We start from the raw sequence: 144,179 nt of genomic DNA, 5'->3' as shown, positions 1-144,179 counted from the left end.
GGCTTGCTCCACCTCTCCCCTCCATCCTCCACATCTTCCTCAAACTTCAGCCACCTGCGAGGTAAAGACAGGCGAGACATTTGCAAGTGGGAGTAAATGTGAAGTGTTTTCACCTTTGTCTTTCATTTAAATTGTATCTTTCAAATGTCTTACAATTGTAATGCTTTTAAATCTAGGACAGCTCAAGAGTGTTGGGGGAATACTTTCCTAGGCCCATAACTTTGACCCAGTTTATCAGTTTGAACGACCTCACTGAGCACAGGCCTGCAACCTTGGGCTGCTGTGCTCTCAGTGTCTCCCTGTTCCTGCCTGCTGGCGTCAGCTGATAGAGGTGTTATAGTGCTCTGCCTGTTTTATCTTGGTATGCAGCATGTTGATTATTCTCTCAAAACTAGCCAAATACATGGGTCTGGGGTAGAGATCTTCAGAATTGGTTTGGCAACCGCTGTGACACCTTGTGGCACAGCACATGTCTTGTGAATTCTACGGCCGATATTTATTTAATCAGCAAGGTTGTTTATCTTTTTTTGATCGTCTATATTAGGACATGTTAAAGGCTAGTGAAGATATCACAAATTGAATTTTGAAAAATTTAAATAAAAAATGAACACATTGCTAAGAATAAACAAAAAAAGAATAACCAATATCTAAGATGTATCACAAATCCCTCTGATTGGCTATTTCTACATGATTGTGTATTTTATTTTTTTAAATGTTATTCCTACACTTGATGTTGGCCTTTAGTTTTACATCTTTTACCCTGACTACATACTTTCGTCACAGGAAAGGTGTTTTCATGTACCGTAAATATCAACCACAGAATATTAGGGACAGGTTTGACATTATTGACTTGATTAGCATGAATGTTTTGTGCCCCCTCTTCTCTTTTACCTCGAGCTAACTGACTTAACTCCACTGAGCTTTACATTTACTACCACTTGTACAAGCCTCTCTTGGTCACAGTACAGCTGCTGGGCTGTCAGAAATGTTATTGCTAAGCTTTTTTGCCAACAGCTCCCGGAGGAGACCCTGACCTGGCAGTTTCCTTCCACTCAGCATCCTTGCCGTCCTTCACACAGATTTCATCCAGCTCAGTGAAGAGCTCGTGGGCCACATGTTCAGCATCCTCCTCTGTGCCCAGAATGAACTGGACCCGCTGGGAGGGCGTGTCTGAGGAAGGGAGAGGATTTGAGGATGGAACAAATGGTTAACTGAGGTTCTCAAAAACACTTTCACAAGCACAAACAACACTGTTTGCATTGTCATAGTGTGTCACCTAAATGACCACTGGGTCTATAGAATCACACACTAGTCTACCCAAGCACATGCACACACACATGCAACTTGATGACTAGTTCCTGCTCTTTGGTTTCTAATTAGTGGGCTTGTCAATTTCAGCCAGAGGCTGTGTGTGCAAATGGGTGAAGTCCCCATAGTATTGACAGGCGTTGTTTAGCAACAGTTACCTCCTCTCTGGGAGGTGGAAGTATGCACACACTGAACCATGGCAAAAAGTCTATTTTTGTTTCTCTCTATGTTTAATGATTGAATGAGTCAAAAAATGACTGTATTTGAAAGGGAAATTAGTTGCCTTAGAAGAGGTTGTATACAGTATGTGTATTACCATGACTGGCGGAGGCCGTCTCACTTTCCTCACTCTGATTGGTTGCGATACTTCCTGCCCTTTTGTCTCTCTTGCGGTGGCGGGAGCCGTGGGTCTTGTGGTGGCGGTGGCTCTGTCTGGGCATCCGAACCCCCACAAACAGAGCCCTGTGACCTGACAAAGAGGCAAGGGAAGAGATCTGAGTTGTATCACTGTGTAATACTTTTATACACATTCATGATGTCATCATTTACTGTAAAATAATAATTTGCAACTAAAGTTTACCATAAAATATTATGTTCAATAGATAATTGTAAAAAAACATGAAACATCATTGTAGTGATGTTTATGAACATAAAGGTCCTGAAGGGTTCAGTAACAAAGAAATTATAGAAAAAAAACACAGTCTTTTACTTTGACTTCTCAGCAACAATAAAACCCTGGTACAAACATTCCTAATTTGTTCACATTCGAATTTGCCTGCACTATATCCTTGCTTAGACATCTTCTGTTAATTTGGCTTTTTTTTACAACGTATGACGGCAGTTAGTCCCATATAATGTCAAATATGTTTTTCTGGTGTTCTGATGAGATTATACTTGTTTTTATAAGGATAATTTACCTATCCAGATTGACCAGCTGCTAATGGTGGGAAGCAGATTTGATTAAGGTGTACTTTTTGTCTCCGCTCAGATGGTTAAAATGAATCAAAGTGAAAGTCATTAAACTGTGGGTTAGGTGTTATCTCAAAGCAGAGAACAAATGCTGTGCCTCAATGTTGGTACTTACACTTGCAAATCTGCCCGCTATGGCATCCTGATTATTAATTACTACAGCCAAAAAGTCTGAAACGATGGACCAGAAAAGTCCATCCTCAATGATCGCCAACTGCAGGTTGCTCCATTAAACACAGCAATAAAAGTTGTACTAAATGCCTTTTTAATAATGTATTTATGCTTTATTTGTTCCTTTTTCTTTTAATCCGTAAAGCACTTTGAATCGCCACGTGCTGAAAAGTGCTATATAAATAAAATTGCCTTGCCTTACATGTGTTTTTTCTTCACTATATTTAATACGCGTATCATTGCACTGATATCGAAAATGGAAGCCATGATCAATCTGTGAATTGATTATTCTTTAATGACAGTGACTTAGTACTGCAAACAAAAACTTAGCTAGCTAAGCGCTGTGATCGTCCCTTCCGGCTGGTGCACGGCAGCAGCTTCAGATTTTAGTCAACGTTAGACGTCAAAAGTATAAAATGTGTTCACTGTATTATAGGTTACTACATGGCCGTTCAAGGGAAGTGTCTGAATTGAGAAACATACTTCGCTACCTGTTCCTTATTACTCCTAACCTCTGCCATCTGTAAATAACTCCAGTGCACACTGTGCTACTCACCTTCTAGTTCCTCCTTCTCATAGTGGATGTTCAGTACTGAGCTGGTTCCTCCCTGGTCTACCACCACCTCCTCATCGGGCCTCTGATGGACACACACATACACATGTAAGTAGAATAGGACTGTTCCTTTCTTTAATGATGTTCACAGCAGATGACACGTTTCTTTACAACACCCTTTGTCTCCATCATACATAATTTTCCTTTTGGAAAATGTAAAACATATTCGGCCTTTCAAGATCAGTCCGTGAAAAGAAAACTGATAAGGTCATTAAGTCCTGCCAATAATTGGCCAAGCTGGCAATTGTTTTTTTAACAATGCGTTTCAACACACAAACACACACACACACACACACACACACGCACGCACGCACGCACGCACGCACGCACGCACGCACACACACACACACACACACATTCATTTAAACACACACTGAGTAGTTGGAGAAGGTGCTAGACTCTAATATCGAGGGGAAAATCAAATCAAATTAGCGGAGAGTCACATCCATCAGACCTGCTGCTGTGGGCAGACTGCTGCAGGATGTTGTGTGTTTCAGTATCCCAGTGATGAAGCGTTGTCAGAAGAGTTATTTTTGCCAGAAGTGTTAGTTGCATAGTCATGTATTGGCCCTATGATAATGAGGGCAATGGGCTGCAGGCACCTCCTCAGTCACTTCGGAGCTCTACACTGCTGCAGTGTCTCTGTTTTTAGGATAGCAATTCATCTGTCAAGTGCATGCAACATTTAATGTTTCATTTTTAATCTCTGTGAACCTCCCACATGCTGTTAAAGATGCTATACCACTACATGAGAAGGACTAGGTCCAATCGTTTTCTGGTAGAAATCTAGCACTTGATACGGGTAGGATGATTGACATACATCTGCATGTTGCATTAGTTTGTAAAAGTTGGCTACAGTTATTATACTCAAAAGACCACTTTAAGTTTTAAAAATAAACACTCTAAATGTTTTTCTTGTGATGTCCTGTTGCAATGTGCATGACCTCAGTTGATAGGAAGTAAAAATGGACACAAGCTGTAACCTAGCAATAAAATCTCGTTGAAACAGTATATGGCTATAATCTATAAATACAGGCAAATGGTTAAAGGAGAAACACCAGTCAAATGTATTTATTTATGAATGCATCTCTTTACATATTAGATGCTTCCATCCGCTTCCTTTTCAACACATGATCTTTATGGACTAGATGTGTTAATAGTGTGTGAGGGTGGCTAATAGAAGTTGCTGTTACAGAAGATTGACATATCTGCCATTTGGCAAAACTACCAGCCACTCTTAACACATGATTAACAGAGTGTTGTACTCCTTGGAAAAATGGGAATCAATTTGGAAATTACATTTTTCTTCATCACTAAATGGATACAGTAAAACATTGTAAAGAAAACAAGATAGGTCAACAATGTAACTCACAGTTTGCTCACAGCTGTGCATGTAACGTGTACATGTGTGAGTGTTCATCAAAAGATGGATGTGTGATTGACGACAGCCCAATAAATAAGTCTCCATTTGAGAGAGAACACTGAGGGGCAAATGTTGAAGATCTACAGTCTCTGTCATGCAGTCTTTTACTTTAATTGGTCAGTCCAATATTCAGCAAGCAGCTAACGCAGCACACACTGCGGCTGCTGCATAACGGCCACAGGAGCAAAAATAACTGCAATTTGTCTTCCAGAAGCGCTATTGGCAAGAGCTAAGGGTTTCTATTTGAGGAGTGCAAAGAAAAATGTCTCGGTCTGTCAGAGTAGCATCGTAATATTTTCGGATGAAAGAAAACATTATATGTGTATGTTTGGCGCTTGAGAAATATAAAACCATATGTCCTTATAAGGAGAGTGATTGGTTCCTTTTTAAAGATAAATGTTAAGGTCATACAGTATAACAACATTTGCACTAAAGTGACCTGTAAATGTGTGACTGTGTGTAATACTGTAAGTGTGAATATGGAGCAAGAATGAGCAGTGATTTGTCTTAGTTCTCCTGGGGTTCGGCTGATAAAACACCACGCACAGTTTATTGACAGAATCATCATGCTGGTTTCCGCCTGCAGTTATATAATGTTATAAATGAGGTTGGTGCTTTGTGTGTGTGTGCGTGTGAGTGTGTGTGTATCTATGATATGTAGTTCAGATTTAATTCAAGCACAAACTGAAGTCCCTAAGCTGTTTTTCTATCTTCTGTCTGATTCCCTTAGCCTCTCCATGCTTCAAAAAACAGCTAAGCATATTAACACAAGATTGTGATAGGAGAAAAACAAATTAACATGCAGTACAGACTGATTCATGTCTTGCCTGATTAGAGGCAACAATGTATATCCAAAAAGTTTTCTGTAATTAAACCAACTGCTCTATTGTCAGCTCACACGGCCAATTACAATTCACAGTTTAAAACAGTTTTGGGATCCCAAGACATCCACTTATTTCACAGGTGTGGGTGGCCTTGCTTGGCCTTCCTGCCTTTCTTTCACACCCTCTCCACCATATCAGTGCTTGGGGATTTCTTTCTGTTTCCATGACTGGGCCCATCTCTATCCCAAGACAATTATGTCCTTGTAAAGAATAATGTCATTTAATTAAAAAGTCATGCTTGGGCCAAAACATGGTTTTATAATTATGTTTAAGGGACAAAGTACAGTGACAGAAAAAAGCTTCTGAATGTGTTTTGCATGTAACATCAGTTAACTGTTATTTTCAAAATGACCCTATGCAAGGCACTAAACCAGCGCAGGAGATGCTGCTTCTCTAACAACAGCTACACTGTACGCACACCCACACACCTTCCTTACACACCTTGACACACACAAATTAAAAAGGAAAGAATTATGTGATAATGATATACGTACATGTAAATCTCCATTGCACACACACCCAAATACACACTACACACAAATCATATGTTCTTTTCTTTATATAAAAAAAATACAGTAACACTTCAAAATCCTTAAAACAGACTCGTTCAAATGGACACAGACACATATAACTCATATAAATGGATGTTTATTTCTTTAAATATCAGATTATAAATTCACTTAAATTTCGTAATAAAAACTTTAAAATGCATGTTGAAACCTGTACTGTATATGAACATGTACACACACACACACGCACACACACACACACACACACGCACGCACGCACGCACGCACGCACACACACACACACACACACACACACACACACACACACACTCACATCATGATGTTAATATGACAATATGGTTGGGGTCATCCATATTACCATAATATAACCATAACAGGACAAGAGAAGCTAGGCGTTTGTCAACCAGGTAAAACAGTTAGCAATTCAGATACCAAGACAGTGAAGTTAGGATAATCAATATCATTAAGGGCTGGAAAAAATGCATTTCTCACTGAGCGGGTAGGGTACATTGTTTATTTTGCAAAACCGTCTTGCTTCCTGCTGCAGCCGTTAACTTTGAGAGCATTGAGGGTGAACGAAACCAGAAAAGTAGTTAAGCAAGGTGAAACATGCTATTAAGCTAAGGAACGTCAAGGGGAGCTGCAGATACATGGAATGATTACCTACAGGTTATCCACTACCAATGGTACCACTACCAACCTTTAAACAGTTGATACAAGCCTGCCTCTTAATGGAACCACAATGTTCATAAGAACCTTGACTGGGAATTCAGAAGAAGAATCCCACCGATGCTCTCAAATGTACTGTACAAATGCACCACACACACACACACACACACACACACACACACACACACACACACACACACACACACACACACACACACACACACACACACACACACACACACACACACACACACACACACACACACACACACACACACACACACACACACACACACACACACACACACACACACAGTGTTATCAGGCAGTGCAGCTGTGCTGGTGAATTAGGGCTGCTATCCAGTGTGTGGGCTTGGGCTCAGGCTGGAGGCAGTCGGGTCCATTAGAACTGGAGCTCTACCAAACACGTAGACACACATCTAGAGAGAATCAATGGGAGAGAGGGAAACTAAAAACTCTTTGTCCAAGTAAGGACGATAGACCATCAGTTCATCAATTTGTTTGAATCCATTTGGTGCATACACACACAGAAAACTGAGGAAAATCACTTTCTGAGGCTTATTCAATCATTAGAACTACAGAGAGAACCACATGACAGAAATAATGTTCTATTGTTTGAGATGAAACGGCTGTATATCCATGCCAGGACTGTGATATTCCCTTCTCTTCACAACAGAATATGACTCACAGCCCATAATCCCAGTTCAATAAGAGTACCTTTTTAATGGCAAATTCATGCTGGTATGTATTTTTTTAACCGGTTAATGGTTCCTTGTCCTTCACAACTCACCACATCTTGTGTCACATTATGTGCTTCAGCTAATTAAACACTCACATGGCACATTAGGTTTTCTTTGATCTCTGCAGGTGAACGCATCTGTGACTCTTAGGCATGCACGTGTTTGTGACTTTCCACCAACAGGACATGCCACTGATGCTGTGCTGCCTGCTTGTATCTCCTAGCAACCCCTGCTTTTTTCTCCACTCTTGTCCCCTAGCTTTGGATCAGTCACAGTGCTCAGGAGGGTTTATGACTCAAAAATAATTTTCCACACTCTCACTGCACCATAGACTAGGTCCACAGGCCCAAAGATGGCTGCCTGTCCTTGAGTTTCATGCTTTACAAGCATATCAGTGGTTACCAAGAATGAGACCACATCACCTCCATCGTTGCATCTTTACATTGGTTCATTTCATCCTTAAATTAATCTATAAAGCATAAATACTGTATTACACCCCTTACTGCACTGTAAACACCTCTAACCTCTAATGTCAAGAGGAAAATATTCTTTGGGGTTTAGGTGTAGCCAGTCGATATTCGGGCTAAGACTTCCTCTTACTGTACATGCGCTGCTCACTGTTTTTGTCCAAATAACAACTTTTGTATGCAAGAATTGCTAAATCACTGTGAGACGATAACTGATTTGTGTCTCAGATTGCACTTCAGCCTCTTCTGCTTTCCACATGGTCTTTTTGCCTGCATTCAACCAAAGCCTGCTCAAATGTAAACTAATCAGATTAGAAACTGAAACCAGAATGCTGACATTATGTCAAAATGTTGTTTTTCTGTCGCCTAAGGATTCTGCCTTCATTTGCAGACATCTGTTTAAAGAGATGTAACACAAACTATTCCTTGTTTTCATTGCTTGAGGACTTGCATAAGCCAAAAATAGAGAATTATATCACTCGCCTACGTTTGATAACTTAACAAATACAACATGAATTTTGTAGAAGGGTAGTTCGTCCCAGAAAAAAGGTTTTGATACCCAGAGCAGATAGGATACAGCTTTCGCACACAGTGTCCTGTTACAATTCTGATTTATGCACAAAGTGACTGGGAACATGTATGTAAACAGTTTAAAATGACCTCTTTAGTATCCTATAAGGAAGGTAAATCATCATACATCCTCAGACTATTGCAGTATGAACACAAACCCCTTCTTTAGTTTTGGATTAAATACATTTTTCCTGATAGTTCATGTGTTTGTTGCCCGGGAAACCCATTAAGGCTGTGTTGTCAGCCGGCAAAGCTCTGTTTTAATTCTTGCAATTCAACATCTACTAGATATAAAAGAAGTTATTTTTGGCATCAACTTAAACCGGAAATCGGAAAGTATTTTCAAAGCGCATTAGTGAAACACCATGAACTGGTGCTCGCCTGAACAAATAGAGCACTAACGATTTGTATCCCGTTCTCTGGATTGAGAGGGGCAATCGATGAAATCTGCAAAATGGCATTTGACCCCATCAGGACAGTTAGGCAGCTGTGAGAGGAGCTTGAGAGAAAAAAGAGGCCTGAGGGTTACGACTAAGAGGCAAGACATTACGAGAGATGAATGACAAGAAATATATCTTCCCTTTTAAGATAAAATAACCATCTCAACCTCAACCAAATTATATATTCAGTTTCTTTATCCAATTAAGATTTTTTTTTTTTATGTGGTAATTTGTATTTGTCAAGAACCTTTAGACGGCTCCCACTTTGTCAGAGAGTTGATTTAAAAAAAGGTATAATCCCTGTTAAGGCTCGTAGGGGTTAAGTTCCAGAAAACACAGCTGACCTCCTACGAGTCTGAATTCAACCTGACATCCTCTGGCAGGTCACTCGTGTTCATTCCTCGGTCTAACTTTAAATTAAAGGGGACCAGGCCTTCTCAGCCCTCTCAGTTGTTGAATGAATTCCCACAGCAGACAAAGGAAGCTTACACATTGTGGTTTTAAAGGTATTTCAGACTTTTTAGAAGAACATTAAAAAAGAAAGTATTTATCAAAATATTTGATTAACCATTTGTTGTCTTTTTAGTTCGATGTAAAATAAAACAAAGTGATATTGTTTGTAGCAGTTGTATTATATAAAACTCAGACACAGCTTTCTGTGTCTGTTTCTCAAGAAAGAAGCAGAAATATTATCTTGAGCACACATTATTGTTGAAAGAGCCAGTTTATGCGGTGAGATGTTCACTCAGTATGAACATAACTTAATCAGTAGTGAGCGATACAAGACAGTGAGTGGAAGATATATTGAAGTGCATCCATGATTCAGCAGCAGTGTGGGCTTTCCAGTCATTAAAGATGTCTGTCACTGCTGACTCAACTCAACTGTTACTAGGATCTCTTTCCCTCTTACAAAACACGTCAATTACTTTTTTCTGCCCACGCCAACACCCCATCCTCCCTTCTTTGGAAGATGACCCTTCTGTCTTCCCTCCCCAGAAGCACCCTGAACTGACAGCAGCAGGGACACAGATCCTGACTCAGACAACTGGGCCTGTCACTTCCAGACTAAGCTGTGTGTCTGATGGCTGGGCTTGGCACTCTGTGCAAAAGCTGCAGGCTACCAAAGACTCTGCATGACATTGCCTTGGTTGAGACAGAGCTTCAGGGGTTAACATGAATGGACACAAGGAAGAAGTAATGGTTAGTGAGACAGGAGAAGAGAGAGCTGCAGGAGATGGAAAGAAAAGGGTGCTTGTTTTGACTGCTTCAGCCCACAGGTAGCATGAGTCTTTCACACCTTTTTCAATGACACACGTTTTGGCTTTAGCCATATGCTGCATTACTTTAATGGTTTTAAAGCATCACCTAGTGTATTTTGTAATTAAGAAACATTAAATAGAGTAAGACACTTCATAGATGGACTTTTTCTTAAGACATATGTACTACAGTGCAACTCTATAAAATACTGAATCATTTATCAGATAGGCACCTATGGATCAGGCTCACTCTAATTTGATTCAAATTAAAGCTTTGGAGGGATGCCAAATAGCTAAAAGGAAAACATCTAACTGTGTTGTAGGTCAGATTTAAGACATGGAGTTGTTCAAGTTACAGTACATGGGTTGTCTCAGATACTATTATAATCAAATCTGTAATTATCTCATGGGTTTAATTTAATTGTGTCAGTCATAGTGCAGTATACTATTGTCACTGTGTGAATTTGCCTGCTTGGTGAGGCAGGGATGTTTGGAAATCCATGCTAAAAAAGAATCAGTGGAGTAACTGAACCCGTCTTCTACAGTGCTCCTCTGTGGCACTGGTGTACAGAACGCATCAATGGCACTAAAATGTTTTTACTACGAACTGAAGATGAAAAGGCTGTTCAGCAAGTGTGTACCTGCACTAGTGAGAAAACAGTGTTACTCAGATGAATACAGTATGGCAGTATGGAATTAGATGTATTTGTATTAACATAACGTCTTTTGAGACTGAACTTAATTGCTTCTAATATTTCATTCACTTTTATGTGATTATTTTTAAGCCTTATAGGCAAGCTGAGTTTTTTACATGTTCATATTGCTGTTTTTACTCTAGCAAAAGCCCTTTGAGATGTCAGAAGTATTTGGTACTTGGGACATCTCAAAAGCACAATAATTTGAAACATGTTTACTTGAATCTCAACTGGTTTAAGGTGGTCAGACATGCAAAGACTACTGTCAGTACTTACTGACCAGGCAGTCAAGAAAAACGTGGAGAGACAAACTTCAATATGTTCTTTATTGACAGTAAACTGACATATAGACTGAGGTAGTTTCCTCTCCTGTCAGTCAGCTGTCAACCATAAGAGACTTTCCAGCTCACCTCTGGTCCTCCACCTGTTTCCTGCCCTCACACCGGGTGTTATTTTTAATCACCATGATGACATGACTGTTGCTACGTTTGGTTTACACTGATACTGCGTGCCATGGTTATTATAATCAAGCTATACAAACATAGCTGCATATAATCTTAAAAAAACATGATGTGATCAATGGTCCACTTATCCTTACTGGGTCCTGCTTTACCTCCATCAGCGGACCCAGGATGTGATAATGGATCACACATCAAAAGACCTCAAGCATGATGCCATTTTCCCCTTCAAACCTCACTTGACAGATCCTCCTCCCCAATTGGGCCATCATTCTCTTATAAGGCATAATATGAAAGTAGACGCTCAGCACAGTATGTGGTGAACGGTGTAAGGATGGCGTCAAGGTCATTTGAGGGTAACTGGGAAAATAAAACACCGTCTGGGCAAAGAGCCATCTGAAAACCCAGCACACTGCCCCGTGTCTCTTAATCCGTGACTTGAGGATGCAGTTTACATTTTGATGTCTTAAATTGCATCGGTATCTTATCAGTAGTCCACTGCAGTCTCAAAATGATGTGGCCAGAACACACGTGTGTGCTTGAGGAACAGTGAAGAATAACTCGCATCGCTATTTGATACTCTCCCCGTCGTTACTGCACGTGTTAGCACCTCAGAATAACAATATCAACAACACCCTGCATACAGCATTGTCCTGCAGGTTAAAACACCTCACACATTTAGCATCATGGGAGAACATTAAATGCGTAAACGTATTCGCGAAAAAAAAGATAAATTTAAGAATATTTGATCAATCTAAGACATGCAAAGAAACCATGGCAAAGAAAGCAGGTGTGATCATGTATGGCATTAAATAGTTCATGAAATACAACATAGTCCATTAGTTAAACTGCAAATTATGAATTGCTATGAAAGGATTTAAACTGAAGGCTATAGTTGTTGGAGCTTATGTACAGACTCATGTGTGCCATACCTAGTGTCAAAGCAACGCGCCATGCAATGGACAGTTAAAGGGCACTTTACCTGGTAGCTCAGCATGCTCTCGGGGTCGTTGATGGGCATGCTGGTGGCCTTTGGGTTAACCTGCTCAGTGTTCCCGGAGGGTACAGGTGAGACTTTCTCAGGAGCGGATCAGCCTCTCAGCGCTGGCTTAGGACGTTTCCAAAAGCATTCACGAGTTGGTGACAGCAGCTGCTTCTGTTTGCGCGGACATGGTGAGTGTAAACACCTCTTTCAGATTAGCTGAACGGTGAAAATTATAATTGGTGCCCCCCGTGTGTTATGATGATTTCCCGGTCGCGCTTCCAGCTCGTCTCCCTCCTGTGCTGGCTGTGGGAGCAGGATGCAGAGAGCATCACTGCAGCTCAGCCAATCAGAACGCAGAGGCACACAACGGGCTGCGACGCACTGCTGCTACCCAACACAATAAAGCCAAGACTATTAGAAGCTTATAGAGCTACGTCACTCTACATCATGTCCAGTTTGGCATCTTCTCACATTTCAACATGTTAAGATGTTCTGGACTATTGCACAGCAAATTTTAAGATGCTTGTTCTTTTTTTTCTTTTGTCATATTGCACTCTGCATCTATGAAGCTATAGAATATATTCCTTCAACACTTTTTGTTTATTCTCTTAACTTATTTGTTTTCTTTGTTTCAAAGAAGAAGTGCTGGGGGAAATTGTTTAGATCCTTTGTATAAGTATCAATAACACGACATAAAAACAACAACTCAATTAACTGTAAGATCATCCAAACGTTTATTGAAATTAGTATAGAGTAAAAGCCAAATTCACTTAAACTGATATAGGCTACATTAAATTGTAATATAAATACTTTTAGAGAGTTATGCTATTGTCCCATTCAATTGTATTGTATTCAATTGTTTGTGTAGGCTATTATATTATACTTGTTTTAATAATAGGATCAAATGGGAATACACATTAAGAACAACTAATTATTCTAAATCAACTAACATTTTCCTTAAGAAAAGTATGTCTATATGTAGACAAGGCGATATATTCTTCAATCATTAGTAAAGTAATGACAAACATGATTGCAAAAGTGAATAGTGAGCACATAAAATGAAAGAGAGAACAGCCACATCATTGATAAAGTTACACACACTATAACTGGATAGAAAATACTAGCAAGCCTTGGATGCCACCGTGTGGGACGGCAGAGTATTACGCAGAGCAGGATATCTGCCTTTTCTATACTCAATGTAATCTAAATGGTATGCAGCTCAAATGTCTTACAGATTGACGGTGATACAGGCGTGCTATTAAAGATGCAGGACACGTAATTATTATTTGTTCAACCTCTACTGAGGTCGCAAGGAAAGCACTTCAAACCGAGCAGTAGCCTCCACATTGGCCTCAGCATGAATTTTCTCGATCAAAACACATGAGACTGTCCACCTGCCACATTGTCCCACCCGATTGGACGCCCGCACGTGTAAGCCACACTGCAACTGATAGCGTGAGATCAGATAAGTGATCCACTTTGTTCAGCGCGTGGCTAAAAGATGACATATTTTTCACTGCCATGCGCAGCGTCCTGTTTCTCATGGGTACTGTTGTTGTGGCAACTGTAAACATTAAAGTGTGCACGGTTGCCATGGGAAGGGTCAGCGGGTAGGAAGCAGGACTGTGCGAAACAGTGGGCAGAGTGGTCGTCGGGAGTGGGACAGTGGCGATGTGACAGGTTTGAATAGGCTATCATTATTCATAGCTAGATGTTATTGTTGTCATAGATGACACGTTGAGCATGTGTTTCCTTCTATACCTGCTTTTGTGCATGCCTAAGTAGACCAATACATGTCTACATGTGTGTGTGTGTGTGTGTGTGTGTGTGTGTGTGTGTGTGTGTGTGTGTGTGTGTGTGTGTGTGTGTGTGTGTGTGTGTGTGTGTGTGTGTGTGTGTGTGTGTGTGTGTGTGTGTGTGTGTGTGTGTGTGTGTGTGTGTGTGTGTGTGTTTGAGCATGGGTTTCTTACTGAGTGCTGTGACAGCCTCAATCAGCTCTGTTCAGATTTAGATGCCTGCTTGACCCAATTTACATCCTTCAGCTAGGTTCCACACATATTCCAGTTTACGAAATGGTAGCTACATGGTCTTGGCCTTAGAGTAAACAAGTTTTTGTATCTGTCTTTCTGTTCTATGAATTATAATATCCTATAATATGATGATCAGAAAATTATGCTTTTGTAAACATATTTATGTCCCCATAGAACTGACCACTCCATTTTGATCTGCTGAAGAGATTACTACTTATCAGGAAAATGCAACAAGTGCCAGGTAAGTGGATGGATCTGCATACAAATGCCTGCACACAGTTGCCTTATACAGACATTTCACCAAGCAGTTTGTCTCAGTGTTACAATCCACAGTGGCTCCAGTTGAAGGGAGGCTACGTCGTAATGTGCCAAGCCTTCCAGCGATCAAGCCTGACAGGCTGAAAACAGCCAAAACACTGGTAGAGAAGGCAGTGAAGGTGATTATATGTGAAACACAGACGTCACTGTACACCTCTGCATTTACACCCACTATATTTGTATGTTCTTTGTGTTGTATTTGACTCTTATTTATATGACTCCTCCACTCATTCTCAGCTGAGGAAGGTGTTTTCAGTGCAGGGGCCCTACCCAGTGATCCGTGCTGCCCTATGGGCCAGAGGGTGGGTTGAACGCCGTTTTCCTAATCCTACCCAGAGAGCACCTCATTGCCGTGGCAATGAAGAGGAAGATGGCGGCGATGGTGATGTCAGTGTTCATGTTACTGGTAAGACAATGGAGGACAAAGTCCTTTGAGAAAACAACATGCAGTGTAGGTGTAAACAACACCCAAAAAAGTAGCTGTGCCTGAGCGACTGATATATGGGGACGGAATAGATGTGCATTATAACCTCACAGTATTACTAACAAATAACTATTATATCTTATAATCACTAATAAGGTATCATACTTTTACATAATTGCTGGTCATTAACTGACATTTTAATTGCAAGTAAGATATCCTGTCATAATTCCCATTGTTGTAAACAATTATCTTATAATCTTATGTCTTATCATCACGTTTATAAAGCATTATGAATATTATCATTGGCGTCATAGAAAGTTTTAACAATATTTTTTTTATTTCTTTTTTTTATTTAATCGATTATTTGGCAGGGACAACGCACAGTAATGAACACTTAAAACATTAAAATGTATCAAGCGTAACAATGCCAGATTTAGTTTTGAGCTCATTTCCATCCGCAGTCCCTCACATAAAACACTTAAAAAGTTTACATTTTACAAACATAAAACAAAATACATGATATGCAAAAGAGCAAGAGCAGCACACAAGCATTTATCACATGGTAATACAATATAGCAACAACGACATATAAAGTGCAAAAGAAGATACAAGAGATACATAAAGTGCAAGAGAAGATACCCCTGTGTTAAAGTGCATTTAGTGGTGATTGCACGGATGTTTGTTTCTCAACCATTCTTTGAGGTGACCTTTGTAGCTATTGAGACTGGGACAATCCCGTAACTCAGTTGGGAGGTTATTCCACAATGAGCTGCCTTTAATGGAAAGTACATTTTGTCCTAAAGTGGTCCGTCTACGGTGGACTTCACAGTCTCCTCTGGTTTCAGACCTAGTGCAGCATCCAGTGTGTTTTTGTGGATGAATTCCCCTAAGGGAGGGGGGGGGGGGGGGGGGCAGTCCATGTAAACATTTATAAATAAAGCACATACTTTTAAAAGACTTAAAATTGTCAAAACTCAAGAAACTGCGTTTTTCAAGGATGGTACAGTCGTGGTATGAATATGGCTTTCTGTCAAATACCTTGATAGCTCTCTTGTACAGCTGTTCTATGCGTTTCAGGTTTGTGGCACAAGCAAACGACCAGTTTGTAAAACAGTATTCAATGTGGGATAGAATCATACAGTGGAGGTATGACTTTGCAGCATTGACAGTTAAGAAAGGTCTGATTTGTTTAAAATGTTGCAAGTTGAATTTAATGATATTGGATACTTTCTTGATAGGTTTCTTAAAAGTCAAGTTCGAGTCCAGTATGACTCCAAGATACTTGAACTGGGAGACTAGTTCTAATTCTGCTCCGTTTAAAAACACGTTGGATCCTTCGATTTTGACTGGTCGTTTACTGAACATCATGCATACTTTTTTTATTACGTTAAACTGTAAGCAAATGTTGTTCAGCCAGTGTTGAACTTTGTCCAATGCATTTGAGAGACGGATGAGATCATTTCAGTGTTTTTCCCGTGTATAAAGATGACCGCATCATCGGCATACATTTGCACATTCAACTCAGGACATACATTAGGCAAATCATTAATGTACAGTGAAAAAAGTAACGGTCCAAGAATGGAACCTTGTGGAACCCCAATAGGGTTGACAAGGTAGGGGGATTTGGCACCATTGACCAAAACACACTGTTTTCTGTTCGATAAGTAAGACTTAAACCAATTTATCGAAACTGCCGAGAAATTGAAATGAGTCAGCTTTTTAAGGAGCACTTGGTGGTCAACTTTGTCAAATGCCTTTCCTGAGATCAAGGAAGACAGCACCTACATATGGGCTCGTGTCCAACATACATTTAACCTTTTCCACAAAGTCATCCATATTAAATCTATTAGTTCATTTGGTGATTTAAATTTGGTATAATAAAAAGATCAGTTATATTTTTCTTAACTCTCAGAGCTAAAAGTGCAGGAGAGGTTAGCATATATGGAATTTGAGCACTAGATTAGATGGATACAAGGATACCCCTCACCTGATAAATGATAAATTGGGTCCCACGTTACAGACAGCAACCTATAACAAAGACCCCTACCCTTTTACCCCCGGTCCTAGTCTACATGCACCCTCACACAAACACACTCTTTACTTATTGCTCTACAGAGAGAGTGGATGAAGGCGAGAAAGACGAGACCCTCGATGACATGTACGACCTCATGGTAAGATAACGTTCTAGTGAACCAACAATATGCTGACATCTTGTGCAGTGTGAGAGCAATCAAATGTGCTATTACTGCATTCTCCGAAAACTTAATCTCCATGTGTCTTTTTTAATTGCCGTTCATTCTAACAGCATATTTAAAATGTTCACACTTTTGCCCAACCTTTTCCAGTCTCGCATGGTCAGAAATGAAACAACTTATTTCCACTGGACAACACGCCGGGATTACATCGACTGTCGATCCCTACGGAATGACCAAATTATCAACCACTATGCAAATTCTGGGACATTTACTACCAAGGTATCATCCCATAAGAGTTTCCAATGATTATGTACCAAAATCACCCTAGGTTAACCAGTATTCTCTAACTCCTATATTTATATGTCTGTTAATTCCAGGTGGGGCTCTGTGTGAACCTGCGTAACCTTCAGTGGTTTGATACAGCTGATCCCGACACCTTCTTCCCAAGGTGCTACAGGCTTGGGGCAGAGGACGAACAGCACGCATTCATAGGTCTGCTGTGTGGTTCTATTTACTCATTTAGTGGGAATGCTGACACAGCATTCCCACTATCTGTTATGCTACGCACGAAATTCTTTATTATTCCGCCGGGTTATTTTGCGCTGCTTCTTCTCCCACATTGAACATCGCAGAAACTCCGTTCAAACATCAAAACGTTCAGCTCGGTCGGGAATCAATGGCTATTACTTTTATCATTCATAACTTTCATTATTCCAGAGATACATCCCATAATACATCCCATTTATAACATGGAAGTCAATGGAGAACTCTTCAGACTTCAACAATCTTCATGCAACTTCAACTGCTAACTGCTCCTTCATACTTTCACTCAGAAACCTCATTCTAACTTTAAAATGTCACACATCTGTCTGACATTATTCGTGTAACACAACTTTTAAATCTGATTCTTACTTTTACAGATATTAAACATTGTTCAGACCTGGGTAAAGAGGCCTTCTTCAGATTTTAGAGTGCCTGATGCCACAGCTAGAGTGGAGGACAGATTTAATTTTCAGACATAATTTGTAATGACAAATGTAGGAAAACATCTCATTTCAAATACAAGGTTGCTTGTTTGATTCAAGCTCTTGTAGTCAATTTGTCAAGGTATTTATCTCATCTCACATTTGATCAGCTAACTAATGACACACACTCAGAGGATCTTTATAAACGTTTTAAGTGTTGCACATCTTTAAATATGACTCTTATAAATCCCTTTTAAAACCAGCGATGCACTAGTGTCAGCTTTTCTAAAATAGACATTTCAATGTTCAGATCTTTCTAAATGATTCTACTTTTCAATGACCTACACATAATCCTAATAATAATCCCATTTTCAATCTTCCAACTGTTCATATTTTTTGGTCAATTAACAAACCTGTTACAAATGTGTTGTTCAACAAATTTGAGCCTTTGCCACATTTATTTGATCACCATGGAAACCTTTGATCTCTGGGCACGTCGTTAGCTCAAATATAAACACCTGTGTCATGGAACACGATGATGTCATAACTCCAACTGACATGCTCAGAGCAGCAGACTTCAGATAATGGTTAATGGTCCTGCCCTCAACAGCTCTACGTCAATTATGGGGTGTCATCATATGCCGTTTCCATGGAAACGCATCCCTCGCCATAAAACATGATGCCGCTGTAGCTCCAATGGACACGGTCCGGTCGTCCCACAATCTTCACCTGTATATCACCTCTCCATGCCTCAAGAGCTCTACGTCGAATCTGACATCTCACCATATGCCGTTTCCATGGAAACGCATCCCTCGCCATAAAACACAATGTTGTCGTAACGCCTATGAAAAGGGTCAAAATAGCACCACACTTTTGATAATGGTTAACGGTCCAGCCCTCAACAGCTCTACGTAAATTATGGGGTTTCATCATATGCCGTTTCCATGGAAACGCATCCCTCGCCATAAAAGACGATGTCGCTATAACTCCTATGAAAATGTTCAAAAAGTGCTCAAACTTCACATGTGTGCCAACAGTCCAGCCGTGAAGACATCTACGGGACAGTTTTGAGATTTCTTCAAATGCCGTTGCAATGGCAACACAATGCTCGCCATGAAACATGGTTTTCTCATAACTTCAGTGAAAATGCTGCAAATGGGCCAACACTTCACAAGTTTGGTAACGATGCAGCCATCAACGCATCTAAGCGTATTATGGGATGTCATCAAATGCCGTTGGCATGGCGACAGATCATTCACCATCAAGTTAGTTCAAAAGTTTGCAGTTAAAATATTCTGCTCCTTTTCCAGGCATTTTTACTTTACAGTATTTTCTTCTCTCATCAAATATTCAAGCCCCCAGTGTTCATGTATCATTTCAATCTAAATTCTTCACTTTCTTCTTACACATTACATTTCAGCATAGCAGTTTAGCGTTAGCTTTTCCGAATAAAGCATTCCCACTAGCAATTTCTTCAGGAATTGCATTCTCTAGTTTGTCAATATAATGCTGAATCAAATATGCAAAGACAGGTGTAAAGGGTACATGGAAAAATAGATGCACATTCCCTTTTTGTGATGATATTATCTTAAACAGATGCTCTTTCTCTCTCTGTGTGCTCTTTTCTTCTCGTTCTGTTGTCTATGAAGAGGATTTCAGGAGAACAGCATGCACCAGTCTACTGCAGAATGTAGTTGAGACAAGTAGAAGGACGAGAGACCAAGCAGAGGGTGAGGAACAAAAAGCCAAAACAGTGTTCTTGGTAAATGACCACACAATGTTTATTGAGACCAAGCATTGTTTCTCTCTACAGAGTTGGATAATGTGGAGCATCAAGTTGTTGGTCCAGGAATGGTTGACATGGCTTTGCACGTGTGTCAAGAGTTTCTCAGTGTTTTGGAGCACGGCGACATTGATTCAACAGCAGAAATACCACAATCAGTGAAGGAACAGCATTGGGTTGAGTTTCTGCAAGACTACTACATGGTTGTGCAGTGAGTATGTTTTCATGGAGCTTCCTGGAATGCTCAAATTATCCTGCTGAGGTCACACTTAGTGCATGCAGTACAGCCCAAGTAGTCAGTGGAAATATACAGCATGTCCCAGTCCCACACTGTTGTTTATTCTGTACAAATACTATAAAGTAAACAATATACTGCATGCTAATTTTTATAGGGTACTATGATTGGCAGTTGGTATAAAAAGATAAATAGTGCCCTGCTGTATAAACAGGCATGCAAACAGCCATCATTGAGCTGCATAATCAGAACAATACTTCCTATTTCAATCTTAAATCAACTCTGAACTGTGAGTAGCTCTTTCACTTAATTTCTTGTGTGCATTGTATTGGACATTAATGTCTTATTATTAACACCACACAGTAACTTGTTTTATTCTTCATTGGTACTTTTAATGTTGGATTATATAATTTCCCCCTCTTTGAATAACGAGTATGCCTACTTACATAACTCTTCAGTATGGAAGCACAATGGCTGTCTGAAGGACAGCATTATAATCTTGATCTTAAAATAATACACTCTTCATGTTTGTAGTGAAGGTGCATCAATCAGGGGTAGCGGTGTGTTTGTGGAGCGCTGCCAGGCCATGTTAATCAGACTGCAGGAAGTTTGCCCTCAGCTTGATACTGATGGACTAAACAACATATGGATCATCAAACCAGGTGCCAAGTCAAGAGGGCGAGGTGAGGTTTAAAGAAATACAAATAACATTAATAATTATATAAATATGGGGGTCTTTTTTATGAATCTTTTACTTCTTTTACTGAAAAAAACATTGAAAAACAAACTTGCCATGGTGACTTGTATTATTGCAAAGTACATTTGGACATAAGGATGTAACTATTGCTTTATGTTTCTATTCTTTCTTCTCAGCTTAAGTATGATAAACTAATTCAAGCCTGCTTTTTTGATCCTCAGAAACTTCATATCCTCTTAGTTTAATGTAATCATGTTGAAACCACCCCTCTAGGTATAATGTGCATGAATCGCATGGAAGAGATTTTGGCACTCGTGGACAGTGACAGAGCCCTGAGTAAGGAGAGCAAGTGGGTTATTCAGAAATACCTGGAGCGTCCTCTGTTGGTCCATGGCACCAAGTTTGACCTCCGCCAGTGGTTCCTGGTCACGGACTGGAACCCCCTGACTATCTGGTTCTACAGAGAGTGCTACCTGCGGTTCTCCACTCAGCCCTACTCAACAAAAACTCTGGACAAGTACATTTTTCATTTGTTCTTGACCTTTGCTCTATATTGTATCTGCTTTGTGGAGGATATGATTTAACAATGCAAGGAGGATCGAGTTTCATTTAAAGCATGATTTACACTAACCTTCATGGCCTTATCTCTTTTATATTTCCTCAGCTCAGTCCACCTGTGCAACAACTCCATCCAGAAGTACTTCCAGCCGTCCTGTGAGCGCCATCCAGGGGTTCCTGAGGATAACATGTGGTCCTGCTCTCAGTTTAAGGCTTTTCTACAGTTACAGGGCCTTGGGGCAGAGTGGGAGTCAATTGTGATCCCGGGCATGAAGCAAGCGGTGGTCCGTGCCCTGCAGACATCCCAGGACCTCGTAGAGCCCCGCAAAGCGAGCTTCGAGCTCTATGGAGCCGACTTTATGCTGGGCAGAGATCTGAGGCCTTGGCTTCTGGAGATCAACGCCAGTCCGACCATGTCCTGCTCCACCGCTGTGACTGCCCGCCTCTGCCCTGCTGTGCAGCTGGACACACTGAGGGTGGTGCTCGACAGACGCACTGATCCTAGTGCTTACACAGGAGGATTTCAGCTAATATTCAAACAGGTAAGAATATATTCAAATATCAATGCGTTATAATTTCCTTGTGAAGTACACTGAATTATAGAGGCCACACCAAGTGCATATATTTGTGTCTTTATCCCTCTACCAGGCTGCAGTAGAAGTTCCCCAGTATGTAGGAGTAAACCTGATGGTGGAAGGAGCCCCCATAAGGCGATCCAGATCTCTACTTCATAGACAAACTGTTATTTCTAAGCCACCGCTCAACATGCAGCTCCCTCCACATCAGTCCTCAGAAGAGGTTGAAACGACACATATACCGGTATCAGGTCAGAGGTCCTGTGCAGTCTCCGCTTTCTGTCTTTCAGGCAAAGAGAACCGAGCTGCTGGAGAGAAAAAGAGGCAGCTGAAATCAACATCTCCTAAAAGGGAATGCGAAGGGAGGAAAGATGTTCAGAATACCTCCTGTGTTCGCACGTTGGGTCGCAGTCTGGCAAGTCAAATGCCCCTGGTGGTACACACTGAACCTCAGAGGAAAGCGCGACGGTTGGGTTTGAGTCTTGGTGCCAACGGGGAAACTCTGGTCCCACGAAGCTTCTCCTTTTCCCTCAGCCCCAATCACAACATGTCAGATTGCAAATCTTGGGCCAACCAAGGCCATGGATCACACATGACTAGATCTTTTCTTCCACAGACAGCTTTTGATCCTCAACACAGGACTCCTACCCGGGTGTTTCCTTCCCTCCGCAGTCCCCTTCCTACCCTGGAGGTCTTAAGCTTGCGACCTAACATAGTGGCTGGAAACACAGCCTGTCGTATTCCAAACTTGTCCTCTCATCTCAACGTCCACAGGCCTCAGTTATTCCTCTGCTCTCGAAGGCAAAGCTTGGCTACATTTAAAGGGCAGTGCACAGGGGAACATAAACATTGAAATTGAGTGTTTAACAAACAGTTGAAAGTGCTAAAGAAATGTTGTTAGCAATAACAGTTATCATGCCTAACAAACAACAAATAAGATGTATATATATCACAACATACTACTGTATGTGATCATTTAAATTGTTCTTGTGGCTTTAGATTTGATTTGTTAAAAGAAACAAGACAATCATGTTTCAAGTGAGACATTTTCCAATCATTCTCAGGCTTTCAATTTACAACAGTAAGGTTCATATGAATAATTCTACATTCTTATATTAAGAGAAAAGTGTTACACACTCCATATGCTTAAGTGGTATATCTGAATTATGTTGTGGTTTGCCTCAAGGAAATGTGTATGATTTATGATTATGTTGTGTATCGCTTATGTAAGAGCGATACTGGGTGGAAGTTAGTTATGTATTAAAACAAACGAACCAAACAAGTTAACTGAAGTGTCTCCAGTGTAGCAGATATTTAATAATAATAATAATAATAATAATAATAATAATAATGGATTTAATTGATAACGCACTTCATATCTGAGTTCAGATCCCGAAGTGCTACAAGCATTTAGCATGGAACAAACATAAAAACAGTACACAACACGGTAAAATGAATGAAAAGCAGTACAAAAAATTATACATTTCAAGCTGAATGGGCAGAAAATAATATAATAAAAGGATCACTGGTTCTATGTTCTGCAGAGAAGTGGTCATTTTCATAATAACAGGATGTAGGTATATGTAATACCCAGTAGGGGGCAATAAAGGCTAAACTATCAGACTGCATGTTAATGGTGAAGCCTGTTCAGGGGAAGTAAAAAGGAAATAATTGGCCGTTCTAATCCAGATGATATTACATATTTAGCAACACCTGGGGAACATGGTCTTTAAGCCTGTTCGGAAAGTCCGTGAATGATTTAAACATCAATAAACATTCTTACACATTATTGAACATATTTTTAAAATGGACCGTTAACCGTTGTCTTAAAAAAAATAGCTCTGGGTTTCATTCCCTTAATAGGACAGGTTGACAGAAATAGAAGCAGACAGGAAACAATGAGGGAGGGAGAGATAGGTATGACGTTGATGTTGTGGTTATATTTCACACAGGCTCCGCCCTCTACTGGACTCTATGGGTACTAATCTCTATCATGCTGTGCTTGCTTTCACCTACTGAGTTTACGTAAACGTAGCCGGCCAATCGGGGCGAGCCTACCTGAATGCGCGCGCAGGCCCACAGTATATAAGGCGGCTACACCCGCCGCCCACTATCCTTTTTCTCCTCAGACGAGCTGACACGAAGAGTTAATACGAAAACGAAGATTGAGAATAAAGAAATGGACTCACCATTGCTAGAAGCTCGGCCATGCCCCACCTGCCCGGGTTTGATCGCGGGCGCGGATCCACACCAGTTCTGCTTCGAGTGTCTGGGGGCCGACCATGCCATGGAAGGTGGTGGACATTCCCCGACCTGCAGTGCCTGTCGGGCGCTCCCTTGGCTCCGACGGCAGCATCGCCTGGACCATTTCCGGCAGGCGGAATATGTCGTTCCTGAGGACGATCTGGACCGAGGCGATGTGGAGGTGGTGGAGATGGACGAGGAGGACGGAGAGGTGCCTTTCGTCTTCGCGCTTCCGGCCAGCCATGCTGCCCCGCTTGTCGAGGAGGAAGAAGATGAGGAGGACTTCTCGCTGTCAGGCGGTTCTGGCAGCGTGGGGCCACCACACCGATCCGTTCGTCAGGATTTCCCGCTGGTGATGGCCATGGCAGCGGAGCGTGCAGGCTTGACGGTTCCTCCTCCGCTACCACCCAGACCGGTGAGCCGACTCCGTCAGGGGTTTTATGGCCCGGTCCAGCCGGCCCAGCCGGCTTTTGTCTCGTCCCTGCTGCCGGACGTATGGCAGTGTGTGGAGGCGACGTGGCGGCAATCTCTCAGGGCGAGAGCTTCGGTTGCCGGCATGACGGGGTTGCTAAGGCTAGAGGGCCAACCGGACTCAATGTGTCCCGGTATACCCCCCTTAGATGAGAGCCTGGCGGCCCATCTACTTCCCCAGGCAGCTGGTTGGGCAGAGGGGAGAAGGCCCCTGCCCCCGCTGCCTCGTGACCGTGAAGCGTTGGAATATTTAGATAGGATATTCCTATCACAGATGGCCGCGGCGGCCAACAACCTGGGCGTGTTGGGGGTATCACTGATTACCCCTCAACCAGAAACCTCCGCCCCCTCGTCTCAGGGCGACTCGGGCGATTATGCGGACCGCTGCATCGGACAGATTAATAATCTGGTGAACGGTGTGGCGGCTTCAGCTGGCCGTGTGATGTCCCTAGCCACAGTGGGGTCACGTCATGTGTGGTTGGGACTCACAGTATTGTCTAGGTCGGACCTTGACGATCTCCTGGGAGCCCCCATATCCACGGCAGGGCTCTTCGGGTCCGTTACCGCGGTAACACGGTTATGGCTAGAAAGGATCCGTCTAGTGTAAAACTCTCGCGATAGTTTGCAAGTCACATGGCTGAATGTTTACGTTTGGCAGGCAGCCTTTCAGTTACGATCGTTAACATCAGTGGGCCACAGCAAATGATGGTGAGAAGCTAAAACATCTATTAATTAAGTCAATGACAGGGAGTGTGATTGTTGAAATAGGGTGTTAGCGGTCTGTTCAAAGAAGAATGACAACACTGTAGATCACCAACAACATGGTTTATTTTTTATTCACAGGCAAGTCAACGTTGTCGCAGTAAAAGTCCCAAGATAGCTCCTGGTGCAATAAAATGTTCCCTTTCAGTGTTTTACTATTATGTCTGATGTTTCTCTATTAATATTGCTGCTGCATTAATGTGTATGTTGCATGTTACTGCTGTAGGTGTGTTTCCGAGCCGCTCCAACGAGAGTTACAACGAGAACGTGAAGTCATATTTACACAAGACGGATCCTTTCTAGCCATAACCCAGTAACACAGCGCTTCCGCCGCTTGGAGGAGGAAAGAGAGCTGCTGAGCCGGATGCTGCCACCGGCTCTCCCTCAGCGGGGCGAGCGTGGGCTGACAGTGAGAAGGAGAGACAGGCGCAGGGCCTCGGCTCCCATAGCTTCCGTTTCCTCTCCTGCTCACCCGCCCAGCTCTGCACGGCGATTCCAGAGGGCTCCACGGAACCAAGCTGGGCGATCCCGGAGAAATCCTGCCCAGGCCCCGCGTCAGCAGAGGGCCGCGGGTTGAGGTGCGCCGCCCGCTCGGAGTTGACGGGCGGCGGGAGGTAGAGTCCCGGCGGAGAGGGCTCTCTCCACCCAGGACGCGAGGATGAATCCTGCCTCCGATATTTATGATCCTACTGTGTGCATAAATAAAAATGATTGCATTTATTCCGGTGTGAGAATCATTCCCTTCCACAATCCCGCATGTTGACAGAGTCACATGTATACAATAAACTGGTCATGACGACGAGGTATTCTTTAGCCTTAACTGGCGTGGTTTATTTTCATATGTGCATTGCACCACTTGACCTGCTCTCCAGGCATTTTACGCTGACATACGGAGCTACATCTGCAAGGAATTTCTCTGTGGCCTGAAGTGCGTCACTCTTTGCTTTGAGAAAGTAAACAAACACTGCCCCTGTACACACATCTGTGAAAGACTGCATATATTTAAAGTCACCTATGGACTCATTATTTACTGGACCGGCTAGATCTTTGTTAACTAGCTCAAGTGGTGTCTTTACTTTTTCTGTGGGACCTCTGTTCCTTGTTTGAGTGAACTTTCCCTTTATACACACATCACATTCTTTGTTAGGTCTATGCTTTTCACCGTTAATGTGCATGCCTACTGTTACCGCCTGCAGCTTCTGTATATCCTCGTAATTACAATGACCCATGATCTCATGCCATGTCTGAATATCATGACTGACATTACACACATCATTTTCATTACATTCTGTTTGTAGATAATACATTCTCTTGTACACCTCAATGTTAAATCTCGCACCGTCAGGCTCAACAAGAACATCGTTACCTTCATTGATGAACACCTTGGCACCATTTGCAGTAGCAGATTTGACAGAAAATAGTTCTTGGGGGAACGAGGGTATGTAGTGGGCGTTCTTCAACGTCACTGTACACCGGCGCCCCTCACTGTCTATGAGGCATACCTGTGCGTCTCCTCTCCCGTGCGCCAACCCGAAAGTGCGCTTCCCGTCTGCCAGCTCCATGCTGTGTCTCTCCGGCTCGAAGGTGCTGTCAAATTGACTCTACACGGACCGTGTGTGAGTGTGGGGGACGTGGTGCACTTATGGTTTCCCATGCTCCTGAGGGACCTGGGGAACATGGTGCGCGGTAGGCTCCAGACGGAGTCTCCGAACAGGTCTTTTCCATGCACACTCGGGGATGGGAGGAAGTGGGGATGCAATGGTTTTTAGCCAAAGCCGGCCAGGGATGGTGTGGTGGGTCGATGTTGTTGGATGACAGGGCGTGTATACATCGGGGCTCCGCCCACTGTACCCATAGAGTCCAGTAGAGGGCGGAGCCTGTGTGAAATATAACAGGGGGTTACGTATTGTAACCCTAGTTATATAAGCACAGGCGGAGCCCTCTACCTGGGGGCCCTGTCTTTCCTATTCCGCTCGCTGAAAAGTGTATAGGATAGTGGGCGGCGGGTGTAGCCGCCTTATATACTGTGGGACTGCGCGTGCATTCAGGTAGGCTCGCCCCGATTGGCCGGCTAGGTTTACGTAAACTCAGTAGGTGAAAGCACGCACAGCATGATAGAGAGTAGTACCCATAGAGTCCAGTAGAGGGCTCCGTCTGTGCTTATATAACTAGGGTTACAATACGTAACCCCCTGTTACATGGTATGCCTCGTAACCAACTACTGAGATGAATGTTAAAATAATTATTTGACTGTATAAATGTGTTTAACTAGCTGGAATAATGGGGTTTCTAGAGAATCAGTTTAGAAGGAACTAATGACATTTAAAATGCATGTCATGGCCTTCAGTTTATGTGAACAGGATAGACAACACTCCAACAGCGCAGAAATGATAGTGGAAACAATAATAATATGAGTTTATGATGTTGCAGGAGACCTGGGTAGAAATCTTCAGCATGAGATAAGCCTTGTTGATTGTAGGTGCACTCACATAGATAATAAATGTGATTGCACAACACAATACATGTTGTTATTATATGTTGTATTTCTTTCAATGTATGCGTTTACAGTGCTAAAAAAAAAGGTGTAAAAACAGTGAGATGTTTTGATTCTGGGATAATAGCATTTTATTTTAAATCGTACATATGATAAAAAAAAAAGAGAAAATGTCTCTCAGTCCAGGCTGTTTACAGGCCACAGATGGATCCTGATCATTGCCTCATGTGATTAACTCAAACTGTTTACACTCACATGTATTTACTTGTTGTGTGAGTGGGCGCAGACGGTTAATCAGCAGGAGAGCTGGGCTACAGATCTGCCATTATATAAGTGTTCCCTGTGACATGAATGTTGTGGTGCTGTTAAAGAACAGATTGCATTACAGTTATTCACTGATATGTTCTCCTTCTCTTTCACATACATAGTCAATGCGTTTTTCCACAGGAAAAAAAATACTTTATTAAAACACTTATATAATGTATACCAACATTTATAGACAAAATATGTACATCAAATATCTTTCATGTAGGTTCCAAAGTATAACATTTCAAGTACCTCTTTCTATAGAAAACTAGTCTTATGGTTAGATGTTTACATTCAACTTTCTCTCCTCCACTCTCCTTTTGAATCCAGTATTCATACAAAGTACAGAGAATAAACATCTTAGATTTATCAGCTTTTCACAAGTAAAAGGCAAAAGCAAGAACAAACACCAGGTTTGACTTGAGCAGAAACAGATGTTGTGTATGCAGACCAGGTCCAGCACAGTGCTACAGTGTGTACACAGTTCTGAGTACACGACGTACAATTGTCCACGCTCTGCCCCCCCTCTGTTTCTCCAGCGGGCAGAGTGCAGTAACAGGTATCAAAAATAGAAATGCACAAGAAGTCTATGAACAATAGTTACAGAAAATCCATCTCAAAGGTCTGTCAATGAAAAACAAGACTTCTCATTCAGTGTGGTCATATGGTGGCCTGTTCCTTCATCCATTGGGTGTACTCTCTTCGGTGCACACTTGAAGAAACTCCTTTTTTTAAATGATCTTATGGGGCCAGTCATCATAGTGTTTGGTTTAAAGGGCATTCTCATTTATGATAATGATGACCTAAAGGGCGTAGGCAACAAACCTTGGGTGAAAATTGACTGCTAACATTTGGTGCAACACTTTCTAAAGTACAAATATGGCGTGTCTCTATTGCAACAGCTACAAGGGTGATGCATCGGTGTCTTCAGCGTTTACTTTCACAGCAGCATCTAACATTTCTTTCTTTACATTCATCCAAGTGTCTGTGTGTTTGTGTGGTCCAGTTCATGAGATACATTTGCACTGATTAATACCACTGAGCATTTGACATTCAAACAGAGCGTTACATCCTCCAAGTGTGGACGGATGTTGCCCTATCCTCCATCTCTTCCTGATCATTTATCCAGTTTGCCGTTTGACCTCCAGGCTGAGGAACAGAGGACAGGAATGAGAATGGATTATGGGAAGGATCAGTCATGTTCTCATTCCTACTGCCGTTTCTGCTCCGAGTTACAAGAACAGAATCGTCTCTTCACTCCTGTTTGTTCTTATGTCTCAGTCTTTGGTTTCCAGGTTGATGGGTGGTACCTGCTTTAGTGCCTGAAGGAGGGCAGGGGAGTCCATGGGGGTCTGAGATATGGCTGGGGCAGGAGAACCTCCCCTTTGAGACAACACAAACTGAGGTGGAGATGGTCTTTCACTTGTCATAGACGATGCAGAGCCTCCCATGCCAGGGTAGAGCATGGGCACAGCCCCGGGGTACCAGCATTTCTCCAGCATTGGCAGGTAGGCTGCAGCGGAAGGGGGGATGAGGTAGAAAGGCATGCAGAGGGAGTGAGGAGGAGGCTGGCGGTTAGGCGACACGTTCATGTAACTGCCGTAACTGCAAGAGGACGATGATGTGGATGATTCTCCACCTGAGAGCAGCTCATCCTCAGACGACTCCACCCGGGGTCGTTTGTGCTGCGGCTCCTCGTCCTCCTGCTTTATGCCGGAGCTCTGCGTCCCGCCCAGGCCTCGCTTCAGCTGGCTCTCCTGACCGTATACATCTGGCCGTCCGTGTGGCCTCTTCTCCAGCTCTCCCCCATAGCCGCTGTCTGTATCCGTATCGCTGCCACTCTGCTCACTGCTCATTGGAGCGTACGCCCGCTGGATGACAGGCACACAGTTCCTCCCATAGCCCTCGCTGGGTTTAGGGGGTGAGCTGGTGGGCATCTCTTTGTGCAGTTGGTGCTGGTGGTATGCAGGGGTCTCCTCGGGTTGTGGGCTGAGAGGAGTGCGGGGTCGGACCGGACCTTGCAGCACCTCTGCGGCTACCTTGTGAAGGTGATTGATGACATGGGATGGCGTGAGGTCTTCATCTGTCTCATGATTGCCAAGAAACTGAAGCATCTCCTTGGCACACATGTGGAAACCAGAGCGGAACATCTCCTCTGACTTCTCCTGGTTGATAGACGGGTGCTCTGTAAAAACAACAAGAGATCACAGTCAGAATTGTTGCAGTTTGATATGGTGCCAACTGCCAACACTATATCCCAAGTCACTTATTAGCCTGTAGCTCTTCAGCATTCGGTCATTGTATATTTAACTTGATAATTTGCATTCTGTCCAACACACCATCCTCCTGCATGTGCATTTCTGTGTGCAAGTGATCTGCAGCTTACCAATTTGCATGCCGTTCTGCAAAGCGTGGATCTTCTGCTGCTGTTGCTCCAGAAGAGAGGTGAGGGCTTTCACATGCTTCAGTGTAAGCTCTAAAACCACAGCTTTCTCCAGATGGCCCAGAGTCTGTCGGAAACAAACACAGTCAGCACATACTCATCTATTATATAATACATAGAGTCTATGCTCTACTGCTCCGCTACACATGCTCTTAGTTTTCTCATCACCAAAACACTACAGCAGCAATCATAAAGAACAACATAATCAATAAGAGATATTTAACATTATAGAGGCCATATGTAAAAGCAACATGGATTCATGAGCATAAGGTTTATTGCAGTTATTTTGTTTTTTGACTGCATATTGGTTTTAAATTCCCAAGTTTAAACATTTACAAATGACAGGAGACATCCTCTTTCGTTTCTTCTTCTTTTGTACATTCTTTTCAGTTTGGAATGTCCTTTACTGACGCACACATGATGTAATACCACTGAACAGCCACTCGATGGTGCATGCAACTCAATACAGTGCATCCCATTATCCCTTCCAGCCACAGCATGAACTTACCGTGAGTTTCAGGTGCTCTGGTAATAAATCTTTTAACTGAGCGATGCACTCGTTTATCCGGTCACGCCTTTTCTTCTCAATAAGTCTGTGAGGCAGCTTATAGGTTTCCTGCAATAAAAGAAATTGCCATGATTGTTAAATTCAGATTATCTGAGAGCACACAGTGATAGTCTTTTTTATATTTAGAAGCTCCGATAGGGAGGACTCCAGAAGTTATTTCCTTGCAGAAAGTAGGTCAACCATTTATGGGACTACCAAAATACTGCAAGGCAGATCAGATCCTTTATCAAAAATATATGTTGTTAAAATGTAACAAGGTAGTAAAAGGCAAAATAATATCTCACCTTGCTCTCCTCTCCTCTCTTCATTCCTCGCCTGGGTTTATAAACATACATCGGGAAATCCATCCTAAAAACATACGGAGACAGAACGGTTAGGTATGAGGTAATGGTTTGGTGAAGTATAAGGTACAGAATAAATAACATATCAAGTGCGTTTAAGGAAAGCATTTTTTCAAACTATAACTTACCCTTGCATGTCCGACAGATCAGCCTGGTGTTTGGACAGAGGAGGAGGTTGTGCGCTGGGAATTCGCTCCATTATTGTTATTCCAATTACGCAGTAAAATCGAGGCACTCAGAAATAAAAACGAATTTATTTGTGCGTGGTTAAAAAAGTTGGAAAAGAGAAAATGCACTAAAATGCCTTTTAATATGTGCAAGATTTGTAATAATTTCTTGTATTAATACCAATCGTACTAATGTTTAGGTTATTTTGCTTGTGAAGATGGGTCCAAGTTAGTCCCTGCGATGTCCACGCTGTGGTCCTGCCGCAGAAGGAAGGTAACCCTGTTGGTGGCGCGTTGGGAAAGTGAGGGAGGACAGAGAGACGAGTTAGATAAACCCTCTGACTCTCCGCTCCGCCTGACCTACCTCTGTCACATGAGGCTCACGTGTTAAATGGCGCTGTATCCTCGGCGGAGGGACGGCCCACTTTCTACCGATAAGGAGTCTCAGTGGGCGGCAGGAGGCCTACGTCAGAGCGCAGGGCGGCGCGTATCCGATCCCGTGTACCTCCATGCTGAAGTGTATTGAAACAAGGCTGCATGCGCCACTGCTCGGAGAACGTGCTGGCAGTGAAAGAGTGAAGGACTTCAATGGGCTTGGAGCACGAGGCGAGAGGGAATGGCGCCAAAAATACATACAGTTACACCATTAAAAATACTATAGTATGTCTATAGCCTATACTATTCATTTGCAGGTTTATTATACGGCAGTAATGCTTTATGTCATCAAGTACAATGGAATCCATGTAGTCTTTTTCTAATGCATAGATGTTTAAAATATTTAAATACAATCATATTTATACTCAACATTTCATTGATTATGTAGGAACAATATCAGCTTATAACACACTGCTACTGTTGTCACTTGTTGCCAACTCTCTAATTTTATTATGTTCACTTACATTTCATAGTGCTGCTACTCATTTTTGTTTTTGATTGATGTGTACTCATTTGATTTTCTTTTATTAATGTGTGCTTGCCTCTTTTTTTTAAATGTTAGTCTTCTACTCTAGTAATCGTAGGCATCTTTGTATTTAGCCTGCACTGTCCAATTGCTTTTAAATTGTAAATGTCCCCGCTGTGTGATTCTGACTATTTATTTTCCTTTTAAGTTCTGGTAGAACATAATACATGATAATATTTTATAACACTTTCAGCATAGATTAATATTTAGTACATTCAGAAGTATTCTTTATCAAAAAGTGTGCAGCAGGCAGGTGCTGAGGTATTAACAGTGTGTCCAGGGCGTGATAACCACGTGTACTTGAGGGTATGATAGTGTGGAGAGGGTTTGTTGTGATGAGGCGGTGCCAGCTGTCACGTTGATCTCCTTATGGCACCAGGAGCCTGCTGAGTGCGCCGTGCACATCTAGCTCATCCAGCACAAGGCGGCTGCACCTGTCTGCTGCAGGCTATACGCACTGATCACAAACATACCCTCTCATAAACGCTGATTATCAGAAAGTAGGCCTACATTTTGTTGCAACATCAAACGTTGTATTAACGCAGGATTAATCCTTAATTTTGTCATTTTAGGGCACTAGAATAATATCTCTTTACACTCTAAAATGTCTTCAAGAAATTCTCATTAACAATGTTCTTCTGTAAAATAATAGGATAATGAAGTGGGCATTGAATTTGATTATGTACTAACAATTGTAACAAACACATTTTTCAGCCTGAATTAGACTATTACAGTCCTATAACAGCTTAATGACCTGTAATCTAATTACACTGATACACAAACAGTTCATAAATGTCATAGGTAAACAGTACTTTGAGTTACAATGGTCTGTGAATTGTAACTTGTGAAGATTGGCCCTTTTTTTTACTGTCAAATTGAGAGCCGCAGAAGGAAGGTAAGTAACCTAGTTTGGATTAATGACCTACTGAAGCTAGAATTATAATGTGGTTGGAGAATTATTTTATAAGTCTATTACTGAAAGCCGGATGAGAACCAGGAATTCCTGAGTAAATGAAATATAAATAGGATGGTATATAGGAAAACAACGATGGAAAGCCCCTTGAAGAAAGTCTAATTAGATTCTAATAAAATCACGACAATGGCACCTTTGTTTTAGTTCAATCATTTTGTAACCATAATTGTATCAGCATAAAGCTAAACAAAGTCTATATTCAGTTTTTTATATTTACTGATAAAATGTTAATTGAATTAATTTGACACAAGCTTGAGCTGCTCATAAATGTTTCTGTAATAAATGAGCCCAATGACAAATATATTTGATTGGTAATGTTGTTAAAGGTGTTACAATAAGCCATTTCAAAAATACATTTCAGTTGAGCAAATTCTCTTTATGTGATATAAGCTGTATTTATAATATATTGTCAGTCTTTCAAAAAAAGTCAGTTTCTAAATTGAAAAACATATATGATCAGTCGGTGATGTGATAACATCCAAATAGTTCAGGTTAAACTAAAACTGCAACCTTTGTTGATGCTCAACATGCCAACATATGTCCTCATTATAAGATAAGAACACTTCCTGATTTGTAGACTACAGATAAGATTTCATCTTCCATCCATTTCCTGTGAAGCTCTTCATTCATCTGACTGAAGCATTTTATTGTCAATTATGTGTTGGTCTTTGCCTGGACTTACAAATCAATGCAGATACTCTTTCACACTCGGAAACAGATTATTTTACACACTTGTTTATTTAAATAGACTCCAACAATGGAATGTTTCATTTCAGACACAAACCATCTATTAATATAAAAGTTCAGTTTGGTCAAGCAGCACTCCAAAATGATATCTATTAGATTTCTCTATTTTCCCCTCACATATGCTCAGACACGCCAACAGTCATTCTTTAGTGGGTCTTTACAAAGTGACGTAACAATCATTTGCGTGCTACAGAAAATATCAGTGCTTTAGGACTAAATGAATGAAAGGAAGATTACATAATTCAGTGCAGAGAATAATATCTAATTTAACCAACGTTTCTCCCAAAATCCTATACATTTGGTTCAACTGTACGATGTGACTTCATGTCACTTCTATTCCTACAGTACAACATGGAGCCAGCTTCAGAGGGAAGCAGTCACATGATTGGCTCCTTCTCTACAGTGGGTCTATATCAACATTTATAATTGTAGAAAAGTTACTAAGAGGTCAGTATGTACTCCTAACAAATGTAAATGTCTCCTCAGAAGCCTTTCTAATCGTAAGAGCCTTTCAATGAAGACAAGTTGTACTTGAGATTGCAAAATATTGTGAAAGTGATTATGAAACTTTGCAAAAAACATGTTGACCTCTTGGGGATTGTTGACAAGTGTTGTGTGTCTCCATATTTTAAATACAAAATAGAAAATACATATCCCAAAAGGGTTAATTCTTATTGGGAAAATCCTGTCATGTAAGTATTTATGTTCCTATCAGCCAAAAGCTAAATGCTAAAAACACGCAGGTTTTGTCCTCATATGACATGAGTTTGCTGGAGCACCACTGATGATAAACATCCATTACAAGGCTACTTGGGAGGATTACACCCCCAGGAACAATGGCTGACCTTTGGCATGGTGTTAGTATGATACAACGCAGAAGGCATTTGGGGTAGTAAAGCTGAATTCAGTGTTTTCATCTCCTAAACCCACAGGACTCGCTTCTCAGGTCCCGAGGCACTTGGGGCACACTCCGCCCACACAGACACATCCACACTACAGTCCGCGAGTAACATACTCAAATAACTTTCGCTTCACCCAGACACTCAGAAGCACGCATGTTGTAGAAACACTTATTGTAGGAGCCTCTGGTGAAGTATACAGTCAGACATTGACCTAAATACATACTGAAGACGGACATCATTTGGCATTCTCCTGTCCAACATGACGTGCACTGACAGGAGTGCTCAGGCACTGGTGAAACTGACCCCAAGGGCCCTCAGGCAGGCTGCTGGGGATTGATGTTCATGTGAGGAGGATGACCAAGAAGACCAATCCGTTGCTTCTGCTTCCTCTGCTCCGTCATCTGCACAGGGAAAACGAAAAATGGTAGTTTTACAGGGTTTTTACATTAGGTAGCTTTATGGTGGTTGGTAGGCGCGTTTTGTTTATTTTGGAACGAGTCAGGCTAGCAATTTCCCATTCTTCAAGCTAAGCTACGCTAACTGGTTGCTGGAAGGGGCTTTCAATTTACAGAGGTATCAATTGCCACATCCTAATAATTTAATACTCAAATAATTATTGTGGTGGTAATGTAATGGTAATTGAATTGATATTTATAAAAATGTAACTAGTCCTTAATGGCCTTTCCCGTATACTTGTTCATTAAACAGCTTTGTGGTTGTGAGTAACCACATTACTAGGGTGTAGGTTGTCAAAACATTACCAAAGGCTAAATGAATCTGAAAAAAGGTTCAAATGTTAGTGTACAACAAACTGAGGGCGTGCATGATTTACTGTCACACTGTATACCTGCTCCTTGAGCTCAGTCAGCTGTCCTGACAGGTTGCACACCAGCCTCATGGTGGACTCCAGCTTCTCCTGCAGGTTCCTGATTTCATTTTGCTCCCCCTCTGCATCACTGCTCACCAGTGACATGGCTCGCATTCGTGGGAACCAGTCCAGGTTGTGCTCCTGTGGTCGACCAAGCACATACACCACTGACTTCAGTACATTTACTAGGAATTGTTAAAGTTACGTCATGTCAAAAAAGTATTGGTCATTTTAAACAGGAGCTTATTTGGAAATCAAGGGCCTGAATCTGATTTCACGATGGCATCAGTCTGTTTTTGAAGAAATAGGCCTGCATGGTATATTGCCACAGGAGTAACAATGGGGAGTGAATGATCTTAGACCAAGCAAATCCCGTACGACGAATGGAAATACCAGCGAACTGACCAACGAATACTTATCATTCGTTGATCTGTTTTAGGGTTACACGGAAACTCCTGTACCGTCATCTACTGTCTTCCTGTTTGCCTGCACAAGTCTGTTTGCGTGATTACATTTGATGAGCGGCATGTCTGTCAGTTGAGATAAGAAAAGAGGAACACATTAGTGTTCAAATGTGTGTGAGACATGTCTGTACAGGTTTACCATTCTGACTCCAAAGCATTACCTAACATCGTTACTGTAACAGAAACGTGACACAAATGTAAAGGCCCATCTGATTGTTCATTCATTCTGCATTGCTGCACCAGAACAGCATCTACAGAAGCAGCACAGGCACACAGAATGTCCATACAAATAAAAAATGTACAAGGACAAAATATAGAGCATCAAGCTGTGAAGTAACTTAGTGGACCGGACAAAAGTTTCCGTGCTGAAAAACATGTTTTTTTACTATTTGTATTCCCTGTAGAGTCGACAACCATCCTGTTGCTCCTGATCTCATTAAACACATTAGGCACTGAAAAGTGTGTGTTTGTTTGAGAGTTTTTCAATGCTTTTCATTCACCTCGATCATTTCAGCCACGTAGCTCTCGGGTCCTGTGTATTCGGTGGAGTCTTTAACTTTTACCAGCACAATAAAAAAGAGGTAGTGCCACATGTTGTGCTCCTCTTTGAAGTGCTCTTCAAAAGTCACCGTCTTGTTGTCAAACTTGTCCCGCTCCAGACCTGTAAAAGGGGGAATAACAAATGTTTTAATGGCAGAAAGTTTGAAAAGTAGCTTTAAGAAAAAAAAATGGCCAGCTTCTAGAGTTGCAGTTTCTGATGTTGGTGAGGGGAACATGACACTTTGTGACGAAGTGTGAAGGTGACAAGAAAATATGCAAAGTAAATGAAAACATGTATTCAAGTGTCATTGAGTGTAAAGGTCTCATTTACAAAAGAAACAAGAGAACAAATTACATATTGGGTAAGCTTCCCTATTTAGCCCACCAAATCTGCTTTACAGATCTTTTTTCTATATACTGCCTCAATTAAGGGGAAAACATCAGAGATAAAACAAAAATCTTATCTCTCATTTTAAATTTCAACAATATTGTTGATATTATTATTCCTTTTCCTGTCTTCAAAAATGAGAACTGTCACATTGTTCCCTCCCTGTACAGACGGCATTCTTCTATCCTGTGTGGGCATGAACTGTATTTCCTTGTCTTTTAATAATTTCAAAATAACTGAAAATATGGCTAATGTCAGGATATAGTACACATGTAGGCATACAATAATAATTTTATAATATATGACGAATGCAATAACATTGATACCTAAATATGTTTTTTTATAATGAGAGTTAAGGCACTGATTCATCAGAACAAAGAGAAGGGAAGGGAATTGTTTTAAGCTCAAAAGGGTGAAAAAATGTATGATAAAATCAAGAAGGCTTTATGGTGAAATTAATCAATATGTGTTTTAAAGACAGAGTACTTTAATCCAAATACTTGACATTATTTATGCCTGATTTCTTGAACAGAAATTATTTTAGCTACGGGTATAAATGAAACCATGGCAGGGGGTTCACATCATAATCGTTGGCTACAGACCTTAAAGCCTTAAAACTAATGGAAGATTGAGAGAAAGATCGATGTCTCATAAACGCAAGCTGGAGAGGATGGAGAGCCCCTTAAGCCTGCGGAGGTCGGCTCCTAATCTCTGCATCTCCTGTTCCCTTGCGGCTCTTCAGGAAACCATAGAGACGGCAGCTCCCCATGTGGCCTGGCCTTCTTTAACACGAGTGAGTCAGAGGAGCTGCTGGCTGGCTGGGTGACATAATGCTGTTTTCGTTCCATATGTTTACCACTTGTACCGACATGCCTGACCCAACACGCACAAACGCTCACATACAGCACTTCTTCTTGGGCTCACACATATGTACTTTACAGTCCGTCACATTCTCAGCAGCATGGTGTCCTTTTTTTAGGCACTCACAAATATAATGTGCATATAAGGAAATGCAGAGGGTCACACAATAGGCAATGATTATAGATGCCCAAACATATGGTTTGAGAATGAAGTGTGTGTGAGGTAGTGGGAGAAAATGTGTGTGTGTGAGACAGACATGAATTATGGAGGCGACCAGAGCAGTGGCAGGAAGCTCTCATGACTCAGCCTTCTTTGGAACGACAGCTAAGTGAAACAGGGGGAGGGAGAGAGGGTAGGGGAGTGAAGAAAAACACCATGCACCTATATAGTCCAAACCACAATCACAACAAGAAATCAAACGTTTAGAGAGGGGAATTTGGGAATTAAAGTAACCTAGTGAGACGAGTTTAATTGTTGAAGAGTGCTAATGACGCACAGAAACGTTGCAATAGAGTCATTACAACAACAGAGCACAGACCTATACCAGGCAGACAGGATACCCTAAGGATTAGAGAAGTCATCCTGGCACTTGGAAGTTAGAGGATGGATCAGAACATGCTGACTGCTTGGCAAAGAGAGCTGTGCCAAAAATAATAAAAGCTAGATGTATAGAGATGAAAGGAAATATGAATATTTTTGTGGATTCGGATTAAAAACACTCAAAATAGGTTGATTTTGCTGAATTCACATTATTGGGATGATTGTGAATATATCTAAAGTTAAAAGATACAGGAACTATGTAGTAAGAACAGATTCACGAGGTTACTATTGTTAGTTAGGAAGCCGACAAATAATTGTATCAACAGATCAGAGAAGTCTTACCGCAGATAAAGCAGGTAGTCTTCAGGACTTCTTCTTTCTTCTGTTTTTCACTCCTCAGGTCAGCAAAGGTATCGATGATAACACCAAAGATGAGGTTGAGGACTATGATGATGACCATGAAGAAGAACAGCAGGTCGTAAATCACTCTGGCTGCAAACAGAGGCTCCTTTGAAAGGAACAGGAAACACAAATGAGTAAAACAGTAACTTCTGCACAATTATTATTTAGAGGCAGTGACTAGAGAACAACAGATCATAATAATGAATATGTTTATTTTGATTGTACAGCATCGACAAGGAGTGAAGTGATTGCCCCATTTCAATGTATGAGCCAAAGGGCACGTCTTTACATAAACATATGTCGGGGAAAAAGATCATGGCTCTTAATAGAAAACAAAAAACCACAGGTCTGTTACCTTAGCCAATCAACCAGATGCAGCCTGTTTCTGTCTAGGTCAGACACCATTTAAATAGAGATGTTCTACTTTAAATCATTATCAAATTGAGCTACAATGGACTTCAATGACTTCAAACTGTGCTGTAAGTACATTTTTTCATTCACTCATTTTCCACTTCTAGCTAATCATCTTTAAAGTAATGCTAGCCTAATGCGGTCTCACATATTCAGGCCCTTGTTGCATTATGCTGTTCATACGTGAGCAAGACATTCACATCCTCTTATGACATCATTAGTGGTTGAGGCTGTATTCGGTGGAAATCTATGTTGATGTTCAATTCCCAAAACAGGCGGAGGCAGAGCAGCTGCAAGGAAAAATTGTGAAACCTTTTTTAAAAACAAGTTCAGCGCAGGGTGAGTTTGCAGCCAGCTCACATGACCCTCGCTGCAGCTGCACACACACCTACACACACTAGTAGGGTAAGGCGCCTAATTAGAGTTTCATGTACCTCTTTGGAAGGCTTGCGGAGCACATCCCCGACCCCCCCTCCACTCCTCAAGCCATGACTCAGCACAGTGACGATGCACATTAGTAGAGAGTCGCACGTCCGCTCCATGCTAGTTTCCACCTCAATGTTCTGCCCCAAATCTGAGGAAGCCAAAAGGAAAGGAAATCCTTATCTATTCATTACATCTATAATAAAATGTATATCATGACATCAAAGTACCACTTAGGAAACTTATTGCATTGCTTCAGGGAAAAAGAAAGGTATGATTCAATGCACTGCAACTTATTTATTTTAATTATAAGCTGTAGAATAATTGTTTTCTATAATCTAATAGCATCACATACTGCTACTGCTATTATTTATTCATTATTATCATTTTTATTCAGAAATTATGATGACGTATTTCATATAAGCAATCTGTATTAAAATATCCCATACATTTTAATTGTGCAACATTTCAATACAACAGAGAACTTCATCAGGCATCGTCAAATTATTAAAGACGCCTGATGATATTTTAACAGGTCAGAAATATCTGTAGTCTGTGTATGAGTGGGATTTTATGTCACTGTGTAAATAAGGTACTACTTTTTAAATATCCTTGACTTAGTAGCAGAACCTTTTATCTGTTGTAACCTTGTTTACATGTTTTGGGGGACAGTTTGAAGCCGGTTAGTCGAAGCAAAAGTGTTTTTGTTGAGATGAAATGTACAAATGGCCTTAGTTGAACTTGTTGTTCTGAGCTAGACAGAAAAACAAAGATTAACATTTCTAAAAGATTTATCCAATTCGATAACGTTTGTAGGTCATTGAAGAATAAACTAAGAGATATTAAAATGTTGGACAGGAAACAACATATCATGATCCCTGCTAACTGTGTTGATTATCCTTTGAATGTCTAAGGGAAAGAAACTGATGCTGTTTTTCTTTGTTTTTCTTAAATTGGATCACAAATGAATATCAAATGAGAGCTGGAGAGGTCACAAGGAAATGTGTATTAATTGAAATAGCCATTATGTGACAGTTGTCAGATTCACATGAATTAAAGTTGGGGTAGGTAAGTTTGAGAAACCGGCTCGAGATAGACTTTTTGTTATATTCCATGGAATGCTCTTAACATCCCGATAGCATTGAATATCTTTGACAACAAATCCGTAAAAAAATGTCATCTGTGGAAGCCGTAGCGCTGTAAAAAGCACGACCAATCATTTTAGCCGGCCCGGCTAAAATAACTGGATGTGCACAAACTTATCTCGTGCCCTCATTGGTCATGTGCGCGTTCGTTGGAGAAGGGGGCAGATTTTTCCCGGTTGTGTATTTTCAAATTCTAGCGCACTCGAGCTGGTTTCTCAAAAATGACCTACCCCACCTTTAAGGTGTAAATGATTGTTATGCTTCAGGACAAAAGGACGTATTGTGGCCTGACAATGCAAAGTAAGATTCACATAAATGATTCATTGATTTCACCATATCAATGTCTTCATTAAATTCTTGCCAGGTTGTTATCTGTATTTTGTCCTAATTTTCAAATATCTACGATAATCTAGAAAAACCTTAAACCCAGGCTTTTTTCTAACTTTGCAACTAACATTAACCTTTTAAACTGGGATTGGATACTATGTAGATATTGTAAGAATGTTGTTTTAATTTAGTCGCAGGAAATTGGCAGAAGAACAAAGCTTTTTAGGGATTTAAATATTTAGATAAAGACACAATCTTCATGCTGTTAAACCCATTGTTGCAGTATAAATTACCTTCCGGCGGGGCTTCTGTGGTGCAGTTCTCATCATTCCCTCCCTGACACATTCCTGCAGACAGAAACTCACTAGCCAAACTGGCTCCATTTTCTAGAAAGTCGGAAGAGACAGTGCTTACATTTTCTTGTCTGATTAAAATGAAAAACTTAAAATCAATATTCCTTTAGGACTGTTTGTAAAAATGGCAAATGACAGAAGTCTGTCCTCACTCAGAGTTGTGTTGGGGAGACGATCCACCTCCAGGATAAAGTCGTCCTTGAAGAAAATGTATCCAACAATGGAAAACAGGTAGACCAGGATGAGAGCCAGCACAGCGGTGAGCACGATGGAGCGTCCATTACGAGTCACACTCTTGATAACATTCAGCAAAGTCTCTTCTCTGTATACCAGGTCGAACAGCTACAGGAGCAAAGCACATGTTACGATTCAAAGCGATACATCTTTTTCAATTTGTTAACTGTAAAATGTCTTAATGGCTCTTAAAAGGAAAAATCTGAAATTGTAAACATGTAAGAAATAATTCAGGTTACAGACTGCTATATTCGATATGCAGTTTTACCTGTATTTGTTGCAAGGTGAATGTGAGAAAACACAAAAATGCACAAGTGGCGAGAAATCAATTGGCCTGCTGGATTAAATGCCTGCATTGCTAGCATTATGTGGCTTTTATACATTCTGCTTTTACACTAAATCAAAACAATTTTTTGTCTAACATGCATAACTAGTTTTCAGCATCTTGTAATAAAATAAGTACTTATGGTGCGCTGCTTCTGCAGATAAAGCTGCATTGGCTTATGTAAATGGGAAACATCTTGAAATACTGGCATATTCAGTCTGACACAATATAAAGCAGACCTGAGGCACTGGTGTACGGCACTAAACAGCCCAACAACAAGAAAAACAACAACATCATTACAGAACCAAATATGGTCCCTTCTGGCTTGAAAGTATATGTCCTTGAATGCACCATGATGGAAAGCTAATGCTTCATTCAGAGTACATTTGACACATGGTTTTACTCAGTTAGCCCTTCTGAGTAAGTTCTGTGTGTGTGTTTGCAAAGGTGTTAAAGGATTCTTAGAATGTGTGTGTTCTCAAGGTGTGTGTGTGTGTCTCTCACCAGCAAGCTGTAGAAAAAGACGTGGACAAACACCCCCAGAGAGCATATGATGAGGTAAAGGAGGTGGTAGAGGAACTCAACGTCCAACACCATTGCTTTGTAGCCTCGTGTGAAGGTTCCTCGGTTCCCCACGAAACTTATCAGGAAGATGATTTTATTGCACACCTGGAAGACAAAAGCAACTCTGAGTGTTAATAACAAGAAGAAAGGATAATCACGGATTGCCTTCCTTAAGGGAAGCATGGTGGGTGTCGGTTTTTTTTAAGCTCAATGAGGACACACTGACTGTGTATACATGAACATAAGTCATTGATTACTCAAAATGTAATGTAAACAAGACTCAGGGGGAAAAGGGATGAACTGAAACTTAGTTAACACGAGTCCACATGAAAAAGAAACTGACTTCTTGATCATGAGCTCACTTAACAAGAGTGCATGTACAGGATTTATAGTGCAGGGAGAGTATAACTGTGACAGCAGTGGGAAGAGGCATAGAAAACATGAGAAGATAAAAGGAAAATAACACTATTTAAAAACAAAAAATGAACGACTTTTGGTCCGTTGCTTATAAACTAGTTTTAGAGAGTAACGCGTTACTGCAATCCATTGTGACGTGTTGTCTAATTTTCTATGTGATCGCTCTCAATAACCCAGTTTCTTGTGTACATGACAACATAGAGATTGAGAGTAGAGATGAGTGTGTTTATTTTGTGACTTTATTTTGTGTGTGTGTATGTGTTTAAGAGCACATCTAGAAATCTCTAGCTGGTGCAGGCGTGGTGTCACTCCCTCTTGGGTCCAGTGACGCACTTCACACCCAAAGCACAGCAGGGCTCTGCCAAGGAGAAGTTGAAGGGACAGGGGGCGACACCGCAGGCAGAGCGGGGCGCCGGCCTGCTAAGTGGGCACCAGCATGAGTGAAAGCTGAAAGGAGAAGTGGAACTAGTGTGGTGCAAGTTTCTCAGTATTTGAAAGTAGTAGAAAATAGATGGTATGTTTTTAGCCTTTCTCTGGGGAATGTTTTTTATTAACCAGACAAACACACACTATTACACACTGGACAGATGAGAACATGTCAAAGTGTCAGCTCATACAAAATAAATGGAAAACATAAACGTGTACTAATTTGAATCTTGCCATGCAGAGAGTTTTGAATTCTGCCTTTAAACCAATAAAATGGAAGTAAATTAATTGAATGAGGTGCTCAAACAAAGTGAACAGTTTTCATACATGGTGAGTAGTTATACAGTAGATAATTATGAAAATAGTACCTGATGTTTTTTGGTTTGATTAATACATACATAACCCATTTATTGTTTCAGCTTTACACAATTACATTTCTGTTTTAAACATGCAAAAAAAAAACGTCAGCAATGGATCACTCAGAAGCTGGGTAACCCCTGCTAAGTTGCTGAAGAGACCCTTTAGAATACTCACATTGAAGGCACCCAGAAGGAAGAGTGTTGGCTCCAGGCCAACAGAGAAGATGAGACGGAGGATTGTGATGATGACGAGGGCACGGATGCCCAGCGGTTGGGGCATGATGATCACAATGACCATGGTGGCAAAAACTCCCATCCACAGCAGCGCAGACAGGTGGGGATCCAGCATACCTGCTCAGAAATAAATGTATGTAATAATGCAAATGCAAGCCATTAAGGATACTTGCTAAAAGTGCTGTATTTTAAGGCAAGTTCTGCCTCTCAGGCAGGCCTCAGGCCTTCATTAGTGAGACTTTGTACTGAAAGAGAGCCAGTTATATAACGCCCACAAAGTATATGACATACTTTTTGATGTATGTGTGTTTTAAGCTTGAGTGAGAGCCTACCTGAAGCTTCCAAATTACCCCAGGGTAAACCCAGGATTAGTGAAAGGGGTTTCATGTGGCAGAATATCACTCAGACTATCACTCAGGCTAAAACACTCAACCAATACAAGAGAGAAAGATGATGAGAAAGCAGGAGGGGAGTACTGCGGGTAAGGGAACTCTCCTCTCCTCTCCTCCCACCTTGCTTAACTCTGTCTCCTTCCCTCTCTCCCTTCCTCTATATTCCTCTCCCTCCCAATCCCTGTGGAGATCACATGACAGGTGCCACTTACATAACAGCGATCTCTAAAAATACCTCAGCTGAAAGATTCATGAGGGAGCGAGCAGGGAGCAACACGCAGCTCCGGTGATGTGGCAGACTCAACAGGGGCTCTGTAGCTACCATGCACTTCAGTTTAATGATTGTGCGTAAACATCTGTAAAATCCACTGTTGAGGAGGCACTACGTCAAATGGCAGTCAGTCATGCATACAGTCAGAGAACCCTGCCCTGTATCTCCTGTTCTTATCACACTCAGTCTAAAGCTCTGAGCAAAGGAGGGTGGACACCAGTGTGTGTCTGTGTGTGTGTCAGAGAGAGACAGAGAGAGAGAGAGAGAGAGAGAGAGAGAGAGAGAGAGAGTGTGTGAGTGTGTGAGTGAGTGAGTGAGTGAGTGAGTGAGTGAGTGAGTGAGTGAGTGAGTGAGTGAGTGAGTGAGTGAGTGAGAGAGAGAGAGAGAGAGAGAGAGAGAGCAGGGGCCCAAAGCCGTAAAAGTGCCTGTTAAAGCAGGTCAAAGGTATGCTGGAGTCTCACGTGATGATGTTTTGCACACAGAAAGAGTCCCAGGGAACAGTCAGCCTTTACTCATGCGGTGCACTCAATAACTAAAGACAACATGTAATTGTTCTTTTGTCACAAAGTAAACAATATGATTGTATGAATTACTGAATATCATATTTAGGTTTACTTGTTTTACTCTGTTATGTATTTTTTGTAATTTGCTAGAAAATCAATACAACTGACCTTAAAGGTGCCACATGTACAGACACTTGAAAAAGGAGTCTATTTTATTATGGCCCTTTAGAAATGACCTGCAGGCTAGACTCAATCTAGACTCCCTCATTTTTCTAACCATACAAATATAATAAAACAATATACATGGGTTAATTTGTTTTATCTGGGTTTGTAAAGAACTAATAATATGAGATGTAGGTAAAGGAGACATTAGTTGTTTTATGATGTCTTAGATTGCATTTTTAATGTCATGAAAATGAAGATGACACGGAGTGCTCCTGTGTGTGTGTGTGTGTGTGTGTGTGTGTGTGTGTGTGTGTGTATGTGTGTGTGTGTGTGTGTGTGTGTGTGTGTGTGTGTGTGTGTGTGTGTGTGTGTGTGTGTGTGTGTGTGTGTGTGTGTGTGTGTGTGTGTGTGTGTGTGTGTGTGTACACAAAGGAGAGAGATTCTCAGATCCTGCTCCTAATCCTAGTCAGGTATTTAGAGCATTGTTGTAAAACAGGGATCAGTGGGTCAATGCTGAGGCTGGACTGAGAGTCAGCTAGTCTAAAACTTTATTTGTGTGTGACTTCATCATGTGACATGACTTTACAACTCCTTACTTTCTAATCACTGGATGTATATTCACGACTTAGATTTTCTTAGAAATGAATGCTCCAATTTTTAAATATCACTGCAGAAAACCTCAGATCTTTTTCACATCTTTTCAACAGGCCATAAAAAAGCAGGCTGAAAAAGATCATAGCCTTTTTGCAGCAGAACAACAAGTCAGCAAGCCCTTCTTCTTCCTGTGTTGCATTGTTGAGCGCATCACCTTTGTCTGACCCTGGTTTCAAAATCAGTCTGAGTGCAACAGTGCAATACATTCAAATAAGCTTCTATCTAAGAAGCATCAATACAACATCCGCATGCACAACATGATTCGCTAAAGAAACAGTAAAGGTTTCATATGCAACAAAAAGGACGAGGACTAAGCTGAATTATACTTCACAGAAAAAGAGCGTACATATTATTCAAAATGATAAAGTCTGGAGATGTGGAGTAAGATCTTACAGATGTATTAATGACAGGATGTCAGCAGGGTTAGGGTTCAGTTTTAAAAAGCTTGATCTCACGGTCAGATTTCTTCTCAGTTGCGACTGACCTGCATGTATCCCCTCCAGGGGGTAGAAGAAGCAGACCAGCAGGTTCATGAGCACAGCCAGGTTGAAGGAGACGTTGCTCCACACCGACATGTTCCGGGAGCACCAGTATAGCACGGGTTGGGCTGAGCAGAAGAGAGAAAGTAGAACATTTCTCTTACATTTGGTCACTTCAATTAAAAAATCCTCAAAACATCAGATTGCTTGGTACAGCCCAATCACCAGTCCAAAGCAAAGTATATTTTAAGCAGCAAATCTTCAAATTAAACACACCAGGATTTGATCATATTTGTAATGATGATAAATGTTTCAACTGAGTTTTAACAGTTTAAATGACTTATTGTTGCAGCACTTTAAAATTGATCATCACCCACAGGCCATAAGACTGTTAAACACCTGAACTAAGAACATCCATAACATTCACCTGTTTGCAACTCACAAATTATGTATCACTTGTATATAGACTATGGCAATACTTCTATTCTATTTTATTGTATTTACTTGCACTATTTTATCTGGTTTATTGTGTTGCACTGTTGGAGGAGCCTAGGACTTAAGATTTTCATCGACATAAAAATTTGACTAAATTTGACAAAAATGACATAGGGAGTACTAGACAGAACTTCAAACAGCCACCATTCTTAATAAAGTATGTGCAAATGTTCATAGCATAATAAAGCTCAAATAAAGAAGAAACTCAAGCAACTTTGACCTTTTTCATACAGTCTAACTTTGAATAGAACATTTTCAATTCTGTGGTATTAGTGGAAAAGAGAAACAGATGCAGGGACTTTTCTCTGTCCATCCCCTGTTCTGAGTGAGAGACAAAATATAGCTTTGTGTGGGTTATGCAGTCTCATATCTGAATTAGAACTGTGACTGAGTGTGGGTCTGTGCGTGTGCGTGTGCGTGTGCGTGTGCGTGTGCGTGCGTGCGTGCGTGTGTGTGTGTGTGTGCGTGAGCACACTATCAGTTGTGATTCATAAGATTACTGTACAAATGTTTCACGGCTCAAAGAATGTGGAAAGCCCCTGTCTGCATTTAGACAGTGGAAACATGTAAACACACAGGATGACATTATTAGCCCTGCTGTCGAGGTGGGGACGCATGCTTCCATACCCGCTTATCCTGTTCAGGCCTGCCGGATTTAAAAGGCCTATCCCAGCATGCATTGGACAAGAGGAAGAGTGCACCCTAGACATGTCAACAGTCCCTCATTAGGACACGCAGTCCCTCATTTGACACACAACAAAATATATACGGTAGTTAATTTGGAGACTAAAAATTGGTCATGGAAAAATCTAATTACTCAATACTGTGGGCAATCCCCACAGGAGCAATTTGGGGTGAAGTGTCTTGCCCAGGGACACAACGACATGCTGACTGCAGTTGGGTTTGAACCTGTGACCCCTTGATCCGAACGCCAACGCTCAACCCACTGCACCACACCAAATTAATCATTATGGTGTTGCATTTCCCACACACCACTCCTGTCATCTACGATTGTATGTATCTACTATGTAGATTATTGTCAACAGTACACCTTGTCCAAAGCAGTACAGTATGGAAACAATTGTATGATTAGTTTATTAGCCAATTAACAGACAATCATTTGGGAAATGTATTAATAATAGGCCAATTGTTTGGATCATTTATTGAGCAATTTTGCATTTACTTCCAATTTCTCACATTGAGAATTTGCTGGTTTTAAAAGTATTATACATTTAGTTTCATATACTTTAAAATCGTATATCTTAGTTTTTTTTGTTGCAAAACAAGTAACCTGAAGACGTTGTGCTGCTTAGAGTTTTGTTTTGGGCCGGTGATCACTTTTTTGTGATAATATTTCTGATTAATAATGATCATAGTTATTGAATCGTGTGTATCCATTTTCTCAGCTGGGAGCATTATTGCACTTTTCATCTAATTTTGAGCTTCAATTTATGAAGAACCGACAGAGAAAGAGGTTATAAAGTACAGACAAAATCAAGTGAATAAGGAAACTCTAATGAATAGTTATGTTATGTTTTGTACAATGGTGATCCTGAATTAAAGGACCATTAGCAGCAACACTTATACATGTTGACCCTACCTCTGAGTTTCTTCTGCCAGTTCATTTCATTGAAAAGGTCCTCTGCTGACAGGAAGAAGTCGTTGATCTTGCTGCCCTGCTCGTCTCTCTCTGTGGTGTAGTACACTCGCAGCTTTGATTCAGAGGTCAGGAACTCACAGATGTTGGGCACGGGGAACACTATCTCCTCCATGGTGCGGTCCTGGCGCACAATCTGAACAGAGACGAACACATTCCCCTTGACATCGGCAGGTTTATTGTAGATTTGCAAATAAACTGTAACCAAAATACAAACAGTTTCAGGGGAGATTGTGGTATAAAGATATGTTAGCGGTATAGTAGTTTTTGTGGCTTTCCCACTTTCCAAACAACATAAGAAGCTGTTGTCAAACAGCCATATTGAGCTATATTTGCTCAAATGTTGAGTGTCTATGGGATAGATTGAACACAATGATCCAATAGGCACAAAGGAAACACAAGACAACAAGCAGGTTAACTAAGAGGGTTGTTGGGGTGCCTCTTTCCAAGCTTTGTGTGAGGGAAAGCCCCCAGACTCAGAATTTCTGTGAAATGTTACGACAGATATCTTTAACTAGTTATTGTGGCAATGGTTTTGTGTTATAACCTCTATTTGAGCAGTGTGGTTGGCGTAAAACTCCAAGGCTTCATCTCCCTCTCCGTTGGCCCCTCCCGGCTTCAACATTATGGACAGCTCCTTATTATGACGCGCCAACTGTAAGAGGACACACAGACCAGAAGTGAGCCCATCACTAAAACATCATATGGATAATGTGTGGCTTATATTCCTCTATGAATGGATACTACAAAAAATGTTTTCTAGGATTGTCAATGTGGTATTATAAAAAACATGTTTCTGAGATGAGGTGCTGACCTGGTGAGCTAAAATGTAAATATTGTGTCCCACATTTCGGGGGGAAGCAGCATCGTGTTCCTCCTCTTCCCCGTTATCCTCCTCCTCCTTTGTGTCTTCAACCTCTACCTCGCCCTGCAGATAGGCCTTCTTTATTACCTCCACCTGAACACACAAACACACCTATATGATACTGAACAACCTTGGAAATAGCTCGCTTTTACTTGAGATGTAAAGAGCAACTGGGAAAAGGAAAAGATGCACATCAGCAGATCCTCACCAGTTCTTTAGGCCTCATATTGTACAGAATCCTCTCTGCATTTTCACTGTCATGGCGGCTCTCCATGATGGCAAGCAGCAGCTTGGATGCATTGTTCTGAGAGTGAAAAAAAGGAGAGAAAGCAGGCCGGGGAAAGAAAACTCCAAGATAAGAACTTAAGCCCTGTCAGTTTCTACCTCCAAAGAAAACAGACAGCTATTTGTCTTGGCATGCAAGCACAAAAGCTAGTTAAGCTCAGACGAATGAATGTCAAGCTCTTATACCAGTAGCCTGTTACTGATATTACATCCTGCTGTGAAATGAAACAACTGCACAGTTTCTTTCGAATTTATTTTAGCCTAAGACCCCAGAGGATGATGAAGATGTAGAACCTTCCTCCAAACCGGTACGTCCACACGGTTCCGTCGCATTGAAGCTTGCTGGTGGGCATGTCTGGCGTGCGACCAACAACCAATCACATTCATCTACCGCCCCGGACACACAAGCACACGGTTTGATTGGCTAGCGCTTGTACTGGCATATGATTTGATTGGCTGGCGCTTCCGTTGACGCTTCAAAAGTTGAACTTTTCTCAACTTTCAGCGCGAGCAACGGAGGCAAAGCGACGCAACGGAACCACAATGCAGTTCGGCAAAGCTTGACGTAACCCCATTCAAAGTTAATGGGAAGTGTCTCTGTTGAAGCACGCAACGGAACCGTGTGGACGTACCACAGTACACCAACCCATCTAACTCACCTTGAGCTCCAACACCAGGTCCATCCGCTTTTTCCCAAGTGGGTTGATGTCATTGAGGATCAGGGCAATTATGATATCAATACCGTTGGACTCGTGTGTGGCAATGCAATTCTGGAAGAAAGAAAGTGTTTATGAAAAAGTGTTCTTGTACAGTCCCATTCATCAGCTTTGGCTGGTCTCTTTATGTACCTGGTTTTCATGGCAGGGGCCTTGGCAGTACTCTGTGAGACTCTCCAGAGTCTGGTTGATGAGGGCAACATTCTTCTCGTTGATGTACAGTCCCAGCAGACCGAGACCACCTGTGGTGCTGCCGCAGATACAGTCCAGGAACTGCAGAGTCTCACACACCAGGTTGTAGTTGTTTTTGTTGTTTTGACAGCGAAGGAAGTTCTGAGAAGATACAAGTTGTTGGGTTTGTTTGACAAGAATATATCTGTTTCAACTCAATCTGGATTCAAAGCAATAATAAACCAAACAAATCCAAAAAGAGGTTAAAATGAGTTCTGCCATTAAAAATACACTCCTCTGTCCGTCAAAGATCAACATAAGTTTTAAGAAGACCACAGACAGACAAGTAAGCACCCATAATTCTGTTTAGACCTCGTCTGCACTGTTGAACTCCACAGCCCACACTGTGCTGGCAGGCAGTGGCCACAAAGCTTAGCCTTTGCATGCTCATGTGCTGTAAATCTTTCCAGTGGGCTGTGTGCACTGAAAGGAATCTTACAGGGATTCTATTATTTAAGCAAAGCATTGCTAGTGCTAAAGAAGTCAGAGATAAAGAGGTACAACCCTGAGACAAACATTATACTCCATTTCTGCTAAATACACAACAAGGCTAACTTGCTTTATCTCCCTAAAAACTAAAATATAGATCTGTTACACATGAGTGAGCAGTTAATACATGTTTTTATTTTTATTTTGTCAGAAGGAAGTCAGACCTGGCCTCTCATTCATATGACAATATATAGAGATCCAAACTGAAACTAGATGATCTGTAATTGGCCAAAAGCAATCACCTATTGTATTATATTGTTCAGATGTAGTAACACGTACACGCTTAAAGGTGGGGTGGGTAATTTTGGAGAAACCAGCTCGAGTGCGCTAGAATTTGAAAATACACAGCCGGAAGAAATCTGCTACTTCCTTACAGAGCCCCTCCTCCAACACACAAGAACGGGCAGGGCCGGCCCTTGGCATAGGCAGTATAGGCGAATGCTAAGGGCGCATTAATCAATGGGGGGCGCCGAAAAAAAAAAAAAAAAGTTAGAAATTAAAAAAGATTTTTTATTTTTTATTTCATAACAACACAATTTCCCAATTTTGGATCAACAAAGTACATCTTATTATCTTATACTAACAGAACTACGCCTATATTGCGTACAGCGCCCATAAACTATGGCGCCCCCCCCCCCCAAAATCAAGTTGAACCGCCCCAGCCCCAGTAAAAACCAGACGTTTATGTGAAATAGTTCTTTTTTTGAAATAATGGTTTTAGTGTGCAATTATAGGTTTTAATTTTGTATTTGTGTTCATTTAAAATAAATCAAACTCCCAAAAAACGTATACAGCTTTGATTAACATTGGAATTTACTGTGTAAGCGGCCGCGGGGGAGAGCTTTAGAGAGCGCTCTCCTGAAAGACTGAGAGGCTCTGATAACCTCAGCTCAGTGAGGTAAAGGCACACCTTTATATGATCATTATAGTTATAAAAAAATAAGAGAATAGATTTTCATCTATTCTCTTAAAGTATAAAATACTATATGACAGTAAAACAAAGTTGTTATTAATAGAATACAGTTTAAAAGGGGATTGATTTGTAAAATATCCATAAATAAAAAGAAAATCTGCTTACAGTTCTGTTTCATATGGGTGTTGAGAGATGTATCCATAGATCTCTTAGTGTTGCTCTCAAAGTGCACCAGATTGATGCATTTAACTTCAATATTAAAAAAAAAAATCTTCCCGGGGGAGCATGCCCCCAGACCCCCCAAGAGGAGGTTAGGTCCACCCCCCACTTAAATCATGCTCAAATGGATAGGATACTAAATACATTTGCACACATCTTGTGTCCATATATTTCTGTTTTGGTGGTCATGCCACAACCGTGCATGCATGCGCGAGTCATAGTGAGTGTCTGGGGGGGTGGGGGCGCCAGCTAAAATCTTGCCGAGGGCAGCAAATTGGTCAGAGCCGGCCCTGCGAACGGCACGAGAACGGCACGAGATAAGTTTGTGCACAGATGGAAGGCTGAGAGGCAGGTAGGCCATACAGTTATTTTAGCCGGGCCGGCTAAAATTATTGGTCGTGCTTTTTACAGTACCACGGCTTCCACAGATGACTTTTTTATGGGTTTTTTGTCAAAGCACTTAAGATATTCATTGCTATCGGGATGTTAAGAGCATTCCATGGAATACAACAAAAAGTGTATCTCGAGCCAGTTTCTCAAACGTACCTACCCACCTTTAATTAATAATTAGGGATTGTACATATTTAAGTAAATATAATATACATCTCTTTTTTTTTTATTAATAAAAAGAAATTCTGCCAAAAACATCTGGCTGCATATTATGACCATATGACAGGGCCAACTTTACCTAGAGTAAGGAAGGTATTGTAGCCAAGTGAGATCTACACTCGTCTATATCTGTAAACTAACAGAGTGTAAAAGTACGTCCCTCCCACCTGTAGGTCACGGTTGTGATTCTCACAGAGCAGCTGGAGGAAGCGGAGGATGGGTTGCATGATAATGATAACGAAACTCATTTCTCCCTCGTCCTGGTTCTTATCGCCGGTGCTGGGCTGGCCGTCAGCAGAGTTGAAATGATCCTCAGGGTCTGCTTCACGCCGGTAAGAGTTAAAGGCCTTCTTGGTGGCAGACGAGGCCTCTAGTAGCTGCTCTTTCACATCCTCTGTCATGACCACTGCTGAGTCTCTGGCTGAACAGAGACATGAGCCAAGCAGGGAGTCAGGAGCCAGTCAAAAGCAACAGAAATGCTCTTTCTACTCTGGATTGACAAGTTATTTAATTGTTTATTTTCTAGAAATGTAAGGAATTGCAGCTTTTCATTGTATCTTTTGTTGATAACATCCTGAAATTAACCATTAACCAGTTCAAGAGGAAATACAGAGAAATTATTTTCTCGAGGTCCAGGGATGGGGAAGGTGTTTGACTATGTGTATGTGTATATGTGTGAGTATGTATGTGTGCATATATGTATATCAGTGTGTGTATGCATATGTATATATGTCAATCAACAGGAAAGCAGATTAATAGTAATAATAATAATAATAATAATAATAACAATAATAATGCATACAAATGATAATTATTGCAGATTATAAATAAATCATTTAGGGACAAGGGGGTGAGATTAAATAAGTTATACTTCCTCTCACTCCTTTTCGAACACTAGATGTGGCACTGTTTATGTTGCTAATGCTGTTGTTGTTGTTGTAAATGTCATTTTTTGTTTTGATTTCTCTTACATGACTATGCACTGCAACATTTGTTTTGTTTTGTAATCATTTATTTTACTTGTTCGAAATCAATCAATCAATCAATCAATCAATCGATCAATAATATACATTCCTACTTCAGATCAAAGTACATGACCTCTGACCTTTTTTGCGAACAGGCACGTCTTTGTCCTGGCTGTCATCGTCTCTCTTCCTGTTTCCCAGGTCGCTGGTGTTAACTGTCACGGTGGCTTTGATCTCCAGCTGAGCCAGCTTCATACGGTCGTAAAAGACTCGGAAGAACTTTTCTGATTTCTTGTCTTCTGTGAGACGGCAAAAGAATGAACGCTGGACACAGGGGACAAGAACAGAAATAAAGGATATTATGGATCTTATTGTCTGCTAAATACAATTTAGATCATGTAGTTATTGTGTCAATCCTTTCTTTAGGCATAACAACAAACTGCTCTGATTCTGCTTTACTCTATTTCATTTCAAAATGTAAAACAAAAATTCAGTCTGTAATTCAAAGATGTCACTTGAAATGTTTGGCAAATGATATTGAACATATTTCATTAACTTCTGACATTTAAAAAACAAAATGAGCAAAAGTTGATTAACTGATAATGAAAAAAGTAATACATTTCAACTCTAATGAAAAAGGACCACATACATCAACATTTATTATCCTGCCTCCTCCATCCTTACCAAGGTTGTATTATGCAAATAGTAAGTTATGAAGACTGCAGTAAAGTCTGGATTGACTGCAGTAATAATAAGGTTGAAACGCTGTGGTTATGGCAGTGAAATGGGGTCATGAAAAATCGGAACACTTTTCCAGCCTACGGGCGCAATGCACACACCGTGTCCCAACCCACAGGACTGTTGTTATGATTATGTAAGAGTTGTTATCTCTTAGGGCGACTTTGGCTGTGAGGGAGTGTGGTCGTCTTTCAACCAGTGGGTTCGATCCCAGCCCATGCAGTCAACATGTCGATGTATCCTTGGGCAAGATACTTAACCCTGAGTTGCTCCCGATGGCATGGCCAACGGTGTGTGAATGTGTTTGAATGTTAGGTCCTAGAGTAAGGTACACTGCTCTGTATGAATGGGTGTGAATGGGTGAATGACATGTAGTATGTAGAGCGCTTTGAGGGGTCTTAAAGACTTGATAAAGCGCTATATAAGTACAGTCCATTTATCTGCTGCAGCCTATGGAAAGGCTTCGACCACAGGTGAAACATGACACAATAGAGAGAAGCCTGGACTACTTAAACAGATAGAGAAACAGGGATGGTGTGAGCTGGAAAATATTATATAAATGTTATACTGACACCAAAGAAGGAATTAGGGGTTGTAAAAAAGATTATTGAGAGCGGGAAAACGAGAGATAGGGAAGGAATGTTATCAGACACTATCTAGGCCAGCTCTCAAAGTTGTTACATAACCATCTGTCTTTCCAGGTTAGATGTAAAACTGGGCTACTGTAGGAAACAAATAAACGAAAGTCACAAGAGAAAATGGTTTGTACTTCAAGGAAAGTTTAATGGTATGTTAAAATTCAAAGGGTTATATGTAGAGGACTTAGATTGAGCAGAGCAGTTACATTTCTTCATTCCCAAAAAAAGTGACCAGCCAATTATGGAGCCAAACAAGTGTGTATGCAACTTAACAATGACATAACTTTGTGTTTGTGCCCTGAAGCAGATTCCAGAGTGCCCCACCCAGGCCCTCCACCACTGAGCAGCCGTCCTCCTGCACGTACACACTCTGCCGACACTCAGGGACAAGCAGATAGCAGCTTGGGGGGGGGGGGGGGGGGGTGAGGCCATCATGCAATAAACAACTAGATGACAGAGTGGAGAGCGCAGAGGGAAGGATTAGCTCCGCCACAGCTCACAGCATGCTGAGGAGGAGGGTGTGAGTCGGGGGGGGGGGGGTATTTGTCACTGGTCACATACAGTAACAGTGTCCAGCAGGCTGCTAAAGCAAGGGGCTGCAGGGTGGGGGTTGATGCATGAGGCCCGGGTTATCAAGTCACATCGATTGGACCACAGAAAACACACAGATGACCCCCCCCCCCCCCCCCCTCAACATTAACTCTAAAATAACTCACTCACAAACACACATAAACACAAACCCAGAGTACAAGCAAACGCAAGTTGAAGAGCAGTACACTAACACGCCCACTGACTTACTTTTACACTCCCAAAACTAGGTCAGCTTTTCTCTGGCACATGCCAAAGACACACACATATCACACATGCACTTTTACAGTATTCTCCCTAAAACTGCCAACTTAATTCTTATGTAATCACGGTTATTTTCCCATGCCGGTCATATTATTAATATGGTGGTCCACATCTCGGGGATATCCCAAGTTACAGATACTGCCTTCAGTCGCCCTACTCAGATTGGTGGTCTTGAGGTGTTTTCTCAATGTCAAGGACGCTTGCTTGGTAGCACATGTCTTCCGAGTCACTTGCTTCAGAATCGAGGCAAGAATCCTTCCTAGCCTCGGAAAACGAAGAATTGTGGAACAGGTGTGCGTCATATGCGAGGCCTCGCAAGCATTGTGGGGGTTTTAAGACCGTGGAGTCTACACATGAGCAGACTCGAAATGTCTCGCTACGAAGTACGCCGGGCTCTGTAGAATTCCAAGTATGCTGGACATTGGAACAGTCCTTCGGTGGCACTCTATGACGTAGTATGCTTGAAATAATGCCTCTGGAGCAGCTTTACTCGACATTGAGAAACACTCACGGAGCTTAGCGAATCAGTGCATGAGAAGCGAAACGGAAGTGAGGGACCCAAACAAACTATTAAGAAGGCAAATTTGAGATTTCATTTAACTCCAGCTCTCGACACAGGTTCGAGAAAGCCCCATGAGCTTCTCGCTGTAGAGTGAAAATGGAACGCACACGCTATTTGTTGTTTGTTTATATCACGCAGTCTGTTCTTCTTCTCTTGGTGTATCACGCAGTCTGTCTTCCGGTTGTTGCTTCTTTTGAATGACGAATACACACTACCACCACCTGCTGGTAAGGAGAGTTATAACTATACCTATAACTTGGCCGTTGGCTGAAGTCTTTGCGTGTGTTCCAGTGCGAAACATGGCCAAGACGCAGGAGACGTGAGGCGACGTTCCGTCGGGACGTGTTCATTGGTGTTTTTTGGTGTCTGTTTGGTGTGAAGGGCCTTAATGTGCGGTTGGGCTTATTCTGTGAGGTTGGCAGGACTTGCACCATGCAGCAGGGGTATTTGATCTCATGGTTCAGTGTTAGCTGAGCTTTTACTGCGGTAGAAGTGAGTGTTAGATTGATGGTCGCTGGGAAGTTGGGAGTTATTGGGTTCAGCAGTGAACGTATTCACTGGCACCAGCAGACTGTTAGAGTACTTCTTTAAACGGGAACACTGCTTCTAAGAACTGAGCTAAGATTCGTGGATTGAGTGAGTCACTGAAACAAAGCCTTGTGCATAAAGCTGGAACATCACAGTGAAGAAAAACACCAGAGCTAACTTTCAATTTATAGTTTCCTTAGAATTTAATGCAGGTTGCGTCTTACGCTGACTCAGAAATGAGAATCTAATTCTAAACTGTCATGTCTAACCACAGTGCTGCCTATCGATGCTTGTCCTTACACAAACAGTATCAAAATCTGTGATGCAAAACCAAGACACCATCTGTGTTTTGACATCACTGGAAAAGGCTAGGAAAGAGGGGTGGGATGGAGGGATGACGTTATGTTTTAATACATGGTGGTCAAGGAGAGAATGGAGGACAGTAACAGAGGAGGGTGAATGAGAGAGGAGCATCTCAAGGGCCCCCTGCAGTGTTGGGTAAACACAGTCCCTGTCTGTATCCATGGAGACATACCCTGAGTGGGGCGAGGTGGGGGCGGACTACACTGAAAAACAAGGTCATAGCGCTTTCCCTTCTCTCCTTCCGTTCTGCCACTTGGCATCAACAAAGGGATGTTATGTAACAGCTATTTATACTTGCACTCCCTTTCCCTCTCATATCAGGCAGCACCACATGCAAACCAAATGCAGCTCTGCTGTCCTCCAACTCTGTCTCCTCCTTTCACAAATCAGCCACCTCTCCTTTTCACCTGGGAGAAAATGTCTATTGCTTTGTTGTGTTTTTCAAATGCACCTGCAATGCCAGAGTGTTGGAGGGAAACAGAAGCAATGCTATGCAGCTATGCCCACCAGATGTCCGACCAGTGAAATGTTGTCACAACACAATGTACAGCTATTAGAGCTCTCTGATAGCTGTAGGAGAAAAGCTGGCATGTGACAGACATAAACACGAGTGATGAGTAGCCAACAAGTCTAGAAAGCCCTGACTGTAAAATATTCAAGACTTCCAAGGACATATGTAGTGGCTTTGCATGACAGCAGAATGAGAGAGTGTGTAAATGAGTGACTGTGGATAGACTCTTCAGTTATTCCGTGTTTTATTTCTGTGGGCTACGTAGGTCCAGTGACTAGTTAACTGCGTCACGCCAGAACAGGATATCCAAGACCCAACAGGTGCTCAGCTTGGCATGTCGGATGCAGACACTGAATCCCATTAACCTTGGAGTTTTTTCTTGAAGAGAGCAGAAAAGCATAAGCAGTATGTTTTCGTTCATGATGACACTTTAAGCAAGCGGAAAAGGTATGCTTATTTTACAAATTTGAGCTTCAAGCTGTCAGGGCAAAGACTTTCTTTTTCGGAAATGATCCAGTAACTCAAAGAACGCAAATATTTGTACTATGCGGCACGTTTCTAGCACTGCATGCAGAGTAGTTTCCCCCCCTCCTGAAGAAACCTCCCTTTTCAGAACAAACTTAAGAATGCAAGGGTGAGAGGAGCTCCAGTTTCTCCTCAATCCCCTCTGTGTTCCCCCGGCCCTCCGCCCTCTCTCCCCACTGCCCCAGTTCCGGAGGCCCAGCATGACCCAGTTTGGGCCGGCAAGAGTGCGAGGGATCGAGGGAGAGGCTGGAATGTTTTGAAGGCTGAGACATTCCTCTTTGTTCATTCACACAGGCGTTATGTAACGCAGACGGATCACGTGACGTAGCTCTGCAGCAGCCGTGGGAAGCCAAAGCATTATCTCGCCACAGTGGCTTCCTCGCTTTAATCTCATTATGCAAGCCCAGTACTTACACAGCAACACACAGACGGACAGACGTTTGGAAGGACAGGGAGATAAACAAAGCATCAGACGGATACTGCAGACTTTTAAAAAAGAGAAACATCATGATACAGAGGGGATAGAGTTGCTCAGGTTAATATGGGAAATAAGGAAGAAACATAATGTATGTTGCCTCCTGCACACATCAGCAATAAGTGACAACATCAAGAATATCTTATATTTTTGCATTTTTAAAAACGAATGACATGATCAGCAGCTGGCCTGGCCTTTTAGCAAAAATATATGTGCTGGATATGAGAGGGAGGAGAGCCGCCTTGGTAATGTATGTGCAGCTATGGTGGCACACTGACCCACATACTGTAGATCCTGTTGTAATGGAAACCATCCATGGTTACTTGTGTTCTAAATTGTAACAGATCATACACAGATGCACTGTGGGATAAGGCGAGCCTCACGAAGATAACAGTCCATGAACTTAAAACACTGCAGATTAGGCAGATTATTACAGTAGGCGAAATAGGTAAGTGTGTCATTTGTATTGTTTTACAATAATAAAGATTCAGGCGTGTTTTAGCAGACAAGCTATTCAAAAGTAGACAGTTAACACAACTGTTTGATCAGTTTGGTAAGAGATTTGGGAGGGGTCAACTGACCTGGATGGTGGTGTTTCCACCTTCTAGCAAGGCAATAGCCAGGAGGATGCTTTCTTGGAAGACTCGGTCACTGGTGGTGTTCATGATGAGGTCAATGACCAGGTCAGAGGCTCCCTCTTTGTCCAGGTGGCACTGCACCTCTTCCAGGCTCATTTCCCCACGACTCAGACCCCCAGGACCTCCTAACGCTGCAAATGTGAGACAGAAAGACAGATCAGTATCAGATGTATCAGGTATATGGTTTGTGCGATCAATACCTTCCAATGCCCATGTGCAAATCCAGTGCAATTAAACAGAAGTTAAAATTGTAATTGCATATTCAGTCATTTGCAGGTATTTAACAAAGAATATAGCTAAACGAGACAACACAGGCCAATTACATTGTTTTTATCTTTATGAAAAATTAATATATTAACTTTATAATTCTGTAATCAAAAAATCTTCAAAACGATATTGTAGTTGATTTATTCTATTTTCTTTTTCTATTTGCTTGATAGAGATATGATAAAACATTTCACACAGAAACCAAATAATAAGGACACAATAAATATAGTTCATTAAAGTATACAGGGCAAGATATGTTTTGATACCGGTTAACATATGGCAGTTTAGTTGGTACGCACAAAGTTTCCAAACTTTTTTTTCTAAATGGGCCACCACAAATATTTCTAACTGCTGTATGCAAACCACAGTAACTGTATATTTGTGTGACTCATTGTACATGACTTTGCCTGCTCATTTCCCCCTGAGGCCTCAGCTTCATGGTACATATGGAATTCTCAGCCTGCCTGGCTCTTGTTTCTGCAACAGGTGCAAAAGACTGTTTTCCTGGGGAGTAGCAGTGTATCACTTAGCAACAGCGAAAAGTGGATCACAGGGGAGGGTTAACGTCCTGTCGTCTGGAGGTTTGCCAAAATCTTGGTGCACATTAGAGAGATGGTGTCTTTTGGTACAGTTCAAAACACATTACTTGGCTCATTTACCACATGTTAATAATACACATAATTTACCTACATTATGGTGTCACACCCATGTTACTGTACAGTGAATGTGAAAAGACTACATTTTGTGTCACAGCAGAAAAAACAAGCCGTTCTGGTCAATATGGCAGCGCTGAATTTATATTGAAAATACTCACAGCTCATATCATATCAATGTCTCCTCCAAAATCTACATGCAGATAAAATGTTACATAATACATTGAACATATCAGAACCAATAACTCACACTGACTCTAATACTGACTCCACACAGATTCAGTATTATTTTGACTGCAGATAGTAACCCAATGACCTTGTTATCAGGTAGCGATAAGAGTGTTGTGTTCTGCATGCTCAAAGGGCAGCTCACAACTCTGCAACTGATAACCTGCTCAGGGCCAGACAGATAGGGTCCTATCCTTATATAACACTATTCAGAGGACCTTGCTTTACTTTAAGGGCAGGAAACATGTAGGCTGAGCAAAAATAAAAGTTTTATGTGAACTTGGCTTCCTGGTGGTAGTAGTGGTAGTAGTAGTAGTAGTAGTAGTAGTAGTAGTAGTAGTAGTAGTAGTAGTACTGGCAGCAAATCAGGCATCTCTTTGGCAGAGGAGTTTGGTTAAAGCTTTACACACACAGCTCAATACGATATGTTGAAATCAGTGTTTTCAGGAACTTTTTTGCAAACTAAACTCCATCATCACTTCCTTCATAAGATGTTGAAAAAGAGCAAAAGCTTCCCACCTGATTGGCTTTTGCCAGGTCCTACCGGACTGAGGGGGCCATTGGTAAATGACGTCAGGCTGTCCCTCCGCCCACCACTTCGATAAAAGTTGCCATAGTAACGGTTCACCAGAATTTGCCTCAGAGCCTCGCCCTACGAGAGGGAAAGAAAGGACAGGATGTAATGTCATGATGTCAGCACCAAGAAGAGAGGAGATGTTTTAAAACAGCTAACATGCATCATTAATGATATACAGCGAACAAACCCATTGACCTCAGAACATTATAATGACTATGCTCTTTGATTCATAGTTGGAGAAATGGAGAAAGTACATCAACTTTTTATCTTAAATATAGAAAAACTTGCAGACACAACCCGAAGTTTATGTTATACACCACAGACACGACCACGGTTACGTCACTATCGGCAGCAGCAGTAACACTGTGTGGGGACAATGTGAGGTGTTCATATTAGATGGACCTGGGGCCAGCCCTCACACGGTGACTCATCCTCGGTTGAGCAGTCCGCAGCACGACTTTGTCGTTGTTATGGCAACCACAGCCCATAGCTACCTGACAGACCTCCCATGGGATAAAGTGAAGGAAATGAAGGAGAGTTTTTGGTGTGTTGTGCATGATTATGAGCAAGTTATTGTCAACTGTGGGTGGTCGATAATTGACGACAGCGCCATTATGTAAGTTCCGCTGCCACAGTTCTTGAGGTCAGGATTAGTTTATGTAGGAGGTGTTGGGAATGACCTTTTCATCTTTTATTAGCAGGAAGTTGGTCAACGGTGTATTTTGTGTATGAGCACAGTATGATCACAGTAGGCAGGAGCTTGAGTGAGACAGGAGTAGTGTCTCACTCAAGAATACTGCCGTTTTCACTAGCCAAATCAATGACTGAGGGCAAAGACCTGGCCTGTATCAAGAATAAACAATTTACTGAAACTATGAAACCAGCAAACAAATATTAATTGTGTTGTCTAGGTGGGAAATTAACAAATAAATGTCACATATAAATGGTACAACAAAATGGTTGCATGGCTGTGAGTAATATAATGAGGACTGCTTGTTAGGGACATTTAATCAACAGCCGCTGAACATACCTGATTGATAAATAATGTTGTTCTTTTGGAGATGATAATTACACATTGATGAACTCAAAATCAATAGTTGTTATTCTGGATAAGCAATATTAGAGCTTGCCTCAGAAATACAAACACCTGAGGCTTTGTAAAATCTCTGCATTGCCATAAACGCCATGAGAGGAAGGAGGCAGAGGGAAATATGGTTCCTTCAGTTAAACATTAGTTGGCTGTGGCTTGGTGGTTTAGTTGGTTATTTCAAGCAGTGAAGGGGTGGGATCAGAAAAAAAAGCCAAGAGAAAGTGAGAAAAAGGTAATTTTTCATTCAAGATTTTGTACGTCTAAAACTTGATATCTTACTCTGAATCTGAAGGATTGACGTTTTTAGCTGCCAAACTGGTGCTGTACCTACCCTCTTCTGGTCCTCCAACAGCTTCTCAGGCTGGTTCTGATCCAGCTGCTAGGTGCAGTGAGGAGTGTAAGCACAGTGGTCCAACAGATACAAACAAAGGGTTAGTATTCATGCAGGCAATTGTCAGGTTAATGACCAAATCAGCTGTTTTAGGTGGCCATGCAAAGGTCTGCTCCGTGTGAATTGCCATGCATTTACTGCCTTGTAAGAAACCAGCGAAGCATTATGGTCTGCAGGGCACAGCGAGCTGAGACAGAAGAGCTTTACAGGGTTGCCAATAATATCATCAATTAAGACATGTCCAATTTGATTTGATCTTTTGTTCATTTTCAAAAATCCCTAAAGATTGTTATCAAAAATTACCTTTTTAGACAAGGTTTTGGGATTATACTTATTTGCTTCCTGGACAAACATATCAAGAGAAGATCAATACCACTCATTTAAAAGATAAATATGAAGCTGAAGCTATAGCTGTTTTGTTCTCTTTGGTAAGACCTCTGATGATAAGCGGTAACTGCAAAGGTATTTTGGATCTCACTTCACAAGTATTGTAACAGTGCGCAGTGCTGACACCCATGTGTTAAGGCTTTCATCAGTGGGCCATAGGCTCAATCATTATTAAGTTACACCATTCAGCAATGGTCAACGACTAAACAAACATTTAATTTCTTTGCAAATCATCAAGATTATTACAATCTTGATAAGTCAGTAAAGAGTAAACACCAGGTAAGAGGTTCCCTCCTTAAGCCATATTCTGAGGAAGATGAAACGCACATCATCAAATGTAGAGTCTGAGATATTTAGTTTTCCCTTGTTAGTTTTCCCTTAATGGTTCTACCAAACAATGAGAAATCAGGTTAGACATCATTTGGCAGTATCACAATTCAGGGCCTCCATGTAAAGTATTTACCAAGAGGAAAGGGAAACTGGTAAATGTTCCAAATAAATTGTTAGGTAAAAGGACACACTAGGACTGGCAGGCGAGGAGAGAGGATTGGCGAGAGGCGATGGGGTTAGAGTTACATCATAACTCGGAAAGGAACCAGGTCACTAAACCAGTGACACAGAACTGCTTACAGTGGCCATCTGTCATCAAAAACACAGAGGGCAAGAGGCAGAGCAAGTGAAAGAAAGGGAGGGTGAGAGCGAGAAACAAACAGAGGAGGATGATCAAACCCTAACCCTCTCTGGGGGCCAGGGTGGAGAGCATGAGGTACAGTAGAGTATCTATCCATATTCAAAGGGTGTTTACTTTGGTATTCAGCGTTGCCCCTGCATGATCAACCAGTGTTTATCTATACTGTATGATGCATTGACTCTGGTTTATATTTTGGATGAGTTAAGTGGAGCCAAGTCAGATAGACAAATCTGATGTCTTTTGATTTCTTTGACATTTTTTCAGAAATTCCTAAGGTACTAATTAAGGCTGTAACCTGATACACCTTTTCTTAGAGCAAAAATAAAAAGATAACAAGGTGTTTTAACAATAATGCCACATAGAGGTTCCCTGAACAAGCGTCCGCAGCCCCCTGCCCAAACGAGAATATTGTCAACCCAAGGATTACATGATTCCCTAATTAGAAGCCAACTGTCTTATAAATATCTGGGGGGTTTTTTTAATGAAAAAAATGACTTTTTCCAGCATTATGCCATTTATTTTTAGCTAATATTACCAATACTTAACGTTAACAAACTAAACTCAAAGTTCATGAGCTGGCGTCGGACTTGCACCTGTCTTGAATAGAGACATGACTTGCATTTTGTAGTGTCAACACTTCAAAATCTCTTGATGCCTAAAAACAAGTCCTGCGGCAGAGTTCAGCAGCAGGTCAGAGGGCCACACATGAGCAACATCTCCCATTAGTCTGTGGACAAACCCTTACTGTTACCACATCGAACCACAAACAGCATGCTGATCAGAGTAGATATGTGCAGCTAACCTCCCCCTGTCTGACCATAAACACCACAGGATAACCCCTCACAGCTGCCACATCCGCCCCACTAAAGCACGCTACACCAAAATGGAAACTCCCGGGGCAAACCCCTGATCAGTCTCACATTTCACAGTTCGACAATATGTGCACACATACGCACCAACTCACATGCGAGAGACTGCATTCAACATTTTCGGTGTCTTTTCTGAAAGTGCATAACAAACATGTCTTTGCGCATTTGCAGGCTGAGACTGAGTCATGTTTAAACCAGTCGTGAATGACATGCATTCTGGGCTTTACCAGACCAAATAAAAAAAAGAGTGCACTCTTTCATTTACATTGCAACTGACCTACATCTATACCAGCACTATAAAAGAAAGTGTGTATCTTGACCAGAGTGTGCAAAGCTGAGCTGTGTGGGAAAGCAAATGCTCTAGCAGATAAACGAGTGAGCCAGATGTTGTTTTACAATTTAAAGTTGAAGAAAAGGTTTTTTTTCTAAATCCATCCGCCAAAAAGCTTCCCTAGAGGACAAGACAGGGAGGTAAAAGGGATGACAAGTGATTTACTCCCAACATAGAGGGCTTGCATAACTGCTTAGACAAGACCACACACACATGAGGCCAGGTGAAGAGGGGCAGACCAACACTGTGTAACATAAACTCCTTTCCCATTACATAATGATCAGCCAAAGAGCAACACATTTAGCTGATAATCCAACCTTAGAAACGGTGTGGTTTGCACACATTGGAGAGGTCAAAACAACTCATCTCAACAATATTTCATGTCTTTATTTTTACTTATAAAGCTGAATACTAAACCAACGTTTTGCCATGTTCCTATATAATAACATACAATGCAGTTCTGCTTTGTACAAAGGCTGATAGAGGACACTCAAGCAAACTACAGACTATCATGTCACACCTACTCAAACACTAGCAGCCAACTCCATTAAGTTTACACAGCGTGGGTGTGTGTTTGCATCCATGTGAGGAAAGGTGTGAATGGAAGTGGGGAGTAGTTGAGAAATTGTGTCACAATGATTTAGTAGAGCCAAAAGAGAACAAGAGGAGAAAAAACATCTCAAAGTTGGCACTGGAGAGAAGCACATTTCCACTCGTCTGCCACTCTCACATCAGAGCTGCTTCTCATGTGTAGACAGACGGAGATACAACATTGAACAGGTGTGTGAGGGGATCATCTCTCTCAACCCCACACCCCCATGATTGCAACACGCATTTATACACGCAGGTGCACACACACACAACGGCAGTGTGGGTAAACAACTCCTCCACACTTTGATTGGCAATTACTGCTGAAGGTCACACATCAGCAGAGGGTCTGAGTTCCAGGAAGGAAAAAAAAGCCTGGTTCTTATGTAACCTCAACCCGGAGTTGGCAGGGGCCCAGGAATCGTGCAGCTCTCAGGCAAAAATAGGACACAGCCTCAATGACTGCCACAGCCCCTTACATTCATTAATACACACACACATACACACACACGGCACAGTCACAGTGCCCCCTATTGGCACCTTAAGGAGATGCAGGGGAAACACCCTTCAGAAAGCTGAACCTTGATGAGGCACAATGATACGCTTTGATGAAAAGAAAAAGAGAAGGAAGAAAGAGATAAGGAGTTTATGGCTTTACTATCTTTACATTCCTTTTAGTCAAATAAATATTGGGGACATTCTTATATATAATGTCCCACCAATTCATAATTCAGATCTCTTTCATTTTTAAATACTTTTTTTTTGTTCATTTGGCCTCTTCATGTTCTTTTTCATAAATATAAGCCTGTAGCTCTTTTTTTACACCTACTACCTGTTTGTATGCCATGTTCTTCAGTGTAAGAAGTAATACAATTGGAATTAGTTTAAAAATAAACAGTCAAAATGTCCTGACATGACTTTTACTTGATATGGTGCTTACATTGGCAGAATGTAGGACATGTAAATGCAGCACTGGCAGTTTGCCTAGCCAGCAAGTGACTCACCTTGGAACTTGGAATAACTCTTTTGCGCAACATGCAGTCAGATCCATCGGGGGGATGGATCTGACTGCATGTTGCAGAGAGATTGATATATATGGGGGATATCAATCTCTCTCTCTTTCTTTATCTCTGTTGTGAGGTGATCTACACACCGTTTTACGGTAGCAGGAATCAGCCCTACCACTATGTGTTACCTGCTGTATCTAGAGCTTCCTCTACCTACAACACACAGCCACAGCAGCTGCTACAGGACAGTTACAGAACAACTACTAGTGTTACACAGACATAACAGACAGCAGCTGAGGGAAATAAGGGCATGAGTAGAAGAAAAAGAGAAACAACCTTGGGCAAATCCATCTCATCATCAAAGGCCCTGAGCTGAAAGAGAGCAGAGGGTTTGAGGGGTTAGATAACAACACAGGTGGGAAGAAGCTCAGGCAGAGTTCAAAATACAGCATGTCATGTAAGTCACGTGAGTTAAGACTGTGAACATACTCATCAACAACACAGATTAAAATTGTATTTTTGAATGGGTATAAGCCATGTTGAGCAGAATTAGTGCAGTGTCATATAGTGATAAAGCATTTCTGTGTAAGTGAGCAGTCCTGCCTTACTGACTATGAGGTGACTGTGCAGGAGAAGAAGACCAATACCCCTCAAAATAAGGGCACTTCTGGAGTGTAAAAAGTGTGCGTGTGATGCAGTGATGCTGCTTTTATACAACTACACCCCTGTTTCAGGGTTTCCATAGTTTCTGAAATCATTCTGATTTTGATCATTTGTGTTTCTTTTATTTAAACAGTAGTTCCTGCAAACTTGATATTCTTCTCTGAAAAGAAATGCTATATCTTTTATGTATGCACCAGCATCAAAATACCTTTTGAAAAAAAGAAATACAAACTTGACACATTTTCTATGTGTTTATGCATGATATACAGTATAATAAAAAGTATTGTTACAGTCATACCGTGCTCATAAAGTACATCACCCCACCATAAGTGGCCTTGCAGCTTCCCCTACCTTCTCTCCATAGCCTCGGTCTTTAGTCATCATCTCGCGCAGCGTTTGCAGAACTTTGATGCACAGTCTCTCCTCATTTTCCTCCAGCAGCTGCTTTGTATGTTTGATCAGCCTGCACGGGTACATTAGCTCATAAATCTCATTTGTAATGAATATGCTTACCCACACAGCAATAGTAGACATATTGAGCTGAGGAAGATATTTTCAGTGCTTACTTGCATATAAAACCTCCGCTCTCACACTTCTTGCGTGAGTCTGTGTTTTCAGGGAAGAGCATCTCGGGACGATGCAGCACATCGACCAGAACTGACAACTCAGCTTGGACCAACGGGCGCAGACGGTCCTCAAGAGCTGACACAATGTCCTAGAGGTCAGCCAAAGACACAGTCTTACTCCTCTAACAATTTAACACACATGAGTAAGCACAAATGCTCAGAAATACTCTACCTGCAGCCTCTCGATGATGTTCCTGTAGTCCCGTGAAGCAGTCACCACAGAGTCTCTGCGGGCAGCATTGCGAGCCGAGAGTCTCCAGCTCATGGCCGTCTTCTGGACAATGTTGTTGGATTTCACAAACAGGTTGCTCACCTGGTTGTCCAGGTCCACAGGGATGGCTATTGCTCTGCCTTTGGCTGCCGGGTACAAACAGAAATGCACACAAGCAGTGAGTCGAGATAAATCAGCTCCAGTATATTTTATTTAAACTTTTGCCTTACTGGTAAGTGGAATAAAGAAGCATTACTTAAAACAAGTTGTGGACTGTAACTAAAGACTTAACTTGTGTATTAACATTTTCTGCCACTTTATATTTCTGTTCCAACACATCTCAGAGGGAAATATTGTTGTTTAGAGGATAAAAGTACTTCTTCCATAACTGCTAAACAGAACTGTTAACTCTACTGATATACTGATTCAAACTTTAAAAAGAACGGGCTTGTGAGACAGCCATCGATGTCAGGATCTTGATCTTACCGACATCAGAGAGAACCTTGATACAGGTCTCAACACAGCCCTTCTGAACTGGGACCAACCAGGTGCAATGGTAGATCCTGAACACTGCCTGCAACAGCTGCACAAAGACTGGCTGCCGGGTCTGAGAGGAAGACGCAGGGAAAAAGCAGAGGGTGTAGATTATTATATTTAACTGGAATAACTGATCTAGTCTTTAAAGAAAGAAAGATGTCTCCTGGCAACATGAAAGATACCCATCTGTTGTCTACAGTACAGCACCAACAAACTGCACGATACTGGGCTTTGATCACACACACAAACACACACCTCTCTACACAGTGATGTAGCTCAGCTGGTGTGACAGCACCTGCAGTCAGAACAGCATGCTGACTGAGTTGTGATTTGTTACCTTTGAAGGACACCCATTAATCCCCGAGCAGACATTAACCAAAACCTTCCCCAAATGAGTTACCTCTCATAAAACTCACACACAAGAAAATAAATACAAAAAGGTAAAGAGTGTTCTCGTACACCCAACAATGATCTTAAATGCCCAACTCTGTGTTTTTGCAGCTAAATTGAACAAATACCTGACATATTTTTCCCAACAGAGCGGCCTGCAGCAGAGGATACAAGCAGTGACACATCAAACAACCTGGTTGCTTCACAAACACACTTAACTCATTACTGTACAGAACAGAGATAACTGCAACATGCAAAGATTAGATTCATAAAACAATGTGATGTTTTTTGTAAAAAAGTGTGGGATGAGAGTCCAAATAATGTTTCCTTTTTTGTTTTAATGTTCACTGTAAAAGTATACCACCAAAAAATATATATCTTGTGAATGAAAGACTATTTCTATGAATCTATGACAGTTTCTTTATATGGTAAGAAGGGAAGCTTTGTATGTGTAGAAAGTAAATGATTTATCAGCACAACAGGATGCCATAAACCACAATTGCAACTAACTGATTTTAACTTTGTAATGACCGACTACCTCCGAGGGGCCGTTACTAACACTGCTCTGATTAACACTACCTAATAGGACGATAAGGGGAACATTCATTCTCCTTCCCCACTGGTCAAGATTTAATTATAACCAAAAATGTCTGAGAAACTCTACGGAATAAATTATTTTACCACTTAAGGAAGCACCAGTGGATGGGTTGGTTCTAATCTAAAAGTCAGACTTATGAATGAAGGGTTTCTCTATAGTCAAGCTATTTGGTTAAAATCACATTAGGTAGCTAATACTCTCTTTATCTGTACTTACATTCTTTGGGACGTCCATTTAGACAACTATGCTATAGACATGATGCCTGCATGTCAACCATCTATCAAGTCCCCCCCACATATTATTAAAAGGGTCTTCAACACAGTGGCGGTTCTACGGGGTGGCACGGGGTGGCAGCTGCCACCTCAGAAAAATACCTTGCCACCCTAGTTGCCACCCCAGCTGGCAGCTTTGTTTTGAAAGAAAAGTTGTGGCTCATCGGACATTTATGAGAGAAAGTCTCTAATGTCCGAGTGCAAGTGAATGCAGCACAAGACGCGAGCCTTGTAACCCCTCCCTCGGCCCTGGCGCGAGCGATGAAATGTGATTGGCGGCGATTTCATTTGAACGGGACGGCGCAAAACGAGAAGCATTCGGATCCAAGTAGACTGAAGGAATGAGGTATTTGCGGTCTACAACGACAGAGAAGAGACCGTCAGTGTGGCTGTACTCAGCATTGAATCAAAACGCACTAAAGCTTTAGATCTTAATCAGTTTGTGAGGCGTTTTGCTGAACAAGATGGTAATAGCCGCATTCAGCTGTTATAGACAACTTGATGCTCTGCTCACTGATGACTCGATGAGCATAACAAACTGTTAAGATGATGACCTTGTATGTGTGTATTTTTCTTTTCTTTGTGGGGGTCTGCCCCCAAAAAACAGTTTCAAGTCCTGAGGAAGGTAGGGGCATGATGAAGTCGCCTCTTGGCCCTTCAGCCTGGGTCCGGTGTAGGGGCTGCTAGCGGGCCGCCTGCCCCCCCCCCTTCGGATGACGCCCCTCCTTCGGTTGGCGCACCTCCTTCGCCTGTTGCTGGTACAGACTCGTCGCCAGGTTTGGCTGGCCCAGTCACCACTAACGGAGGCATGTAGGAGAGTCCTCCGTAGCGTACCAGTCGAGCCAGGGGAGCTGTTTGGGTCAGCTGCCATGGAGGCACTGGAGTGTGCTGCCCAAGCTAGGCAGACCAGGCAGCAGCTCTCGGGTCTTCGTAGACCTGTGCCCACTCCCAGCAGGCCCAGGGGCCGCTCTAGCAGCCGCACTCAGCCGCCGGATTACAGGGGTGGTCTGCAGAGGTCTTAGCGGCCCACTCAACTGTCTCCCAATGACTTTTGTGCCCCAGGTCGCCCGCCTTCCAGACGGCCTCGTGCCCCAGAGCCTTACCGGCGCCCCCCAAGGGGCTCCAGGGGCCAGGGGGCTGGGCCCTGAAATCCCGGGGGCGGTCGTCGGCTGCATTCTCAGCAGCAGCTCAGTTACTGGGCGGTCTGTACTTCCGACCCTTGGGTGGTTTTCACCTTAACCCAGGGGTACGGACCGCAGCTCCGGCCCCTAGCCTTTGGCTGGGTCTAATTGACAGTTGTCAGCGATCCGGCAGGGGCCCTAGCTCTGGCCCAAGAGTTGTCCGTCCTTCTGTCCAAGGACGCAATCGAGCCGGTAAGACCCTCTGCTTAGCCCAGGGGGTTCTACTCGGTGTACTTTCTCGTGAGCAAGAAAGTCGGCGGATTTCGCCCGATCTTGGACCTCAGAGGAATCAACAGATTCCTGAAGGTGCTGCCATTCTATATGCTGACCACTGCACATGCACAGGTGGAGTGGTTTTCAACCGTGGACTTGATGGATGCCTACTTCCACGTGGGCCGGGCAAGATGGTGCCTTATATTCAGTTCCTCCGGCCCTTGGGCAGACTGGCGGCTGCCTCGGCCGCTGGGCCCTTAGGCCCGCTGTCGTTGCGCCCCATGTATATGTGACTGAACAGCCTTCACTTGGACGCCAAGTGGCACAGGCACAGGGAAGTCAGGGTGTCGCAGCATTGCCTCCACTCTCTGTCACGCTGTAGGGGCAGGGCCTATCTCCTGATGGGCGTGCCCATGGGCGCCATCCCATCCCACCAGGAGACCATCACCATAGGTGCATGTCTCTCAGGGTGGGGTGCAGTCCGGCAGGGCAGGACTGTTCAGGGTCAGCGGTCCGCCCGGGAGGGTGCACGCCAGGTCAACGTGCTAGAGCTTCGGGCTGTGCAGCTTGCCCTAACGCACTTTCTACCCCAACTGGGGGGAAAGAATGTGCGTATTCCTTGGGGACAGCATGTACGTTGTTGCTTAGACAACAGTCCCTTCTAGATAGTGGACGTTCTCACTCCACTCTGAATTTATGTGGCTGCCATTTCTGCCCGACATGTTCGGGTCGACGGCGCCACGGCGGGGTGCCACAGGTCGGTGTCCCTCTTTATGAGAGGGTCTTTACGGCAGCGTCCCTCTCGCACCCCGAGGGCTCCGGCTTGGGACCTGCCCCTGCTGCCGGATGCCCTATCATCTCCTCCCTTCGAGCCCCTGGCCCAGGTGGGGCTTAGGTGGCTGCCCACGAAGGCAGCATTTCTGCTGTATACGGCAGTGGGAGCAACTCTTGATTTTGCCCTGGCGGCACTAAAGGAGGTTATGCCCTCTAACCAGTGGCTGCCCCACTGGGTTGTCGATACCATCTCACAGGCTTACGGGGCCAGTGGCCGCCACCTGCAATCGGGCTGAATTGCCACTCTACAAGGAGCATCTCAACATCTTGGGCTGCCCTGAGGGTGGTGCCCCTGGAGACCATCTGCACCGCGGCGTCGTGGGCGTCTTCTGGCACATTCTCCAGTTGTCATCAGGTCAATGTCGCCACTCCCCATTCTTTGGGCGTGGTCCTTTTGCCGAGCTCCGCTGCTTCCAGTGGTGAGCAAGGGCTTGGATTCTTCATGACATTGTTGGTATAAGTCATCCAGTGCTTAAAGCACCGCCTCTGGCGGTCAGTAGGGAAGAAATAGAATGATAGTTACGGCTGTAACTACGGTTCTATGAGTCCCGGATGACCGCCAGAGTTTCCTGTCACTCAGAATTCTTGTGTGCTCGCGAGAAGATTCTGGGAACAGATCCTCTGACGACACCGGCTGATATAGCCGGTGTCACGTGGGTCACAGGTGACTTTGTTGTTATTGGTACTCGAGCTGCGCATGCGCGCGATGGACATATCCAGTGCTTAAAGCACCGCCTCTGGCGGTCATCCGGGACTCATAGAACCGTAGTTACAGCCGTAACTACTGGTTCATGACCTAACAGTCGTAAAATACACATTTAGGTAACATGAATCCAATATATTTTAGGCAAAGATAAATTGGCTTATTAAAAACAGACAACTCTTTTTACACAACACCGATGATGGTCTACCTGTTACCCATCAATCCTTTTGCAATCATGTAAACTATAGCTAAGCTATGCTTAATAACTGAGCTGCACCTACTATATCAGTAGCAGTATTATTCTTTTAATAGATTATAATTGTCTGCAACATAAGAGGTATATTTATACTAGGGCCGGGACTTTAACGCGTTAATTAAGATTAATTAATTAAACAAAAATGTACGCGTTTAAAAAATTAACGCATTTTAATCGCACTTATTTTTGCACCGCGGAACGTTTCTCACTGGATGAGTTTCAGGGGTACCGATTATACTGGAGCACCAGAGTCCTGCACGGGTCTGATTTTCAAGACCCGCTCCCGCCCCGCACCCGCGACGTGCAATACCGAACCCGCCCCGCTACCCGCACATATTGCCAATTAGTTCCGCAACCCGACCCGACCCGCCGGCACAAGATCCGCAACCCGACCCGAACCCGCATATATATATAAGCAGTGAAAACGTGCAATTATTAACACACGCAGTTGCATATTTGGCTCAAAAAGCCTGGGATGTTGGTTATTTTCTGCATCTAGGATGACACAAAAAGCCTCCCAGACGTTGGGTTTCGCTCTTGAGGAAGAGTTATTGAAAATGCTGTATTCTCCGCTAGAGAGCTTCACCTCAGCCATTTCGAATGTGGCGCGCTCAGCAGCAGATAGATGCGCTGCAGAGGTTATGATTATGCTCGGTCCCGCGGGGGAGAGGTCTGAGGATTTAAACATTAAACTAAATTATTATTATTTAAATATATTTATTATGCAACACCCCCAACCCGACCCGCATCATCTTTGTTTTACCCAGAACCGAACCCGGAAAAAAGCGTTTGAAAAAATACCACCCGCAAATCACCTTTTTTGCGGGTCACCCGTCGGGTACCCGCGGATACCCGACCCGATGCAGGACTCTGCTTCAGACAACAACAAACCACAGTGAACAATTGTCAAACATGAACGAAGAAGCTGATGAGACCGCTTTGGTTGGCCCCGTGAATGGGACATTTTTTTTTTTTAAACGGACGGATGGAAGCGTCAATAAGAGCACGGTTGTTTGCAAATTATGCAAAAAGGAATTCGCATATCACCGCAGCACATCAAGCCTCAAGTATCACCTCAATGCAAAACATATAGCAGCTAGCGTGGAAGCTGGCGTGGACGTTAGCCCGACTCGGAGTACAAGGACCCACACCCAATTCGCGTTGATCAAACAGTGGCCTATGCAACAGAGAGATTTTATTTTTCATCAGGATATTGGAAGAATAGGAGGGATTGAGGTCAATCACTGGCACTTTTTTATTTTATTTTAAATGGTACACTTTATGTTGAACTATTTATTACGTTGTTGGTGCAACTGGCACTTTATGTTGAACTGTTTATTGTTCTGGCCAAGATTATTGAGAGAGTTGGACTGAAATTGATTAGATTTTTTAAATCAACTGTTGGTAAATCAACAAAGTCTGTTATGGCCTCTGAAGCAACAGAGAGATGTTTTCTAATAATTCTAATTTCCAATGTTCTGAATGTACTTGAAAGTATTGTGTTTTACTTAAAAAAAAAAGTGTTATAGTTTACAGAAGGTCTACCTACCTATAGGCTACCTGAATCTCTGAAATGTACTATATTCCTAAATATGCTATTGCTACACTTTATGGCAAAAATTGCATTTTTCTGTTGGTCTTGGTTAAGTACCACCTTGAAAAAAATAAACAATGTTTTGTTGCTTAAGCTTATGTATTCAGTCATTATTCAATGGTATACTAAAATCCATGTGAAAAAAATTGCTTCTCACTGTTCTCAGGTCAAATATTTATATGTGATTAAAAATGCGATTATTTTTGATCAATTAATTACAAAGCCTCTAATTAATTAGATTAATTTTTTTAATCGAGTCCCGGCCCTAATTTATACATTACATTTTAGGCCACCCTACACATTATTGTAGTCCCAGTTTAATATGCAACTAAATGTTATTCATAGATAGGGTTCCTCGGCCTGCAAACCAAAGAAGGCCCCTGAATTAACAGCTTAATGGTAGGGTTTGGTTCTTCATTAGTATATTCTGAGAAGGATGACCTTTAACAAGAACGGGCACAGGACATTTCAGACATGCTGTGTGAGTCAGAGATCATGTAAAGTCTATATTTAAAGTTCATAGCAATACGTTTACATTACACCTGTTTTTGTTAAAATACAGTACATCATGTTCAAATCTGCATGTGTGACTACAACTGATGTCACAGGGAACGGTTTATCTCAAGATAATTTGTTTTAACAATGTGTAAAATATAACACTTTTTACAAATACAAATAAATTATAAATAAACTCACAAAAATATTTGGGCAATATATAAATTGATTTGTAATTCACAAAAAGGTTTCACAAATATACAAAATATTAGTTAATACATTAAATTAATTGATAAATACATGACAACCATTTGTTAACCAATCTTCCCAACAATTGCACTTCCAGTTTTTATTCATAAAATGCATACTTGAAGGATATGGTAGGATTTTTGCCCAAACTGGGGGTAAGTTTGTTTCAAAACAAACTTGTTTTGGGTAGATTGCAAATCCACAAGTTTATATTACATTTTAATTGGGGAATTTTTCATGATATAGATTTGTATTTCAAGAACTGTTTCGAACTGGCTAAATAATTTATGAGCCAAGAAACCTTTTTGTATTCATGAATAGTGTATTACTTTTACGGATTACAAATTAGCACATTAAATGCTGTCAATCTGTTCAAATACTATTGAGACAAATAAAGGCCCATATTTATCAAACATACATTAATCAAGTATTCTGGCCTAGCTCAAAGCATTTTTATTTGGATTAACATTGGGTTAATTTGACCATTTACTCTCGATATCACTGAATGTGCTTTTAAACTTCAATGTATTTTTTCTTACACAGTGTTTTAAAACCCTAAAGACATGTTGTGGTTTCTCACCTGCAGGCTGGTGCTCTGGTCAGAAAAAGGCGAGCTGAAGAAAGTTGTTACAATGCTCATGACCGTCTCCGTCACATATTGCTCCAGAATGATGTCTGCATGCTTACGGTCACTTGTATTGTTGCACACCTGTAGGCACCAAAACATAAAAAAAAGCATTTGATTTATAAATCCTTATATTTTAAATTAGGTGACAAGTAGCCAGAGAAAATTTGGATATTATTTACCCTGCAAATGTCTACCAAGAAGTTCTCAAAGAGTTTCCACATGTGATTAGAGGTGTAGATCTCCTTCATTTCCACCTCAGTGTCCACATAGCAGTGGTTCAGGAAGTTGATATAGGCAATCTTCACCTGAAATGTTAAGATTGAGTTTATTGTTAAAATGCAGTGATGGTCAAGGGTTTTTGACAGTCAAAATAATAATAAAAAGAATATTCAAGGAGAGAGTTGTTTTGTGAATTGTTTTATGATGGTTTCCTGAATCTGCTCCATATCTGGCTTATCGTTTACTTTTACAGATGCAGTCAAATCTTTGTTTCACCTCAGGGATGCAGTCCTCATGGGTCACCACCCGCACTATGTCATCCAGGGGTAACAGAGAGTTACACTTGATCTCTGTGTAGACATTCTTTCCCTCAGTGCAGACAGCCAAGAGCTCCACCAAATGTATGTGGTACATCAGAGGACTGTTCTCATCCATGCGGTCCCGCTCTGATCGCATCATCTGGACCAGTGTCTGGAAGGAGGCGCGGTCATTATAGAAGACCAGAACATCCTCGCCAGCATTCACCAGCTGTAGGAAGAAACAAAAACACACAATTACATCTGGGAATCAGGAGACTGTAGCATAGTTCAAACATTCGAAAGATGGTAACAAGGCTTGACCTCTGCCATGACGATGTCCTGACACTTTTTGATGAATTTATTCTCTGCTTTGACAATAGTCTGAAGGAACTTGAGATACTGCACGTTGCGGCCGTGTGTTTCGATGCAGTGGACAAAGTGCTGAACCACACGCTCATTGATCTCACTGCACAGCTGGAAGTTGTTCATGAAGATGTGTTGCATGGTGATAGCTTCTAAAATCTGAAAAACAAAAAAGGAGCATGTTGGGAATGATAGTACGAGGGTAACACTGTGCAACCTGGCAGGACTGCTCACCCCTGGGTTGAGGAAAAGATTGATGTGCTTGTGCAGCAGGGCCTGGTTCTGCTGGTTTCCTGCGCAGAAATTCTGTAGAAACTGGTGAGCTAGCTTCATGATATCCTGCATACGCAAGTCTTCTCCCTAGAGGGGAAACAAGCTGATGAGAAGTTGTGTCTACTTGCCATTGAGAGGTTTTTTTGAAAGTGACATTCATTAATACCTTCTCGTATGGGATCTGTAGGAGCTCCAGGACGACAGCATGAGCCCCCATGTTCCTCAGCAGCCTCTGTTGCTGTTTCTTGCTCTTTCTACCCGACAGGCCTTCCTGGACACAAAGCCTGCTGAGCCGCAGCAGGATCTGAAAAAGAAAGAAAGAAGATGTGTTATGTTGAAAAGGGTCTATAGAGCTGTGAAACAACATTTGCAACAGAGGCCGATAAAAGCTTGTTAACCGTACTTAAAAGTAAGAGAATTACCTCCTTTACTACCCTGTAGTTGTAACTGCTGGTGCTTTCTGCTTTCTTCGGTTTGTCTGTGCCCCCTGAGTCCCCCTACACAGTATAACAGACACAAAGCATCAGGGAAGAGACCATACCCCTCCCAACAAGTTATCTTGTGGCAATAGGCTTTTCAGTGTTTGTGTGCAATTCTTTTGATGTACAATATAAATCACCTTTTTATGCTCTGATTCAGAGGAGAGCCCCTCTCCAGCGTCCATGCCCTCGTCTGGCCCCTGCCTCTTGTACACCCAGAGCTCAGACTTCTCTACAATAGAGCGAAGCTGGTCCAAGTCTGACTTTATTTGCTTGTAATTTTCCACATCTTGGCTGGTGACCAGCAGCTGGACCTGCAAACACAAATGTTACAATATCAATAACAGAGCAGAAAGATATCAAGAAGACGCTGATTCAAGCATTTATTTGAAATGCATTTGGGGTTGTATGAAAGGTGGTTAAAATAATGACATGCACAACAAACTAGCTCAAATGGTGTGATATCCATTGCTTCAGTTGTCGCTGTATACCTGCTTAAAAGCCTGCAAGACCTCCTGCCTCTGGCTGAAGTGCCTAAAGAGCAGGTGGAGGGCTCTGGACACCAGAGGAGGATAGTCATGCATGGTTAAGTGAAGAAGGACCCTCAAAAAGGTACGGCCACCTTGATCATCCAGGTCCAGAGGGGTGTTCTCTTCACTAGACACATAACACAAACTGAAATAAAAAACACATCTTTATGTATTTCTGACTTTTCATGTATTTCGACTGGGTTTACCTTCCACCAAATATCCCCTCTGCCTGCTCTTCGATGTGTTCGAAATCCAAAGCCCCTGGAATAGAGAAAACAACTAATGTAACCAGCAGAGTCTCTTTTATTGGCCCAGCATCTTTCTAAAATGCAGCCATGAATGTTACCCTGACCTGGCATGTTGTTCGGTCCTTCCACTGCCCCAGTTACAGACAACTCAGTTTGGGAGTTACTCTCATCAAACTCCCTCTTGAATATAGACAGCAGGCAGGAGATCCTGTAGTCCAGCCGGACATTCAAGATGAACTGCAGGGCCGGGCAGAAAGTTGTATATGAATGTTTTAGAGGATGGAAGTATTGTGTTTGAGTATGCAATCTACAGTATGTGTACTGAATCTACTGTACTATATGCTTTCACGTGCATTCAATAAAAATACTGCATGTCTTTCACCTGCAGGATCTCAATGATCTTGAGCTTGGTGTCCATGACCAGTATGTCCTGTTTCTCAGGCTCAGTCTGGGTCTTCACTTTGTCTCCAGTGGAGCTGGTGTTTGAAGTTGTTGGGAGGAAGCCCCCTCCTCTCAGGACAACTTGGGACATCAGCTCTCCTACGCCGTGAATGGACCTCATCACATTACTACCTGAAAACAATCACACACATACAGACATCAACACATACAGACACACAGGTCCTCCAAAGGCAGTGGTGAACCGAATACCCTGGAACACTCAGATAAAACAAACAAAACATTGATTTAATTATATAAATAAAATGAATAAATGAGAATGGTATCTGTGTTATTGATCTGTAATATTACAGTGTTACGTTGATTTGTTTGTCCTTCTCGGACCATGCACTACGCATTTCAGTGGTTTTCTGTTAGAAAAGAAAGCAACCAATCAGATCTTGTTCTGGGTCTCTGGGTAGAATATCCTTCAACCAAGGTATTCGACATCCTTGATCGAATGCCCTGGCCGTTGCACTGAATGAGAGCATACGTTTGGACTGACAGTTGATCAACCAATTATATATTGATTTGTAGCCAATGGGCGTATTCTTTCAGAGTTTCCCTCGGTTCCAGGGTACTCTAGAAGGCCCGCTAGTTAACTGGCTCGAGACAGAGGATCTAGATGAATGCGACGAAGCAATTCATTCTGTTTTATTGTTTTTAACGTTGAAATGACAAGTGCAACAGGTGAAGATGAAGTTATTGCGGAATTGTTGTGAGTACCCTTTTCAAGACGACAATTCAGTGAAAAGACGGACATTATAATGCCGTGGAGGGCGACCGGGCGGCGTGTCTACAGAAGGTCCGGTTGTGATAGACACGGTTCGCCACTGTCCAAAGGCCAACCATGCTGTTCATACCTTTACTCTCATCTTCTTTGTCTGGCTTGGTGAAAGGGAAAGCTGTGCTCACATGGACACAGTCTAAAATAGCCAACAGGATCTTCGTTAATCTCAGCAGGTCACTGAAGTTGTAGAAGCCAAAGTAAATCAGGTTCCTGGCCAGATTCACCACCTGAACAAGGAAAACAGATTCATTAAAGGCTTGCAGGGTTTCATAATCAAAACATGACCTGAGTGAGATTGCATTAGATTACAATGTGCCAGGCTGACCTCAAAGGTGAGCTTGTTCTTCTCTTTATCTGCGAAAGGGAAGCTCTGACACACCACGTCTCTCAGGTAGTTCTCGACAAACTCCATGGTCTCACAGAAACGCTCCTTGATTTCATCTTTAGATGTTCCATCATTGTCGTAGCTACAACAAAAGACCAATACATTAAATAATCCACAATGCACAAAATAGTCAACAAACAATCCAGTACATCTGTCCAATCACTCACTCATCAATGGCAATCTCTGAGGGGATCTCAGACCAGAGTCGAGCGTATTTGACAGGAGTGACCTGCTCCTGAGGATCACGGTCCACATGCATGTGCAGCATCATGCGGCAGAAGGATGCTCGCAGATCATAGGGCAGGTCCTCATCCGACATGCATCGCAAGATCAGGTCCACATCCAGCTGGCCAGAGATCTTGTTGATTGCCAGGTACTGACGGTCCAAACACATCCTGGCAAACAGGTTCAGCTGGTACCTGCAGCAGCCAATACACACAGGGGGCCTATCATTTAAAAACAGCTATCATTTTGTTTTTACCTTCACATGTGAGCCATTCAGCATTTACTAGTATGGGTCCGGCACCTCATTAATGCCAAGTCCGATGTGGGTTGAGCAGTATCTCAGTACCTACCTGTAATAACTGATCACCTCCTGGTCCTCCTTCTGGCCCTCCTTGGCATCCTGAGCCAGCTCCCTGATGCTTTTACTGCGGATTTCTTTATTGCTGTCGTTCCAGAACAACCACACCTCCTCTTCGTCCTCCTCTGACTCCACAGAGTTCTCCCCGAGCGGCGCTCCCTCAATCTCAAACCTCGAGAGCACAAGTCTGAAGGAAGAAGGGATTATTTATGTTTTGGTGAAAAGGCTGCTGGAAGTAGATGAATAAAAAAGCTTCAGGATTAGGATACAACAACTGCCAATTTCCTTACACTCAACCTGAGAAGCTGTAAAAGAAAAGAAAAAACAAGGATAGGAAAAGCTAGTAAACACATCTGCACTGCTATACAGATATCTTATTAATATTATCACATTATGGCTGCGGTAAACAATTACCTACATTATTGATTAGTCTACTTTTGGAGCTTAAGGTAATATCTTTAAATGACATTAGGAGGCAGATGAGAGAGATATAGGTGGAGGCAGAGAGGGGGGGTTACTCACTTAGTTTCTATGAGGATGTCTGCATTAGCTGGATCCAGTACTGCGTTACAGATGAGCTCCTGGGTCACAGGAATGGACTTATTCATCGACACACACAAGTCTGAGAGGTAATCCAGGAACCTGGACACAAACACAAGAAAAGCAAAATGTAATTACCCATGATGCTTTTAAAAGGAAATCAACCCAAAATCAAATCAAGTCCCGGAGATATTTAAAAGCATTCAGTAATTTCCTTGCAGAGTGAAAAAGGAACCAATTTACCATGGCACACAGGTTTATTGTGTACTCTTCAAAACACAATTAAAGGATCATTTAGGTGCACATCTTAAAGTTGTATGTTACATTGAATTGTCTTTAGTTGTCAGTTGCTGGCTGTGGAACTTTTTGTGTACCCTCTGCTTGTATGTATTGGTGAATATTTTGTTCATACATGTGTAGAACTAAATGCAGTTTTGATCAGAGTATAATAAGATGACTATAAGCACATTATCTTGGGAATAATTGTATTGTTTATTGTGGCTTTATACCTGTATCAGCATGTGAATGTTGTACATACTGTAAGGAAAAACAGCACACAAACCTGGGCTCACGGTTCTTGCGGACCAGACTAACAAACGTGTCGATCTCCGCAGCAGTGATGTGTTTCTCCAGCAGCTTGCGGTTGTTATGGAGCAGAGCTGTGATTGTGTCCTCAGCCAGAACATCATACCCAATCTGTTTCTGCATGAAGCGAAACTGCTTGGCGATATACTCCTGCGAGACAGACAGAAAAACAGTCTGAGCATGCACCAACTGAAACAAGACGACACAGACACTGTGGAAGATGTCATTATTTACCAAGCCACTATATCTTTATCTCTTTACATTCTCCAGGGGGACTATAACCTTGTTATGTCTTTATCCATCACTTATATTGACTGAGGCAATGTTGACCCTTGTTCATCTGTATGCAGTAAAACAAGAGCATGTTTAGAAAGACAGAGACGGCTTCCTTAATAAAGCTAATTAAATGACCCCTGTAATCATTAGATTATAATGTGCTTAAGAGGAATCGATTTCTCATGGGAATTGGGAATGTTGCTTTTCACATCAACACACAGTTGTCATAGGACAAGCTCATACCACTGTGTGGCTCAGACTATTTGTATTAGCAGAACAGTTAAAGGTCCCCTATTATACTGTTTTCATCAATATATTAGAGTTCTCATACAAAACATGTCTCTGAAGTGTTTGGCTCCAAACACCAAACAGATCATTGCAGCATCCCCCTCTGTTTCAGCCCTGTTTCCAAAGTGCTGATTCTCTGTCTGTTACTTCAGATGAAAATAAGGAGCCACTCCCCACGCCCCTCTGAGAGATGTTTGGTTAAAAATAACACAATGGTGCTTTAGGAGGAGATTCAGGTGATAAGGTGGGGGGGGGGGGGTACCTTGTTTGGTGATTGGCTAATGGTTACACAAGCCCAAAAACATCATGACATCATAAAGTGGCCAAAATCTGATCAGCTCATTTTCAGACAGGATTGCATATAAATGGATCAGCACAAAAAGAGAGGGGGTCTTTGTTCCTGAAACGTTCACAGAGGGGACACATATGTATGTATAAAATACATGAAAAAGTGGATTTTGCACAATAGGTCACGTTTAATAAAGTTGCTAAGTTGGTGAGCCTTTGCAAAATACATATGAGATTTAGTTACACGTCATCATATAACAGCTGCTACAGAGCAAAGGCCCTCTTCACTTGCTATCATCAAGGTAGTTTGCAATGTACCTTTACACAAACTACGGCGGCTCATAAAAACATGTTATTTAGTTCCACTGCCCATAAAGCAGGATCTGAGGTCGGACAAACTTCACCTGGTTCTTGCGATAGTCCTGCTGAGAATGACGCAGAACTCGATAACACAGGCGGCAGATGTGTCTGAAGGGAGCGTGGCGCTGGTCCGCCAGCTCCTCCAGGCGCAGCATGGGCCCGTCTCCACTGTCTGTGAATGGAGCCTGCAGCAGCTTGAAGATCTACAGGGATAAGGTTGTAATCACACTGAAGTTAGAGAAAGGAGAACATGCTGATACAGATGGAAGGTAGTAGGTAGTAGGTAAGCGGGTATGATGTTAAATCTGCAAATTAAAATGTCCTTAATCTTTAAAGAGTTTCAAATATTACATTAACCATACTACTGCATTACCTGTTTGAGAATATTCTGTTCCCTCATGAGTTTCTGTCGCTCCCTGTTGGGTTTGTTGACCATTATCTCGAGAACATCCTGTCCGTTGTTGGGAATATCGACAACAAAGAACACCAGATCCTCCAGGAGCTTGGTAACCGCTCTGAATAAACATAGAAAAGAGGGGAACAAGGTGAAAACACACACTTCCCTTTTCAGTTTTCTGTTAGAAATTGACACTGTGACACCACTTTGCTTTTTTACCTCCTCTCATTCTGTGTGATGGTTCCCTTCTCCAGCTTTCCTGCGATAGAGGCCAGCACTTTACTGGCATCGTTGGCAAAGTCAAGATCTCTCACTTCAGCGGGGGAGACGGGCACGATGGCAAAAGCCTCTTTGTCCTCTTTCAGTGAAGAAGTGCCGATCTTAAATAAGAAAAGTAATGCACAATTTTATCTTCAATCAGGGATACAGTATATTCAAAATGTATTTCCCAAATACTGTAGAAAGTAAACCCATAATTAAAACTGCCATCAAAAAAAATGAACTTGTATTAAAAATCGAATTCCAAAACACTCCCATAACTACACAACAGGGAAAGAGCTGACATGCATTATTGATGCCCACTTGTTGACTTATTCAATCTCTTTAACCCAGACAGGGTCTCAGCTCAGCACTATACAGTCAGGCTGCCTGCAGTTTATTAGAGATATACTGTTGCATATTAGTGCAAATGAGCTGTCACTCACACGCAGCATGACAGGCTTTTCCTCCTCCTTGTCAATTGGTTGGTTGGTGCTGTGAACCCATGTGTTTGTGCAAAGGTGCCTGAGGCGCACGTAGGAGTTCCTGAAAACACATTTCTTATATTATTGATTGATGATTTCCAATTGTTTTGTAGCACAAATCCTAGACAGTACATACTGACCCTTGATAAGGTAGTGTTCACAATAAGTAACACACAAGGAACACATAGCAGTATTCTCAACGAGGTGTCTCAGTCTTTGGAGAAGACACATACAGATCTAATAAAGAGCAACAAATGGTGAGGTCTCATGGGCACCTTGTTAAAAAATATATAAATAAATAGTGTCTTCTACAATGGTCAAATGTGCATGAAAACTTGATAAAGTACTCTCTCACTATTGTTAGGCTCTTCAATTTATCAGGTTTATCTTTAACTTAAAAGACCAAACATGTATGGCTTTCATTTATTAGAAGAGAGACTACGATAGGTTGCAATATTATCTGTGAGAGCAATAAGTACTAATTGGAATATAGCTGTAGTGCATTCCTAAAGACAGAGTAGAACTAGATCAGTCTATCAGGGAGTGCACAAGCCTAATTCAACCCAACTTAAGAGGATAATCACCGGCCTTACAACTATTCCAGTGAAATTCAAAGGAAATTATTTCCAGTAATATGTCAAAGAAACACATTGTTCAACATAATTTGTCACCGATGCAAAATACGTTTATCTTCCCCGCAAACAAGCACAAACACATCTGCTCAAGCACAAGCCAAGATCCTGCCAGCAATCTATTTGCTGCAATTCATTATTCTGGAAATCGGTTTCTGTGTAAGCCCTATGAAGAAGAATTACAGAACAGTACGTCATACACTTTTTTACATTCACACACACACACACACACACACACACACACACACACACACACACACACACACACACACACACACACACACACACACACACACACACACACACACACACACACACACACACACACACACACACACACACACACACACACACACACACACACACACACACACACACACACACACACACACACACACACACACACACACACACACACACACACACACACACACACACACACACACACACACACACACACACACACACACACACACACACACACACACACACACGGTCTTTTTTGACCCGGTGAGGTGGCTTTCTTGAAGTAGCTTTGTAATTACATTTTTTTTATCATCTCATATTCCAGCTATTCCTCAAAAAACATGTTTTGGATATCATACCATTCAAATTTTTTATTTAAATTTTAAGAAATGTTAGTTTTTGTATTACTACCCCAAGCTTCCATAAATGGGTCAAAAATGACCCGCATGCATTTTCTATGGAATTTCGTTTTTTTCAAAATGTAAAAAAATGTCTAAAATTATAAATAGTGACAAATTAAATGTAAAATATTTCTAGTGTGAACCAAAATATAATACTAAATATTATATAAGTGATTTTACTTAACCAACATGACAAAAATGGCTTAAAAACCCATATTATTCTAATGCGGGTCCTTTTTGACCCACTTATGGAAGAGTGTAGGGTCCAGTCACTCGTGCATCTAAGGGTTAAGCTGACTAACTGTACAATGGAAGTCTCTAATGTAGCTGCTGTTTGGGTTTCAGTGGAAAGAGTGACACACCAGGGATGGACCGTGCTCTTCTCTGTAACCAAGGTCTGAGCAGGTAAAAAAACACTTATTTACTGTTACGGCCTTCCTACCTTGGTACCAGTGAGTCCCCCCCTCTCAGGGTGGTAGGGTCGAGCTCAAATATGGAGGAGATGTCATTTCCATCGGGCACAGACACCAGGGTGTACATAACTTTGTCCTGGACATTTCTTAATCGAGCCCGTAACGCTTCCTGCTCCAAGTCCAGCTGGAGGGAAGATCAAAACAGAGCATGATCAGAAATAGCTGGTATAACAAAAAATAGTTTTAATATGACAGAGATTTTCATTTTCAGCAACTGATATCATCTGGCACACTTGTATCAGGATTCTTAAGAGTTAATCAGTGACAGCGTTAAACCTTAAAAAGATTTGAAGGATTTCCAATGAACCCGTTTCTCAAAAGAACACATGACATTTCTATTTGATCAAATCATTCTGTAAGCCAAAAATGGTTGCCAGAAAATGATGATCTAAACGCCTTTAATTCATTTCCAGATTCCAGAATTCAATATTTGAACACTGCAAAATATATGTTGTGGCTTGTAGATGTATGAGAGTTAGGTTGTCTAGTCTGGTTTACTTAGTTGAGTCCTGCTTTAGGCTCAGCTAAAATACAAATAGTATCCTTTGGGAGCTATTTGCTTTTGAAAGAGACCCAACCCATACTCAAAGTTAAGTTTTAATGTTTTTGTTTTTGTTTTTAAATGTTATAATGAGGGAATAACCTCAGGAGCAGAGCAACTTTGAGCAGATGTGAGCAGATGTGAGCAGCTGTGGCAAAGAACTGAAGCACCAAGCAGAAGCAAGCAGTCATGGTGAAAGGCTGCCATCTGCCGTGGACTGAGGTATAATACAACCACAGGCTGCAAAAAGACATGCAGTAGTCTCCAGCAGGAAATGTATTCTACTAAAGTAACTTTACAATATTCATATTTCCCACTTACTGAGGAGCGGGACTCCAGGCACTCCTCTTCATAATCTGGATTCACCTGCAAAAACACAGAGCAGTTTTCAACCTAGAATACCTCCTTATTCTATTGTCAATTCAAAATGTAACTTTAATGTATGTTTCCCTGGTCTTACAGGCCGCTTTACAGTCAAGTTACAATATCATCTGAGCAATGTTAATACCTTCAAACAGCGCAAAAAAAATGCATAAAATATATTGACAGTGTTTGATGTTGCCTTGTTGTAATGAGTTAAAAAGTGTCTGTGCTTCTCTGACCTCTGCAGCCAGGTAGTGTCCGGTGGCCAGGTGTTTGAACCTGAACAGGCTGTTCCAGTAGCCGGCCCCCCCTCTGCAGGGATCATGCTGCACAACCTAACACCGAAGCACAGAGCAGTCCAATATTAAACCAATGCATGCAATTTATATAAAAGATGTGGTGGACAGATGCTTATTTTATGTTAACCCCTGGCACACAAAGCATTTTGAATTTCCTCACCACACAGTATATACATACCACCATTGGCAAAATCAACTTTAAAAATATTCTTCCTCACCTCTATCTCCCATAGGGCTTTACTGCTTGTTGCTGAGGTAGCTGACTGTCGCCCAGTAGTGCGGAGAAAAACATATTGTTTTTTTCTGTGATCATCACAGGTGAGGAATTTCTCCTGCTCGGCATGAAATAACCGTACCACATCGCCCTGGGGAGGAGGAGAACATGTGTTACTGTCATATTTATTCCTAACTTTAAAACCAAATCATTACAGAAAAAAAAAAGATTTAACGTTGTGTTTCCATATAAAATTTGACAAGATACATTCTTTGTAAGAACAATGCACCAATCCATCTTCATTTAAATCTCAACTCTTCAGAATATCTTTAAACATGTTAATAACCTTGTGTGTTTTATATTTTAGGTGCATTGTTTCTAAAAAAACATGTTTAATTGTAATATGTATCTGTAAAGTGTCTTTGAGTACCTCTCAGCACTCTATAAATAACATGTATTATTATATTCCAGAAGTTTCCTAAAATAATTAGATCACTTATATTTTAGAGAGGCCATTTGGTTAGACCAGGGGTCTGCAACCCGCGGCTCTTACCTTGAGCTTGGACAAAGATAAGAAGGAAATAAAATGAAAATATTTGTAGGACTATCTATATTTTGTTGCTGGGTTGAAAATGTTTCGTATCTTGTATTTTGAGGTGATAGTGTGACACATACAAGAAAAACTAAAATATGCGTCATATCCTGCTACGGTCCCGCGCCAGCGCCTTTTCTTGCAGGTGAATAACCTGACCCCCGGCTCGCTGATCAAAGAAAATAAAAAGTATCAGAGGAACACAGAGGGTTTAATTCTGCGTGGACAGAGTGAGATGCTTTCACAGCAAACGATGCTGGTTTACCAGTATGTTTGATATGTAGAGAGAAGTTGTCAAAGGTGCTGCAGCTTTTACGTATCGAGGAACAACACGGAAGAGGAAGACAGCTGACGATCTTCAGTCATAATTCAATCAGTTAACTCTTTCTAGGGTGCAGCTATATGTTTTATTTATTTCAAAGTTGGCCCATTTTATTTATTTTCTTCAAATGTGCAGAGGACTCCCCAAGTGCGGTTTTTAATTTATTTTAAAGTAGGCCTGTGTAATTTTTTTTAATTCTCCTTATAAGAGTTCTTTGTTTATTATTAGAGGTTAACAGTTTTCTATAATGTAATAAATAATAAATGCAAAAAGACTGTAGTTTTTGTCTATGATGTAATAATATATACAACTTTATAAGCTATCAAGCTATCAAATATGTTTTGCGGCTGTAGACAAAAACAATTGGTGGAAAAGGGGACAAAATGGCTCTTTTGGTCAAAAAGGTTGCAGACCCCTGGGTTAGCCCTACTGTAGTCGGCTATTTTTGGCGTTAAAGCCGTTAATGGAAAGCTGTTGAATAAGGAATACAACATAATCTCATGTATAAGCACACACACTGATAATACTGAACTGAAAACAAAGCAGGCCACCGGCCCACTCATGAGGGACATTACACAACGCCCCTTGTCAGAAAATGGCAGAATGTAGGCGAGTTTCATACATGTTTGGAAGAAACTCACAGTTTGTAAAAACATATGAGATCAGTATTTCTGGCAGCTACTGGGAAACAAACCCCTTTTAGGATGACTTCCTGATTGTCGCCCCATTTCATAAACAAGACGATCTTCCAGCTGGTGTTACAGTTGACAGAGTTCACCTGCAAAAAAACCATCAGAGTTTGAATGAATGAAGGTATGATCTTGTGGCAGATGTCCTGAACAGTAGAGCAGTGCTAAAACACTGTCAAGGAGGAAACCTTCAACTTTCTCTTCAAATGCATACTTTTTCTAAATAAATCAAATTAAATATATTCCACATCAAGCAACAGCCAAGGCAGCATACACAGTCATTTATAACTTCAAGGCTTGTCTATTGTACTTGTAAAGAGTCAAATCCGACCATGAAAAAAGTTGAACTTCCTTTCTTTGTTAAGAGTAACCACTTGATATCATAAACATTAATGATTTGTGCTTACATTACTCCCATTTCACATCTACTTAAACTGCTTGCAGAGTCTTGAATAAGGAATAAATAAGTCGGTATCAATCATGGTTATGAGCAAAAATTGCACAACTGCCCCAAACCGAATTCGCTTTTTGTGTTTCTAAAAAGGAACTTTGATAAAATGTGTTTTAAAGCAGCTCAGAGCAGTCTACAGTTATGAGAGAGAAACAGGACGTCTCTCAAGATGCAGAGTTAGCTGTAGCCCAGTTCGTAACTGTGCTAAATGCGAAGGGCAGGGAAACAGTGCTTTAGTATTTCACATCAAACAGCTAATAACCAAGCAGCGGTTATGAGAAAAAAAGCTATAATTAGATCACGGCGCTCCCACATGAAAGCATTTGAGGAGTGTAGAAGAGTTGCAGCATCTCAGAACAAACCTCATTGCATCCCGGATTATCCACGAGCTGGTGTGTGCTGGCATGGAGAGGCTGACCTGCGTTCACTGGGTTCAGGACCACTTTGTCCCCGATCACCACCTGCAAACACACACACACATGTTTTGGGAAGCTATAAATATCATGATGCTGGACGAAAACACCATGCAATAATGTACATACTCAACTCATCGGGCTCCAAAGGTAACAGGGACTTGCACTGTATTTTTATTTAATCTCATTGAGTTTTAATTACATTTATTTAACTGCAGTTACTGTCTACTCTGAAAGCACAATGAGTAGAAAGTCAATCACAGTAATGCAGTCAACCTTGAACCTCTGAAGAGTGAGCGACCATCAATATCCATTTGCATGTCTCTGTCTTCTGTCTATTCTAAGCAGGTATCCACAGTGACTCCAACTTTTGTTTTTGTCCACGGCCTCCTGCTTAGGCCTTGTGCCATACCTAATTTAAGAGGAGTTTAGCAGAGAAGCCCGACCTCTTCCGTGGTTCATTTTGTCCTCTGCCAACAAGAGCTTTGTGATCAGGAAAACCCTGATCGGGTGCTGGCAGAGCTCCATGTGAGGTCTCACATTGAAGCTTAAGTAAAGAAGACTTTACTTAGGATTTTCATGACAGAGAGGTTGCATTTAAAAAAAAGTACATATATTTAAAGACCGAAAATAGCTATCAATCTCAGCCATGAATCAGAGTCCTTTGCTTGGCCTGATATAATTGACATACAAAACAGTTTCTCCACAATGCACCACTCCGATAGCATTTACATGTGATGACTCACACTGTCCCCGATGGAGCGCAGTTTGTAGAAAGGCTGGATGTAGAACCAGGAGCCTTCGTTTCCAGCGGTGTCCAGCATCACTCTCATGGCGTTCTTCTCTAACAGCGCAGGCAGACGCTTATTCACCGTCAGGTACTTGTTGCTCTTCAGGTGTAGTAGCTGAGCAGATAAAACAAGATACAGTGTGTGATAAAACAAACAAATGTTCAAATATAAGATAAGAAGTAAGTGGTTCTGATGGTGAGATCATAAGCTTGTATTTAAAAAGGCACTCTTAGAAATGGACTGACATTGTTCGTTTTCATTAACTAAAGTCAAACAACATGTAAGAAATAACACCGACTTCCTGCAGAACTACACTGAAAGCCATTACTTAATAAACTATGAATGTCATCTAGATTACATTACATTATATGTCACACAAGCGACTTTCATACATTCAATACTGTGGGCAGGACACTTCACCCCAAACGAGCAATTTGGGGTGAAGTGTCCTGCCCAGAGACACAGTGACACGCTGACTGCAGATCAACGCACAATCCCACTGAGCCACAGCCTCCCTGCATACGTATGTTGTGGTTGGGTGTATCAAATTAATCTGTGGTTTGACTGTGATTCCAGGAGGTTTGGGCCTTGTTTATTTTTGGTAGAATACATTTGGGAGTTATGCCAACATTACCAAAATAATAATACTAGAATATGTGTTTGATTGTTTTTTCCTTTTTTTATTTTCAAGTTAAAATTTGTGACCATGCTTAACATGCTGAGGCATATCTCAAATTCAAGATAAGAGTTATGATAAAAATCACTTCAAATGATGGCATGTCCGACCCACCTCAAACTGTGTGGAAGTCTAAACAAAGTGTATCTGACTAAATGCCAACAACATGAGGACTGTTCCAGTGAAACCAACCTGAATGACATTCCCGTACTGAATTACTGTTCCAAGCAGCTTTTTGTTTTCAGAATCATTTTGCTTTTTCTCCAGGTCAGCTGCATGCTGGAAGGAAAGAATGGGATAAAAAGAGGAGAATCAGATCAAGACCAGCAGCATTGTTCACATAAACCAGTTTCACTGTAATGTAGTAGCAAGTCATCTGATCTGTGGGCTGTTAAACAAAGCAGAAGTAAGCCAGAAATGTATGCTTCAACAGACGGCTTTAACAGAAAGTTCTGGCCCGATGGAAACACAGGAGGGATTGCAATCCTCCATTTTATGACTGCTTGGTCCAGTAACAGATTGCTTTAAATGGTATTGAAATGCAACAGAAAGAGAGAACAGAGAGTGTAGAGGGCAGAAGGAGTGAAATGCTTCATAGATATCTATAAAAGGACTCTAATAGCAGGTTACAAAGTTATCATGTTTATTAACTGAGGTACAAATGTAAACTATATTGCAGAGTAAACATTTGTGCAGATCATTTAGTTTCAACCTAACGTACTTCTTCATATGTGTGTGGTCTCTTGACCCCGTTAGCCCCGAGGACAGGTCTTTGTGGCTTACTGTCTGCAGAGAGGTGAACATGTCGTCACTTCACTTACATGGAGCTTGTTGAGGAGCACCGTGTCCGTGTTTCCTCCAGGCTTCGCCGCTTTCCAGAACTGCTTCTGGGCCGAGTAGCGGTTCATGGGACACAGTCTGAACAGACAGTCTGGAGACAGAGAGAAAAAATAAAAATACAGACATGAAGCTGCATGGATAGAGATAGAGATCACTCCTAGAGTAAAAAAGTGGTGCATACACGAAGAAGAACCAAGATTCAAGACAAATAAAAAGATAGACAGAAACAGAAACCTTGAGAATATCTTAGGGAAGATGTTCATAGTTGAGATGGGGTGTGTTTAAATCAAAAGAAGAGAAAACCAGAAATAAGAATAGTGTATGTTGTTGCACGGTGAATGAGTGCCACAGCGTGGGATCACAGCAATAGCTTAGTTGCTATAACAAGATGATACAAGATTTGTAGAATAAACAGAGAATCTACAAAAAAGAAAGCAAACAGACCACAGGCTTGACTTTATAAAAGGACCCCTCTCTGACATGTCAGGTGATGTATTCAAAGACCTAATAACGAAACAATATAAACACACATTATTTCTACACGCTGCTCACTAACACATCCTTGCATGGTTTGTGCGCGCGTGCACTTTTATCAAATATTAATTTCTTAATCGGGGAGGAATAATGAGTAACACAAGCATGTGTTTGTGTGTTTGTATGTACATTATTGTATTTGTGTGCTCAGGATATACAAGTACAGTATTATGTGGTTTAACTGTTTTAAATGAGGCAACACAGTTACCTCAGAGTGTGTGTGTCTGTGTATTTTTTATTTGTGTTCAGTCAATGTTTGTGACCACAGGGACCGTGAGATGTTGCTGTCATCAGCAGGACTCTGATTGTGCTGCTTATTTTCATACATGTAGATACCATAGAACAAGCCTGGAGGGATAAGGGCCCACTATTTGCATGTGGACACAGTTTTAGCATAAGAGAGTTCCTCTTCTGAAAATAGTTCCTCTTCGCCATTTCCCACTGCAGCTGAAGCACGCAAAGACTAAACAGGCAGAGTTTAGTTTAGCTTTCGGTTCACTACAGTGACATTTTGCCTGCAGAGTTAAACTTTTGCCCATCAGCGACTCCTCCCTCTGAGTCCTGGCTTTCCTCTGACTTCTCCACTCATCAGACCAAAGCTCTTTATTGTGAGAGGTTAAAAAAGAGCAGAAAAAAGAACAATCTGTCCATCCTTCTCCCTTTCTCTCTCTCTCTTTCTCTCTCTCTTTCTGCTGTAGCCGCAGTAACATGACCAAATAAGGTCAGCCCAGAGAAGGGGAGTGGGATGACAGAGGCCGAGAGAAGAGGGTGGGGACTCCCTATCTTCCACACTCGATATTTAGTCATCCCTCCTTCTCCTTTTTGAATTCCTCTATCCATTTCGCAAACCACTCTCCCCCTCCCACTTAATGGTCTCTATCTTGCAAATCTTCATCTCACCCCCTTACAGCCCCCTCATAAGACGAGGTTTACTTTAGTGTGACATAAAATAGGGCTAGGACAACAAGGAAAAGGAAGTGAAAGAAAAATGATGAAGACAGGAAGAGAGTGAAAGAATGTGAAACGGAGAGAGGGCTTAAGGGGAGAAGGAACTGACTGAATACATTTGTGTTCATGTGCATCCCACAAAATACAGTATGTTTACACAAATAAATGAAACTCAAGTTCATCACCAGAGTCACCAAGTTCATCACCAGAACTGTATTAAACTAAGTGAAACAGCAAATAAAAATCAACACACACTGGAAAGTTCTGCCTTTCGAGTGAGACTCCCTGTGATTTGACAGAGATGTTTTTATCATACTCTAAACACACAATCACAGCTGCCATATGAGTGCAGAGGGAGACGGAGAGTTTGCCTTTAATCACAGTCAGCTGCGAGAAAAACATGTCCGTTTCATAAAACTGAAATTTGGGTTAAGAATTCCTTCTGGGGTCACTGGACAGGAGCAGTGGTGGGGCTAGTCCACAGGGCAGAAAACTCTAATGATTCATGCACATTCCTCCAACTTGAGACACTAAGTTACGACTCAAACCTCCAGCCCATAACCAACGTGTTATTTGTCACTCAAATATCTATTTGAGTTCATAAACAAAGCTTTCTTTGATACCAGCTGCCCGCATGCTCTGACAAAGGCTAACCTAAGTTAATGTGGCCTTGAGTTATGCATGCTGAAAACATTTCCAGTGGTGTTTTTGACTGTTTTGAAGCCAAACCAAGTCATACCTTCTTTAGGATTAACAGGAAGCATGATCTATTGTGAAATAAATCATTATGGAGATAAAAGGATAGGAGGATATTTGCCATATTGCCTAGGCTTGCAGTACTTGAGTCAAAGTTTTAAGTCTGCAAATACAGCTCCAAATGTTCCAATATTCAGGACCATGTGCTCGGCTCACATACATGCATTCAAAGTGATGCACAATCAAGCATTTGCATGACTAGGTAGGACTTTGATCCATTACTGGTCAGTATGTGAAATTAATGATGTCCGAAAGAGTTTCATACTGAAGCGTGTTAAAAAGATGTCACGCGTTAATAATTACCCTTATTTAAAATAAACTGTCAACAACACTGCTCCTCCCTCTTTGTTGGGATTATTTAAGGAAAATATAAAACAGATTTATTTCATTTTGTTTCTGTATTTCATTCTTAGTGTATATATTTTCAGAGAGCATTCAGAATGGACTTTCCAGAAGTAAACCTGAGATGAAAAATATTTGAATATATATTCCCAAAACGTGTTTTAACAGTAAAAAAAAGTAAAAAACCTGACATCAATGAAGGAATAACTAAGTTTGTAGATCTTTTCAAGTGATGTCTCTGTGGTGTCTTGCAACACTGCTGTGAATGTTATTTAACAAGGGCTGCAGATGACCCACAAAGATCCCTTACACATGCTCTGTAGACGCGCTAAGTTCAACAAAAAGCTAATAAAAACTCCTGCGCTCTCTGCCAAACTTCACCAGATTTAAGAGGATCAAGAGGAAGATGCTTGTAGCCGTGGCGACCGTAAAAACTACTGAGAGAAGATGTTAAGTCAACAGAGATGATTCACCTCTAGAACAGCTGATCAAACATAAGAACTGCCACAATAATGTGATACTGTAAGAAGATTAACACACACAACAGCTTTCAATTGTGTGTGTGTTAACTGCTACTGTGTCAACACATGGCTGCACAATTCACAATGGTAGACAAAATAATAAGGTCATGGTTTCAGGACAAAATGTAATTACATCTACATTGTCTGGCACCCTCATACTGCAGGATGTATGCTCTGATGATGAAAGGTTGACAATGAAGCAAACAAAGCATGGTGCAGATGTGTCTTTTATCAGTTCTACCTGTCATAAAAGCATATTGCACATCCTCTCAGACAGAAATCCCAACATGTCCACAATAAGAGTGAAGAAGTCAGAAGCAGGGAGGCCTTCATGAACCTCTATGATATCTGAGCTAATCTGCAGTTGTCGACCAACACCACTGGACAGAGACTTAGAAAACCCCATTGCATAATACTACTTCTAAACAGTGATAAATCAACAATATCCTCAATGATCTGGCTTTTGTAAATTGTTATTTGCTACAAAGTTCTTATCCTGTTGGAGATATTATGGAGGAAGCAACTAATCACTTGTAGTGCATCTAAGACAATAAATTGGTCCACCGACTACAGCTTCCCTGTATCCTGCAAGACTTATCTGCTCTCAGGAAAGCAATATATGTGGTTATTATCAGAGGAAGGGACTAAAGACAGAGCTGCTGCTGGTGTTTGTCTCAAATGAACCAGTCTGCAGTGTGGCACTGACAGCAACAGTGGTTTGGGCTGACAAGAGAGAGGTGGGGTCAAGAGGTTAATGCTACAAAGATTGCGGTGGTTTATGAGGCTCGAATGTTTCTGTGTTTCTGCAACAGCCATTTGAGTAGATTAAGGCAGGGCGGTGAGACATGGAGTGGGTTAACAAAGAAGGAGAAAATAAGCAACACAAGACACACGAAAAGCCAGGACAAAGGAGATGCTGTCCACTAGAATGGTGTTCACATGTTACTTGTTCAGCAATGAGTTTCAGTTCAAAAACAAATATGTAGAAAAGCAGCTCTTTCTGGATAACAGCATATGTTTTGATGTCCTCTTTTTGATTCGTTTTTTTGATTTATGAGCTTTAATCAACATTTTCGTATTGTCAAATATTTTGTAAATGAATACAACCTCATTGTTTTCCCCCTTGCCTATAAAAGAAATCAGTCAATAAACAACATTATGAATACTACTAGGTTGCATAAGCTGATATATGTATTATGGGATTATGTGCTGACTGCTGCTCAGTGTACTCTGCAATCTCAATGTGTGCAATCTCAGTGTGTAATGCCATTTCAAAAACTGTCTGCTTGAAATACAAAGCAAGGCTCATAATGCCCTGGCGTATGAACACAGACTACAGGAGTGAAAGTGTGATTTTGTGGAGGGTGCTTGTGTTTACATTAGGAGGAAATGTTATGCATACCTCAGCAATGACAGTATAAGGCCCTGCATGTGGACATGGCTAGTCTGGCCTTGCGCCTTTATAGCGTCAACTATACTGTGTAACTGTGTCCCTCTCCAACAGCTTAGGGGCCTCCCAAATGAGGAGGAACAGGAGAGTGTTTGCTCTGCCAGAGGACACCCCCGGAGGAACCAATTTAGAAGTTCCCAAAGAAGTTTGGAGAGCAAAATACAGATTTGTAAGAACACTTAGCCAGACTGTGTTTGTGGATGTTTAAACAGGAAAAAACCTGTTTCTTGTTTGTGTGTACTAACTTTTCAAACTTCTCAAGGGTCATATATGGGAAGTTGAAGTCAGTAAGGCAAATACTTCCTCAAAAGTCACATAAATGAGGTTCTCAAAAAAACACTGCTTTTATGGTTTATTACTAAACCACTTGCAATGTTGTACAACAGCACTGCTGAAAAGTTCAGAAAATAGAATTAAGTGCATTACCTCACACGACCTCACCACAACCCTTCCCTTTCCTTTGTTGTAAAACCACATTGCAAGTATGTAAAAATGAAACACACAAAAGCCAGCAACTGTACAAAAATAAGGTTCTATTTTGCATTGTGCTGTTGAAATCTATAAAGTGTGGCCCTGTTCACAGCTATACTCATACAAAAGATACATTTTGTAGTTTAATTGTGAAGCTTAATTGGCGGCACTGATACGTGTTCAATGGTGAACATATCAGCTGTTTTCAGAGTCGAAATTTTGACAGTTCACAGCAGTAAAAACACAGGTTGCTAATGACATTAACGATGGCTCTGTTCTATTCAAGTGTCATGTAGGCCATGAGAGTCAGATGGTGAGTCACCATGCACTAAACCACGCCCCCTGAAACTGAAGAAGCCTGATCAAATTTCAACATAATACATTTGTGAATTTACATGTGGGTTTTACACAAAGGGACATCTCAAAATATCTTCTGGGAGATTAAATCTACTGTATGATGAAATAATAAAGTACTTTGGTTTGTTGAATAAAAACTGCAACAATATAATTTAGAGATTGAAATGTATGCAATTAGTATGAAATCAGAAAATTGGAACTTGTGCCAAAAAGGCAATTATCAAAAAAGCATTGCCATTTTAAAAAAGGGGAGCTCTAGCAACTTATTTGGAGCTGCACTTTCATGAAGTTGGGGGACGAAAGGGAGACAGATGGATGGAAAACAAAAAGAAAACACTGGCGCTCTTAAGATAAGATATTGTGACTTTTTGTTACTATAGAACTGTCATTTACTAAAATATGCCGTAATGCAAACAAAATCATATTTTCATTCAATCCTCCCGCCGGCCTGTTGAAATAGTACTTCCCATGCGGAGTAAACTGAAATGTGTGAATAAAATCAAGGAACTGCCCTTTAATGTTAAGTTATTATCTGGCAAAATGAAAATATTTATTACCAAACAAACTATTTATGGCTTCACTGCAACCACCTCAATGTGTCCATATGCTACTATAGAACTTATCCTCACCTATACTGGTAGACATCCAGAAGCCTCTCACAATGACATGAAGGCTTCTTCTGGTCAACACCAGCTGGCGTGGCCAATTAATTACCAACGCCACTTTAACAGCACTCATAGCTTATGTTCAAGTGTGTTGTCAAGACACATAAACAATTCAAAGGCAACTCTCTAATGTACAACTTTAACTACATTTGTTTTGCTGAACAGATATTGAAGAAGTTTAATAAAATAAAAAGAAAGCACAACTTTAAACACATATCTAAAATATCCAGCAATCATTTTAAATTTGGCAAACATGTTGTGTACTGCAGTTGGTCACATTTAGAACAAGACTTGTCCTTTGGGTGCACTGTGACTTGTGAGGAGCTTTACTGGATACTTGAGGGAAACCTAGTGTGGGTGTGAAGAAGATTAAATGAGGCAAAGTGATTACTAAAAGCCTTCCTGTATATAGCGAGCCAATAGGAAGCTCCCTATTAACATGTTGTGCTGTCACACAAAATAAAATAATCAACTGTAAAGACTAGGATAGTGCATGATTTAAACAGTTATAATGGTGTCCAAGTCAAGGCAAAGAACTAGGGAACCCACGATATTATTACCACACTTAAGTCACTTTGGTATCTTATTGCAAATGAAATGTGCTGAGTACTGCAATTTAATACTCAAAACTATTTAAGATATCAAATATTCAGCCTACACTTTTACATTTCTATACAAGTTCATCTAGATTGTATTGTTTTAGAGCCTTTATAAAGTATGAGAAAACACAATGAACGTTACCTCAAACTGTACATTGTTATGCTTGGATGACTGGGAACATGGTTTAGAAGAACATCTACAGATATAAGACCGGTATAGACACTGCTGGCTTGTTTTTCTGACCTGGATTCCCATCTTTGTGTCCAGATCTGAAACACAGCGGCATACACAGAGAGAGAAAGACTCGTCCTTCATGTCGCTGCAGGAGGTGGAGGCATCAGTCTGCAGCCTGTGTTTATCGTGTTGACAGTAATTGTCTCTAGGGGGAGATAACCTGTCCCGGGACACCAAAGGGCCACTGAAGAACCGAGCTGAGTGGACACTGCTCGGATCAAAGCTTTCTACTATCTAAATATGGTGCAATCTTCTTTATACTCTGGAGACAACAGAAGGCATCCTAAATGCAAAGTGTGGGCATGTGTGTGGTATGCTCACTCTCCAACAAGCTTCAAAGTCAAACTGATAAAACACATGGCCTACGGATTTGATGAAAAACTACATTTGGTTTGACATACTTTCTAAACTTACCAGACTTCATTCACCCACAGACCTCATTCACCGGCCAACAATCCTCTGATGTTGCTTTTTTTTTTCCAATCAAATATTCATTCAGCAGTGACCAGAAAAAGTTCTGTTTTTGAACCTCTTAGATAAATTAAACTTGCCTTTAATACACTCTTATTCTCTGTATAAAGTCGGGCCAGGCCTCTCCCCAGAGATATAAACCTCCAGCCTGAGAACCGAGGGTCATGAGTTACACTTCCTGTATGGGAGCTAAAAATAGCGGGTTCCCCAATGAAGACATCTTAAGTGTTTTCTTCTTAAAGCAGCCTTTCAAGCATGATGTTTTCCAACAAATTAACATCAGAGCTGATTCTCTTGATCCGCCTCTATACCTCTGCAAGCAATGGATGCAAGCGAACACACAGCTATAAACACATGCATGGATGCTTGTGCACGCGCACATGCACACACACCATTAACAGCCCCGTTTGAAGTCCAGTGGACAGAGATATTGTGGCTGTCACCAAAGAAACACAGCATAACAGATTCAGCAGCGTCTCTCTCACAGAGCCACAGTATAAACAGTCAGCAGTTAGTGTGATGATGTCAGGCCTCAGGGGGAGGAGAGGAGGGGACTCTGAGTCTCTTACCTCTGAACTTCTTCGGAGGGTTGTTGAGGTCCCCCGCGTCAGGCTGGACGACACAGCGATCATCCACCAAACTAAGGATATAAACACGGGATAACGTTGGTTATCACATGCAGGAAACACAAGCACAGACACACTCACAGAAAATGGTAAACCGCGTTCTGTATTTCTTAGCTGTGAATTTTGTTTAGCATATTGTAAATAAAAAAGGTACAATATGTTTCTAATGTCTTATCTTTGAATGAAACCAATCACTGATGGCCCACTAAGCTGCTTTTCATAGTAAAATGTGTTTTTTCATTCTTTACGTAAACACTTGAACTAAAACCACTTTTGATAACCTAGAATCCTCTCAAATGTGAATATGTGGTGGTGTTATTAGTTTTCTATAATAGTAAATTGAATAGCTATGGATTTTGGACTGAAGAAAAATAAATGTAAGGTTTTAGTAAGCATGATTGAAAAAATTATTAAAACTAATTATAGAGATGTATTAAGATTGTGTTTGTTGTTTGAAAACAGATCATGAAGGTTTCAATTTAAACTGATTTGGGTGATTGTTAAACATGGGAGTGGCCAATACACAAAAGTTCTCCAAAAAAAGCTTTTGTATGTAAAAAACTGGTGCTGCTTTTTTCATTGAAAGCTCTAGCTGCAGCATGTTAATACCCTATGCCTCCAAACAATAATGAAATCATTTGGGATTAGATGACCCTTGGGCAGGCTAGAATTTCTAGAGACAAATTGAACTTTTACTGGCTTAGAATAACACTCGTCTGGACATGGGCCAAATCCATCCCACATCCATTTCAGGCCTTTTCCCGGGGAATGTCTGCAGTTGTCCAAACAGACCTGTCTACTGCTCCAGTCTGTACACCTCAAGGAACAAGGCTGCAGACTTAAATAAAGAGTGAGAAAGTATAAGGGCATGTTAAGAAGAAACATACAGCGTGTGCGATCATCCGATGTGTGGATGATGCACATAACTAATCCAGTTAGGAACAAACACTCATTTATACCTTAAGAGGGTTCACTGAACAACAGCATATTTAATATTTTGTATCTTTAATTAGCTCTCTTACAGACCCAGTAACCAAATAGGAGCTGGAAATGCTGCTCCGCTAAAGAAGCTGAAATATTCAAAGCGCTTTCTCTATTCGGAAAATGATTTCCTCCTCTAAGGGCAGAAGATCTGGAGAATGCTGCTGAGTTGGTGGTTGTGCGTGGAATAGATGGCCCCGGGTCAAATCTGTCATGACAGTTTTGTAAATATGTTCGCTGGTACAGTATGTGTGTGAGAGAGTGTGTGTGTGTACGTGGGAAGCGCTTAAACTCGAGAAAGGCCACAGTTTCTCTATAGTGACTCAGTCTTTGCTGTAGGTCATTACATTTTTCATGAGCAGGGGTGGTCCTGGTCGCTCAGCTGACTCCCTGATAGTTTTACAGATGCAGGACACATGAGACGGCACCTACCATTTGAACTCAAAAGTGCTTTTGTTGCTTGGGGGGGAAATAATTTAATGAAAGAATCGAGATTCTTAATCGATTCACTACCCTCTACAAAATGTCGTTTTGTAAAGGGGCTACTGATGGATACCACTGCCCAAGTCGAAGTAGTGTCAAGCACTATCGTTTGATTTGTTGAATAATTACATGAATAACAAAACATTTGTTTATTTAATTGGAAAGTTCCTGTCGAATCAAAAGGTAGCTAGTCGAAGCCTTTGCATTTTATTCATGTAACAGGCAATACTTTTTGCATAACCTGTAACACTTGAAGTCACTTTAAATGGAGCAATACTAAAAAGGTTTTAGTAAAAAGTGTTTATTTGTGCAAGTTTAGTATGAATAAATGTTTTGTCTTGGGTTGGCCTTTGTGTGTTTCGACAGTTGAACAATCTTTTTAAATGACAAAAGCTCCCTGAACAATTACACAATGTAATTCATGCAATTTGCCACACGGACTTTTTTCAAACACAAAGCAGACTAAATTAGATCAGCATCCTTATTGAGTGGAGATTTGATTTTAAATCGGGAACAGAACCATGATCCCAAAAATTGAATTGAATAGTGAAATGTACCCCTCCTTACTGCTTTATATTTGATTCCAAATATGTGTTAAAACGAATTCACGAAACCAACAAAACAATGATGCGACTGTGTGGGTAAATGAGTGGTTTGTGTAACAGGTTTACCATTTGTGTTCAGTTTTGTGCAAAGCACCACCTGAGTGTTTACCTTCAAACTCTGCCCTCCACACCTACAGTACTCCTACCACGCACATACACACACACACCCTTCATCTTAGCTGTGCATTCTCCACCCCTACATTTCCTTTTCTCCCATCACTATCAGTGGCGGGGTCAGCCATTTCAAAAGGCCTCCCACTGCATTCATAGCTTTGTCTGTGAGATAAACTGCAAACTTTCATCCAGACCACTTAATCACATAATGGCCCTGATGGTGGCCAGCAATGTCTGTGATGCCTGATGGCACCACAATGTGGCTCTCAAAAATATCAGACATTCTCAAAAGCGGTTAACACTTGCCACTAGTGTGACTTCCCTTCTTGGACATACTGCTCAGCTTGCAGTAGAGGAGAGAAAAGTGTGAAGTGGGCCCACACATAATGGTCGGCCAGCAAAATGGACATACCCCAGTGTGCTGATGAAGCCATTGGTGGATCCCTCTGCATACAGGGAGCAGATGTCCCCAATGTGTAGGAAACTCGACATCTTATCCGACATGTTTGACACACACAGAGAACACCTACAGCAAGAGAAAGGAGTGAAGATTAGTATATGATATTCTCAATATGAGACAAAAAGTCACAATCACAAAAGTCTAAAAAGCAGAAAAAGCTTTCTTATTTGTAATTCTTTCCTAATAGTATCTGTAAGAGTGTGATGATGATGATGATGATGATGATGATGATGATGATGATGATGATGATGATCTATGGTTACATTCATTCAACTTCAGTCAGTAACAATTGGTGGATTCTCATATTTACTGGGCATTTGTAGATATGATCATACACTCACACAACATTCACAGAAACATTTCCTCGTTTGATCAGTAGTGAAAATTGAAAAATAGAGGCTTCCCTGAGACTACACTGATACTACTCTCTGGAATTTGCATAGAAGCTGCAGGGAAATGCTCTGCTGTTACTGTTACCTTTTTGTAGAGGCTCAGGCTGGACAGTTAATGATTATGAGCTGCAGTTAGCAGGAAGGTTTATGCACCTGCAACAGGTCATCGCCGCTGAAGCTGATATGTGTGCACCGCAGGTCCACTTCATTCAGGTTATCTGTCTGTTTCCAACCACTGCCTCTCACTACGATCGATAAAGTATACTAAATAAACTAACGGCGTTGTTGCAAGCCTAAAATAATGACATACAACACCAAATTACCAGCTATTACAAAACACACGCGCGCATCTTTCCTACAGGCCTGTTAGTGTTAGACCAATGAAAGTCATATGAAACTTTAGTAAACGATGATAGGCTGTCTTTTGATTCTGGATCTGCAATCACACCGATTTAAAGTAATCAGGAGCGTTTTCTTGGTCGTTTGATGTTCCTACTTTGTTAACGACGACATCACAAGCGCTGTGAGCACTTTAATAATCATTTAAGGAGGGCGAAGTAACTGTATTTTCTCCTCTACGAGAGGATACGGATAGGAAGAGAAGATGGTCAACTGTAAGTTGTGTGCTCAACTTTACCTCGGTCCGGGTAAACGCTGGGGTGCTCAGCCTTCTCTCGACCAGCTAGGACAACATGACTGTGGCTCTCCTCTTCACCACCGGCCCGAGGGTGAGATCCAGGCGTCAGCGATTGTAATAATCCAGTTTTTTCTGACAGCTCTATCACCTCTCCGCGCCTGTCGGTGCTCGGGGCTGTGTGCACTGAGGCAGTAGGCTCATTGGCTCGCTGCCACCAATTTTTCTCAAGCGGCCGTAGTGTTGAAAGCTGGGAAATTATGTCCATGTGGTCCCATCCCTCTGAGAATCCAGGCTGTGTTACCACTCCCAGCGCGAAGTCCTGATTTAAATGGTGAAGAAAAACGATTAAACTAAATAAACTGTCAAACAGCACCACTTGTGGTTTTGAACACACGTGTATTTTATTTAATAGTGTTTAAGGAAGTTATTTTATTTACTTCAAACCATCACCATTTGCTGTTTTTGCAGGCCCTACTCATAGTTTGCTATTTTATTACTTTTTTAATTAAAAGTACACAACACATATTCACTTCGGGCAGGAAATAGTTACTTTTTCTTATACTGCAACCAGCTGACTGATCACGTGACTTTGCGGAAGTAAGAGTATCAACACCATGAACAGAATTTGAGCCGTGTCCTGCAAAGATGGTGCGATGTTTTGTCTTGTTTTTCATCGTTTGTTGTGTGAACGAAGTGTTTTGTACTCAGGATTCAGGCGGGGCTCAGTCAGAACCCGTAGCCGCTCAGGGAGCAACTAGCTGCGGCTGTGAGCACCTGAAGAGAGTCGCTGCTGTGGAGCCTGTGGAGGACAGCACGGTGTCTGCAGACCCAGCTCTCAAATACTCAAAAGGCGCCAATAAGAGGCTGCAGGAGGCTCAGGGAGATGACGAGAATATACTTAGTCAGGTAAGTCATCTCTTTTGTCCTTTGAGAAGAAATATAACAAAGTCCCCATTGAGACACTTGCTCAATAGACCACCACCTTGTTCTAAAACTTAACCAAAAGTGGTGCAGAAATGTAGACAGCCTTTCCGACCACATTAAAGATGTCTAATTCCATTTAAAAAAAGCATGATCTGAGTCCATTGTATTTTACATTTACCACAATAGTGTCTCCCAGTGCATAGTATTGTTGTAAAATGTTTATGGGAAAGACTGCATGTTGGTGGCATTGTAGTTGACATCAGTATGCAATATGTAACCTTTTAGCTGGTTCTGAGGAAGACAATGTGTTTTTTTGCTCAAGTGTGTCCCTCAACAAGCTTCACCAATGGGATTGTTAGTTTTGACTTTGGTTAGATCCTTGTCTCACTGCCTCAGAGGCATGTGGGTTTCCTGTGAACCCTCATGATAGGCCCTGCACAATACACAGTCATTAAATATAGGTCACATCTGATGCCACTGTGTAGGATCAATTGGAAGAAAATCAGCATATAAACCATGTGCTTAAGCTGCATTTACACTGCATTTGAATTGCACAAATATGTAAATAGCAGACTGACAATCTGATGTTGGGCTATTTACGAAGGTTAACCAAATAATTGTATCCTCTCCTAAGGTTGGTTTTTGATATTTGATTCATTTACTTACAACATTTTATCTCTGAATGTGTTGCTTTTGATACCGTATCAAACTGTATTGTTTGCTTTTGTCTTTTTGATGTGTATGGAAACATTGTAAAGCGTAGTGGTTTGCTCACAAATAGATATTTGCACTTACAATAAACTAGGTTCCCAGCCATTTTAAAGTATCTCACACTATTATTTCTGAAGAGATTCATTAGTCTGTTAATGCATACAGATGGTGCTGATTTCCGGAGGAGAGTTCCTGATGGGGACGGACAACCCAGCCATCCCTGCAGATGGCGAGGGCCCTCAGAGGCCCGTGCACGTGGACTCCTTCTACATGGAGATCCAGGAAGTGACAAACCAACAGTTTCAGGGCTTTGTCAATGCCACAGGATTCATTACTGAGGTATTTGTCTATAGATTAACCCATAAGCTGTGTATTGAATAAATAAAAAATGTGTTTAATAAATCAAACCAATCGTTATTGAAACAAATATTTGGCAGTGATGTTTCAGTGTTATGATTTTAATCGGCATCGCCTTTGCTGATATTGTTTTTATCCTTGTGTTTTCAGGCAGAGAACTTCGGAGACTCATTTGTGTTCGAGGGGATTTTGAGCGAGAGTGTAAAAAACCAAATCACCCAAGCTGTAAGTATAGTTATTCAACTGTTTTGTCCCGCTCATTTTGTTGTGCTACATCCAGATAAAGCACTGTTAGTGCCATGATTATTGGCTTCATCCTTTTGTAGCCCTGTGTAAAAACTCCTGACATGCACACCTTGATAATTATTCTTCGTTGAGAAACACGTAATCATTTTAAAAGAATGGTAAATGTGGGGAGAAATATATATGACATGTTGTATACTTTTCATTGTCTTCCAGATGTATCGTAGTGTTATACCCTCTGTTCAGATGTAGCTTGCAGGGGGGTGACCTTATTTATTTTTTGGAAGATCTTCATTGAACATGCTGCATGGGTGTAGCTTGGTCAAAGAAGAACACATTGCATTTTTAGTCCGATCCCAATCAAGGCGCTGATACTGTAGAAACATTATTTTAACTTTAGGAAACGGCCTTTTCAGAGATCTTAGCTCTCCAAGTGCGTTTCTAGTTATTACTGATATTTATTTAACGTTCCTTGCACCATGGTCGGTGTCATAAACAGATACAATGTAAACATATACTTCTCTTATTTAAGAGTCTTGGGAATCTTCACAGAGAGCCTGAGGCCACAGCCCTCCCACAGATGTAAACCAGATAGCAGAGTATTGACTGCTTCATCTCAGCTGTCATGTGGCAGGGAAAGTGCTGTGTACCCATTAGTGTGGCATAGTGGAAACCATTAGTACCATTGCAAATCTGTGGACATAAGCAAATTCCAAATGACATTTAAATGTAAGAGAAAATGGAATGAAGAGTAGAAAAATAATATCAGTCTGTAACCATTATATCTATATCACTCTGTTTTCAGGTGGCTGCTGCCCCCTGGTGGCTTCCAGTCAAAGGTGCCAACTGGAGGCACCCTAATGGTCCAGACTCCAACATCACAGACCGGTAGAAAGCTCTCTTTTTATCCCTGAAACCCAAATAGTCCTTGGATGAGCTTTCAGTCTAAGTGATGGGGGACAAAATTCACACTCTCCGTTCTCTTCCAAGTTTAGCTTAAGCAAGGACAAGGCTTAAGCAGTGATTGAGACATACAGTAAGAAGTGGGGTCATCTAAAGTTATGGCCTTTTTTTTTGTAGAAAACCCCTGCTTTTTCATATTGTGACCCTATTGAATAGTGTTTTCAACCTCATTATAAAAGTCACTGATGGAGTCATATTTTGACAATGGATGCAATAATAGCAAACTCACATATTTCTAACCCCTTAAACAACCAGAAAAACAACATTTACTTCACATATATCCATCAAACTCTCTGGAGTGAACTGGCAGACAAAAACTACAAAACCAAGCCAATATAACACTAAACTTTTCCAAGTAGCTGATTGGCTCCTGACATGCTGTCCAATAAAAACTGAGGGGGCTGCTGTTTCTGAAATCTATTTGACCTGCAAGCCTTATCAACAGCCGTCCCTGAATAAGTTGTTTTAAAGAAACACGGGGGATTAGGAACTTGAAAAATACTTTATATATAATTGGAGGAAATCCATTTAATAATGTAACTCAGACTGCTGGAGCCTACTGTAAGCTTCATTTGAACTTCAAAATGCATTTTTTTTAAAGAGCACAAGGACTGTTTATTTTGTTTTCTACCACTTACACTGGATTCACAGTAAGAAAGGATTTCATTACAAGCGTTGTGGACAAGTAGGTTAAGTTCAAACAACCAGAAGTTATTTCACTCATTGTTTTAGACAGATTTGAAACATGAATGTGAACATTTTGAATATTTATGATCCAAAGCTACTTCTTTTATTTAATTATAATTGTTCTTTATTTTCAGCAAATAAAACTCCAGTAATAAAATCTAAACCTGTGTTTGTGTAGGCTGGACCATCCTGTTCTACATGTGTCCTGGGCCGATGCAGTCGCCTACTGCTCCTGGGCCAATAGGAGACTCCCTACAGAGGCAGAATGGGAGTACGCCTGCAGAGGGGGCCTTGAAGACAGGTACAATACTTACTCATTATATGACAAAAATGTGCTAATGTGCTGTGGTTTTCATACAGTATGTCCCATGTCAATGTCTCGCATGTAGACTTTACCCCTGGGGAAACAAGTTGAACCCGAAAGGACAGCACTACGCCAACCTCTGGCAGGGGGACTTCCCCAACCATAACTCTGCAGAGGATGGATACATTCATACTTCACCGGTAAGACCAAAAAGGAAAGATAGAAAGAGGATGTAGTTATGGGTGTGTTAAAACAGCAACATATTTCAGGTATGAAAGAATGTGAGGGGCTCATAAGCAATTGTCACAAAACTGGAATAAGGTTGTTAATTGAGTCTCTGCCTTTAGAAGCTACAGGAAAGGAACGGCTTCCGGAAATAAAAACTCATCTCAGAAGTTGATTGAGTCGTACAAGAAGATCAAATGCAAAAACCATCACATCATGTTAATCCAATCTCTTTTTCTATCATGAGAGGTTTGAATCCCTGATTTAAAGATATCAAGCATGAAAAAATGCACTCAGATTTTTAAATGGTACAGTATACACTTCTGAAGGAACTGCATCTTTTCTGATCCCACTACCGGAAAAGAAGGGGCTTTTTTTTTTATTATGATAAAAATGTAACATTCAAATAGCCACCTAATTTTAGCAGCTTGGCAATAGGAAAGAAGTAATGGATAAAAACAGATTGAATTACCTGAAATCTAGTTCAACACTAGATGATCTGTATGTCTGGATTAGTTCTAAATAATTTCATTCTGGTAAAACATACATACATGGACCTACAGTAGTACACATCCATAGGGCTTACATCAAATAAAGAGACTTTCACAACATACAAGTTGAAATTCTTTAAAATGTGGTAATGCTCTCCCTGCAGGTGATGTCCTTTCCAGCCAATGGTTTCGGTCTGCATGACATTGTGGGGAATGCATGGGAATGGACCTCAGACTGGTGGACTGTTCATCACACCACAGAGCATCAACAAAACCCAGTAAAACACGTTATCTCTAAGCTTTTAAGTTCTTCAGGTTGTTTTTTTGAGCTAATATCTAATAACTTCTCTCTCCTTCAGATTGGTCCTTCTTCAGGCACAGACAAGGTGAAGAAGGGAGGGTCATACATGTGCCACAAGGTAAAGTAGACCATAACTTAAATGCTTTTTATGCTACACTGAACAAAAATATAAATGCAACACTTTTGTTTTTGCTCCCATTTTTCATGAGATGAACTCAAAGATCTAAAACATTTTCTATATACACAAAATAACCATTTCTCTCAAATATTGTTCACAAATCTGAAAAAATCTGTGATAGTGAGAACTTGTCCTTTGCCGAGATAATCCATCCCACCTCACAGGTGTGGCATATCAAGATGCTGATTAGACAGCATGATTATTGCACAGGTGTGCCTTAGGCTGGCCACAATAAAAGGCCACTCTGAAATGAGAAGTTTTGCTTTATTGGGGGGGTCTGGGGGGGGTCCAAAAACCCTAGGGTTAAACCCTAACCCTAACCCTAACATGTCACCCATCTCCTTCGCATAGAGTTGATCAGGTTGTTGATTGTGGCCTGTGGAATGTTGGTCCACTCCTCTTCAATGGCTGTGCGAAGTTGCTGGATATTGGCAGGAACTGGAACACGATGTCGTATACGCCGATCCAGAGCATCCCAAACATGCTCAATGGGTGACATGTTAGGGTTAGGGTTTAACCCTAGGGTTTTCGGACCCCCCTAGACCCCCCCAATAAAGCAAAACTGCACGTTTCAGAGTGGCCTTTTATTGTGGCCAGCCTAAGGCACACCTGTGCAATAATCATGCTGTCTAATCAGTATCTTGATATGCCACACCTGTGAGGTGGGATGGATTATCTCGGCAAAGGACAAGTTCTCACTATCACAGATTTTTTCAGATTTGTGAACAATATTTGAGAGAAATTGTTATTTTGTGTATATAGAAAATGTTTTAGATCTTTGAGTTTATCTCATGAAAAATGGGAGCAAAAACAAAAGTGTTGCATTTATATTTTGTTCAGTGTATATTGCTTCTTTTTTTTTTATCAAACTTGAAATAAAAAAACTGTCTGAGAGTATACATACAGCGGAGGAAATAAGTATTTGATCCCTTGCCGATTTTGTAAGTTTACCCACTTACAAATAAATGAACAGTCTATAATGTTAATGGTAGGTTTATTTTAAAAATGAGAGAGAGAATATCAAGAAGAAAATCCAGAAATTGACATTATATAAAAGATACAAATTGATTTGTAATTGATTTGTATTTAACTGTGGAAAATAAGTATTTGATCCCCTTGCAACCAACAAGGATTCTGTCTCCCACAGACCGGTTACATAAGTCCTCTTCCTTTAAGAAAGTACTCATAATATCAACTTATTACCTGTATAAAAGACACCTGTCCACAGAATCAATCAATCAGATTCCAACCTCTCCACCATGGGCAAGACCAAAGAGCTGTCTAAGGACTTCAGGGACAAGATTTTCCCTGAGGTCATTATATAATGTCCATTTGTGGATTTTCTTTTTGATATTCTCTCTCTCTCATTAGTAAAATAAACCTACCATTAAAATTATAGACTGTTCATTTCTTTGTAAGTGGGCAAACTAACAAAATCTGCAAGGGATCAAATACTTATTTCCTCCACTGTACATGTTTGAACAGTTATAATGGTTCATAAGATGGTTAGATTTAAATGTGCAACAGAGTATGTTGTGAGTGATGTAGTCATGCAAATCGGTTTCATAGCAAGTGACTGTCCACCTGTTAGATTACAGAGAACATGCACACTCCCCTATATTCTCTCTTTTCATCCTGATACCTGAGGCTAGAGTAGTGTATGTGTTGGTGTGTGGACAGTCCCTTAGTCAGATCCTGTTTTGCATTTGAAAAGGAAAAGAGAACTTCTATTAAGTACTTTTTCTGCAACACCATTTTAGCCGCCCACTGGTGACAACACCTGTTTGCCAGTTGCCATGGAAATGCGACTAATTGCATGAAAAAGAAGTCCTCATAATATAGGTTTGGTGTGTTTCACATGGATACACTGTGTGAGGGAGTGGAGGACAACATTTTAAAATGGGTAATAATAAACATGCACAAACAGTGAATGAAGTGGTGGATGAAAATGTTTAATATACTGTAATAAAGCAGGTTCCATTGATGAGAAAAAGGAATGTTTTGACAGTCATTTTTATTTTGTTTTTCAGTCTTACTGTTATAGATACCGATGTGCTGCTCGTAGCCAAAACACTCCGGATAGTGCCGCCTCTAATCTTGGTTTCCGCTGTGTCTCTCAGGAGAAGCGGTGACCTGACCTGCTCGTCTTAAAGCTACGGTACCTTATTCTAGCTGCTCCTGAACTCTTGTGTTGGTTGTACAGTTAACCAATGAAAGTGACTTCATATATGCCATTTCATTTTCATAGAGATCGTCTTCCATTCAAGCAGATATTTTCAGAAATGAAATATTTTATAACTTTTTTCAGACTTTATTTTGTATAAGAAATGACATTTCTGTTCTCCTAACGTTTCTGAGCATTGGTGGAGCAGGCACTGAATAACGCTGTTTCTGCTTTTCGAGTGGCAACAATCAGTATGGTTTGTTAATGGCAAAAACTCTTTGGAAGAAGTTCAAAGGTTGTTATAATCATCAATAATGTTAGCTGAGATCCAGACTAATAGACCTGACTGAATAGATTGTGAAATATACAGTAAATGTCTAATGCATACTGTGCAACTGCTGCAAGATTATTGTACATACTGTAAAAGCTTATCATTTTTACAATTACTGATACATCTGTGACAAACAGCATCCTAAATAATGCGATTCATCTTTCTCCTTTTTGTATTTGTGAATTTATATTTTAAGTGAAAGAAATATAATCAGGGAATCATCCTGACTTGTTTTTATTTTTTGGTGAAACAACCCAAGCTTAAATGTCATATTTTGCCATAATAAAAATGGTGCGTCTTTATGTGACTCAAAATGTTGCGCTTAATTTATATGGGAAACTTTAGCTTTAATGCTAAATATAAAGGGGCTGCTTTGCTACTACCCTTGTGTTTTATCATTGTTGACAGCTATACAAACATTATGATGCAGGTTAGCTATCTAGTTATCATGTAGCATCCACCAGAGGGCAGCACATTCTTGAATATGCATCTCTTTGTTTTTGTGTCTCATGAATGTGCTTTGTACAGTGTACAGTACATGTTGTACAGTACACGTTTCTTTGATGTGCATATTGAGATGTTAAGCTGACACATTACGCTTTGTCTGTGAGGATGTGAGCACTGTGATGGTAAAGCTACTTTAGTTTTTGGACGTAGATGGGTTTAAGTTCTTCTAGACATACGGTTAAGACTCTGCATGAAACCAACAGCATATATCAGTGGGAAGTGAGAGTGTCTGTCTTACAGGATAAGAGACTAAACTGGGAATTGAAAAAATACCAAACCTCTGCAAAAGAAAGAAAAAGTATTTATTGTAACTTCTTCAGCATACAGATTAAATGTGAAAATAATAAACTAAGCAATAAGCTAAATAAGTCTAGCAAAATAAGTGAGAAAACAAGAAAAGGGTCGAAAAGTTTCTAGTGTACCTCCATAATGTTTTAACAAACATTTTAATTTCTAGCATTAACATTACATTTAATCAGCAAACTAAAATTCTAATTTCTGCAATTTAAATCTGAAAGTTCAAAGGTATAGTTGATACAACATTACTGCACAATTGCTAACATTCAGTAGACAGTTAAATAAGTCTTAACTCAGCTGTCAGCTTTTAACTGAAGTTCATACAAACTCCATTATATATCAGTGCACAACAGATTACCTGTTTTACACAACATTAAAAGAAACACTGATGCTACTAATGCTGCTAGAAGACCATCGGCCCCTGCTGCTGTATTATTAACCCAAAAGACAATGAGTCAAAATGCACCACAGAAACAAGAGCATAGCAACTAATACAACCTGGAGGCTAAATACAGCTGCCATCTTGGATAATTCAAAACAATGAAGATAAAGAAACAAACCAACAAAGGCGATACGCTATACTAATACAAATCCTGTCCTTGATCACTCTGCCTCATATTAGCAAAGCTGAGAATACAAAAAAACATTTGCAACTTTATTTGGCTTTTGCACCAAAATGGCAAAAGGGTGTCTTTTTGTGCTGCTGGAGAGGCCACCAGGGCTCGTACTAAATCCTCACCACATGTAATAACTACGTGTGGTGTCAACAGGAGAGGGTTTTCCCTCTGCGCTGCTGTCTTTGTCCTTCTCTCCTTCAGCCTCCCACAGGTTGATGAGCGGAGGGTATAGCTCGTTCAGGGGGATGGAGGAAGTCTTCATCATGTATTTCTTCAGAGAGTGGTGGTAGTTTTTCCTCTTCCATCTGCGGGCAATGTAGACGCCCACTGTGCCCAGACTAAGGAAAGCCAGCATGGTCGCCATGACAGCCAACACAGCCGCACTGGGGTGCTGGGCTGACAGGTCCATGGCGAAGGTAGCGATGCGTGTTGTCACATTAACACAGGACTTGTGTGTCTGCAGGTGGACATTGGAGACCGTGAGGCATACCTCATACTCAGTAGCAGGTTGAAGGTGTGTGAGGTTGTACTCATGAACTTCTACAGGAACACGAGCTGTGTAAGTGATATGGGGGTTGTCAATCTTCATGGTGGCTGAGGCCCACTTCAGGTTGGAGGACATGACGTTGGAATTCACTTTCCAGGAAACGAGGATGGAGTGCGGCTCGGTCTGCTTGACATAGATTTTCATCACCTCGGCGCTGTCGAGCAAAGTGCCATTTACACGGATGGTGGCAACCTGTGTGTCTGCTCCTTCTGTGTTCTGAGCCACACAGGTGTAACGACCAGAATCCTCAACCTGAACATGAGACAGCCGCAGAGTCCCCTCATTGTTCAAGTGGTACCGCTCTGACACAGTGTCAATTGATATTTTGGACCCACGAGGAGTCACCCAGTAGATCTCAGGCTCTGGCTCAGACATGGCCCTGCAGTCAAGACTGACACTCATGCCCAGCTCGAGGTTCAAGTGGCTGGGGAAGGTGTCGTGGGATATAAGGGGCAGGCATTGCTCCGGGGAATCCAGCAGCCTTAGCTCTCGAACCGGCTGACCTCTGAGTTCTGGTGGGGAGGTGCAGAGCATGGAGACGGGCTCCATGAAGCGCACACTCGTTCTGTTGGAACTCATCCACTGAATAACACAGTCGCAACGCAATGGGTTACGATGCAGACTGATCTCCCGCAGATTAGGCAACACTTCTACAGTGTGCTGGTAAAGGGCAGTGAGGGCGTTATTGTTCAGCATGAGGCTCTCCAAAGATGACATGTCCCTAAAAGCCAACTTATGCACATAGGACAGCTTTGGGTTGTTAGTGGCCTCCAGCTTTGTCAGTTCTGGTAGGTTGTCCAGGGCATAGCGGTCAATTGAAACTAACTCCATCATATTGTTTATGCCCAGCTCCTTTAGATGTAACATGTTCCTGAAATCTCCTTCTTGGATTTTGAGAACTGGATTCTTGTTTAAATCTAAGAATTTCAGATTGGGAACTTTTTGAAGGGCCAGTTGAGGGATTCTTACCAGTTTGTTGTCATAGAAAGAAATACTTTCAAGGCTATCCAAACCAACAAAAGCATTTGCTGGAACATCAGTGAGGTCCATGCCCGCCAAGACAAGACTCCTCAGGCTTTTTAGAGGCTTGAAGTTCATGTCCAGTAGGCCAAACACTGGGTTCTCCCCGATCATGAGGATCTCAAGGTTAGGTGTTTCTTCAAACCAGCGACTGTCTATGACATGGAGCCTGTTGGAGTTAAGATGGAGGCGCAGCAGGCTGTGCAGACCTGCGAAGGCCCGAGGGGAAATGGAGCTTATCTGGTTGTGGTTGATGTAAAGCTCCTGGAGATTGGAGAGGTTTCCCAGGCATTGGTCTGGCAACTTGCTGAGCTGGTTCTCCTCTAGGTGAAGGGTGGTAAGGTGCTTCATGCCTTTGAGGCCCACAGCTTCCACAGTGCTGAAGTTGTTCTGGGACAAGTCCAATTCTGTCAAGTTGAACAGTGCCTCCAGCTCGCCTCTGGTGTGAGAGATGGCGTTACTTTGGAGCAGTAACACCTGAGTATCAGTGGACAGGTTGGTAGGGATATGCGTGAGCCTCAAATCATTGCAGTCCACTGTGGTCGCCTCCTTGTAGGTCGACTGGGGGGTGAACCATGGTCGGATCTCGCATACACACAAATGAGGACATTCTTTGCCATGTACGGGCGAAATTAAGGAAATAAATAATCCCAAGCGCAGCCAGAGCAGAGGAGGCCCTGAGCTGAGTGCCATGTTTCTGTTCTCTCTGCTCACAAACAGCTTAGATGAGTAGCAGCGTTCTAGAGAAAGGCTTGTAGGGAAAGTTCATGAGCATTGGTCTTTCTTACTGCTAGCTACGTGCTGCAGGCACTATTGATTGTGGTGACTTCAAATCCAGGAGAAAGGTATTAGGAGAAGCCAGGTCAGAAGATCATCTGGTCCAAACTTGATCTCTGCTGATAGTTTTGTCTGTTTTCACTTCCTCGTGCAAAGATTTGAACCTAAGAAAAGACAGAGAACAAAATGTTAGAGTACAACCTAAATATGCAACTTGAATTGGATAAACTTAAAAACACCTAAATAGATGATGTGATTAGCAAATTAGAGGGACATATTTGGTTTCCTTCTATATAGTAACACATGAGGAAAGGGACCGTTTTAAACAGTGCCACCCTACTGCCCAATGCCTAATAACCATAGAATATGCTTTAACTAACACATGAAATGAAGCAGACTTTTTTACTGATTTATCAGGATCTAAGATGATATTAGTTCTGCTTCCCTGTTGTGTTGTGTATCGGTCGCCTTAGAGATTACCAACATGTTTAAGTCTGTGCTGGGTAGATTATCTTCATACCAGCTTGGTACAAGTGATCCTCTCTAAAGACTGTGTGGGGTGGGCACAGCCCGCAGCTCTGTCTGTGAGCCCATTACATAACAGGCTTAATGAACAGACCAGGGAGTGTGTGCTCTTCACTGTTAATCACTTGCTACTTATAAGACAGACCCATGGAAAGCAGTCATACACATGTAAGGTGAATTTAGATTGTTTGTTCTTTTCTATGGAGCCATGCAGTGCTGCGGTCGTTGTATGTGCACACCGCACTCGTCCAGGTTTGGTCAAAGAAAGACAAGCAGAGAGAGATTGGAAGGGAATGACAGACTGAGTCCCCAAAGGAGTGTAATATGTTACGCTTTTGCTTCCATTTGTCAATTTCATGAAAGAAATTCATAGAGACGTCTGTAGGGATGACAGGTACGTACTCAGTTTCCATGAGGAAATATTAAACCATGAGCATTGCGGATAATAAATGAGACATCAGTTTTTTTTTATAACTTCTAAAATGTGTCCATGAGCCATGTATTTTAAACTTCTTTAAATGATTAAAAATATATAAAAAATGTCTAAACATGCCTGTGTGCAGGTGTTGTAAGCATTTGTTCATTTGCTCTCATAATAACAAACAAAAGGAACAATCACCTTAGAGTACCTTAGAGTAGTTTACATTAACAAGAGAGAGAATGGAGACTCCTGGCTTTCTCTCACTCATTACACACCACAGTGTCAGTTCCTAGTCTGACTCACACTCATAGAAAATTGCATTTATGCTGATAAATAAACTGAGGTTGAGCATCCAGTTAGTGTCTGTGTGTGCAACAGAAAGATATAGCTGGGTGTATTTTGTTTCATGTCAAAACTGACAAGTTCTTCCAATATTAACACAAAACAGATTGTTTTCCCTCTCCCTTCATCTGCTGTCTGTTCGCGCCCTGCAATGTGTTGACACCTCCTCACATTCTTTCCTGCACATTTGCATGTACAATTGTATAAAAGCATCTCAGCAAATACAACATGGAACACTATGCTATGCAGAAGAACAACATCATGAGATTGTTTATAGAAATATAAAGCATACCAGGAAAGTGGCACTGCACAGTAAAGCAGCTTTTCTCAAATACAGTGGATAAGCGTTCACTGCAAATCCATGTTTCTTTCCCTTTAAGTGAACACATGTGGTTCCTGTTATCATGTTGCTGCTCTCTGCAATGACCCGGTCACACTCAAACTGATCTAACCGATTCCCAAAGTGTGACTGCAGTATGGCAGCAGCGACCTGCACCTTCACTTGGCTCTATGTGGCAACCACTTCTGCCTTTTTAATAATGCATCATTCAGTTTCTCAAACAATCAATTTAAATGTCTTTCAATTTAACTACTTCCCCGTCGATATACTGTGCCCTGTTATATAGAGGTGAACTTAGTGATATATTTATCTGTTCTCCATGTGTTGCGCTGCTGGGTATTAAATTGGAGGAGACAGGCGGAGTAATCATTGGCTTCATGCTGAGCCCATACAACTCAGACACCTGGCACCAGGTTTCTGGCAGAATGGCAGCACTATGGGGGTCTGCATCCGTTCCCACCTATCTCTCACTGTGTGTACGTGTTGACCTTAATGAACCAAGAAGCTCCAACCAACATGTGCTTTTTTTCACTGATAGACTTCTTCAAAATCATTGCAGTACACTAATCCATACTTACTAGTACACCCACATATACCTACAGTATTGGAAGCCGCAGGGCAGCTCCACTGACGTGGTTGGAAGAAACTATTGTGTTTAAGGATGCTTTTCAGTTTTTACAATAAAGCTGTGGAAGCCAAAGACAAATTCCAGGCTGACCTCCCAGCTGTTGGTTCTGCCCCTCTGCTACATTGTGTTTAAAATCAAACTCCATCCATCCCTACACAGCATCTACGATACTTCTCACTCAACACACATACAGTATTATAATAATAATAATAATAATAATAATAGATTTAATTTGTTCGCGCTTTTACAGGTGCTCAAAGACGCTTTACAGATAATAGTGAAGAGAAAAGAAAAGAGAAGAAAGGAAGAACAAATAAATATATAGTTAAAGTTAAAGTCAAATAATACAAAAACAATCACACATTAAAAGCCAGATTGAAGAGGTGAGTTTTTGTGAGTTTTTTTTAAGGTGGTGAGGTGCAGTCTCTGATGGGTTGTGGGAGTGAGTTCCAGAGGGAGGGGGCAGCGACGGAGAAGGCTCTGTCCCCCCAGGTCCGGTGATTGGTGCGGGTGGGGATGGATAGGAGGTTGGCTTCTGATGAGCGGAGGCAGCGGGAAGGGGTGTGGTGGTGCAGCAGGTCTGTGAGGTAGAGGGGGGCTTGGTTGTTGAGGGCTTTGTGAGTAATGAGGAGGACTTTGAAGTGGATTCTTTGACGGACGGGGAGCCAGTGGAGGTTCTGGAGGATGGGAGTGATGTGGTCTCGGGAGCGGGTGTAGGATAGGAGGCGGGCAGCAGAGTTCTGGACATGTTGGAGTTTATCGAGGAGGTTGGATGGTATGCCATAGAGGATGCTATTGCAGTAGTCGAGTCGTGAAGTGATGAATGCATGAATCAGGATTTCAGCAGCAGAGGAGAAGAGTGATGGGCGGAGACGGGCAATGTTTTTGAGGTGGAAAAAGGCGGTCCTGGTGATGTGATTTATGTGGTGGTTGAATTTGAGCTGACTGTCGAAAATGGCTCCGAGGTTGCGGATGTGAGGGGGGGGAGATAGAGTGTGGCTGTCAATGGTGAAGTTGAAATTCTGGATGTCTTTGATACTGGATGGGGGGCCGATGATGATGATGTCTGATTCAGCACTGTTCAGTTGGAGATAGTTTGTTTGCATCCATGCTTTTATTTCTGAGAGACAGTTGGTGAGAGTGGAGTGTGTTGTGGGGGTGATGGTTTTTGTTGAGATATAAAGTTGGATGTCATCGGCGTAGCAGTGAAATTGAAGGTTGTGGCCACTAATTATTTTGCCTAGGGGGAGCATGTAAAGGATGAAGAGGAGGGGGCCAAGCACCGAACCCTGGGGGACGCCTTGGGACAGAGGAGCAGTGGAGGAGGTGCAGTTGTTGATGTTGATAAACTGATGTCTGTCGGTGAGTATGTATTGATTCTCCTGTGTTCTACAATTCACTTTCTCTAAGAACGGTACACCTCTGACTTTCACTTTGACATGGTGTTTTAAAACCGAAACTTGTGTTACATAAATGCTACAATCTGAAATAATAGCTCTAGAAATCATTTCCTCATCACGAGTAAACACATTCTATTTTTTGGTATCTCTCTTTAAAAAAATGCAAATGCATGGATTCTAAGGAGAAATAGTCAACTTTGTCTGCTTCAAATTCCTGGCTAGGGTCATGTCTAGGGAGAGCAGAAAAACTGAAATCAGACCGGAGTGAGGTTTGTTATAGTTTGCTGTACAGAATCACTCTGGTGGGACAACATCTTCATTTACATATGTTCCCTCGGATTGCATCAAAGATTACGTCTGAGTTGACAGTAACTATCTGACTTGCAAAGCAGGCCTCTTCGGCTGAGAGCAAAGACACTGTAGAAAGCATCATTTAAAATGCATGCGTACATATTTGTCTACACTGCACCCATTTCCACACTGCCACAAAATACACTGTTTCCCCAATCGTTGACTCACACTCTGTGCCATGCATGCATGCACAGACTTCTGGAAGGAGGCAGAACAATCCTTCAACAGCTTGGCATTATCCAGCGGACTGTCGGAATTGAAGCCAGGAGGGATTTACTGTCTTTGCTCACCCAATCCTTATGAGGATTTAATCCAAGAACACATTACACATTTAAAACACACGCACACACACACACACACACATGCACACACACACACGCACACGCACACGCACACGCACACGCACACACACCCACACCCTAGTAGCTGATATTTCCACTGGGTTCCCATAAAGCCTCAGAGGATCACTGGCCCCAAAGCTAGACAGCGAGATGTAATTGTGGGACATAATGAGCTTTGTGTGCTTCATGCTAAGGCCCTAATACATTTAGTTATGAAACAGAATCTCTGGACAATACAGGTAACAATGAAGCTAATTAGAGTATGTAAAGAAACACAGACCTCCAGTGAGATGCAGGGAGCATTTCTCTCTAGATCTGTGAAGGTGTTTGTTTGTGCAAGCGGCGAACACTATTTTCAGAAGTTAGAAAATACTCATTCTTTTGAAGGATTTGTTAAATATGTGAATTTTAAAGTTTGAAGATATTTTATCTGGCTTGATTTAACACCTTATTAAGAGTTTAAATGCAGTGCTGCTAAAATGATTTGCTCCTGGTGCAGCCAGAAGGGACGTCTCTGGCTAGCACACTGCATCATTTTTCATAGAAGGCTATGCTTTTACCCCGTCTTCTGAGGGCTTTTTCACTGGGTGCAAAATGTAAGCAGTGTTTCTGAATCGGCAGGCGCACAACAGGCTCACAGACATGCTATCACCATAGCAACGGCTATGCCACCGGCATGTCTGTTTCATAACCAAATGAGAAGAAAGCTATTAGTGCCATCAGGCCAGTGGTTCTCAAACTTTTTCTGTCAGGCCCCCCCTTTGGAGAAAAAAAAAAGTCGGGCCCCCCCAACACAAATAGTCAGGCTCAGTGGTGGCGCCAGAAATTTATTTTGGGGGTGCTGTGGGGTAGCTTGACGTTTCATAGAGGGTGCTCAAACATTTAGGGTTTCCCATTAATGTACCGGGCGCTACAGTGGAATTTTCTACTGCAACATTCCCCACGCATATACACAGTGAGACAGTTACAATGAAGGCTCGATAATCAGCTCACGGCATAGGGTAAAGTGCTATTTTTATAGGTGGTGTGTGGACCTCACATAGGGGGGTCCGGGGGCAAGCTCTCCCGGGAAGATTTATTTTTAAATATTGAAGTTAAATGCATCAATCTGGAGCACTTTGAGAGCAAAATGAAGAGATCTATGGATACATCTCTCAACACCCATATGAAACAGAACTGTAAACAGATTTACTTTTTCTTTATGGATATTTTACAAATCACCCTTTTAAACGTTATTCTTGTTTTACTGCCATATAGTATTTCATACCTGTTTTTCATTTATTCTCTTATTTTTTTATGACTATAATGATCATATAAACGTGTGCCTCAGAAATAATTGTTTACATTAATCGTGAACAAACCGTTTGAGACCCACTGAGATAACTTAGACTAAAGTGAACTATCTAAACACTGAGAGTCCTTTAGCTCAGGGGTTCCCAACCCCCGGTCCGCGGACTGGTACCGGGCCGTGGAGGTGTTACTGCCGGGCCGCGAAATGGCTGTGAGTTTATCGTAATATTTGCAGAATTAGAAATATTTAAAAATATTTTATCATTGTTCATTTATGCACAGAGAAAGTTACCGGTGCGCCAATAGGAAGTGGAGCACACAGGAGACAACCGTTTAATCGCAGACTGTTATGTTTATGTGGGGAAGTGGCAGTGCATACATTATTTGAGATATATTTCGAACTCGGACTTCATTTTAAGGACATTGCGGCCAGGGGTGTAGAGCTATTTTTTTTATTTGTAAAACCTCCTTCACTTCATGAAATGGCTGCAGCATCAGGAGGCAGCCTCTGAGAAGTGGAGCACCAGCGTGTACACACAGCCTTCACTGTGTTCCCCACTGCAGGCTGCTACGTTTCACACACACACACACCGAACGGCCTGAATATTACCCCTATTACTCGTTGTATGAAGGAAATGTCCGGTCACAAAGGCACATGATGTGTGTGTGTATGTGCTCTGCTCAGCTCCGCTGTGTGTGTGTGTATGTTCGGTGTGTTTGTGTGTGTCCAACAACGGCATTTGTTTTCAAATTACCATGAACAGTAATTACACACATCTGGCCAACTCCATAGGTATGTGGGTGTTCCCAAAATAAGTTAGTTTAATCTTAATCTCGATGTAGTTCTAAATGCTGTCGGAGTGCACCGGAACGAACGCCCCGGTATGACGTTATTATGGCTGGCAAACAAGCCTAGGGGTCTCCCTGACATTTCAGTTATATCAATATGTGTACAGTGGTCCTAATTTGTTTTGATTGTATCCTGGTTTTAAACGTTGTTAATATGTTTTGGATGCATATTGTTCTATTATTTGTTACATACAATGTAACAGCCTTATATTGCCATATTAGGCTATATTATATTATATATTATATTAATATTTGTAAAGCGGTCCTAATTTTTTGTTTTAATTGTATCCTGGTTTTAAACGTTATTAATATGTTTTGGATGCATATTAGTATTTCTTCAGGCTGTTAAAAACAATTAGCCTCTGTTGCCACCTGCTGGTGAGTAAATATTAAAATCAGCTAAAATTGACAACCGGTCCGCGAATTTTTTTTAATGTATCTGCCGGTCCTTGGCACAATAAAGGTTGGGAACCCCTGCTTTAGCTCACTGAGTCTCTCAGTCTGACAGGAGAGGACTCTCCTCCACTTTGTTGTTGAAAAAGCTCCTTATGTCCGTTAGCGTAGCTCGCTAGCACCAGAAGCTAACAACAACGATCCCCGGTACCAGTGCGCTCTCTCTCTCTCGCTCGCGCACACAAAATGGCTCGTTCCACACACACACAGAGCCGAGCTTTAATGAAACACAGAGACCCAGACGTAATAGTACTGCATCATATTATTTTCGAATAAATAATTTTTCAATTTATGATTTTTTATTTTTTTATCTTTTACATTTTTACCATTTTTCCTCCTGGTCTCTCGCGCCCCCCCTGGTATGTCTTTGCGCCCCCCAGGGGGGGCGCGCCCCCCACTTTGAGAACCACTGCATCAGGCTAAGGGAACAGAGAGAACTGCTACGAAAAGGTGACAGAAATATGATTTAAAAAAAACACTAAACAGAACCACATCATTGACATATTCTAAAATGTCTGACTCCAGCCTACACCACATTGTCGTAATATATTTCTACATTTCTGATTGAACAGTTTTTCTTCTGGTCAATCAGTGTCAACCCAGAGCTATCATGTGGTGCTGGGAAGCTAAGTGGTGCTGCCTGATGTTTTCTCCATGTCCTCACTGCGTTGGCCTGCCTGAGAGACATCCTGTTCCTGCTCCATTAGTATGCAAGCGTCTCACTTCACATCACACAGGGCTTTGGTGCAGCTGCTGATGGCAGAGGTGTAGAGGCGAGGAAGAGAAGGATGCATGTCGACTCACTCGGAGAGAGCAAAGAAAGTAAAGAGGGAGAGGATGGAGAGCTCTGCTTCCTTAAATTGGAGGGCCACAGGAGAAAAGTGTTGAGCTCAAAATGCAACAAGGCAGAAAGATACAATGAGAACAACTAAAACCCCTTATGGAATCAGAGGAAAGTATGTTGCATACACTGTTTCTTTAAACTGCATTAAGGTTTAAAAGTCACAGCAAGGCACATTTTCAATGTATTTCCATTTACTGCAAATCCATAGTAGCTTTATTCCCCTGTGGAATTGAGATGGATCTCAACACAATTTTTCTTCTTTTGTCTCTCTCCTTTATGCCCTTATCCTCCCCCTCCACTTCATCTATCCTTACTGTTGCAATGTCTGTGAAAAGCCAATTTGTTGTCATTGGAGTGTCGATCAATCACACTGATGGGGCAAAAGTCTCTAATCTCAGGGGAATCCCTATTTGAAACCATGCAGAGGTCAAGGAAGATTAACTTGCGCAGTGCAAATTGGCCTCTAAATCAAAAAGGTGGTGTCATTAATAATGCTTTGAAATAGATTTTCATAATGGGCTTCTAAATGTTTTTTTAAGACAGTCTTAGCAGGTTTTTGTGAAACGTGTACTTTTAAATTCTACACTTAGATTGCAAAGCATTAAAGTCTCTTACTGTACCACCTTTGTATCTAAAATACAAATTCAGTTTATTGCTATTAAAAACAAAGGATGACGAAACAGCTGACTCAGTGATAACATCTTTAAAGAAACTCTCAGTGTATCGTTATGTTTCCATGTTTCCCTTCAGATCAGGATCACAAAGGGAGAAGGTCAAGCTGTTGCTCCCTTGTCTCCTCTGCTGTGGGAACCCCAGCACCAACACATGCTGCAGAGTTAGGCCCTATGGCTCACAATGGCTCCTACCCAAACACACACACACACCAAGACGTGTCTTTGTTTTGCGTGTTCTCACACTCCTCGTGCCCAGCTGATGCTATACATCACTGTGCATTGTGCATATTGGGGGAAGGTGCAAGAGCCTCCTAAACCCCCATATCATTGGCTCATTGGGTGACATCGGGATCAATTGTCTGGTTTGACTCTAAAGACGAAGTAAACTACATACAAGTTGTGAAGTTGCTAGACAACAACTGGCAAGTGAAGCAGTGAATACTTTTCCTCCTTTCCTAATCTATATAACTATGTAGATATATGATATAATTATGAACAGCTGTACTGATATAAGTGGGTTCATTGGGTTGTTATTGATCTCAGTAACAGGTGCCAGTGTCATGCAGCAGCTGAAGCATCACATGACAATGCGACTCACTCTGCTTTCTCAAACTTCTGAGTAGAAACAATGGATTGTCTTTCCTCTCCTCTGTGTCTTCAGCCCAGACATCTGCCAATGTCTCGACTCTTAGGTATGCAAAGTAGGTTTGATGGAGCACACGAGCCAATTGCTGCTACTCAGCTGTTTCAGCAGCGAGTGATGCTGCGGTTTGTGTTAATGTTACACCACGTTTGTTGAAGCAGGTGTCAGTGCAGTGAAATGTCAGGACTGCTGGCAAGACTGCAGCTTTATAATGAGACCTACAGAGACTCACAGTTAACAGTATTGCTTGGCTTTGTGGATAAAGTAAAAGTAGGGCATGTAGGCTATAACTAAATATTTGCAACTCAATGAACACAGGTTTAAATTGTATTTTTTTGGTTCCCCTCCCTCTGATATCTGATCAGTTGATATTTATAAACTGTAACAAAGGTTCATAATACTTATTTAATGTGCATTGAATGCAGATCACTGTGTCCTTGCAAATCAACTATTGTAGGCTGCTTTGTTGATAAAAGATTGACCCGACGCACACATAGCATATTAATTCTGAAAAACATCGATAAATATACAACTTTTATGAGCTGCATTCCGTTTAGTCAGCCTAGATATTTCTTTGTTAAAGGTAAACATTTTTCATTTTTGCGGAGGTAACGTGAGCTGCACGAGGACACATGCCATCGATAGACACCGCGTTATTGTTGAATTTCATCTTTGTTGATGTCTGTATTTCTTAAAGCAAAAAAAGGATGACTACATTTTTACGAGTTTTACACTCTTGACCGGACGGACAAATCCCCCTTTTCTACCGAGCAGGAATTAAGAACATTCTTTTAGATATTTTATAGACATACATGGGTATCAAAATGTCACCACATGCATACAATAAGCACATTGCTCTCACCTCTGAAGCGCTGAATCCTCTGTAAGACTGCTGCAGGCTACTGTATCTGACCCGTACAGAATCCGCAGCTCCAGGATAATGCGCGAGGGGTAGCAGATTATGTTTTAGAATAGAAACAATCAGCCTTTAAAACGACAAAAACTCTTATCTGTGGAAAACACCCCCCTTGCTTGTGATATCTGCTCTGATCTCCAGCGCTGGAGACAAGGTGAGACTTGAGGAGTAGAAACGCTGCAGCGCAAAGCTTCCAGTGACGAGCAGCTGCCTGGCGCAGGTCAGCTGGACTGAAACGCGTTTGACACCCACAGCGGTGCCCAAACAGGCAACCTCACCATCTGTTCTGTCATCACAAACACTGCGAACAAAAAGTCCCACCCTGCTGCCGGCCACGAGCAGTGAAGTGCGAATTTTAAAGTGGAAGTGCTGGATGAACTATTTGGCACCCCCACTGCACCGATGATCTCATTGTTTGAATATTTCTGTTTGTTGACCTGTTTAAAAATATGTTTTTGTTTTCAATCCTCAGGTCAACTAAAGTTCATTCCTCATCAGGTTTAGTTTGTGACGAGGACTTCACAAGACATTAAGGTGCCATGGACATAGTTTATATTAATGTAATAGCAACATTATTGTGGTGAATTAAAATGGGCTTTAAAGTGGATATAATTAATCTCGTTTACTCTCTTTGTCTCTATAGAGTACAAACACGGGCACACAGAAGTCCATGTTGAAAGAGAGATAAAGAGTTTTCTTTCAGACCTGTCACTTGTTTGGATTTTTCCTCATGCTCCTCCCCCTCCTTTCCTAAGGGGAGCAGTGAAAATGACAACGTTTCATCACTTGCTGTTTGAGCTGCTGCTTTGGGAGCCGCCTGACAGGTTCTTCTTCCTTGGCTACAGAGAAGAGATGTGATCATCTATGTTGAGACAAGAAATGGTGCTAGGCAGATGCATGCAAGTTTTGGCTGTTGGAATGAAGCAGAGAGTTCAGTTTTTTACTGAAGATCAACATATTTGTTGTCATGTCAGTGTTATTTCTCTTATTAGTTATTCCGACAGCCCAAGAAACTTTGACTCCATCCATCTCTGATGCCTCTCTACAATGAATCTTCCTGTGTTTAAATGGTAAATAGGAAAAACATGATCTTTGACACAGTTATGCAGTGGCCTTATTAATCAAATGCATGAAAAGTTACCACAGCTTTATGCATTTACCCTAAAGACTACACAAACAGGAAAAACAATCAGCAACATTTTAATTTTTTTGGCACTTGATATTCATTTCATTTCATTTCAAACCTTTATTTAACCAGATTGGTCCCATTGAGATCATAGATCTCTTTTTCAAGGGAGACCTGCAGCATACATATATAGGTTCCACATGAAACATAAAACAATAAAGGACATCATACATTATAAATATATGTTAAATAAGGTATGTTTAACCCAATTCAGCTTTAAGTAATGGAGGGTATAGTCACATATATGTGTACTTGCTTGGTTGTATTGACAAAGTACTTGCTCTGAATTATATGTTTCATGACCTTCCACCTGTTTCTCGTATGGCCAATCTGCAATAAATACATGGTGCAGAATTGAACAAAAAACTGAAAAACATGTTTTTGTGATGTCTGTATTTGGTCTTAATCTTTGACACACAGGACACAGAGTTTGTAAAGTTATAGTTTGAACCATTAATAAGATACCTTTTCAAATAAATCCTGTTTAGGATTATTTTCACTGATATATGCTTATAGTTTTTTTTAGATGAATGACAATACTAGTTGCAAACATAGAGCAAAGAGTTTCTTTGTAAGAAATGCATTTATGAAATTATTTTGCTAGGGGCCAACTGGAACTTTCTCGAAGCCTTATTGGTATCCAAACAAAGCACAGTGAGAACCCCTCGTATCGCTCTGCCACCACAGAGAGCTGAAAGTTGATTCAGCAGTCACAGTGTGTGTTAGTTGCAACCGGCAAATCATAATTTCCCACCATTAACCTGCAGTGCTTGTGGTGTGGTTGCTATAGCAACAACTCTCTCCCAGGAAAGGCGATGCAGCATATCCACCGGTTTATTAGATCTCTGATCACACAGCTCCCTCCACATGCCCATCTGGGAAAACCAGTCACACAGAAACGTCTGCCCCCCGTTTTACCTTTCGCAAGCCTTCTTATCATTTTGCCGCATTACACTCTGCTGAGGAGGAGACAAGGTGTCAGTTTTCTTGTCAACACTTGTTTTCTATCATAGATGTGTAGAATATTAAATGAGCAGTGATGAAGAATGTTGGAAGAAACTATGATGTAGGGCACATTGCCAGGTCCGGTAATGCAGTCAGAAATAACAATAACTTTATAGAAATATTTGTGTGCGTTTATTTACAGCCACAACAGTGGTGTGTGTGTGTGTGTGTGTGTGTGTGTGTGTGTGTGTGTGTGTGTGTGTGTGTGTGTGTGTGTGTGTGTGTGTGTGTGTGTGTGTGTGTGTGTGTGTGTGTGTGTGTGTGTGTGTGTGTGTGTGTGTGTGTGTGTGTGTGTGTGTGTGTGTGTGTGTGTGTGTGTGTGTGTGTGTGTGTGTGTGTGTGTGATCATGGCATCATGGCATCATGTGGCCCTGCAGGCAGAATCTACTAGAGAAGCCTTGCGGAGTCCTTTGCCAGGTGTTTTTTCACATTAGCGATTAAACAGTATAGTTGAGATCGAGGGTCAAATTTGAAATAGGCCTACTCAGAGCAAGGGGGGCCAAGGGATATTGCCCCCCTACCCTCCTTGTATCCCCTCACTTAACACCCTTGCCTAATTTGGCACCACTAAACATTACAGGTTTGTAGTTTAGATCAAAATGAAGACTGTATTCAAAGCAAGTAGGAGAAGAGGAAGTGGGCCAGAGGCAACATTGTCTCTAGTTTGGAATTTGTTAAATAATGTCTATTAGAGAATAACAGGACAGATTTGCACCTTTTTTGAAATTCACCTGTAAATTATATCAGAGACAAATTGGTTTTAATATGAACAGCTTGATGCTGTGTTCAGCTGCAGTAGAACATATGCCTGCCTCTGAACATGTAGCTCATTTGATACCTTGTTGTGATATTATGTGAAAATCACACCTTTCCTGGAACCATCACCTTCTGCCAGGCAAGAGCAAACACTGCTGACAAACTGCAGATGTTATGTCACTGACACACACACAAACAAACATACCTGTGTGTACATGAATACAACAAGCATCGTCAATCCTTATAGTACCATGTTTGTCACGGTCCAAACCTCTGTCTGTGTCTCTCCTTCTTGAGCTGCAGGTTGATTGGTTAAACAAATAAGGCATCTGACCAGGGGTGGGCAAAGAATCAGAAACACCTTACAATGTAATGCAGCCCAGCACAACAATAGCATAGACTACAGCCTCAGTAAATCCCCCCGGAGTTGAATCAGCAGCTCCCAGGCTCAACACCAATTTAACATTATGAGTTTCACTATGGTTGAATTGATTGCCGTGTTGTTATATTGGATTGCAATTGAGTGTAAAGAAAGGGTGCTAGTTCCATTGTTTCTCTCATAGATTTCACATTGTTTAGGGAGGGATAGTTTGACATTTTGGAAAATGTACTTTTTTGCTTTCTTACTGAGAGATCGATATCTGTCTGTGGGCTAAGAGCCAGGTGACGATTAGCTTAGCATAAAGACATGGAAACAGGGGGAAGTAGCATTTTTTAGATAACTAAAGCTACCGGTAAAGGTCACTTAGTAACACATTATCTTATTTGGTTAATGACAAATTGTTTTTCCGATGGCGACCACAGGAGACTCAAGGAAAAAAAAAACTGGTCAAGAGTCCATAGTCTGGCACATTTCCCTCAGTAAAACTTCATCTGTTTTTACACTTTCGTTTTGTTGAATAAAGGAACAATGTTAATAAGTGACCTTAAGCACAGCTGGCAAATTGTCATTCAAGTAGACACACCCAGATCAGATGTTTTAACCTGTTTCCAGTCTTTGTGCTAATCTAAGCTAACCTTTGCTGTTCAATTCAATGGTCTCTATGCCATGGTTCGAACCACAATGAGCCATCTGTATATGTGAGTTTTGATTGATTTGATTGTTTTCTCTGTGTCAATCATTATACAAATACAAGGCAATGCTCTTCTACTGGCATTGACTGTTTACGTGCAGTTGTACAGCCAAGGGCTTGACTCAAGGTGAGCTTGAGTGGGAAATGTCTGGTCTGAATTGGTCTTAATAGCCACAGAGTTGATGAGGGCCTGACTCCTGTTACACATGCCACTTTGCATTAGTGTCTACATTAGGAGCCTGCCACTCTGCAACCAATCAGAGCCACTTAACAACAAAATCAACAGATCCCTTTATAATTGCTCCTGAGCAAAGCAATTTAGCAGAGACTCCTGGGGATTGACTTTCATTTGGGTTTGTCCAAGACAGGCCTGGCTTGATTTGTTTCGGTCCAATTGAAAATTATAAATAGTTTCTGAAGCGTGTGTGTGTTTGAGATTGCTGTTTGTACTCATTTGCAAAAACAAATTAATACAGTTAATTGTTTCTGGGTGTGCTGCCCAGTGATAGAATAGAATCAAATCAACAAACAACAAATCAACAGCCTCGTGTTAATCAATACTTATACATCCATCCTTTTTATGTTCCCACTCGGAAGAACATGGAAATTCCCCAGAAAAGTTTTTATTTTCTCTTTTCAGTTCATCCGAAAAAGGAAAATAAAGGAAAAAGTCCATTAATGTTTCATTGTGGCATCAGCAGCTTTTACTTTTGCAAAGAAGATGGAAGAGACAACAGATCTGAACTCATTTTGTGGGTGGTTCTCATTTCCTCACATTTCAGACCCAGATGGGAAACTACTATTAAAATATGCTCGAAATAATTTATAACATATAAAATAATAGGTTATTCTCCAGGAAATCCATTACGAGCTAAGACAGCACTGAGTAATATATATTTTAACCATCTGTGTCTCATCATTAAATAATTATCAAGAGCATGTTAAGCTCATAGAAGGATAGCGGCTGCGTGATGTCTCCAGAGACTGAAGCAGGGAAAGAGGTTCTGAGTTAATAATGAAATAAGTTTACTTTGTTTTCTCTGTAGGTCACACCAACATAGTGCCTCTGTACTTCTCTTGCTGGGAAGTTCAATATTTAACATGTTTAGGCTTTGGTTCGTTACCTACTATAACAATTTGTCCCTTGTTAAGGTTTTGGTTTCCTGGCTACATTTGTGAAAGGAAATGACGGTCGATTGGTCCATCCCTTTGGACCAGACTGAAATATCGGAGGGGTTGCCATAACATTTTGTACAGACATTTACGTTTCCCAAAAGCTACATTCCAATGACTTTGGTGAACCTCTGACTTTTCCTCTGACACCATCAGGATGTTAAAGTTTAATCTCAACCTATGGAATATAGGTACTGAATGGACTGGCACAATATGTTGTAAGACTTGGGGTTCATAGACAGTGTCCCTTACTGTTAACAGAATGACTTTTCTCTTGATTAGTTTGATTAGTTTTTATTATTGACAGGTATTAGCTGGCTTGCCATGAAATGTGATAAACACATTCATGTTCCCCTCATTACCTTCAGCGACCTTTTTACATTTGTTCTTATACTTTATGACTGAATACTTGCAAGACTAACAACATTCCGATCAGCGCTAATTGAAAAATATAAGCATGCTAGCACACCAAACCAAGATTTGATAATTACACCTGCTTCTCATTAGCACATCATAATTGTCAGTAAACCTACTTGAGTCGGCACAGTAGTCTTTCAAATATGCATCTCAGGGTCTGAACTGATACAATTGTCTATGTGTGTGATAAGTGGGGGAAATGTTGCTGGTCCGTTTCTTTTTGTGTGCTCAAACAGAAATCAGGGAAGACAGCGTCTCTCCCCATCCTCCATCCTTATCCCTCCTTGTTCACCCCTCCCTCTCCTGCGCCAGCTGAACAAAGACAACTGTTCTTTGTTAGCTACATGCTCTGTCTGAGAGTTGGAGTCAGAACGTGTCTTTTCACTGATGCTAGTGGCATAGATAGTGGCACTGCTGCTCGTGTACTATTTTTGTGTGTGTCTCTATGGACAGCTGACATGGGGGATGAAATAATCCTGAAGATAATGTGAGGCCTTGTGCCCACTAGGTTTTTGTTTAGAGCATCAGTGCCTTTTTCAGAGAATTTCAAGGGGGACTGAGTGTGTGTGAAGCTGAAGCAGCTGTCCCTGTAAAAGCGCTTTCCCAGCACCTTTTCTTGTTCAAAACACACTTCCTCTTTGTTCTCCTGCTCTCGGTGCTTCACCTTAAAAATATCATATATTTTAAAAGAAGAAGCGTTGCACTTTTCTTGTCTAGAGGATGAGATTATGTCAAAGATACGTTATCCACACACAGCAAAATATTTTATTTGCACCACACCAAAGCACTTAATTCCCGCAGCCTGCCAGCACTTATATTTTAGAAAGAAATGCACGCTGAGCACAAGGCTTTGAGTTAAACCACAGGCTGGGTTGTCCCACTTGGGGAAAGCAAGGTGAATAAAAACACATTGGGGTGAATAGGACCGGGGAAGAGGATTTGCATCAGGAGAAAAAGTGGGGAGTGTGATGGAATCTTCTATCCCTGCTTATCCACCCTTTTTTTTGCCATATATGGCAAGACTGATGCTGCTGGGGCTGCTGGAGAGCGTTACCGATCTATTCTCTGAGGGTACTGTTCGGGCGAGGGGGGTAGAAGGGGGTTGGGTGGCCTCCTTTACTAGTCTTCCTATGAAATATTTCTTTGTCTGCCTTTTCCCTGTTTTTCTATCTTGAGATTGCTAATTGGCTTTTTGTGCTGGTTTGATAGCTGGTTATTCACACTGTGCCATTAAGAAAGAAAAACGCTGTATGGTGATTAATTATTTCTATAGCACTATGATAATGTCTGCATAATTCAACTGCAATGTGTATACGCATTGTCAGTGGGTTAAGATCTGTCAGCCTGTAACTGTGTGTGTACGAATGATACAATGTACAAGAGTCTTCCTTAGAGGGTAAATCCTATGGGCTGTTAAGGTCACCTGGTGAATGGGATCATTTAGCTCCATTTCCTGGTTGTATAATATCAATAGATGGAGAGGTGAAGGGAGTGGGCGGCCATTAGCCTTTATACATCACACTGATTCTAGTGAGAGAGCTGAAGATAGAGAGAGGTAGTGGGTGGGAGTGGAGGGTGTCAAGGACAGAAAAACTCCAAAAAAGAAAGAGTCTTTTAACTCTAACACAAGGATACCTTTTTTCACAAAAGAGCAGTCTACTATGAAAACACTGCCTAGACACAGGACAAGCTGCAAAGTGTTAGATCTAACATCAAGCTTTGTGGCTTTCTTTGTATGCTATTTACACAAACATGCCCATTATTTACAGTTTTCCTGAAAATATATATTTTTGTTACAAACTGAAAATCAGGATCCATAAATGTTCGTAGTGTGTTGGTGTAGATGTGGGGATCCACCTCTGCAGGTGCTCATGTCCAAAGCACTCCTTCAGCTTTGGGACTAATTGCAGCTTCAGGATTCACTGCAGTAATTGGAAAGCATTTGGGATTAGTTTTTAAAGAGCATCATTAGGTTGAATCAATACAGACTGCTCTTCAAGGGGACACAGTCGATGAGTGTTACAACTCTTCAAAGCCTCATTACATTTGAATAAGTGATAAATATACATTTGAGTAAAGAAACAAAAGGAAATGCCTCTAACCTTGAAATTGTGCATTCAGATCATTAAAGTAAGCTTTTTCACAACATCTTATGGGTTTTCTCACATGCCTCAAATGATTCTTCCTTGAAAGAGCAGATGTTATCCCAAATATTTGTTTTCCGCATTCCAGCAATGTCTATTGTAATTGGTCTTTATTGCTGATACAGCTGAACTGGTGAGATGATTTAGTCCCGGGTTAATATCAGTGACGTCCCCCTGGCTTTTCCGCGACTTTCCTCCGCCCTACCTGCCACAGCTGTTTTAACCATCTCCCTCGCTCCCAGGGCTGTGGTTCTTGTCACTCATCACATGTTGACATGAAATTGAAATATTAACCAGCCCCTCAAACAAGAAATGACACACTCTCTGGGATAGTCACACAGATGGTCGTAATGGTGGAGGCAGGTGGAAACCAGCTCTCTCAAAAATACATTTTACACCTATAATAAACCACAGCTATCTCATCAGAGAATTACAATGTGGTACGAGTCACATAGCATGGATTAAGCTTATTAAGGACAACGTTTAGCCTTTAAAACCTTTTCCAGAGGGAGCAGAAAACTATATCAGCAGAAGAAAATGGCAAATGTAGGCCTACATGTTTAACTGAAAGATTAATGTTTTTTTCCAAATTCGAAGTGCTCTGGCTTACATTAAGGTATTGTTTAAGCTGGTGGAGTTAAGGAAACAGAGGATACCATTAGCCAGCGAGCCAGTTTATGATGACTATGCTGCTGATCAACCCCGTGACCAATTACAGACGGAGGCTTGAGGGTGATGCTCTGGGGCGTAGTGAAGGAAAATTAAAAAAAAGAAAGGCATGACAGAGAATTTTCTTTCAGCCCCTGCAGCTGAGAGTTCACATCAGGGTTACAGTATCATTAGATTACTGTGCTATCACCCACCTCAGGCTGCAGACTGGGGACATCTCTGTTCATTTGACCCAGAGCCAGAAGCAGTGCAGTCATGCCAGAAGCACTTTTAAGGCAGCTGCATAATACTATGACTCTGACAGTCGCTCTGTTTACCAGTGGCATCCTGCTGCCATCATGGAAATGAAGCAGTGTGTTCCAGCATGCATGTGGTTTCCCGGTGGAGAGCATGGTTCTATTTGGTATTTAAATGGGTCAAACTGTGGTGATTTATTCATGCTCTGAGTCTTTAGTGCCTCTCAGCCTGTCAGGCAGGCTCCAGGCCCCCTTTTTTCACCCTGCTCTCACCTTTATGAAAGTGTATACAATATACTGTCTGTCAGGATATTGGATTGGTCAGTAGAATCATAATAAATAGGCATCGATTTTGATAAACCATTTAATAATTGCTAAAGAGAGGCAACATTTATGTGGTTTAAGCGTCTTAAATGTGTTTATTTTTTGGGACAAATTACTTACATTTGCACTTTTGACTACTGGGCAGAGAAATCCTATATTTGAAGTCATATTACATTGAAAAAACTGAAACGTAGTCTTTCATTAAACACATTTTGTAGCTTTTCTAGTCCATAAAAGATAAAGATAAGACAAGATAGAGCGCTACAGTTTTATATGAAATAATTTACTTAAAAACTATTTTGAAAACGTGGGTTTTATTCTTACCAAGATCAAACCCCCTGGACTCTATCAGAACAAAGAGATGAAAAGATTGTACGCAGCTCACCCTCTCTCTTGTGACCTTGGCTCTTCTCAACCTATGTTTGTATTTTCTCCCTCAACAAGCTCTCAGACTGTGCTGTCAGATGAACCTCTCAATCTCCCTTTGAAATCAGCCGACTGGTGCTTCTGCTTTCACCGACTCCAGGTCACCTGTATCAGTGAGAAATACAAAAGAATAGGGGTTTTGCTCACGGCATTGAATCTCAAAAATACTCTTGAGACAAACAAATACGCCGACAGCTTGCACTGGCATACAGAGTTGCATCGATATTTTTCACTCCTGGGAGGTGTAAATGATGGAAAGACGGAGAGAGGAAAGAAGAATGACAGCAAGAGGTTATCCCATTATTTGCCTCCGGTGAACTCACAGTGTGACAAACACGATGAGATTATTATCAAGGTCAGCAGACAGCTGCGCTTGCTTAAATGTATTACAAATTCATAGCCTATAGAAAGGTCATTTCTCTTTGTGTCAACATTGCGTCTTAAACTATCTTGAACATAAATTGCCCACGTAAAAACATCAACAATTCTGAACACCATTACACCGTAACAATACTGTGCCATAATCTCTTTCCTCTCCCTTTAAATGCACTTTGACTTAAAGGCTAATTGTGTCCTCTTGAATTGATATGTACTACCTCACAGTATTCCAATGCTAGTGGCTGTGTTTACTACTGTATTTATATCTTATAAATAGCCAATGATTTCAAACATTTTGATAAAAATTTTTTATTATAATAGACAATAGCAGGTAAAAACAATCACTGTATCATTGTCAACTATGAAATTACAAAAAGGAACGCTTTGGTTGGAAAATAAATCAAATCATCCAACAAACTACCTTACATTCCCAAACTGATTAAACTAATGCATGATATTATTTTATTTGTCTCAGTTTAGACTGAATCCACCAGCAGGCGCCGGGTGCAAAGGGGGACCCGAGAGTAGTGATGTTGTTTTTTCGGCCTGGGAAATCCACAGTAATTACACTAATACGGCACCCTCTCAGCAGGCTCATTTGTTCGACTTCCAATAGAGCCGACCAGATGGCCCCCTACTCCCAGCAGCCTTCCATATTCATGAGATGAGGTTTGACCCTGCCACCTCTGAAGGGCTGACCTCTAACCTGGACCCTTTAGGACATCAAAAGGATGTGGAAGAGGGCAGAAGGGAAACCCCCACCCACAGTCTCATGGGTGAGCACAACAAGTGAGCATTGGCATATGTGTGAACACAAGTGAGCCCGAGCTAGCGATCCTTCACACGAGTTCCCATGCTCCTGCGGGGCGTCATCTCTGGAAAAGAGCATCTGTCCCAACTACACAGAGTCCGATACACTGAGGAAAGGGGGGGGGGGGGGGGGGTGCTTTAGGGTTTGGAGTGCAAAGACAAAGCCAGGCACCCAAACTAATGATGTCACACCGTGTCAACAGTGTTCAAGAGCGTGGCAGTGAACTCTTACTTCCCTGCAGGAGGTTTTTATGAGCATAACCAACCTCTGGGGTCATTGAGTTGTCTTTTCAGTCAAATAAAGTAAATATAGTAGCTGTAAATCAATGGCCTGCACGATTGATCAATACAGTATCTGGTGCGAACAATCTTTGATGTGACCTGCTGGCTCTTTATATGGTTGTTCCTCCTCTGTTGTTTTTATAAATAAATAATCTCAATGTGCTTTAATACTTAAGGAGGGGAGTGTGAAGTTTTTTAGAGAAAATAATAAAAAGAGGTAGCCAAACATTCTACAGGATAATCTGAATCACCAAATTGTGCAACATGGTGTGCTTTGTTAAAGGAAGTCAGAGAATAATGTTTTAAATTACAGCTCCTGAAAGTATTGTGTTTAACAAGTGAAACTCCAATCTCAAATGTGGTTTAGTTAATGTGACTAATTTAAAGTTGTAAAATCAGAAATCTCCTGACAAAATGTTCTGTTTATGTAAACACTGATCCCTAAGAAACTATACATGAGGTTATTAGTTTAAATTGCTCTCAACCAAGTGGTGGTCTTGAAAGTTGAGGGAAAATCCATTAAAAGTTTCTGTAATGCAATATGCAACCCACACAGACTATTGAGGCAGTGCTCCTGCTGTGGGGGCAGTGAACTGTTGACATAAATCTATAAGAAAAACATGCAGCCTTTGTTAATCACTCTAAAAGCACAGCCTGGAGCCGGTTTTAATGAGTACCTCTGTTTACTCACAGCCACCAGAGATGGACAGTAGTGTAGTACAAGTACTTTGTTATTGTGCTTGAGTAAATTATTCTGGTATCAGTACTTTGCTCCACTACTTATTTTTTTGACGACTTTTTACTTTTACTTCTCACATTTTGAACACAAATACCTGTACTTTCTACTTATTACGTTTTCAAAACAGGCTCGTTACTTTAGTTTTAATCTGTGTTTGGTGGTGTAGTCATTATTATTTAGAGTCATTGCGTGCCTATTTTTTTTAACACGATCTGTGTATCCATAATTTCCTGGTCTTCTCTAAACAAGAGCGACCAATGAGAATGGCAGACGTTAGGGAGGAAGCGTAAGAGGCAGAGACAGGTGATGAAGTTAGCGACAATACTGAGAGCACCGGAGATATTAATCTCCCTCAGTCATACAGTATGGGTGATGTTCAAAATGATCGGCATCAAAAGCGATTCCTGGCCATAATGTGGTTCAGGAAACTATTGTTACGCTGATTTTTTCAGCTATGATGCTACTTCATGTTAATTTGTTTGGTTTTTGAAGACACAAACACACACAAACACAATTATTGAGTCGGGTTGTTCATTAATTGATCCCACAATTTTAAATAAAGCTCAACATATAACTCACTTCAATTTAGTTTTTTTTTTAAAGCATTACTATAATGTTGTGTTGTTTCCCAGGAAGAGGTAGAGTCACCCTAGAATCTACAATGTACGCGTTTATTTCCCCACTTTGTTTTTCTTTGCTTGTGTTCTAAATGGTTGTTGTTCAGTGTTGAAACATTCATTAACTAACAATGACATGATTACAATTTGAAATAGAAGTTCTTTAATGTTCCATTAATATAAAGTGAGGTCCAGTTATCAGTTAATCTATGAAACAGCTGGTAGTTATGGGTGCTTTTTACTTAAGTACATTTTCGAAGCATATACTTTTTTACTTTTACTTGAGTAAAGAAGTTTAGTCACTACTTTTATCAGAGTATTTTTAAACACGAGTATACTTCTACTTGAGTAGGGATGTGTGTACTTTTGCGTTCTCTGAGAGCCACACTGCTGTTAATCATTTATTCCACATCATTGTTTCACTCTGAGTCCCAACAACTGTAGTTAACTTAACTGTATTGGAACATAACAATTGGAAGAAACAAGAGAGTGAAGCTGGTATAATAACTAGTTCATTACAATATGTTAATAGATGTTTCTTTTCATTCATATATTACAATACATTGCATTTAGCTGACGCTTTTATCCAAAGCGACTTACAATAAGTGCATTCGACCAACAAGATACAAACTTGAAGAAAAAAGAATCATATAAGTACATCAGGTTTCATAGAGCTAAAACATTTCAAGTGCTACTCAACTGGTTTTAGATAAGCAAGTCCTTTATTAGTATATAAGTGCTTTTTTAATAATTATTTGTTAGTAATTCTATCGCTTGAAGTGGACCGAATTGTTTTATAGTTGCATTTCTACAAATCTTTCATTTTCTGTGTTCTGAAAGCCTGATTGATAAAGTTGAAAGCTTGAGAGCCATGGTGTGGTCACAATGTCAAGGGTCAAAGGACTTTGAAAGTGGAGGAAATGTTTGCCCTGCATCTTTTGCACACATTTGACCAGCTTCTCCAGTCCCTGTTTTTGTCCCTAACAACTGATTTTGCAATACTGCTATAAGCTAGAAGCTACCAAGCTAACATTTAGCACAGCCTCTGACTGAGCTAACAAGAAGCTCCAATCACTTTTTGAACTATTTTGTCAATGTAATACTAAATTGCTGGAGTACCCCTTTAAGATAGGAGACATTCTCATTATGTTCCATGAGATGAAAAGATTAAAACAACATCAAAAGAGATATCTTGTGAAACACTTAATTATCTACTCTAAACCCTCTAATGGGGGTAGCAGTCAGTTTAACAACAGGGTTAGAGAATGTAGAGGATGCAGAAGCAGTCCACTCAATAATGTTCCAGTATTGAGTGGTACTACATGATATGATAAGATGAGAGTATATACGACACCACATATTGGTAAACTCTGTTCTTTCTCTTTTAACTGCGGAGATGGCAGAAATATCGGCACTGAGGTTCTTTATTACTGATGTTATCTGGGCCCATTCGGCCGCAGTAGTTTACAGGGGCTGTATGTGCCTGCAGTGGAGATGAGCCAGAGTGAAGATAACACTGCACATCCATCTGACTAATTGGCTTTACAATACAGCCATAGGGAAAAAACTCTGATTTATGGCACTTACGAACGCAGTTTCTCACTTAAAAAATATTTATCCTTCCCTATCAGCTTAAACTAAAGTCTGAATTTAGAGGCATTTACCAATTAAAGAATGTGGTGCATGATCTCACGTAGCCCATTCTGTTTGCTTTGGCCATTTCATATATACTCATGATAAAGACTTCTATTGCTCAAGCTCATTGTGGCCATTTGCTGCTTGCCAAGTGTGTTGTAAAGCAGAAAATAGACACAAATGGGCAACGCCAGAGTGATGTCACCTCTGGAGGGCTAAGAGCCTTTAGAGAGGCTACATGTACAAAGAGTTTCATCCATGTAAGCTGATTATGTTCCTTTTAGAGATGATCACGTAACGCTTTATTTTTGGTAGCCATGAGTTATGAGTTGTTCACAAATGATGTGCACAATGGGGTCTAATTAAATATTTAATTATAATTTGTGGCCATTCTCTGAAATTGCCCTTACACCCGATTATACAGGGACACTGGTCTTTCACAGAGACTGTGCCCCAGGGGGAATGTCACACACAGTGCTGACATGCTATCTCATGACACAGGGTATAGTTCTTTCTGGGCCTGTCATAGCCCATTGCACACCACAAAAACATGTCACAATTTCCACAGACACATTTATCACGGGGATGCTTGCCATTGTCAATACACTCATTGATGCAGAACATCTGTGATTGACAGTTTTTGGGAAGTGAAAGATTGATAATAGTGATTGTATCATAATATGTTTATCTCAGATCACAAAGAACACAAAATACAAATATGTTCCCTGTTATTGAAGAAAATAAAGCATTTTACTTCAAATGAAGAAGGTATTCAAGTTTTCAAAAACATTATATATCCTATATTAAAATAACCACTTTCTAACAATAGAGGGTTTAAATGACCCTATTAAAGGAATGGAGGAATACGGTATGATAATGTATTTGGCGGAGAGTTGGATGTGTAGGGCAATAGCACACTTATGTGTTTCCTTTATGAAGCAGTAGAAGACACATTTTTGTTTTTAATAGGAAAGTGAGTATTTAATGTGCTGGTATGTGAATATTCAACAATTACCTATATTTAATGGTTGATAGATCATCTATCAATGCTTCATAGATCAGTGTTAACCAAATGTAGGCTTGCAAGGTTGTAAACAAATCTGCTTTCAGTGTACATCCCGGAGCCGATGGTAAGCATCAGTACAAATCCACTTCCTCTAAGAGCAAATATGTACCTCAGCCCTCTAATGAAAGCCCTTGAACTCAAAGTGACTCTTTGGTAAAGCAATAATGTGTAGATATTCATGCAGACATTTTAGTTTGGACTTAGACACTCTTCTGTCTTGCAGGGATCAAGGCCATCACAGTCAATATCCCACAGATGGTGGACGAACCATGAGTTCCACTCAGCCATTGGTGCCTCTTGACTCATTATTTGTAATGGGTGGCCACGGGTATATGGAGAAAAGCACAAGGTAAAGAGGTAGTAAATGATCCCACAGCAGTATAACAGGAGATGCTGCATTAGCTCTGTAATGAAGCACTGAGAAGCTACAGCTGTTTTTGTTTCAGAGAGAGTTTAAAACTGACGGGACTGAGTGCCGCGTGACACTGAAAAGATGACTCCTTAGGATAGATTAATCAGCAGGTCAATAAGAAATGTTGACCTTTGAACTTGTCCTATAACTTCCATCAGTTCCTCTGCCATGTGACTGGCTTGCCTCATTAAACTCTGGCGTTAGTTTAATCAGTGTATGACAATAAAACCATTAAGGAAAATGCATGTGCTTGTTTTGCATGTAATTCATCATCCAGGCAAACATCCTGTTGCGATGCCATTAGTCTGTTGGGGTAGATGCATTCATTAAATGTTGTTTACTACAGATTCAAATGTACCAGCCCTTCTTAATTACGTAAGCTGCATCAGAGCAAGATTCAAGTGAAGTGTTACAAATGCAGCAAAGAGATTTCCATGACTACTACACTGCAAAGGTCAGCTGACCAACAGCTCCTCCTCTGAGATGTGCCTCTCTCTCTCTCTCTCTCACACACACACACACACACACACACACACACACACACGCACACACACACACACACACACACACCCACACCCACACCCACACCCAAACCCACACCCACACACACACACACACACACACACACACACACACACACACACACACACACACACACACACACACACACACACACACACACACACACACACACACACACACACTGAGCTGGTACTGTACTCTGACAAGAGAGACGGACCTGCCTGCCAATCATGTGGTAGCTCTATGATGATGGATTGGTTCCACTCAGTGCCCTCACACCATCAGTCAGAGGGAGGAGTAACTGCCTTCATCAATATTAATATTGTTTCTCATCTATATTCATCGACTCATTCATATTCATCACTGGTTACACGGAGCAGATTAGGGAGCTTTGTGTGCATTTCTGATCATTGTTTCAGATTAAAAGTCTGCAATGGGCTTGACACTGATTTGTGTTTGCAGGTTGCATTAAACTTTATCCTGTTTTGTTTTGGCTCAATTGTATACGTTTTTTCTGTCTCAATTGTTACCCCGCTTACTTTGACTTAACCAATTATAGTGTTTTATTATATTTACGGGGTTTATAAAAAAAACACAATGCTCTCTTGTATATTTCTAATTTTTGCTAAATTGCCACTATTGAGCCAAATTATTGGATTAACCTGAAACAAAAATGTGTGTGTGTGTGTGTGTGTGTGTGTGTGTGTGCCTGCGTGCCTGCGTGCCTGCGTGCGCGCGCGTGTGCGTGCCTGCGTGCCTGCGTGCGTGCGTGCGTGTAGGCCTATGCATAATATTAGGGTGTGGATATTTGTGTGTATGCTCTGTAGAGTGTTGGAGATTTGGAGGATGTTTAAAACCAACCTCGTCTCCGCGTGTCGTTTGATAAGCTGGGTAAATTCGTAAAAAGGAAGGGATTAAGAAACACCAGAATGCAAGTGAAACAATAATCTTGCTTTAATGATACAAGGTAACAATACAAATACAAAGGAATCACGAAGCACTCTGCAGAGTACTCCGGGCTCAGGTTCTACCACGTGTGAGACAGGTCTCAGGAACGGCCGGTCAAAAACAAGAGCGCGAACCAAAGGAAAACACAGGCTTTCATACTAAAACACAGGAGGAGGTGTGTACGTGCTTTCCCCCAGAGGTCATCTTATTGGCAGAGACCAACACATGGCCTGTCGCACCCAATCAGTGCGACACAGCAGAAGAAACCCGGAAACAAAAAGTCTCTTTCAGTTTGACGAAGACCAGACACCTTTTGGTGTCTGGTACGAACCTGCTCTAAACAACAAGTTTCCTTATCTTATTTCACATCTTGCAGCCAGCACACACACATCCCCTTTATGGCCCTTTGTCCCTGTGTCCATCTTCCCGCCTCAGGCTGCCACACACAAGTTAAAAGTATGTTTTAAGATATAGTTGTTATAGTTGGCTAAATATACGTAATACATGTAAATCACTTTCATATCAATAATAACGAGGAACACATTACCTATGCTCTTAAGCAGTATTAGAGATGCTTTTCAAATAGTCAAACTTCACACAGGCCTAATATAGAGAACACTCATTTGTCCTACAGCCCCTCCCTTTGTTTGAGCTATTGTTCACATCTTTACTTCAAATAAAAGGTTTCACATTGTATATTTCCAGCTTCCTTTACACATACTGTTATTATTAATACAAAGTAATTAACCACACACGTCTATTGAAAACAAGTAGATTTCCCTGATAATTGACATGCTGAAAATGCTCTCTCGTCCCTATCATAAAAAACTGCTTCCATTTCATATAGAGTAATAAAAGATGTTTAAGCTAATTTCTCCACAATATTTGTAGCCATTTAGTACCCACACATGAAAGAATAAGAACAGAGGTATAGTTGAACAGTAATCATGTAGCACATATATTTACTGCAATGAAAACACACATATTTGCCCCAAGCATGTGTAACGCACCCCCTTCTTTTACGAGGGAAACATTCCAGAGTTTTGGAGCTATCCCCAAATTAGGATGTCCCCTGCTCCCATCCTTCTCTAAACACAAAGACTTCACCTCAATATATTGG

General features: G+C 41.3%; 7 protein-coding genes across 11 annotated transcripts in view; 3 read left to right on the top strand and 4 right to left on the bottom strand.

Annotated features, from left to right (window-relative positions):
* The window catches only part of slc4a8 (solute carrier family 4 member 8), a 25,225-nt gene extending 12,717 nt beyond the window's left edge, over window positions 1-12,508 (bottom strand). Inside the window, 5 exon segments of the mRNA XM_079680546.1 lie at window positions 1-54; window positions 1,035-1,170; window positions 1,625-1,777; window positions 3,005-3,086; window positions 12,197-12,508. The exon segment at window positions 1-54 is cut by the window's left edge and continues 107 nt beyond it. Of these exon segments, the coding sequence (XP_079536672.1) occupies window positions 1-54; window positions 1,035-1,170; window positions 1,625-1,777; window positions 3,005-3,086; window positions 12,197-12,235 (464 nt within the window). The 5' untranslated portion in view covers window positions 12,236-12,508.
* Window positions 12,509-13,716: 1,208 nt separating this feature from the next.
* Window positions 13,717-22,854, top strand: ttll3 (tubulin tyrosine ligase-like family, member 3). Of its 2 annotated transcripts, XM_079680119.1 has the most exons (13): window positions 13,717-13,879; window positions 14,404-14,470; window positions 14,548-14,666; window positions 14,785-14,953; window positions 17,087-17,142; window positions 17,317-17,445; window positions 17,544-17,658; window positions 19,781-19,861; window positions 19,945-20,125; window positions 20,684-20,832; window positions 21,120-21,363; window positions 21,511-21,946; window positions 22,053-22,854. In XM_079680119.1, exons 2-13 carry the CDS (start codon window positions 14,455-14,457, stop codon window positions 22,830-22,832), a joined length of 2,475 nt encoding a protein of 824 aa, XP_079536245.1. In that variant the 5' UTR covers window positions 13,717-13,879; window positions 14,404-14,454; the 3' UTR covers window positions 22,833-22,854. The 2 variants fall into 2 exon arrangements, with proteins under 2 accessions (XP_079536245.1, XP_079536246.1); XM_079680120.1 differs by lacking the exons at window positions 17,087-17,142; window positions 17,317-17,445; window positions 17,544-17,658.
* A 1,304-nt stretch (window positions 22,855-24,158) lies between these two features.
* LOC307038603 (uncharacterized protein) lies at window positions 24,159-25,781 on the top strand (the record flags this gene model as incomplete). Its single annotated transcript, XM_079680122.1, has 2 exons — window positions 24,159-24,638; window positions 25,683-25,781. 2 exons carry the CDS (start codon window positions 24,159-24,161, stop codon window positions 25,725-25,727), a joined length of 525 nt encoding a protein of 174 aa, XP_079536248.1. The 3' UTR covers window positions 25,728-25,781.
* A 2,603-nt stretch (window positions 25,782-28,384) lies between these two features.
* LOC307041773 (class E basic helix-loop-helix protein 40-like) lies at window positions 28,385-32,146 on the bottom strand. Its single transcript, XM_079685300.1, has 5 exons — window positions 31,737-32,146; window positions 31,552-31,615; window positions 31,208-31,315; window positions 30,643-30,766; window positions 28,385-30,441 (listed from the first exon to the last, which is right to left on the bottom strand). Exons 1-5 carry the CDS (start codon window positions 31,805-31,807, stop codon window positions 29,534-29,536), a joined length of 1,275 nt encoding a protein of 424 aa, XP_079541426.1. The 5' UTR covers window positions 31,808-32,146; the 3' UTR covers window positions 28,385-29,533.
* Window positions 32,147-34,428: 2,282 nt separating this feature from the next.
* On the bottom strand, window positions 34,429-104,896 carry itpr1a (inositol 1,4,5-trisphosphate receptor, type 1a). Of its 4 annotated transcripts, none has more exons than XM_079684856.1 (60): window positions 104,581-104,896; window positions 103,504-103,617; window positions 100,852-100,922; window positions 92,915-93,024; window positions 92,286-92,372; window positions 91,373-91,531; window positions 90,576-90,674; window positions 89,768-89,851; window positions 88,164-88,310; window positions 87,886-87,981; window positions 87,605-87,649; window positions 86,712-86,866; window positions 84,952-85,051; window positions 84,467-84,627; window positions 84,224-84,365; window positions 83,895-84,053; window positions 82,616-82,788; window positions 82,036-82,155; window positions 81,506-81,700; window positions 81,098-81,349; window positions 80,871-81,012; window positions 80,619-80,772; window positions 79,700-79,890; window positions 79,422-79,554; window positions 79,276-79,330; window positions 79,031-79,196; window positions 78,680-78,853; window positions 78,483-78,557; window positions 78,227-78,364; window positions 78,022-78,147; window positions 77,746-77,946; window positions 77,402-77,653; window positions 77,086-77,211; window positions 76,859-76,987; window positions 69,443-69,563; window positions 68,918-69,102; window positions 68,686-68,834; window positions 68,471-68,582; window positions 67,793-67,828; window positions 63,524-63,571; window positions 62,045-62,177; window positions 60,321-60,508; window positions 54,688-54,871; window positions 53,750-54,003; window positions 51,254-51,454; window positions 51,065-51,175; window positions 50,329-50,424; window positions 50,070-50,213; window positions 49,803-49,910; window positions 49,199-49,391; window positions 47,109-47,231; window positions 44,581-44,756; window positions 43,144-43,308; window positions 42,233-42,422; window positions 42,021-42,113; window positions 40,267-40,406; window positions 39,362-39,527; window positions 37,191-37,351; window positions 36,206-36,367; window positions 34,429-35,759 (listed from the first exon to the last, which is right to left on the bottom strand). In XM_079684856.1, the coding sequence occupies exons 2-60, from the start codon at window positions 103,593-103,595 to the stop codon at window positions 35,673-35,675; spliced, it is 8,235 nt and encodes a 2,744-aa protein (XP_079540982.1). In that variant the 5' UTR covers window positions 103,596-103,617; window positions 104,581-104,896; the 3' UTR covers window positions 34,429-35,672. The 4 variants fall into 4 exon arrangements, with proteins under 4 accessions (XP_079540982.1, XP_079540983.1, XP_079540984.1 ...); XM_079684857.1 differs by having other exon boundaries at window positions 63,524-63,568; XM_079684858.1 differs by lacking the exon at window positions 67,793-67,828.
* A 252-nt stretch (window positions 104,897-105,148) lies between these two features.
* sumf1 (sulfatase modifying factor 1) lies at window positions 105,149-112,759 on the top strand. The gene is made up of 9 exons (XM_079684860.1): window positions 105,149-105,486; window positions 106,381-106,554; window positions 106,723-106,797; window positions 107,621-107,703; window positions 108,644-108,766; window positions 108,855-108,969; window positions 109,650-109,763; window positions 109,845-109,904; window positions 111,995-112,759. Exons 1-9 carry the CDS (start codon window positions 105,226-105,228, stop codon window positions 112,094-112,096), a joined length of 1,107 nt encoding a protein of 368 aa, XP_079540986.1. The 5' UTR covers window positions 105,149-105,225; the 3' UTR covers window positions 112,097-112,759.
* Window positions 112,760-113,247: 488 nt separating this feature from the next.
* Window positions 113,248-126,889, bottom strand: LOC307040505 (leucine-rich repeat neuronal protein 1-like). Its single transcript, XM_079683394.1, has 2 exons — window positions 126,188-126,889; window positions 113,248-116,388 (listed from the first exon to the last, which is right to left on the bottom strand). Exon 2 carries the CDS (start codon window positions 116,138-116,140, stop codon window positions 113,999-114,001), a length of 2,142 nt encoding a protein of 713 aa, XP_079539520.1. The 5' UTR covers window positions 116,141-116,388; window positions 126,188-126,889; the 3' UTR covers window positions 113,248-113,998.
* Window positions 126,890-144,179: the final 17,290 nt, after the last annotated feature.

This window comes from Notothenia rossii, assembly GCF_949606895.1.
Source record: "Notothenia rossii genome assembly, chromosome: 5".
Classification (NCBI taxonomy): Eukaryota; Metazoa; Chordata; class Actinopteri; order Perciformes; family Nototheniidae; genus Notothenia; species Notothenia rossii.
Note: the sequence above shows the minus strand (reverse complement) of the source record. Positions and strands in the feature narration are given on the sequence as shown.

Bases quoted from the DNA above. Each gene is read 5' to 3' on its own strand.
- ttll3 (XM_079680119.1), top strand. The intron at 17,143-17,316 runs GTAAGATAACGT...AACCTTTTCCAG, and splicing joins ATGACATGTACGACCTCATG to TCTCGCATGGTCAGAAATGA. The intron at 19,862-19,944 runs GTGAGGAACAAA...TTCTCTCTACAG, and splicing joins GACGAGAGACCAAGCAGAGG to AGTTGGATAATGTGGAGCAT.
- LOC307041773 (XM_079685300.1), bottom strand. From the start codon at position 31,807: ATGGAGCGAATTCCCAGCGCACAACCTCCTCCTCTGTCCAAACACCAG. The intron at 31,616-31,736 runs GTAAGTTATAGT...GTATGTTTTTAG, and splicing joins GATCTGTCGGACATGCAAGG to GATGGATTTCCCGATGTATG. The intron at 30,767-31,207 runs GTAAGTTCATGC...TGTTTCCGACAG, and splicing joins CAGAGCACCTGAAACTCACG to ACTCTGGGCCATCTGGAGAA.
- itpr1a (XM_079684856.1), bottom strand. From the start codon at position 103,595: ATGTCGGATAAGATGTCGAGTTTCCTACACATTGGGGACATCTGCTCC. The intron at 89,852-90,575 runs GTTTGTTCTGAG...GTTTTTTTGCAG, and splicing joins ATAATCCGGGATGCAATGAG to GTGAACTCTGTCAACTGTAA. The intron at 62,178-63,523 runs GTAGGTACAGCA...TCCCTCTCGTAG, and splicing joins TGTTGGAGGACCAGAAGAGG to GGCGAGGCTCTGAGGCAAAT.
- sumf1 (XM_079684860.1), top strand. From the start codon at position 105,226: ATGGTGCGATGTTTTGTCTTGTTTTTCATCGTTTGTTGTGTGAACGAA. The intron at 108,970-109,649 runs GTAAGACCAAAA...CTCTCCCTGCAG, and splicing joins GATACATTCATACTTCACCG to GTGATGTCCTTTCCAGCCAA. The intron at 109,764-109,844 runs GTAAAACACGTT...TCTCTCCTTCAG, and splicing joins CAGAGCATCAACAAAACCCA to ATTGGTCCTTCTTCAGGCAC.
- LOC307040505 (XM_079683394.1), bottom strand. From the start codon at position 116,140: ATGGCACTCAGCTCAGGGCCTCCTCTGCTCTGGCTGCGCTTGGGATTA.